We start from the raw sequence: 121,896 nt of genomic DNA on the forward strand, positions 1-121,896 counted from the left end.
TTTTTTAAATAAATCTCTGCCACCGTTAGTTAAGACGAGTCTGCAATAACAGAAGGAAAGAGATTGAAGAGAATGAAAACAGAAAGCAAAAAAAAAAAAAGAAGAAGAAGAATGACAACAGCAGGTTACCAATGACAGGAGTAAGCAGTGATAGATGCTGTCATTTTTCAGAAGCTGCTGGCTTCACAGAGATAGCACGCAGCCAGGAGACCGTGTTGGCCTCTGTTTTTTGTTTTGTTTTACTTTGATTTCGCTCGCTCAGTTCAGTGATCAGTTTTGTTTTTACTCACTGGTTGGGTTTAGGAAAAGGTTGCGGTGCTGAAATATGAAGAGTAGCCAATGAATCAAGAATCCCTGCTCAAGAGTACATATGTAATCCATTAGGAGTGAGATGCAGTGCATCATGGACACGTCTTAGATGCAACTGTGTCTTTTTTACAAAAACCCATATTCAATACCCCAAAAATGAAAGCAGACCGGTATTGCTCTATTATTTATCTTTTTAGGAAGAAAGATAAAAGAGGTACTGAATGACAGACTGCATTGCACTGGTATTGCTTTACTTGGCATCATCTAAGACTGCACCAAGCCATGTGACTCTTTTGTCTTTGTAGATTTCCTATATTAATCTGTTAGGGCCTAAATGAAAAATAAGTTTTTCAAAGTCACATATATTTGTCTGTCACCCGCAATGATTTTATAAAGTGAGTAGCTGCATATGTGTGGGAGTAGAGTATCTTTGATATTTGAGCTCAGCAGATGTGAAACAGTAAGATTTCCGCTCTCTTTGCCATATGTTAATACTTAGACTAAATTCTGAGGGTCTTTTGTAAATCGTGCTTTACAGAAAAAACAAAAAAACCTGCTCATTAAGTGTAATCAGTGTTGTAGATGGACTGGGATATGTCGCCTCACAGGCTGAAGGTCATGATTGGAATTATTTCTCAGATAAGTCATGACAGAAGTCAGTGGGTTGTGATGATGGAGACATATCACTCGTGCTCTCTCTCTCCAAGATGAATCACCCAGTCAGACTCATATGATTATACACTAATGACCGACCTACACGCATCAGTTTGCTGAACAGGGGCCATGTGCTTGTAGCCTTTCAGCCGGGCCACTATGGGTCAAGCTGTGGATCAAAATTTGAGGTGACAGATACGTTCACGTCTCAGTGGGGCGTGACAGTACGTCTGTTCCGCACGAGGTCAAGTCCTCCTCGGTGCGCGCTGAAATATTTCCATACAAAGTACAGACTTGAGCGTTTATCAGAGAGGAATCAATACCTGCATAGGAGCAGCAAAGGATTTAAAAAAGATCAAAGAACACAGGAACGCTTTCACTTTTGTAAACTCTGAAGCAGGCAGAGGTATCGAGCAACTTTCCATTTGTTCAGATCCACATCGGTTAGGTGCTAAAAATACCCCCTGCTCCCTTGTTGTATCTATATGAGTTGAGGGTCAAACATAGATCCTTTTGCTCCCTAACACAGCCTATTATCACAGTAGAGAGCACAAACAACAGTTGCTTTATCTCAGTGACTGCTCAGCTGGAAACTGTTGCAACCATGCTTCTTCTGTGGGCTTTGGGTCGCACATCAGGACAACTTTTCTCCATCAACAGACAAATAATCTCTGAATTCTCGTTCACTCATCATTTCATAATGAAATGTTTTGTTGTTGTTTTTTTAAATGCCCCTGCTCCAATGTATGTATTTTTTGAAGGTTTGGCAAATTTTAAACTGCTTCCATCCTGCTATTTCTGCAAATCTAATCCTCGCTGAGTATATAAAACAACTATAATCTTTGTTTGAAGGCCCAAGATGTCACAGAAGAAAAGCAAACACTTTGAATAGAGTTGTGCATGCACTTGTCATGTTAAATCAACATAGTTTACTCAAAGTGAGGTCTTCATGCAAGGAGCATGGCGCAGAAAATGCTTCAGGTCACAGAAAGTAATTAGAAAAGTGCAGCGACTGGCTGCCTCCTCCACATAGCGAGGCTCTGTAAGACACAAGGTAAACAACAGCTAAAGTACAGAGGATTAGACAAAAGGAAAGCAGATTGCTGCGTAGTCAAAAAATGTTCTACATTTTAAGGATTAAAATAAATAGAAAATTTCTGGTCATGTCCATGAGAATCTGGAAAATTTGTTTCAGTGTTTTCTTGTTTTAATTTAAAAAAAAGATGAGGTTTTCATAAGATGTTTTTCATGTGGTCTTATTTTTGATGTTAAACGTTTGGCTGTACAACTGTTCAGGTGCACAGTTTGTTAATGGGTTTCCCATTGAATAGAGCCCAAGTATCGCATCAAAGTGCATAACTGAACCCCTGAATCCAGTGTTGGATATAAGTCAGCATCGTGTTAAATCTTGTGTACCCAAGAAAATTGGGTTTCCTCCAACAATCTGTATTGGAAACCAATGTCGTAGAGGCCTTCCTCTCAGTGTTCTTCTATTTTGTCAATGGCTCTGGTGACGTGACTAAGGGGACAAAAGTAAACTTTCCTGCCTAACTCACCTTTTCCACCTTTTAAAACCAAAACAGGAAAACTGATGTTTGACGGAGCAGTCTTAACCAGCTGTTGCTGTGCTGAAAACACAGTGGAATTTAAGTGTACAGTAAGAGACGAGAACCAACATCCAGCGGAGACTACGTTATGCTGTATTCAAGCAGTAAGATTGTCCCTTATGAGGCGGAATCTGCTCAGAACAAGAGGTTTCAGTCTCAGGCTACTGTAGAGCATCTTTATACAATTTTGATTGTTACTGATTTGAATGAATTAGAATATGGATATTGTTTTGTATATACATACAAACAGTTCAATATGAGGTCTGGCCTCATCTAATGTGATGCAGTCACCTGTGTGTGCATAGATTGCTCAAGCTTCTGGATCTGTTGTTGACAAATTGCTCTCCCTATTTCTGGATGAGTACAGTCTGCAGCTGTGCAATGGTTGCTGGTTGTGGCTGCCCTCTAATGAAACCGCTGACCCAGCGTGTCCCATGTCCAGTAAGGCGGCATGTCGGAACTAGATTTTTTTCCAAGGAAGTATCTCCTCATCCTGAGAGATTAGCACTACTACATTGTCCACATTGCACTACTATATTATACAGCTTCAGGCTGGATGTGCCAGTACCAGCTTGAGCAGCTCATCTCAGTTTCTCTCAGATTTACACCAAGAACAATGAGACTAGAGAGGCTCCAGGGACAGTTTTGGACATATAGCAGGATCCAGCACGCCAATAGCTCAACGTTGGTCATCTTTACTCAGTTGTGGCACTAATGATCACTGATGGTCAAGTTACTTGAAAAAAGTAATTATTAACTAATTACTGATTACTTCTCCAAAAAGTAATCCCATTACTCTACTGATTACTTATTTGCAAAAGTAATTAGTTACTTAGTTACTTTTTAAAAATATGATACCCAACTTGAATAAGTAATAAAGCAATAGACCTTTCAGTCCCCCCCAAAAATTGAATTTATGTATGCTGTATGCATTTTGTTCATTCCTAAGTTGTGAGTCTACACAACAGCCAAAAATAGTCTCTAGTTATTAACATCTGAAATGATGAAGGCACTTGAAAAGTAACACAAAATTATCTGCCCTTCCAGAAAAACAAAAACTTTTCAGAAGTACTTAAGGTTTTGTGAGAGTACAAGACCCTGTTCAGTCTTTCCCTCCCATGCTTCTAGACTTCGGATTGGCCAACCTATCGTTTTTAGCATTTACATGTGGACGGAGACATTTTTTAAAACTGCATGTGTGGACGGGATTTCTTTAAAAACAAAAAAAAAAACGGAAAATCCTTTCAAAAATACTTGTGTACGTGTGGACATAGCCTGAGTCCTGTCATTCTTAAATCTATTTTCACCTGTTTAGCAGGAGCGGAGCAGGTGGAGGTTTGCCCAGTGCCGCAGCGGTCATGACAGCGGTAGGATCCGGGGGTTTCTCCGTGAATTTCATATTCCCGAGGCAGCTTGCTAGGTACTTGCTCAGAAATTTAAGGGTTTTTTTTCGCTGTAAAAAGAAGTTTTCTTCCCACGCAGTGTACAGCAGACGCTAATGTTTTTGTCACTTTTTACAGAAGCAAACTCAAAGTAAGGTCAGTACTTCCACGAATTAAATGCTGCACAATCGTACTCTCTCCCGCACTCTATATATTATCCATTGTTGATCTGCACACGTCTGTTACCACGAATGTCCCCTTACATCATTGTCATGAGACACTCTCACAAACAAAATCACGGTTTAGTAACGCAGTAATGCCACGTGCTTACGGGAAAGTAACAGCAACAGTAACAAATTTTCTTAAATTAAGGATTTAATATTAATTTAAATTAATTCAAATTAAGATCTCAGGTTTTATGTGTAGTTGAACATCTTTACACTGACAGAAAGGCTACAGTTTAGTGCTATAAAAATCAAATTGAATTGGTCCGGGCCACTTAGCATCAAAGTGGGCTGTGTGTGGCCCACACTGCGAGAAGAGTTTGACATCCCTTATTTAGTATTATTCTATTTCCTGTCATGAAATTGTTGACCTCACAAGACCCCAGACAAAAGAACCAATTGTCTTTATTGAGCTGTCTGTGCACAATATTAAGGGAAGCTAATATGCTCAAGGAGTTGAGAATATTATCAGTTTTCTCATCTATCTCCCTACTTAGAACTGTGACTTTAATACAGAACATACGCCCATTGCCTTGAATGGTTTTTCTTATGCTATTAGCCAACAAATTTATAACTTCTTTGGCATTAGTTATTGGGTGTGTCTGACGAACTCTAACAGGACATGCGTCTTACAGCTTACACATAAACCAAATGTCACTGCCGCAGTGCTGCTTGTCGTTAGTGCTGTAATTGGTAAACGGTTTGGAATGAGTATGTAAATTAAGGGATTTGAATTGGAGACAATGTGAGACTAATGTCTCCCAGAGGAATATTTTTGTTTGTGCTACCTTACCATGAATGAAGTCTTTCTCTTTGGTTTTCAGTGGCGAGGATTGTTAGTTGGAGTTGAAAAACAACATGCCCTCCTCCTTCACTGAACAGACCGCTGAAGTCAGTGTGTCTTTGACGGGAAGTTGGACGTGGGCCTCTGTGTTTTGTGTACACAGTGAGGGAGACATTGACCTCTCTTCATATGTAGCACTCAGACATGCACAACGTGCAGCCATCTGTTATAGGTACAAACACAAATTTCTGGTGCTAGTTTTACTGATTCATTTAAAAAAGCATACAGAGCAAAATAACTTCTGCAGTCTTCTCTGACATATGCTGCGCTGTCTTGCACTGGTGCTGTTTATGCGAACAGTAAGGCTGTGTGACAGGATCATTGCAATACTAAACCGATGTTAATGTCATAGCCGGCTTCAAACTGGCTATGGCAGTAATGTTACATCCCAAAAAAATTTTCTCCGTGGAAAAAAAATCAAATACTGCCATTTTGTCAGCAGCCAGTGATGTTGCAGGCGTAGGCACAAGATGTCCTTTGATGCCTTGATGCACTGGTTAGATCAAAACTTGGTGATGGTTCAATTTGGAAAAGTTTATATAGGGAGGCATAAGGGCTGAAGAAATAAATTTATAAATGCAGAAGTTTTGTTTGTATCATTTTTGCTAAAGGCTGCATGGTTTATATGATTTATTGCTTACAATTTGTTAGTTTTAAACAAACAAATCATAAGGAGGTTTGGGTTAAAGAAACTCTGCTGAGGCAGAGGTCTCAACAGGGTTAGGGTCACTGGTGAATATAAACTGGCTGTAAGTGTGAATGTGACTGTGAGTGTCATGTGATAGACTGGCTACTTGTCCAGGGTATACCCCGCCTTTACCCTGTGACAGCTGGGAACCACCGGGCAACCCTAAGTTGTATAAGCAGAAGATGGATGGATAAATAGATTCATTGATATTACTAATAGCAATACCTTTAGTAATTGGATTGTCTTCTCAGTTAAAAAAAACAAAAACGAAGTCTGCTGTGTTTGTCCCATGACTCACTGATCCCGTTGCTCTTGTGGTCATCCTTGATATCATTTAGCTGCTTTCCCATGGTTATATTCAAATTCCACTATCTTGGACTGCAGTTTTTGTCAGCAGGCCTTCTTCTGCTCTGGAGATGTGCTGCAAATTTGGTGGACACTAACCAGAACCTAGGGACAAGTGTAGAATTTCTGCAGTTAAACAGCCTGTCATTGCTAGCTGCAGTCCATGACTAAGATAGACACTCACATGAGAAGCAGCTGATTCGATCTCTCAGTTTTTCATTTGCTACAAATTATTTTGCAAATGAAAGTCGAGCAAAGCAGAAACGTATGAATGGTATTATTTAATTGTTTAAATATATGCGTGCACCCCATTTGCAACATATGCACAGTATGGAGTTATGCTTCTTAACAAGTGGCTTGTACACTGTGCTGTCAACCAGAAATCCGAAGTGCTAGTGGCTGTTCCAAATAGCCACATTAATATAAAGGACAACAAAGTCATTTTCCCCAATTTCTTTTTTGTTTACATTTCACATGACTACTTACAGCATGAGGAGGCTGTTTTTTTGAAACTGCATACTGCAAGATTTTCCACCAGTGTGACTCTTTATGAATAGCTGTGTTTAAACTAAGGCGAACTATTAACTGTCTCATTACATTTATAAGCTGCAGAAGTGAGCAAAGTCAGGGTATCTGTTTTCCTTCCTTGACCCCCCCCAAGCTATGCGTAGCTGACCTAGTCGCTAGTTCCTTTTTTCCATGTGATGATTCATACCTCGGGTGGGCAGTTCTCTCCTGTCAAAGCTCATCTTCTTTAAAGGGTTATCATTAATTAAGCTCGCTGTCGTCTTTCAGACATGTTGTCATAAACTAAACACATCAAATATTCAGTACAGACCAACAAGCTGCTTTTATGGAGTATTATTTATGCTCTCCAAAGGCCTGCACCATACTACTGAAGGTCTTCTGGAGGCTCAAGACTTTTTTGCATTACATCCATCACCAGACAACCAGCACAACAAATCTTAAATGCAAATGTTGCAGCAGGTCAAACCTCTTTGCAGAAATACTACAGTTTGCACTTTGGTTAGAGAACGTTGACAACGCACAAGGATAAAATATTAATATATTCATTTCTAAAGTCCTAAGGAATGTTTAAAATTATGTATTAAAATGTACACTAAAATGTGTGCATGCAAAGTAAGTGGAAATGAACTAGGCTGACTATGGTGACTGGCTAAAATGTGGTAGGATCTCTTTGCAACTCATCAGCATCCAATTCACAGAGGCTCAAATATGAATCCCAGTCAAATCTAAATGTTGTTCAAGATGAAGGCCTTTATTGACCACGCGTGTAAAATCCATGCATATATTTTAAATTCACATATTTAATAAATTATTTTAAGAAGGATTTTGCTAGATGAATTTGTGGCATTTATTCTTTTAAACCAAGCTCAAACTGATCTGACCAAACAGACCGCTTCACTTGGCAACAAGTGCACTGGAGCTCAAACGCATACCAGTTCTGAATGTACAAATAGTAGAAAAATATTTTGTTTCAGACACATAGCTAGATGCTGCTCCAGGTCAAAAGCTCTCTGCCTCCTTAGATGTGGCCCAACTCTGCCAGTGACCTCTCTCGGCTTCAGAATTCTCCCTGCTGCTGCCTTCTTGTGACAACTGGCTGAACCAAGAATCTCTGCTTGGTCCTTTTCTTGTTTAGAATCATCAGGACCATCTCATCATTGATTGATTTTTGACTTTTGAGGACGAAGTTTCCACTAAAACACACCGCTTACAATGTTACATGACACGTCGGTATGTTATGGCCTTTACAGTAGGGAAAATGACCTCGGCTTCACTTTCTCTGAAACTCCTTACTAGAAACTGGAGTTTCAATAACAAGCCATTTTGCTTCATGAGGTTTATCATAAAGAGTCGTTCTTTTTTATCTTCTTATCATAGGTTACACAATAGGTTGTACCATAGCTTGAAAATAAGTCAATATATGTCTCCTCGACTTCATGACGATGTCTTTTTTTGACTCCTTGACCATAACTGCTTGCAGTCTGTTTTTAGAAAAGGCCAACTGATTGCCTTATCATCCCCGTTCACCACAATAGATGCTGTGCAGGCCTCTAATGCAGTATCAGACAGTAAGTGCAGCTTATTACTGCACAAGTTAAGATGAAGCATTTCACCGTTTCCTCTGCACAAAAATACAAGCTAGCCCAAGAGTGACACTTGTAATTTAAGCTCCCTCACTTGTAATCCCACTTATCTTTGTGCACCCTCTTCTGATATGGCACATTATAATCGCTGCAGGGTGTAGCCTTCCTGCAGAGGAGATGTGAAACAGATACTTTTATCTGCAGCACGTAGAGTATTTTCCAATTTCCAGTGTAATCCCGCCCCCCGTGTTTGTCATTACACATTTTTTGTAGTGTAGGATTATTTAAGGTCACTCCTGAGTCCTTTAAGATAATTAATTTAGTTGTTGAGGAAATTTAAAAACAGGCTAACTATAGAGACTACACAAAGGTCACTGGGTTGGATGAGAGTCAGTGCAGGGCACTAACAGGAATAGAAGTATGAGAAGGAAGTGTTAGTGCGTGTGTGCTCATCTCTTTTACTGCCTAATTAGTCTCTGTTTGCCGATTACGTTACACAGCTCCTACACACTTCTAACAGGCTTGTTTGTGAAGGCTGAGATAACCACCGCTGTGATGCAACCATGCTACAGTGTACAGACATATTGAGCTCCATCCAAAGTTTGTTTGGCTTCTTTTTTCCAATAAAAAGAGACAGCCAAGGATTTAAATGTGGTTAATGTTTGATTTGAACTGCAAATGCCACACAGATGTTTTTGCTTAATTGGTTTTTCTACTTAAATCAATACTTTTAAAAAAATGTTTATTGAATAAATGTTTCCAAGTAGAACTGAATTATTTTATGAAAATATATTCAACTGTATAAATGAGTAATTTAAGCTTGGCAAGTCCTCTGTGAGAGTAAATTAGCCAAGTTAAGTCACTTTATTTAAGACATTTAAAATCATCAAAGGAATGATACTTATATAATTTAAGAAGAGCAGAAACTGTTGACTAAGAGGTATGTTTTCAGTTAGAGTGCTGTTAGTGAGATAGATGACCTAATCTGAGACATTTCCAAAGTTTGCCCAGTCAGCTGTACAAGCCAATCAGGAAATTCTAAATTACTAGAAGCTGCTGACCAATGATCAAGTGAGCGGTGTGGGACACAGGATTATAAGTCTGGCAGGAGCACATATAATAAAAGCACGACAATCTTTCTCTGGGTCACTGATAGAAAGAAAGGGTTTAACTTCAATTAAAAATCTCAATTAAAAAATTAACCAATACTCACACAGTCTGCATTTTTTGCAGTTTCTTTCCTTGCTTTGTAAATGAAAGCTGTAGGCTTTAATACTAAACTGCAGTTTAAATCAGCTGCTCTGTTTCTCTTTCTCTGCTATTGTTTTCTCTGTTTTTGTTTTGTTTGTTTTTGTTTGTTTGTTTGGTTACGGGGGGGGGGGGGAGTTGTGGTTGTTGTTGTTCTTTGGGGGTTATGCTTGTTATGTGTATGGGTCCTGAGGTGTTGTTTTTTGGGGTTTTTTTGGATTTTTTTTTATTTATTTATTTTTTGATTTGTTTTGTTTTTTTGTTTTTTTTTTTGTTTTTTTTGTGTGTGCGTGTGCGTGTGTGTGTGTGTGTGGGCAGAGACTGGTTCTCTGCGGTGTTTTGTCTATTGTGGACCTGGTAGGGGGAGAATTTGGGTTGGGGGGCTGGATGGTATAATGGACATACCACTGTTCTGAAATCAAGATTGACTTAGCTGTTGCTAACTTTGTATGTCATTGTTGAAATTAATAAAACAAAGTTGGGAATAAATCAGCTGCTCTGCTGCCAGCACATCTATTTGCTGCCAACTCCGCCCCCTCAATATGAACGCAATTGTAACTGGATTATGAAACCCTGGGTTAGCTAATCGAGATGGCGATCACGATGCCAGCTTCATAGGCCCCTGCTCTACCCCCCTCAGCCACAGACATCATCACATTGGCTTCTGGGAACATCTGATTGATTGATTTTGTTTTTTTTATCGTTAAAATGATGTTCTCAGCAGTTCTAGCTATAGGTGGTAGAGATTTTTTTTCTTTTTATCCCACAAATCGCAAAATTTATGATGATTAAACCTGTTTCAGGAAAAGTTTTGAAATATGAGATGATAGGCTTTAAATTCATGTTTCATAATTTTTTTTAAAATGCCAAAGGGCCAAAGTGGCTCCCTTGGTTGTAGTGTTAAAGTAATTACCAGCTAGACGGAGACCTGGTCCTAATAGCGTACATATTAATGTGAGACAAATGACCTATTGCAGCATAGCGACCCCCCGATGACATGCAGAGCCTGTTGGAGGCCCTAGATTTATTCTTAAGTTCCTGACCTACATTACATCAACAGCTACTTAGTACTTTCCTTGCAGTTCGCTGCATGCTCGCTTGCTCCCTGCGTGACACTCTCTTGTTTCCCCTGCCTAATATTTTCTCATGGGTGCAGCATATTTGTCAGTGATGAGACACAGGGCATGGTTTTTACATGGTTATACATCTCCATTGTACAGACATGTGGGGAATAAAAATGCTGTAGGGGATTTTGTAGATGACAGAATGACAAATTGTCTATATCCATGGCTCAGCTGTCTGTGTGTTGTTTCTGCATATTAGGCTGTGTTCATAGAGAATTTGTTTGTGTCATTAATTCATTCATAAGCGGGGATCAGTCGCAGTTAGTGAACCGTAGATCGTCGTGGGAGAACAAGTGACATTTGATGCCTGTTTAAGATGTCGCTGAAGCTCTGGAGGGAACAAACGCTGCCTTACATGCCTGACGGTGTTCTTGCTGTTAACAAACAGTTGGAGTAGAAGACACATGAAAAAAAAATCCAAATTAAAACGCCTCTGGGTAGGTGAATTTATTTTGGGAGCATTACGAAGCACTTGAGGCCCAGTTTGAATAACAACGGCTTTAAGCCTTTTTTTTAGGTGTGTCATGTGCTTTGAGTGTGTGTTTATGTAGGAGTGTTATAAGCATGTGCATCTAAGACAGCGCATTATGCGTGTGTAACTGCGGAGATGGAGCTGTAAATAAGATGCTTCACTGTCTTTGGCCAAGTGGTTGTAGGGAATCCAGTTGTTTTAGATTAAAGATGAGCCAGATGCTAAGAGGAGGAAATGGAGGGAGACAACACAGATGAGGAATATGAGCCATGAATAGGAGGAGGTGGGCAGGAGATGTGGGAGCCAAGTGACACTGAGACAAATTAGCTCAGCTTGCTTTGGGTTTGGCAGTAGGAAACGCTGCACAAATTTTTCATTACGCCACACAACTGTCGACCTCTGCTCATAATCTGTGTGGCTCTTGCAGTCATAATTAATTTATCTCCCATGAGCCTCTCTGTTAACGTTTTGGACAGGTTTTGAAGTACTTACAATTACTTCGTTTTTCACAATGTGCAGTAATATTTAGACCCAAAGGTACCTCAAAATCAACGCATGCACATACGCTCACACACAAACACAGTAAAATATATCTTCACACCTGTTTCCTGTTTCCTTTCTCAACATTAACAGCAAATAACACAATGACTTAAATAGCATGTGAAAGCCCTTATACTTTACTGCAGTTGACTTGGAATAACAGATATTATTTATTGCATATGGAATAGCATAATACAATTAATAGTTTTTGGACAGCAATAAATTTCTGGTATGAAACCCATTTTTGGGAATTGTATTGTGAATAATGTTACATTTTTCATTGTATTTCATGAAAATGAATACATTCTGGCTCTCTCAAAGATCTCAGAAGGTTTACTATGATATTGCAGAAATAGCAAAGCTACGAAACAGAGTTCTGGGAGTGGGAGGTTTTCTTGCACTGGCTGGAGGACTGAGCTGATGAAGGGAGAAGGCTGGAGAATGCAGGCTGGCTGGTAGGTCATACATGGAGAAGTGAGAAGGACAGACTGGGTTCATCCAAAAAGACTAGATAGCACGCTGATGAGTGAAGCACAACCTGAGGCAAGGAAACAAAGATTACTCAGAGATCAAATAACGACACGAGGAAACCGACTGTATGTGAGGACTGGTTAATCTAGCCGAGAGAGATGAACTGATGTTTGCATCCAGGCCAGCTCTAGTTGCGCTCAGCATATGGAAAAATAGCTCTACAAACGCACTGTTTAGGACCTCTGTTCAGCTTAAAGTCTGCCTCCAGATTATGCAGACCTCTTAACATGATCAGAAACCTGAGCTTTGTACTTCTCAACCTATTATTTCTAGCTGCCCATCATAACGTAGCAGGCTAGGACCAGCCCTTGTTTAAATACTGTGAAGCGTGACAAGTGAAAGTGTCTCAGGTGTGCCAGTTGATTGGCACAGAGCTATGCATCAAGTGGAGACACGTATGCACACACAAAGAGAAATAGACAGAGAGGATCAACCACGTGACAGTAACGACAGGGATGAAAGACATTGTGCTAAACCCATGAACATAAACAATACCAGTCTCACCTTCACTGTAGTTTACTGTCTTCAAAGTATAATGAACCATTTTTAAATTGTTATCTTTTGGTGCTTTGCTACTGCAGTCTGTTGTAAAAACATAATTTTTTTTAGTTAAAAGTATAGAATAGAATAGAATAGAATAGAATAGAATAGAATAATTCTTTAATTGTCCCACAATTGGAAATTTGGTTTAACATCCGCAAAAAAACACATATACAAACAGAACAGGACACAGGACATAGAACATAAACACACACAATTTATACATATTTACATCATAGACAATAGTTACTAAAACAGAGTACTGTGCAGTTATTAAAATTAAAGTACAGATAAGTAGCAAACCCAGGTTGTAGTGTGCAAACAGAGCAGGATACTGAAAGATGTTTAAATAGTTAAGACAGTTAGAATAATTAGAAAAGTACAGATTGCTTATTGTACCTGTGCATTAAAAAGTAGACATGTAACTTCCAATAAGTTAGTATATATAAACTGAGAAAAGTAATGTGCAAACTATAACAGTGCTAATGTACAGGCAAAGATAGCACAGTTTGGTCTCTACATCCTTAAAAATCAGAGGAAACTGGACAAGTGGAGGAAAAAAAAGAAGAAGTGTTGGGCCTAAAAAAAAACGCAAACTGTGTGCAATAGATGAGCAATGTCTTAAACTTATGTCCCTAACTTAAGAAAGTTACTAACTTAAAAAAGAGGGAAAAATAGGCAAAGACGTGAGAGATGCTGACACTTCAGTTGATCTGTCTACCGTTCGCTGAGCCTCATCAGAAATAGCTTCAGTGGAAGGGCGGATGTCAAGAAGCCAGAAACCATTCTTAAAGAAGGGAAACAGAGAAAAGAGGGTGAGTAATGCCAGATTACACAAGTGCTGGACTTCAAATCAGTGGCAATGGGTCTTATTGAGTGCCAAATCCAACTTTGAATCTTGATCAATATGTATGGAGGAGATCAGGAGAGAGATACAACAGTGAGTGTCTGCACAGTGATGGCTCTGTTATGGTTCGAGGCTGCATTTCAAACAGTGGCGAGACCTTATCCAAATTAATAGAATTATGAAAGAAGAAAATACCCTCAGATTTTGATCCAGTTTGCAATAACATCTGGAAAGAGTTTTGATTGGCTTCCTTTTTAGCATGATAATGATCCTCAACACGCTGCCAGTGCAGTAAAAGCACAACTATAAAAGCAGACAGTGGAACATTATCAGTCATGGACTGGCCTCCTGGACCTTAATGTTACTGAAGCAGTGCAGGATCATCTTCATGGAGAACTGCACAAAAGGCAGCCAAGATCCACAGAAGAGCTTTGAAGAAGCTTTAAGAAGCCTGAAGAACTATTCCTGTATGGTAAACAGACAGATTCTTATGTACATTTCTACTCTACCTGAGCACTCAATGCGCTTTATACACTTTACCTCATTTACCTATTTATACAAACAGTGTTTTCCTAGTAAATTGTTTTCTCTGTAACATTCACATACTCCAGTTGATGCATTGGGGAGCAACTTGGGTTTACTTTGGGCACTTTGTCCAAAGTCATGCAGTCAGGGATAGAACCACCAACCTGCTGATTAGTAGATAACCTGGTCTACCGTCTGAGCTATAGCCACCCCAAGATACCTTCAAGAAACTAGATGGAAACTTGACTAAGAGACTTCAGGCAGTGTTGAAGAATACAGGTGGTCATACCAAATATTGATTTTCAAGGCTCATTAAAAATTGTAGAAAGTTTTTGCCTTGTATACTGTATTTCCATATAATTCTGTGTGTTTTAATATACCTATTTCCTGTTTTACTTGGAAAATATAAAGAAATTAGAGGTTTTTTAGGACTTTTGCACAGTATTGCATTTATTCAACATTTTTATAATACTTTTCACATATCTCAAGTCTAAGTAGGCTCTGAGCACATGGTATGACCTCTTTCCCAGCAGCTTCTCCCTCATTAATTGATGTTATTTTTTCTTAATTTGGGTTGAACTGCCTTTGCCTGTCTAAATAAGGCTTGAGAGTCTCAGTGTAGCTTTTTATGGAGTCTACTGTCCTGGGCTGCATATGGCAGAATGATAATTTCCAGGCTGATGGCAGAGTGACAGAGCAGCGTAGGGGATCTCAGAGGATTACTGCACATAAACACTGCCTGCATTCATCCATAAGAGCTCGATGTAGACCAGATCCTTGAATGTATAATCCAAGGGGCCCACAGTTTAATGGTCACCCAGGTGATTTCATAATTCAGTGGTTCTATTTGGTGTTCTCACATAAGCATTAAGCATCGCATAGGAAATTGACGTTTGCATGTGGGGCATATGTCCGTGAGACACCATAGGATGATGTCAAACACTCATTGCGTAAATCTTACATTGCATGTTTTGTGTTTCTCCCGCCTCTCTTCGTCTCTCTGTCCCTTGTCCCCATTCTGTGTGTTTTCCCCTCAATTCCTTGTTTGTCCTCGAGTGTTTTTTTCCACGCTTCAGCTTCTGGGGATAAAAATTTAGCCTACACGCTCTGCAGTTTCTCTAAAGGCCCACGGTTCATGACACCCATGTTAAAATGTCCAAAAGTCAAGTTTGTGACTTGGTACAAAAATAGTTTTGGCCCTATTTTTGGATATTTTTCCCTTGATAACATGGCTTGCTGCAACTATGAGGACTGTTGAAGAAGTTTGTATATGTTTTTGTTTTGCAGATTTCGTGCAGATTGGTAGCCAAGCTTCCTGAAAAATTAGTACTCGATTTTTCCAAATATGGTAACTTTTCCAAAACATGAACATAGTTGCTGCCAAAACGCTACATAATACAAAACCAGTGAGTGATGTTATGATGGCTATCAACATCTTTTATATATAAAAGATATATGCAAATAGACTGCATATATGCAGTCTATTTGGGTTTTCTTACAATCTCATTAGCTTACCAAACAGTACAATCTATCATGAGCAGTCTTTGAAGTTCTCACATATAAACCCCCCTTCCATCCGTAGTTTAGTCTTGTCCAGTAGCTATTTATTTATTTTGGTTTTGCTTCATGAGTATGTGTGTTGCTATACTTGCTTCTTGTGTGTTTTGGACTTATTGAACTTAAATGGGTGGGCTTATCATGGGGTTTTGACTCAGATAACACTGTTAGTTTGTTAAGCTTCTCCTGTCCCTGAACTTCAGCCTTTATCATCCATAGTCCACAAACTAAAACATACAGAAACAATGTTTTGGATAGTGAAGATGTGTGTAGTAATGGATAATCGGAGACTAATGAGCTGGATGAGAGGCTTCACTGTTTGTGAAGGGCTGAGGATTGACTGCGACTCCTAGACTCAGCCTATGAGAGTGGGTGACATTAACAACAACATGTTGTGTAGGGTAGGTGGGCTTTTACACAAGTACTTTAGGTGTGCATTTGACTTAGGATAAAGTTATTTAAGATGAGTGAGACACAGACACAGAGGTGCATGCAAATCCTTGTTTTGGTACTAATCCTGACTTTTACAGTAGAAGGGGGGAAAAAGCAGTGTCACTCAATCACTCTATATCAAAACCACATCCCTTTCACATAAAAGGCTGCGGACACCACAACATTCTCAGTGTTCAGTCTTGGCACAGATAATGTGCTTGGTAAAGGTCACAGAAAGGCTTGTTTTCTATTCACAGACAGCTGAAGTGCAAGTGCTAACTTGCAAGTGTTGACAGGTGGAACTGCTGTGTTCGCGTTACTCTGTTCTCGATTGTTTACTCCAAATCTCAGCCAACTGCTTTGCATGTCATCACAGGGAGATTTATTAATCTTATAAGGCATTTATTTTTATTCTTGGGGGAATTGCATGACCAGTTTTTTTTTTTGCTATGTGAGCTGTTTTTTTCAGAAATATGCATCTGCAGCTTACTGAGCTGCACTGAGCTACAAAACTGTAAACCTTCTTGATATCATTTATATAATTTCTCTCAGCTTCAACCTGAGTGAACACCCGTGTGAACATGCAAGCAACTTAGATATCAGATTAAGTCAGCAAACATTCAGACTCAAATGCAAAACAACAGAGCAGATGAAAGGCTCACTTGGTAATCTGTGAAAAACACTGGGGCTGCTGGTGTAAAGTGGGCTTGCAGATTGAAGACTTGTGAGATGAGCTGCTGACAGACAGAATTAGCAGTGGGCTCGCTGGCATATAGCGGAAATCTGGGTCACACAAAAAGAAGGTTTAAAGTAAAGGAAGCCAGAGAAGAGCCTGGACTTTTTGTAGTACTACAGCTGACAGAAAACTCTGAAATAGACTGTAAGAGCCAAGCTGATTTTGAATCGTCTGCTTGTCCTGAGAGCTGTAAATTAACAAAACTGATAGATATAACTGGACTAAATTTATGGCCTGAAACTCTCATGGCTATTTTAAGAGAAGAAAGGATCACAGAAGTTCTTCCCTGCTCCACAGCCACGGGGAACCACGACAGTAACAAGTATTTAACCACCAAATAAATATAGTGGCAGAAAATGACAGCATTTTTCTGTAATCTCATAAAGTACAAGTATAAAGTTGCAGAAAGTAGAAACACTTAAGTAGACATTCCTGTAACTTGAACCTCAACCCGCAAGTTGGATGTGCTTGAACTAATCACCTCAGCGTTTTTGTCGACTGATATTTGCATGCAGACAGACACAATATTACCGGCAGCATTCAGGAAAATTTGAGTTTACCGCTTTTCCGATCCTGGCTCTAATTATTTGACGTCTATAATGCAAAAAAATAAAAAGCATGTATTTAAAATAAACGTTGAATCTGCACTTGGAGTTGGTGGGTTACCACAAAAACAGTGAGTTCAATTCAGAGCCGCAAGTACAAATGATGTTGATATTTCCCCAAATCTTTTTTCCTGCATTTCTGTGCCAGCTAGGTCACCGAATATCAGCAAGTACACGGGCAGAGACAAATAAGCTAAGTGCTGTCCGAGACTGAAGCGCACGCAGTGTTATTCCTGCCAAGCTGAAACCACAGATAGCATCAACACAGTCCTGCTCCTGCTCTCTGCTCTAAGTGGCAACACTGTTGGGCTGTCATTATGTTGTCGTCTTAAAATCAGCTTTCTAATCTCAGGAAACTAATCATTGTTCATTTTGTGGTAAGAAGCTGTAGCGCAGTTGGAGTCGCCACGAGGCTTGGCTCATGATCAACATAATCCTCTGCTTTGTGTAATGGAAATCTTGACAATGTTGTGATGAACAGCACAGGCTTGTCTGGTTATGCCACAAAAGAAGTCCTCCCAGGAGGAAACCGAGTTGTGCCGAAGCTGGACAATCACCTAATTTGACTGTTTCGAGTGAAATAAGTGAAATCAAACTGAGAGGGATGAACTACTAAACTTGAAATTAATTACATAATTCAGGTGATTTAGCAGCAGTTAGCAGCAAGAATCAGAGGAAGATTGATGGTAGCTACAGAGTTAGACTGATTTATTAAAGGCGTTATTGTCCATATATCAAAATCATTCATATTAGGATTTAGGACGCATGAAGGTTTGCAGCTCCGTGTAATTGTTTACACAAATATTGTACTGCAATAAGCTTTTTATTGTTGCTGACACATGTTATAAAGGTGCAATCAGTTGCCAGAGTACACAAGGGAAAGCAAGAGAAAAATGAAACACCATATTGCCTTTATAATGCTAATTTAACAACACAAATCCTGTCCACTGGCAAACAGAGACATCACTATTCATATAAATGAACAACCGCACTACTTAGTGTGACTCACTGTTTCTTAGCCAGCTTGCTCTTTCCCATTTTAAGTAAGACGATATCTTTCCCTTAGATTTAACAATTTAAAGGATTATGAACTGGATAATAAACAAAATACATTTTTGCAGCGTTGTGGTGAACAATATGCACCAAAGTTAAACTTCGTTTGGGAATTAAACTCATCCTGTGCTCAAACAAACACAGCAGAAATAATGTAGGATGGCGATGGCTAATCAAAGGCTCCCTGCAGGGCTGTTGTTGCTTCATAGCGGGCACAGTTCGTAGGTCCATTGCACCTCATAAAAGTGTGTACGACACAGCACCCAGGCAGCGCAAAACGCTTCCCACACACATGCTCCTGTAGAGCACGGCGAAACATCAAACATTCACACACACAAAACACAGGTACGAATCAGATGTTATACAATCATTTTTCATTGTTTCCCACCCACATTCAGCCGATGTAGCCTCTAAACAGGAAGTGTTTACCAAAACACGCAAATATCCAACGCGCTGAAGAGGCTTCGAGCATCCAGCTGCTAGGTCCCTGTAGATGCATCCAGATGGGCCACTGCCTCATTATAACAGGGTCCCCGACAAACATGTGTAACAGTTCAGAGGTTGACCTCTTTACAGAGCTGTAGAAATAAGAGGCTCAAAAAATATGTGTTTGAGACGTCACGCTACATCCTCATCTTTACACATGTGCACGGTATTGCTGTAAACATCTGGAGATCTGGATAAATCAAATACCTGAAGGAAGTGAGCTTTTTTTTCCCATCTTTGTATTTTTTTTTATCTCCAGGACAAAGTGAGAGGTCTACTGATGCTTCAACAAAAGTTGCATAGTGTTCCTGCTGGCACATTTGACTTGCATATTTAAGTGCACTGCAGTGTTCTGCTGGCATTTTGACACATAATAAAAAGGCACGCATGGGAAAGCAGAGTTAGCCAGCGGTGGGATGTTTTATGACCCATTTCATGAAAACACAGTAATTATATTCACTGAGGCAATGTGATTTTTGTTAAAGAAAAGTGATGAATGATAACATGACACGTTTTCCAATCACCATTCAGGAAGACAAACAGCAGCAGACAGTGAACAGGTGCAGCGCGCAGTGCCATCGGCAAACCTAACAGGTCAGATAGACTGAATTAGGCTATGATGAGGCGGGATATTTGATTTGTGAGACCACAGAACTTGTGATGCTTAAACATCTGGATTTAGTTGACCATATAGTGACATTCACATTCATGCAGCGCACAGAGAATAAACTGAGGTCGACACTGGGATACGAAATTCCAATTTTGTTTTAATGTCTTTCAGTCAAAGTAACATTTACAACAAATGGTTTTCATTCATTTTGTTTAGTGGTGGTGCTTTGCTGGAGCACAGCTGCAGTGCAGTTGGAAGATGTTTCTTTTTTATTTTTTGGGGTTTTTTTTAGTTAAATTTATAGCGTCAATAGCAAAGTCATTTGGCAGGAGCTCCAGAAAATCAAAGACCAGCAGCTTTCCTTTTTTCCAGTCTTCACATAAAATCACAGATTCTCATCAGTCACACTTCGCGAAGCCCATTTAAATTAGCAGATGCAAACTGAGTGAAGGGCTACACCAGGACTGATTTGAAAGCAGTGACAAGCTAAGCAAAAGATTACCCCCATGCATCCTCTGCCTCGTGCTGTTTGCCAGAGATTTACTAACGGGAGACATTGCAGCATTTTGCACATTGTCAAGAGACTAAGAGCCGTCTTCATCTTGCTTCACTTAGAATGACAGCAAAATTAAAAGGACTCCATAACACTGCTGACTACTCACATGAATGCGTCTGTTACTGAGCAAGGACTCTACAGCGGCTGTTTGCTGTGTGTTTAGGCCACACATTAACAAAAACAGACCCATGGCCTGAAAATAAAGATTAAATAAAGAAAATAAAGACTCAGACTACATCCAGCTGGTGACGATCATAGCAGGTGTTGATGTGACTGTTTGAATGATGGTTTACATTACATTAATATGGCTGAATGGCAACAGTTTTGCACTGAAATGTGTCCAGTATGTTCACCTTGGATGGAAGTTATCCACATTACAAAAGTAATCTGAACTCTGATTTTCAAGGTATGCAAGATCTATAAATTAACTTTAGACCGACTATCAATACACAATAATAACACCGACAAATCTAAAAGGCCAAACACACAAAACAGCTTTTTAAACGGAGATTATATTCCAGCATCAAGCAAAAGAGTAAAACACACACACACCAATACACCAATACAACTAGTCTAAGTGTGAGTCTTATTCAATGACCTGGTCCTTGACTGACCCCATTTTTTTCCAGCCTTTTGCTTTTTTCACCCGACCTTTCCTTTTAACCACCCATTTAAGGGTGAGAGACAGAGCGGTTGCATGCTCTTGTGGCATCTGTGTTGCAGCTTTGGGTGCACCGTGGACACTGTGGTATTAGCACACACTTTAAAAACTTAGTTTTACTATAACATTGCTGTTGAAGGTTACTGTTCACTACAGGCCAGAACAACAATGAGGCTACCTGGAAGTATTCTGATGCTTCTCAACTAATGCATATTCTCTGTAAGCCTCTTTGCAACCCATCTCCACATCAGCTCAAGCTTTCTAGTGTCAACTAGCCGCAAATAGACCTGAAAGTGTCTCTTTCAGGTCTAGTTGTGGCTCTCATGCATGTACATGAAAGAGACCTCTCAGAACAGAGCCATACCTCCTCCATAAACAACTGCAGATGGAAATAACAAAGTTCTTCTGTGGTTCAGACTAAAAGTGGCAAATCTGGCTGGTTTATGTACTGTGCCAAACAGTCAATGTGGAAATACCTGTTAGTTTATGTCTGTCCTGATCTCTGGTAATTGAAAAAAGGTTTTGAGACACAGCTGCTATTCAGATGCCAGCTCAGAACAAAACTGTGAGCTTACCTTTACAACAATATGGTGTTAGAATTAAGCAATGTATACCTGCAATGCATCCCATGGCCACTTTGTGCCACTGAACATAATCCATACTGCAAGTAAGCTACTTTTCCTTCACAAAATAACTGAGAAAAAAACTGGAAAAAATGAATATTTTGCTTTTGAAATTTCACAGACAGAATTGCATGGAGGGCTCTCGTGTGAACCCAGGTGCTTTTATTTTTTATAGCATTTTGGCAACCCACCATGAGGTGATGATCAGTTGACAGTTTGTTATGGAGAAACACCATGTCCATTAACAGAACACTGCTCGGATTCAGACCTGGAAAGCCTTTTCTCCCAATCACCCCCTCCTTTGAGGTGAGTTGCTTGATGAGGTGAGCCCAACTATATCTTGTTGGTACCTCTAAACCTCACGCACTAGCTCAGGCTCCTTCCCCTCCAGAGAGGCGATGTTCCGTGTCCCAATCACTAGTTTTGGTTCCCGGGGATCAGTTGGCCGGTCTCCATCCCTGGCCACTCCCCAGCACTACGTTCCTCCTGCCGGTGGTGCACTGACAGGCGGCATTTTAGCATTTTTTTTTTTTTAAATCAATAAGAATCTAGTCGGGTCTGCTTTTATTTGACATGTTCCTATTGGTAAAGTAGAGGATGAACAGGAAACTGTCTGTCAACATAAACGTCCTGCTGAGTCAGGCTTAAATGAAATGTAACTGTCACTGTATTTGAAGTCTTCATGATTTGTATATATTCAGAGTTTTTCTGCAAACTAAGAAACAAACCTTCCAGAAATACTTTGAAAGTTTTGACAATAGCTATTAACAATTGTGCCAGCTCAATGTGCAATTAGATGAAAACATTGTGTTGTTTTTCGAAAGAATTCCTGGGAAGCATCGGAAATTTGTGGCTGAAGAGAAAGCAGACATTTTTTAAAAGGTCAGAAAAACAACTGAAATGCATAACCACTGTTGTGCAATCAGTGGCATGTGTATGGTTGCAGAACATCAGAGCGGGGAAATAATCATGTTGTTGAATTTGATGTTTTACACAGGAACAGATTAGCATGCTGTCATGCTGAAGATCAGGTAAATCAAGCAGAGCACGATGCGTAGATTTAGGCAGTATCTCGATTGCTCCAAACAAGTAAAAGAGCGTGTTGCAGCACGATGCTTTTTTTCCTGAACACCCTGTTATCAGATAACAGGGTTCTCATGCCTGAACACTAAGCATGTAACGTCTTCTGTATGCGCTTTAGCCTTTTAGCTAAATTTGTTAAATTATGGAAAGCAGGGAGAACATATCACACATTTACTCTAATAAGCATGTGTTTGGTTGTTTTTGCTGTTTGACAGTTTAAAAACAAAGATATTTCTCCATCATATATTTTTTAAATTGCACCCAGACCTCATCTGTGGCGAGGAAAGCTGTCGGATTTGGATGATGTCAGACAGTTAGTGTTTACTCCCACTAGTGCCTGTGCATTTGGAAAGCTGAATGATATACTGCTGCTCAGGGGCATTTTCTGAGCTGGACAGCTATTGTGTTTTTCAGAGAGTTTTGTTTTTAATCCTTGCCGATCCCCTCTGCCCCGCATTCATGCATGCATACTCTTTTGTAATTTTATTTGTCAGACAATGTAATCAAATGAAAGGTAAGCACTCTCCAACAAACAACAGTAATTGTTACTGGCCATTGTATTAAGCCATCCAATGTGCACTTGAACACAAAGCGTTTTTTTTAGGTTGTTTGGGACATTCAGGTGATTTGCGTCATTCACTTATGTTTTTCAATGTATTTCTTCCACTCGCAAACATAAATAAGTGACCAAGGATGATTCAAACATGATGCCATCTATCCTGTGTGTGTAAAGGGGCAATAACCTCTTAGGTTACACTTGCATCTGTTTAGCATTTGGTCAATCAACACAAAGTCGTCTAAGAGGAAATTAAACATAAGTATTTATCTAAAAGAAAAAAAAGTGCTGCATAATTTTCAGACACTGAGGTGAAACATTATTGCTTGCTAACTTGTTTCTGGATGAAGCTAAAGAGAGCAGACCCAAGCATCTCAAGAGAGCCATCTGGCTTGGAAGGCTTGACTCTCAGCCGTTGTTTCATCTCATACATCAAATGTGCAGCAAAAGTGTTTAAAGCTCCAGATTATTTCCTGGAACAGGGAACCACTGGGTCTAACAACACATGTTTCAGAGGACCTTGATTGGTCTGAAGCAACAATGGACTGAAAAAGCTAAGTGGGAGCAGCAGTACTGTAGATCTGGCAGGCTATCATAACAGCACAATATAGAAGCCTAATTAGCCTCACACCTCGAAGCCATTAGTTCCAATTGAGCTTCCATCGAATGGCCAACGTGATTCCCCTCATCCTGCATTAAAGGCATCCGAGCAGACACATTGTACTTGACAAATGTGCACAAATAAAGAAAGGGAGTTCTGTGAACTTATGTCCTCAGGTTGTGTCTTAAAAATCCTCCAGTGCTCTGATTTAGCATTGCTTTTTGAGCGTAAAAGGCAGTGAATGCTCATTATCGAGAGAGTCTTGTTTTGTCTTCAGCTGTGGGGCATTCGGTGTTATTATATCTAAAAATAAATACTAAATACTAAGGAAAACTGCTGGACTCCTGAAACAGAAGCAATGAGATTGTTATAGAAGTCATCTAAAGGATAATTAGGAAAGGCAGTTTTTATTTTCTTTTAGTCATGAAGCGATGATGAAATATCATATTTTGGTGTCCATGCATACTCTCAGTCTGAGAGGCAGATTTCAAATTCACCTCACAACTTCACACATGTGTAATGGCTGGAATGTTTAGTGTCGCAACATAGAAAAGGGGTCAGGAGCCAGGTTTAGGAATCTTTTCTCCTGTAGTAAACCCTCTTGCTTTGACGCACCCTCACTCCCACTCCTGCAGTTTGGTTAATCATTGCTCCCAGTCGCTGCTAAGCTGCAGAGTGGCGCGGGCTGGCGAAAGAGTCAGAGAGTAAGTGAGAGATAGGTTGTGAAAGAGGGAAACCCTTGGAAAACTGTCACACATGGCGTAACATTTTAGCCACAAGGAAGACCAGGGTCTGAACCTCTCCGGTGCAGCGGGACACGTGCTGAAATGTCACGCGCTCATTATCTCTGTCTGGTAAGAACTTACCCGAGATGCCTACAGTAGAGATGTTTGGAAGAGCAGAGGTTAAAGTACAGTATGGTTTGAAGATATGCCTGTAGTTTCTGCTTCCAAATGACCTATGCCAGAATTTGTGATGGGATGTCACCGTTGTGGGTCTTTTAGCCACCAGAACACAAAAACAGAATTGAAATCAGAACATGTCTGATGCTGTCAGAGGTACAAGAGTCAGCGCTATGATTTGAGCTGGACAATCACGACCTGATGTCAGGCCAGACAAGAGTAGCTCTGATCTCTCAGCGCCTATGGCATTCAGTGAGGCTGTACTGCAGCTAATGCTAATTGTTTCCAGTAGTTATTACACTGAGCAGTCCATTAAGAAAGGCCTTGGTGTAGATTTGATCAAGTCTGATAGTGTGGATATTAAGATTGTGACTGGAACCTCCAAGCTGCTGTTTACCCCAGATTTTAGAAGCTCGGTGACATTTTCAGTCAAAACAGAGACTGAAAAACTCGTGAATTAAGCTTTCCCACCCAAGAACATTGCAAACTGTTCATCTGTCACGATACATTGTGCTCTTATCTGTTGAAAAAATACCTACATTCGTTTGTGAAAAATTCCTTACACAACATCACGAGCTCGTCCTCCTATCCACAGCAAGACTGGAACGGAATGGAATTTGAAACGTTTTAGCCAAAAATGTTTCCATGGTCAAGGTGTTTTTTGCAGAAACGTTTCAGATTTCGTTCCGTTCTCCGGCTTCAGTCAAATCTCTCGGGAGTGTTATGGCAGTCGATGCGAAGGTGAGTGACCTCTGGCACACACTGACAAACACTCAACCAAATACTCGCTGGCTTCAGCAAGAAGGTGGACAGCTGCCAGCAGAATCACTGACTACATGCAGCTGTCTCACTGCAGGGACAAACAGCATTTCCTGGAGGTTTTTTGGCCCGATGATGTTCTGGTCTGTCTTGTATAGCTGTAAACTTTGTGGACCATGGCTCTATTTGAATGAATAAGCACTCCTTTCCTCTCCACACTTCTTGAGCGTTAAGAACACAAGTTGAAAAGACATAAGACTTCTCCTTTTATTTTACTTCCTTGCCAGCATACCTTCTAAATTTGGTGTAATTGTAGTGTGAACGATATGGCCCAGCCTTTTCCTGTTGTGGTTCTCTTGTTTTGCGCAGCCAAGCTGAGCCTCATTAACAGCAATGTGTTTGCAATGAGCTTTGATGAATTGTATGTCTCTGTGTCATCCAGGCAGCGTGGCCAGTGTAGATAAGCCCCCTTATGAAGTGAAAACTCTTCTCAGCTCTGCAGTATCCCATCCCAGCACCAACAGCAGAAATAAGGGATGTCACAGCTGTTCCTCTTTTTGGCAGTGCTCATTGTCTCCTGCAGTATCCAGGTGGGTCCAAAAACATGTTTAAAAGCACACACACACAGACTAATATCTATCTATCTATCTATCTATCTATCTATCTATCTATCTATCTATCTATCTATCTATCTATCTATCTATCTATCTATCTATCTATCTATCTATCTATCTATCGATATATATATATTAGTCAATGACCCTCACAGTTAAGACTTGTCTTAGAGAGTTACAGAAACCTAAACACTCTGTACAGTAGCGTAAGTACAGTATTATCGTGTGACAAGGTCTTATTTTGATTGATTAAATCTCCAGTATGACAACCAGTTGTTTACAGCTACCGTATATATAAAGTGAACTGAAACAAATGAACGTCAGCTGGCCAGTTGCTTTGCACGAGGTTCATGTTCTCAGTATTCTTCATGTCTATCTGGTTGAAATGTATCCGTAAGTCTCCAGGAAAACAGACCTTCCAGATATTTTTTCTTTAATTGTGTTGCTGTTATTGTCTCCTTAGGTTTCTGCTGTTGTTTCCCTGCAAAAGGTGACGGAGCGCTGGGAATTGTACAGGAAAGAGTGTGAACGCAACAACAGCCAAGATCCACCAAGCACCGGTGAGCTAAACACTGTGTTAGACTTGTAATTTAATTTTAACTTTAGGCCCTTTCACACTGCAATTAAAATCCAACCTGCACCATTTACCAAAAGTTTCTAAGTGTTATTCATTCATTGGAGATATCATCCAGTTTTATATGGCGTTATTTTTGTGCCACTATTCTGAGTGCACGTAAAAAAAATTTAACAGGCATTTCCAAAAACGTTAGAGCACTTTTGCAAATATGTGATGTCTTGATAAATCGAGCAGATATTTGAAGTTCACACAGCACCATTCTCGCATGAAAATATCTTAAAAGTTTATTTTGTGACCCAGAAAGAGCAATATTTCAAACTCCGCCACTCTGTGTTCCTCCTCCACTGCCTCATTTGAGTTTGGGACGAAATGGATTCTGGGATATTGCATTTCGTCATTTTGAGCTGATTGGAGACCAAAACAGCCAATCAGATTTTGTTGCATCCAAGTCTGTGATTGGCTGGTTTTGTGGCACAAATATAACGGTGTACAGAAAGCGTTGAACATGCACGGGCAGAAATGTTGAGAGTACAAGCAACACATTGCAAGCGAGCGCAAACGCAAAAACTGAGGGAGAGAGGATGCTATTGAGTGTGTGTATAGATAATCAATAACACTGAAATACATTTTTTGCACGCAGCAATGAATTTTGTTCATTGAAATGTAGCTTTTCTTTGCTCAAAATAAACTTCTCCTCAAAATGCAACACTTGCACCTGCAATTTTTTTTTAAAGTACCCTCAAATTTTTTTTACGTGCGCTCAGAATAGTGGCACAAAAATAACGCCATAATATTTCACTCTGAGCAAGTGACAAGAGCATAATATATCACAGTATACTAAAATCTGTCTGGCCTCAGATTTGGAGGTGCTGAACCTCATTCCCGCTGCTTCACACTTGGTTGCGAACCGTTCCAGTGTGAGCTGGAGGCCATCACCCGATGAAGCCAACAGAACCACACGGTCGAATGCCTTCTCCAAGTCCACAAAACACATGTAGACTGGTTGGGCAAACTCCCATGCACCCTCAAGTATCCTTGAGAGGATAAAGAGCTGGTCCAGTGTTCCGCGACCAGGACAAAAACCACATTGTTCCTCCTGTATCTGAGGTTTGACTATCGGACGAACTCTCCTTTCCAGCACCCTGGCATAGACTTTCCCAGGGAGGCTGAGGAGTGTGATCCCCCTGTAGTTGGAACACATCCTCCGGTCCCCCTTCTTAAAAATGGGGGCCACCACCCCGGTCTGCCAGTCCAGGGGTACTGCCCCAGATCTCCACGCAACGTTGTAGAGGCGTGTCAACCAGGACAGCCTTAGAATGTCCAGAGCCTTCAGTAACTCGGGGCGGACCTCATCCACACCAGGGGCTCTGCCACCAAGGAGTTGTTTAACTACCTCAGTGACCTCGCCCCCGGAAATTGGTGGGTCAACCCGCTCATCCCCAGACTCTGCTTCCTCATCGGAAGACGTGTCAGTGGGATTAAGGAGGTCCTTGAAGTATTCCGTGTAATGGACCCAGGTGCGAACACGAGTGAGCAGACGGGAGTGAGCTTTAACAGAAGGCGAGCCTTTAATATGGCTGAAAACAAGGTGTACAAATACAGCAGGGATAACGTGGCTAAACAGAAACCTGAACTGGGAACAAACGATGGTGAGGCTATGGCTTGGAAGACAACAGACCAGGCATGGAAACACGGAGGGTGGGAACACAGACGACGCGACGCAGACTGTATGAAACACAGAGACTAAATACACATGAGGGATGATCAGGGGAAGTGACCACACATGGGAACGCAGCTGACACACATGAACTTAACGACAGGACAGGAGGAGTAAAACTGAATACACTGACAGTGAATGCAGGCCTTCAAAGTAAAACAGGAAACATGAGACATGAACCGGGGAGACGTAGTACAGGGGGAGGTGACATAACTGACAGCATGAACTTGACAGTACAAGACACACAGACATAAACACACGAAGGGCAAGGGAGACGTAATGCAGGGGTGATATATACAAATGGGTGGACTACCTTAGAGAACCTAAACAAATAATAAACATCAAAATAGGCTAAGCATAACACACTGGGTCACACGACTCAGGACCATGACAGTCTCCCTCTAAAATGCTGGTGATGCTCTGCCGGAGGTGTGCGTTGAAGATCTCACGGACTGGGGCCTCTGCTAGGCGTCCCATATGATCTTTCTCTTAGTATTTAGGCATGAACACAACGCCGACAGCCCAAGGCAAAGATGAAACCAGCACAAAGAGACTTTAAAGCAATTGTAATGAAGGAAAAGGAGAAGGAATAGGGAGGTCCTTTTCCATCAGGCTAAATGAAATAAATATAAAGGGGCCGTGGTAGCTAAGGAGTATGAAACTCAAGAGCAACTACTTCAGTAAACACATTAGCTAGATGGTAACTATAATAGTTTGCTCTTTAGAATTCAAAGCAGACATTTTAGAGTTGAGTTGGGCTATGACAGTGAACCAACAGAAAGGTATTATAACCTTTTAATGCAAAACTATTAATTATAACCACTTCAGCAAAATATGCAACATTTCGGAGCAATGTAAATGCGACAGTAAGAGATATTTGTATGATTTGCAAACACATTGTTGAGAAAAGCCTTTTAATGTTGCAGAACAGGTAACAGCTTGCTCACCAGTCCATGAGGCGGCAGCGATTTCCTCTCCAGTCATACATTTACTACACCATGCTCACTTTCTGCTCATGCTTAGTAAAAAGCAGCTCCCATCTGCAAAATGTTTAACTACACGCTAAACGCTACCCTTCAGTCGCATTAAAGACCGTTATCATGTTTTATGCTCGCTGGTTAGTGCAGCAGATTGCTCCAACTTTCAGAAAGGCTGCTTCCCACACTGCATGCAAAATCACACCACTTTGCAGCACTTACATACCTTTCCTGTCACCCTCCATTAGCGTAAGAGCAGCTTAGCCTATACATCACTTCACGAACACCCATCTCTCCGTATAGTTAATGTTGTTTTGGTCCTCTGTTCTGAAACACGATTGAAGACGTGATATACTGTAAGTAGGAGGTCAGGACTCTGAAGTCAAGCTAACTTGCCCTGATGTTTACGTAATAGCTACTAGCAGCAATCATTCCAAATATATAATATATAATTAATTTTTACTACATTCTGCAAGTTTTAGACTCTCAGGGTTAGTCTGTGGTTTCTCAGCATATATATTGTGATGTTATGGTTTTTTTTGTTTAATCACAGACCTCGTGTGCAACAGGACTTTTAACAATTATGCCTGTTGGCCCGATGGACTCCCTAACACTACTGTTGTTGTGCCATGCCCGTGGTATTTGCCATGGCACCGTAAAGGTAAGAGATGTGTGAGTTTTTGGCCATACACAATATTTCAGACATGCTCATGCCAGGTCACTTAAAATGCCCTGCAGAGAAGGACAGCTGCCTATGACTGGACTTCTCAGTAAATCACAGAGGTCTGTTTCTGTGTGTGTGTGCGTAGTTCAGCATGGCGTGGTGTATCAGGAATGTGATGTGAATGGCCAGTGGGTGACTACATATAATACCAGCGAGTGTGATTCTCATGAACAAGCACCACATCTGGTAAGAATAGTCTTTTTTTATTCTATTTGATCTGAAAGCATTAGATATAGCTGAGAGAAGCTAAAGAATAAAGAAATTTTGTCTAATTTTACTATAAATAAAAAATAAAAATGAAAAAGATTTAACAAACGTGTGCTCTGATCTGCAGCAGTACTATGTCCATATTCGGATCATGTACACGGTGGGCTATTCCTTATCCCTGGTGGCTTTAGTGTTGGCTCTTGGCATCCTCATATTCTTTAGGTAATAATCATTTACACCTTAAATCATTTCAAGCACATTTTAAGAGAGCAAAACCAGATGATTGATACACCAACAGATTACCTCTTGGATGATTGTTGCTTCTCCTTCATCAGGAAACTCCACTGCATGAGGAACAACATCCACATGAATCTTTTTGCCTCTTTCATCCTGCGAGCTTTGTCTGTCCTCATCAAAGATGCTCTGTTCGAAACCAGCCACATAGCACAGGGCCTGAACAGAGACGAGGAGCAGGGATTCCCCCCTGCATCTATAGCTCCAATAGAGCTGCTGGTCAACAACGAGGTCAGTTTTGCTCTTCATATTTAACAGTGATCACCAAAGACTTAACACAGGTGGAAATGAGACAAATGTTTTCTTATTTGTGATCTTTCTATTATTTTTTTTTGATTAGCTGATAAATTAAAAGTGCAAAACAGTTCTGGATCTAGGTTCTGATCGTTATAGTATGTTCACAATGTGTCATAAAGGTAAATGTTGAGCTCTATAAGAACAAAAATCCTGATTCTGTTTAAAGGATTCATATATGCGCTCATTAGACAATTTGTTTAGTACTTACTAGTACCACTGCCTAAGTTTCCTGTTCTTAACTGACAGAAGTGGTACCCAGTGTGGCCCATCTGCTTCTGGTTTCGGCATGTCATACATTCAGAGATGCTCTTCTGTCTGGCTTGGTTGTAATGAGTGGTTATTTAAGTAACAGTTGCTTTCCTACACTGAAAAAAAGGCCATGTTGGATTTACTTGATTCAATAGTGGACATTGGTTGCACACAAATGTTTTGCTTTGGCAGAAACTTAAACAACTGAGTTAAATCAACACAACTTTTTCATATTCAGTAAACCGGTGCATTTTGTGTTCATAAATCGCGATTGAAACATGTTCAGATGAAGTATGTTGAGATCTTGGAATATTTTAATCCTTCACAATTTTGTCATTTTATTTCAACACTATTCAATAACTTTTACCCCAATACTACTTGGTCACTTAAATACTACTTGCTGTCTTCATATTACATAATGTTCAACAAAGTCCTGATCCTGGTTACCATAAAAATTGAATGGGTCTTCAACAACTACCATCCTTCTTTATCCTGGTTGCAGGAGGGCTGTGAAACAACCCTGAAGTGATAGGTTACGGTGCAGGGTACACCCTGGACAGCTGACCAGTCTATCACATAGAAACAAACAACCATTTACACTTACATTCACAGGTAATTTAGAATTACCAGTTAACCCTAACTCTAATAACTGCATACCGAAACCAGAATACCCAGAGAGAAACCTGCAAACTAGCACAGAATGTGGATTTGAACACAGGACCTTCTTACTGTGAAGCAACAGCACTAACCACCATGCCAACAATCTAGGAAATGTAGGAAAGCTATGATTTCCTGTATTTGATGCAGAATTTTTTTGTTTTTGTAATAATCCACAATAAATAGCAATAGCATGCACGTGGTGCGTGTGTAGTTGTCTGCCTCTTATAACTCCAGTGATTTTCCTGCAGTTTGAAATCTTGTGCGATCTTGTGAATTTCATGAGTTCAGCAACTAACCACTCTTACTAGATTGTATCATGTCGTCTCAACAAGAACAAATTAAGTTTTTGAATTTCGTACAGATTCTTCATGATTTAATTACGTTCATAGAAACATGAAATTACTGTGTTCAAATTACAAGTTAGACTTTTTTAATGTAACAACCACCCAATTTACTTTTTTTGGTATACTAAAAAAAGTAGAGGTGGCTGCTCGACTTGACTGAGATGGATGCCTTCCTGAAACCACGATCTAAAGAGCGCGAGTCTGAAACCCGTGCAGTGTCGCGGGATTTAACATTGATATATTATTGACTTACTTCACTTGAACATGATATGAACAATTTAATCTAGCCTCTCTGCATATCATGTAGTTTCTACACTATGTAGTTACACTTAACTTTAAAGCATGAGGCACTTGTGTTAAATACACGCAAGATGCTTACGTAAATCCAAGAGCTGGCCAAACAATTTTTTTCAGTGTATCAGCTTTCTGACTGAAAAAGCAGACTAGACCAGTGTGATCAGATGAGATGAGATATTTGAGCCATCTTATGACATTCAGAGATGGACCTGCTTTTGTATTTTGGATCATTGTCCTGCTTGAGAACCCAAGTGCACTTCAGCTTGAGGTCACGAACAGATGGCCAGACATTCTCCTTCGGGATGTTTTGATAGACATCAGAATTCATGGTTCCATTTACTACAGCAAGTCCTTCAGGTCGTGAGGCAGCAAAACAGCCCCAGACCATCACACTACCACCACCATATTTTACTGTTGGTATGATGTTCCTTTTCTGAAATGCAGTGTTTATGTCTGCCGTTACTTTTACGGCAGACATAATGGGACTGAAACCTTTCAAAAAGTTTAGCTTTCTCTTATGGGTATCATCCAGATGTTTTGTTTTTTTTTGGCAAATATAAGATGAACCTTTGTGTTCTTTTTGATGTGGTTTTCTCCTTGAACTCTCCCTTCGGTGCCATTTCCCCCCAGTCTCCTTCCTATGGCTGAATCATGAACTCTGAACTTAACTGAGACATGTGAAGCCTGTGGTTCTTTAATGTTGTTCTGGGTTATTTTGTGATCTCCTGGATGAGTCATCAATGTGCTTTTGGAGCCGGTCATTCCTGGGAAGGTTAACCACTGTTCCAAGTTTTCCCCATGTGTAAATAATGACTCTCACAGTGATTCACTGGAGTCCTGGAGCCTTGGAAATGGCTCTGAACCCTTTCCAGGCTGATAGATGTTAGTGACTTTGTTTCTCAGGTGTTTCTTTAGATTGTAGCATGATGCGTTGCTTTTGGGGATCTTTTAACCTGTTTCACTTTGTCAGACAGGTTCTATGTAAGTAATTTCCTGATTCAGCAGGTCTGCCAGTAATCATGTCTGAGCCTGTTTAGTGAAACTGAACTCAGCTTCCCAAAAAAAGAGATTAATCACAGTTAATTCATGATGTAACAAGAGGGTCAATTACTTTTTCACACAGGACCAGTGCCAATTTTCTTCCTTAATCAATAAAATCTTTATTTAAAAACTGCATTTTGCATTTACTTATCTCTGTCTAATATCCACATTATATTTAATTGTTTTTAATCTCAAAACAGTTACAGCTAAAAAGGCTTTAATTGATTACTTATGTTAGTCAAGCAAGTGAGGAGTCTCACCAACACAACAAAGATGAGAGACTGCATACATGACCAAAATAAAATACGTTTACTGTGGAAGAGATACATATATAAAAGGAGGATCATGTGCACTGGGTTGTCACAGATGGCTGAAATTGGGTTTAAAGTTGCTGCTGTTGTAAAATCTTACCTCTGTGGGCACAGAGCCTGAATCTCACATCGGCTAAATAATGTGTCAGGCGACTCCTCTCGGCAGTGTAAAATATGTGATATTAAACTTTTCTTGCAGACAATGGTCAGCTGTCGCATTGCCATGGTTATGATGCAGTATAGTATCATGGCTAACAGCTACTGGTTGCTGGTGGAAGGCATCTACCTCCACAACCTCCTGGTCATCACTGTGTTTACGGAGAGGAACTACTTCAAAATTTACCAGTGCATCGGTTGGGGTGAGCTGGCCTGAATCTGTGAAGTCATAAGTCAGGGGGTGCAAGTCAATTATGTGTTATACGATACTTTTTGAATTGAGCCAAATGAAGTAAGAGCATACAAATTGTCAAGTGCTAATTGGCTGTTTTGCATTTAGACATCTCTTGTTTTTTTCACAGGTACCCCATTAATATTCCTCGTGCCATGGGTGGCGATTAAATACCTGTATGAAAATCAGGAGTAAGTTTCCCTCTCTTTCCCTCTTCCCTGTTCTCCAGGTTGTTTAACAAGGGTGGAAACCTGCCAACGAGTTTAAATTTTAGCTTGTAACATTTGTATCAGGACACCATGTCAAAAAAAAGTCAGCAGATTGTCTTTCTCCAAAAATCTTGATGCTTGCGGTTAATTTAACACACAATTTACTACATGAAGGATTGGCTGCAATTCAACTTTTCACACATGTTTTATCTCCTGCTGGATGCCAGTCTGGTTTAACAGCTGTGTTTGCACATTCTTAATATTTCATGTTAGCTTTCAGCAGGACGCCAAATATTCTGGAGTAAGGAGTAAATGAAGTGCTTTTAAGGTCACACTGTGCTCTTATGTAAAGTCTTAAAAGCCTTAACAACATGTTTTACAGTGTGAGCCGTGTCCACAAGCGTTCTAGTAAAATAGAGGAAATATGTCAGGTGGTCTCTCACTGATATTTCATTCAGTGCTTTTCTTTCATTCTTTTCAGTTGCTGGGAGCAAAATATAAACATGAAATACTGGTGGATCATACGCGCTCCGATACTGGCAGCTGTTATGGTAATTTTGTCGTCGTCCTCCTCCTCGTTATGTGTCTTCGCATCTTGTTATGCCATGTCCTTTTTTTAACATTTCAATTATTTCTGCATGTAAACGTTAATGGGAAAAAAGCAGCTTCGCCTTAAAGTGGTATATGACTGTGAATCAAGCATTTCCAGCTATTTTTATCCCCCACTGGTGCACCTGCTGGGGACAGGAAGAGACTGAACAGGGTGATCCGAAGGGCCAGCTCTGTTCTAGGATGCCCTCTGGACCCAGTGGAGGTGGTGAGTGACAGGAGAATGGCGGCTAAGCTGTCATCCCTGTTGGACAACGTCTTCCACCCCATGCAGCAGACTGTGACAGCACTGAGCAGCTCCTTCAGTGGGAGACTGCGGCACCCACGGTGTGGGACGGAGAGATTTCGCAGGTCTTTCCTCCCCACTGCTGTCAGACTCCACAACAAAGACTTTAACTGAACAAACACACACATCCACACATGTGCAATAACACTAAGTGCAATAATCTTTTCTGGCATCGTTGTATTTTTACTCAGTTGTATATAGCATTCGTATTCTATTTTTATCTTATTGTATATTTTTATTCTATTTTATTCTACTGTATATAGTATATTATTTTATTCTATTCTGTACAGTTGTGTACTGTATTTATTCTTATTGTATTCTAATTTTTGCGTCATAACTTTTGCACTGTCCACTTCCTGCTGTGACAAAACAAATTTCCCACGTGTGGGACTAATAAAGGTTATCTTATCTTATCTTATCTTATCTTATCTTATCTTATCTTAAACACACCTCTTTTATTCATGTTGTGTTAAAGGTAAGATGTGCTTCACCCAGAACTTCTGTGAAGCCTGTCAGGACTCAAAGATTTGTGGATTAAATCTAATTAATATTTGCATTGTGACCAGCTCTGCATACTCTCTTCATCCTGTCACCAGGACTTTTATTAGACATGTGTTCTGCAAAGGTCACTTCTAAGCGTTTACACAAGTCCAATTTGTCGTGGCTCTTAAGTGAGGCCAGACATCCTGGCACTTTCCATGCATTTATCGTCCAGCTAAGTGACCTGTATCCCACAGGAATTCCTGTGTTTGAGTTCCTGTTGGAATGGGAGGGCTGGTCCCAATTTCACTGTTTCCCTCTTTATCTTGGTCCCACCATTCTCAAACTGCACGACACAGTAGAAAACTACACTGTAGTATTCACATTAATTGTGTGTGTGTAGTGTGTGCGTGTTAGACTGCTCCAGGTGTTACAGATATTTTGACAATTACAGCAATTTCATTCAAGTCTGTGCAAACATAGAACTACAGATATGCATATGTAGATAAATATGTAGGTGGTTTAATACGCAGTGGGCTGACAGATTTAGCCAGCCTATAGTTAGCTTAGCATCTGTTATATACACTCGCCGGCCACTTTGATACAGCATCGTGGCATAAACTTTGTACTTCAAACTGAGCATCAGAATGGAAAAGACAAGTGATTTAAGTGATGCTGAATGCACCAAGTTGTCGGTACCGTGCAGGCTGGTCCGAGTATTTCACCTACAATCATCTCTATGGTTTACAGCAGCGGTCCCCAACTCCCAGTTCACAGACTGGTACCGGTCCGTGAGTCGTTTCTAGTATGATTCAGCATCGTTTGAGGCTCGGGTGTGAAATGTATGGTTTTATGGGGTTTTAGTGTTATTTTGTTATCGTTTTTATCGTTAACTCGGTTTTCCTGGGTCTTTTCACGTGTGTTATGAATAAAGCTTCTTTTTTCGGTACCGGTACTAGTTTTATTTTGTTGTATTTATCCGCGACACCTTAAAGGCCGGTCCGTGAAAATATTGTCGGGCATAAACTGGTCCGTGGCGCAAAAAAGGTTGGGGACCGCTGGTTTACAGAGCGATCAAAAAAATAGATATATATTTTCAGTTTGGACCCCTTACTACCAAATGATCATCATTTAAATACCACAACCTGCCTGAGCATTGTTGTCAACTATGCTTATCCCTTTATCACCACACTGTACCCATCACCTGATGGCTGCTTCCAGCAGGATAACTTGGCATGTGGAGGAATAGGAGATTTACATCATGGATGTGCAACTAACATGGACCAAAATCTCGGAGGAATCTTTTCAGGGCTGTGTTGAATCTATGCCATGATGAATTAAAACACTTCTATATTGGCTCTAAAGTGATATTAGTAAGATGTACCTAATGAAATGGCCAGTAAGTGCATATTAATATTGATTAACAATTTATCATGGCTATGGTTAAGCTCCTTTTTTAAATATTACAAGTTACCGTATGGTTTAAATGTTGAATAACTGTGCAGCGTTACACAGTTCCGTTCACCATTAAATTCTCATGCCAGTACATACTGGGCTGCTGATATAACAATCCGTGACAGAAATCAAATGCACGCATTAGGTCCAAGCACCACAAATTACCCATGACAAATTATTTTAAAATATTAAAGGTCACATCATAAGTGATTTCATCAGGTGAACACCTACTGTTGTCTGAAATGCCAGCTGTTATGAAAGGGTTTCCCAATGTGCTTGAAAACACTTTTTTGCACAGCTATTGGGACTAATGCTGATCCTTTGTGATATTTGTAACTCGGATTTCTTCCATTTCTCTCATTAATCACAATTTTTCTGGGCCTGTATGCATCTGGAAGATCCATCTCCACTGTACTGGAGAAAGATGAGCTTTATGATGGTATCTTTTGCATAATATAAGTAAACTATTTCCAGTAACACCGTCTTTCTCTGTCTCTTACAGATCAACTTCCTTATCTTCATCCATATCATCAAAATTCTCGTGTCAAAGCTCCGAGCACACCAAATGAGATACACAGACTATAAGTTTCGGTGAGTGTGAATATGATGTTGTTTTTCTATTGATTTGCGTTTTTTTCTCTCTACTTAGTCTTTGCTTTCTCTCCTTTGTCTCTCCTTTCCTCCGTCCCAGGTTGGCTAAGTCAACGCTAACTTTGATCCCGCTGCTCGGGATCCATAATGTGGTCTTTATCTTCGCAACAGATGAGTCCACCAGTGGCAGCATCGGCTTGCGTCTCACCAGGCTCTTCTCTGACCTCTTCTTCTCCTCCTTCCAGGTTGGACTTTAACAACAAATGACTGTCAGTCATGAACTTTGAAACATGTTTATTTTTTCACAACACTATTTCTAGTATGATTCAGCATCATTAATCACCTTAAGGAGAGTGGTGTGCCTCAGGACAGTGAATTAAGCCATCTCTGGTTTCAATGAAAGTTATTGTTAAAGCTTTATGTGGTGTAATAATTCACCTCAGCTGTCCTTGCATAAGTACAGAACAGGAAAAGAAAATACACACCTCAAACCATCAAAAACGGTTACGGTTTGTCTGAGATGCACACAATACAGCCTTCATGCTACAGCTGTGCCAAGAATGGATGCCAAGGCGTAATGGTCCAGAAAGGCAAAGTCCACATATGGAGGCACTTAGGGTGGCAGTTGCTGGTAGGTTTTCAAGGCAGGAGGTCATGATTCACATCCAGTTTTTCTCTGATTTGTTTAGGTATCAGTTACTGCTTGATACCAAAAAGGTGAGGTTTAGGGGAGAGAATTGTGATTTGGGCTTAAATATAGCCCTCAACGCTTTCCATGGAAAACTACTTGGTAATACATGGTACTCAGTGCCTAGGAACTGGCAATTTGTCCGGGTTGTTTCACCTCTCACCCTGTGACAGCTCGTGAACTCACACAAAACTCACACAAACTGATTGATTGATGGAAACTAGTTAATTTAATTTTGTGCTTGCCAAGTAGTCCTGATCAAGGGTGAATGGGTGTTATCAATATCAAGTGTTTGTGTGGAGAGATGTGACAAAAGGGTTAAAACAGCAATTTTAAGGTTTGTTTTTTGTAAGTTAACAAATGTTAGCTTAACAAGATTAAATGTCCGAACTGTAACAGCATCTGAATCACAGTTAGAAATATGTTGTGGGCTACTAAAAAATAATAAAACTAATAATAATCTTGCATAATTGTCTCTCTCTGCTTCTGTGAGTTTTCCATCTCTGAGACAGTCGTGATGTGCTGTAATATTTGTGTGTCAGAAGAGATTAAATTAATGCACTATGAGCACTGCTAAATGACTTTGTCACACAGTGACATAATTAGAGTGACCTTTAGGCACTGGAAACAGATATGACAGATGACCAACAGACAGAGCAAAAGAGAATTTCAAAGTCAAAAGATGGCAAACATAGCTGTGAGGCTTACATCTTAAGACAGATGTTACTCAAAGGCACTTGTGGTTTATTTTAAAGAAGCAAACTTGCAGTTTCTGCCTGGATTGTGGTGCATATATTAGAAGACATTCAGTTTCATGTTTTCATAGCTGCAGAGTAGCATGTAAGTGAATATTGTGGGTGAAAATGGCTAGTAGACAGAATGAAATCAGTATTGTTTGTCTTCACAGGGTCTCCTGGTGGCAATCTTGTACTGCTTTGTCAACAAAGAAGTGAGTCATCTCGATTGCACAACAAATACACCATCTTCACCATCTTCAGATGTTCGAAGCTTTGTAGTGTCTACTTTATGTCTCTGCTGTCTCCCCAGGTGCAGTCTGAGATCCTGAAGAAGTGGAAGCGCTGGAAGCTAGGGAGGAACATTGAGGAGGAGTACCGCCACACCTATAGCAATACCCCAAACACAAAAACAACCAGTCTCTTAAACCACGCCCCTCGAATGCCTCACCTCCCAGACATCGCCAAAACCACCGCCCCAGTCTGTAGCCCCGAGGAGAGGCACATGCTCGTCGCTAGCAACCAAAATGGCATGGTCAACAGTACGGAGGAAGGGAAGTGTGCCTCACTGCTGCACGAGGGGACCATCAGTAACTATATCCTGGTAGAGGACATCAGCATTACTGACAAGCTGCAGTGTTACGAAGTGCAGAAAGAGAACGTGGAGAGCCACCTGTGAAAGCTACTGGGACTACTTAAAAAAGGAAGTTGGATGGCTTTGGGCTCTCATCGTGCTCTGACAGACTGACCTGCTCAGCTGTAAAGAGTCAAGTTAATGGTGTCACTTTTCAGGTCGGCCCTCAGAGATCTGCGTCACTGGAGAGCTGTCGCCACAGTCTGAGAGGAGGATCAGGAAGGGCATCCACGCTGACATTTCGAATGTGCTGCGAGTCTCGTGAACGGATTAGTTTAGATGTTTTTTAGCTCAGAATAATAAGCTGCTGCATGCTGAACAATTTTTGCAACAGCATCCCGAGGCAGATAAGCCACGGAAGATCGTAATGACATACCAAACATGAAACCTGAAGTAACAAAAAAATAAATAAATAAACCCCAACTGTAAAGGTCACAGGGTCCTTGCTTGAGCCTCTGCTTTAACTTATCCTATCTATCAAATTTCTGGTACTAAAGTTTAAATACAAAGAGAGCATTGAACTGAATACACACAAAAAAGACTACAAAATATACAAAATAACATGTAGGTAGGAACAGATGGGAAACCTTTTTTCACACATATACATATATATATATATATATATATATATGCTTTGCTCTAATATCTGTAAATGTTTTCCTGTCTATGTGATTTAGATGAAAATGTGCAGAAAAAAAAGAAAAATTCTGTTGACTATACCTCAAACAATATGGTGACCACAGTGTTGTTCAAGTGACCTCATTCAGGGCTCATGGGAAACTGGCAGCTGCTGTCCCCAGGTCCTTCTCGTCTTGCGTGTGGACATTAAAGGAGGTCAAGCGATGGTATAGGATCAATTATAAATAAGCTAAAATCATCATCACTTGACTTTCTTATGTCTTTTAGATTAAAATACATCTTTTTTATATTAGTTGAATACTGCTGATTGCTATTGTTGCAGCTGTTTAAACTTGCCGTGTATGTTTTAAGGTGATAGTCGAATTCCTTTGCCACTACACGCATTTCCTTTTCTACCTTTTGCCATCAAGATGTTGTCTGAATGACATGCCTCGCCCCTGAATCCAGGGTGGTTATCCAATCAAGGATAAAAATACACAGACCTTTACAGCCTGTAAAGGTGTGACTCCAGCATTGTTCCTAAATATGGCGCGTCACCCCTGGCACGAGGACGGTCTTGGGACTTCATGCATGAAGACTGCGTAAATTTTGCAAGCTTAACTTAAGAGTTGTGTGAATAATCACTCTACGGTGCCATCGTGTCAGACGAAAACGTCTTTGCTAATAACTGCTAGTGACTGGATTCGCCAAGTAACCATACCAACAGAGTCTAATGCGTACCATGTCTGCAGTGGCTGTGAACACTTTTGAACAAAACTCCGCACCACAAAAGCTGAACAAGCATGCTTTGGAGTGGCAAACAAAGCTAATCAGACAGTGGTACATTTGTGTCTGATAGCATTTATTTTCAAAGAAGGGAAGCAACCTGCAGAGCAGAAATGAATATCTGAATTGCTGAAACCTTTTGCCAGAACTAACTGAACTTGACTTTATATGTATCTATTTGCACAATGTTAATTTATAATTGGTAGATACTATGTCTCTCTATATATGTGTTTATACAGGTGATTTTATTTGATTGCAGTCCATATTTCCCACGCATGTCTTTGAGTGGGTAGTGTGTATTTTCAGGGTATGAATGTGTGTAGTTTCAGTATTCCAGATTTGTGGATGTAAGATGAATAATGGGCTGCTGGCAAAGGTTTGATAGAAACCAGTGCAAGTGGCTTGACATAGAGCACAGAGGTCAGAGGTTAGTATGAGTCAGTCTCCCTCTAGCATATACAGTAAAGCACCACAGGACATTCCCAAACACCATGCCTGTATAAGGCATGTAGACACAGCTCTCTGTTTTATTATGGAAACTACTCTCATTGTGATTCCTCAGTGCCATTTTGTAGCCCACAGCGGCAACGTGTTTCTCATTCAGATCAAGACTCTGTGCATTAACACTTCAGTCAGTTCCTTCTGTTGAGGTGGGAAAAAATTGCAGGCTGAAGTTATTTTTCATCAAGGTTATTTTTCATCCGCTGAGGATAGTAATAGAGCAGACAGCCACATTTTTGCTGGGAAGTACATCGATCGTGGTTCTGCCACAAGTATCTTTGCAGTGTTTTTTTAGATCTTTTTTTCATTGTTTTGTAGACATTTCACAAAGTAATAAAGGAATGTTGTACACGTCAAAGAAAATAGGATTCAGTAGAGCTATATCCTAATTTAGCTTCAAGCTACTACATGTATTTTAAGCTGTAACCATAACCATGTTTGCATTTAAAGTTAGGAGCTTGGGTCACTCCCTTTCCTGGACCAAAGTGGTTCTGTCTGAATGTATTCTTTAAAAGGCTCAACTGAGTATGTTTCTTTTTCTCTTCTCTTAAAGGTGGTTATGTAACGTTTACGTGGTGTGAAGTATATAAACCGACTGCATCCAGGTGTATACATTTCATGATATGTTGTGTCCGCTTTGTGCAAATGGTAAAAGAATAAATAACAGTGTATTCGAAAGTTGATTTTAACTTGCAGTGGCTTTTGTATTGGTGAATATTCATGATGTTACAATAAAAAGGAAGGAACTGTGTGCAGATAAACTCTTTTGGCTTGATGGAGACATCTGTTGCTTTGGCTATCTGGCTGGCCAGGCAGCGTTTTTGGCTGAATGACATGCTGTCTTGTGAAAGAGGTGAGTATTGATTCTACCCTCGAGGTCAAGTGTTGTTTACCATGGCACATTGTTCCTATTATGGAACAACAACAGACATTGTATTGTTACACTTACAGTACTCTGTTTCATCTCACCAAGACCCTCTCTTTTTCAGTAAATTGCATGACGCAGGCTGGAAAAAAGGGGGCTGTAACTTGTAACAAATGTCCTGAACCCTCACAAAACATCAAGGATGTTATTAAAAGGTTACATTATGATCGTGAAATGGTTGTAACTCCCAGTTTCCTGTATGATTTTAGTAGAATGTTCCATTTTGGTTATTATATGGGCGGAAAGAGTGCATTTATTTCCTTGAGAACAACAGAGAAGCAAAAACATAATGTCACTAAAGGCACTGTAAATGTTATCTCAATCCAGTGTGGACACACAGGAGGGATGTTTTATATTACTGCTGCCCTAAAGATTTTCAGACTGTTCTGAATTTCTCCTAAATGTCTGCCAAATAATAAATAATAAATATAATTAATATAAATAATAAACGTCTACATATTAACCATCTGGGAACGTTTTGGGAATGTTACAAGGTGATGTTATTGAAATGTTTTCTAAAAACTCTGAGAACGTGAAGTTTCTACCAGAAAGAGTGTAAGTAAGTTTTCTTATTTATTGGATTGGACACCGCATTGTGAGAACAACTTTTATAGTGTTACCTGGCACCGATTGTGGTTACTAGTAGCCAAGTTGCACTTTGTATTATAGAAAAAGAGTAATTTTCTTAACTGCAGTAATAACACAAGAACCAACACCTGGAAGTAAATTATGATTTCCAGTCAGCATGAAGGGAGTAACACTTTTACTCAAACCTAAATACTACTCTGTGAAGTCTAAGGAGTTTGGAAAGAAAAGCTTCTGGGCTTCTTTAAGTTTCCTTGAAGATGTTTCACCTCTTATCCGAGAAGCTGCTTCAGTTCTAAGAGCGATTGGTGGACAGTCCCAGATTTTAAGTCATATGGGAGTGTCCCCAAGAGGTTCATTGACCCCCTTTGATTCTCTACCCAATCACACAAGCCAAGGTGTGGAAATGGGTGTGGGTCACAATCAGCCAAGGTGAACCAACTCTGAAAACTAGCCCCATCCTATCATGTGATTTACTGAGGTCAAATGGCCCAGGATGTGAGTGGGTGTTAAGGCATCTGGGAGGGGATCTCAAAACTGGATTATAGATGGCTTCTGTTAAAAGATGGTCGTTCACAGTGGACATGACTTCTTTCACTCCTCTTTCAAACCATCTTTCTTCTCTGTCCAAAATGTGAACATTGGCATCCTCGAAAGAGTGACCTTTGTCCTTTAGATGCAGATTGACAGCCGAGTCTTGTCCCGTGGAAGTGGCTCTTCTACGTTGTGCCATGTGTTTATGAAGTGGCTGTTTGGTCTCGCCAATGTAGAGGTCTGAGTAAAATCACTTCTGTGACGTGATTTTGACACCATCAAGCCAAGCACTTTGGCAATAGTGGGAAGCAAACAGGAAAAAGCCTCCAGCAGAAAATTAACTAATTATACAAATTAACTAATTAAAACACCCACTTATCAACTAATCAGCATTTGAATTATGCACAGCATCCTCCAAACTGAGGAAGGTGTACTTAAGATTTTGGAGGTACCACAATAGCATAAATTTCTTAAAATGACAACATTGTGTTCTGTTAAAATTTGAGCTTACTTCATATTAAATATTAAATGCCGTGGCTGGCCAAATAGGATTAAGTGGAAAGGGGATTTAATTCTGAAGATATTGCACATATTAATCTAATAAAAAAAAATGTTACAATATTATGGTAAAACCCTCAGTTATATGGTTGAGTGTAAAATAAATAGTAAGTATAAAATTATAGTAATTAAAAAAGTCTCGTTGTCACACTTTTCTAAATGACTAATGGAGTCATTGGGTCCAATTGAACAATTGAAACTGCAGTTGAAACAGTTTAAAGTCAGGTCAGCCGTATCATAATTAGGGATGGGTACCGGTATCAATGGTACCGGTTCTGACATAAATGGTAGTAACCAGACTGAAAAGTAGTGTCACGGTCCTGAGTCTGTGGACTCAGTGTTTTTCTGTTTGTATTAGTTATCTTTGATTTCATGATGTGTTTTGATTCTCTTGGGTTTGATTTCTGTCACTGTATCCCCTAGTTTAGTCCACGTCTGTTCAGTTTCCTGTTTTACTTTGAAAGTTTGTGTACTATGTCAATATGTTGAGTTTTGCCTCCCCTTGTCTTGTCATGTCTGATGAGTCCCAGCTGTGCTCTCCTCCTGTTTCACATTCCCTAATCACCTCAGTATGTATTTAAGCCCTGTGTTTTTCTCTGCCAGTTGTTGTGTCCTCCACGTTTGTTGTGTGTATCCATGGTTGTCTACCTTCAGCATCTCCTGTCTAGTTAGTTTAAGTTGTTGTTTATGTATCGCCCAAGGGTGACTCTCCAGCAAATAAAGCCGTCGTTTAAGTTAATTTTTTGTCTCCGAGTCCTACACGTGGGTCCAGCCACTGACAGCCATACAACTCATCGTGACAAGTAGTGCACATTTCGGTGCTTTTTTCCCCCTGAGATGTCATACACTTTGGATTCTAGCCAATCATTTTATCTTTCCAAGGATAGTAGGTGGGCCCAGGTACGTTCTTTTAGAGCAGAGCTACAGATTAAAAATGACCAAGGTGAAGCGGTCAAAGTCTGGCTGTACTTCACAGCAAAAGAAGTAAATTCAGCAGCCTGCAACAAGTGCTTTAAGGTGATACTGCGCAAAGGAGGTAACACCTGTGTAGCAGAAATGATGACGGATGATGATGGCAGCAGCAGCCGTTTTTCTCTGGCTGAGTAGCTTAATGTTGTTCATGTGTAAATTACGTTGAGTAGGCTAACCACGTTATTAAATTGATGCATGTAAGGTGAACTGGCAAACACCGTCGTAGTTACAGTACATGCGGCTGTCTTCTTGTTTGATGGCAGATACTCCCTTCACCCTGGCCAAAAAGGCTAAAATGGCTAAAAATTGGAAAACAGTTAAACATGAAAGATTTTTGGACAAAGTTTATGTTTTTTCCATTGTTTAAGCACTGCTTCCAGCCAAGAGTGATACCATATATACCCTATAGCTGCAGAAAAGGCATTGTTATCGTTTTACAAAAAAACAGCTAAACACGAGAGGTTTTTGGACAAAGTTTGTGTTCTCCATTCTTTAAGCAGCGGTTCGAGCACCGTTTAAGCACAGTTTCAAAAGTACCGGTTTGGCACCGGTATCGAATAAAACATAAACGATACCCATCCCTAGTTACAAATGTTTTTGAAGGATGTTGTGTTCGGATGACCACACTATGACACTGTTGGGTGAGTGTGGCCAACTTTAAATGACTGGTAACACACAACAGAGGCTTACAAAATGTAGGCAGAAGATCTAACATGAAGAGTCCAACTGCCGCTGTCTCTGCAGAGGACCTTTTTTGGTTGCTTCATCAGCAATTTGTGATAAATGTAATACAGTTAACACTGAAAGAACAAACAGAAGAGAAACAGAACAAAACAATACAAAATCTTTGGTAGCGTTAGCATATTTCTTTAAACGTTTAGGGTATGTTTATGTAAACAGCCAATTGTATATTAAGATGCATAATATATTTGCTAACCTAAAAGACAAAAACACTTAATCTTATTTAAACAACATTTTTTGTGTGTATCAGATAATGGGATGATGTGAAAAGAGCATCTTCTGGGCTCTGTGCACATGGAGCAAATATAGCGAGGGTGGGTCAGCAGTTGTCGTGTGTCTTTTGTCCCTGAGGCCTGGGAACTGGGCTTGTGTCCTGATGTGGACAAACAGATTATGTGTGATTGGACAATAAAACACACTCAGCTCACTGACAGACGTCTCGTGCAATCATTGCTTCCCAGGATCGTCATTGTGCCGCAGCTGCAGAGGCAACAGGTGCATTTGAAGGTGTGCATTTGTGAATGAATATTTCATATTTACATATCTTACCAAGCAACCATGTGTGAAAATAGGGCATGCAAATTAGCAAGCAAACTGGGCTTTGGGTCTCAGGAAATAAATGGTTAAGGAATATTTTGAGCCTTATCAGATAAAAGTGCTGAATTGTTTATATCTCCATATTAGATAATATCAGTCAGTCTTCTTAATGGCTAAATGAATAATAACCTTGAGTCAAGACTCTATAGTGAAAGTGCATGTCTAAAAGCAGGATGTATTCCTAGTTCAGACCAGCATGACCAGTAAGAATTCTAAAATGTAAAAGGTAACAATCTATAGTTAAATATGAAATGGTCTTTAGCAGAAGGACAACAGAATGTCCAATATCAGACTGTTAAAATGGAAATTAAGACTGCTCATATGAAATGAGTATGAATAGCATGTTATTAGGTACACATTGCTTTCAGAACTGCCTTAAATTTTCATGGCAAAAGTTGCTGGAAACAGCTGAACATCCATGAAATAAATCTCCATCACATCCCAAATGTTCTTTATTGGATTGAGGTTCAATGTGTTGTGGATTCAGAGATCCTCTTCTGAGTATCTCAGCAGAAACACTCAGAAGAGAGACTCATATTCATTCACTTAAATCACCTTTTTTCTCCATTTGTATGCTTTGAACTTTAGCAGGTCAAAGCTTGATCATGTCTACATGCCTAAATGCACCACGTTGTTGCCATGTGATCGGCTGATTAGATATTCATGTTCACCAGCAGCCGGACAGATGTACCTAATCGAGTGAGTGTATATCAATCTCTGACTTTCTTTTCTCTCTCTCTCTCAGCATGTTCTTGCATGTCTTTTATGCAAGAAGAAAGAAGTAAAGATTTGCAATGAACACCACACAATCTGTCTCTAACTTAATTAAGTTAAAACACAAACTACAGTTGAGATTTAACTAGGCTTTTCTGACTAAGTAGCTACTGATCACTGCAAACTCTATAGTAATTATTACAGCACATTTTATTGCTGTACTCTTAAAACACCAACGCACCCACACTGGCTGAGCAAGTACATGAAATTGCAGCGTCACAATAGTATTGAAGATTAAAATAAGACATATTTTTTCTAAAAAAAAAAAAAAAAAAAACTTGCTCTGATTCATAGTCTGCGCCTTGTAGATTTGACTTCATTTTAAAGCATATATATAAAGTAAAACAACAATAAAAGTAACAGTTTCACCAACCAAAAAAGCATCAAACTCCTCATTAAGCCACACTGTAAAGTCATTGGCTTGAACACTAATATTTATTATCATAATACTGTTCGCAAACAAAAGTGTCATCATTTATTCACCCACTGATTTTAATCAAACTTTTACTCACCCACATCAAGAGCAGGAGTGAGTGATAATTTTCAGTAACTACATTCTGCAAATGTTTGTCACATCGTTTAGATCCCAGGATATGAATAAGTGGCACACATCTGATGCAGAATCCTAGTGGATCCATGAAAAAACATTTTCCTCATGTTTCAAGGCTGGCAAGCTGCTCAGCCAAATTGGCATCATTTACTCAGTTTCATAGGACGCAGGAGTGAGGAGAGAGACCGGATTCATTGGTTTGATTAATGCATGAGCATCATCACTCAGGTTGTTAGTGCTCATTAGCTGTGTTTGAGAGGTTGCGTTATCGTCTCTCTCAAGCAGAGCAGCATCCCATGGGTACACATGATTTGGGAAGCAACCCGTTCATGTAATATGAAGATGACTCTCTCAGCTTACGCACACACACACACTGGCACCTCACACACGGCCTCATCTTGGAGATATCCCTCACCAGCGCCTGATGATCTGTCAACACCCCTACAACCCCCTTAAATTAAATAAATGTGTAATCAGATTGTAGCCACCAAACACACACTAGGCTCAATAAATCCAATATCTGAGACAGTGTGGTGGTTTACAGCAGAAGCTCTGAAACAGAGTGACATGGCTTTGGGTAAATTTACTGGCCTGGATGGAAGTCTAATAACTACAAGCTTCTGTCAAATGGAAAAAAGAGTAATGCTGCTAGAAGCTATGATGCGGAAGATTAACCAAAAAAGCATACAGTGTGCCGTGTCTGTTTGCAGTTTTTATGCCATCCTCTGTCTATGTTAAGTAATATGCATATTTTCAACAGACTAAATGAGCCCCTCAAAGCTGGAATCAATCAGCTGCACAACAGTCCAGATAACAAAAAGTTCTTTCCTAATTTAAGATGTCAGGTCAGCTTAATAGTTGGAGACACTTTGTTCTTCAGCTCGTCTAGTTTTTCATAATTTCCAGAGGAGATTAGAATAGAAAAAGACTCCCGGAGTACTTATAGTAATTTGCTCAAATCAGGATGTAACAGCTAAATTAATAGCCTTAAATAAAGCCTGCATTGACAGGAAAACAGTTTTATGAGCTATAAATGGTTCCTTCAATTACTTTCATCCTGCCTTTATAAAAGACACTAATTCACTTTAATATAGTTTGAAATCCACATCAAATTGACTTTTTTTTTTAACCTGCGAGTGATAAATAAGTTGATAACTTTGAATAACAGCTTGTTATTATCACACATGCAGATGTTACAGCAGAGTAGGGATGGGTATCGTTTAGGTTTTATCTGACACCGGTGCCAGATCGGTACTTTTGAAACGGTGCCGGTGCTCAAACGGTGCTCAAACCGGTGCTTAAAGAATGGAGAACACAAAATTGGTCCAAAAACCTCTCATGTTCAGCTGTTTTTTGTAAAAAGATAACAATGTTAGCCTTTTCTGCAGCTATGGGGCATATATGGTATCACTCTTGGCTGGAAGCAGTGCTTAAACAATGGAAAAAAACAATGGGGGATGTTGCATAACAGGCAACCCACCCGCAGTAGATGCGCTCGGTGTGATGTCTCACAGCAAGCTATCAAATACGGCGCATTTCTGGGCTTTTAAAAAAAAACGCTATGCGTCGCCAGGTGTTTCATCGGATTTGAGGTGTTACCTCCTTTGACAGTATCACAGTATCAGCTTAAAGCACTTGTTGCAGGCTGCTGAGTTTGCATATTTTGCTGTGAAGTACAGCCAGACTTTTGACCGCTTCGCCTTGGACATTTTTAATCTGTAGCTCTGCTCTAAAAGAACGTACGTACCTGGGCCCGCCTACTATTCTCGGAAACGTAAAATGATTGGCTAGAAGTGTATCACAGCTCAGGAAAAAAAAAGCACCGAAATAAAGCACCGAAATGTGCGCTGCTTTTCGGTCTGGTTACTACCGTTTATGTCAGAACACCGGTACCCATCCCTACAGCAGAGGTTTCTGTTTTTTCAGACACGTGGATTGATTAAAACTGATGGACTGCATACTAAGGGGGAACAATACTGAGATGCAGAACCAGAGGGTTCATTTCTATTAGCCCAAGAAGCTTTGGATAAAACATCTCCTTTTGGCAGGGGCCGACCTGTATCGCTGAGTGGAAACAATGGTATTAGACAAACACCCTAAGCCTTTTTTCTGACCACTGTAAAGACAATGTGTGCAGACAGCTGAAAAATCTTGAATTGCCTAAGAATAGAATGTGCTGCTTTTACTTGCTGCTCAAAAGTTTGTCCACAATTCAAACTGACAACTGGAAGGGCAAGCAGGGAGCGCCAACCGCCGTCAGTGCCCTATCTTTCAACATTGGCGTGAAAAATAATAATAATAAACAAAAAGATTACTTGAAACTATTCATGATTTGGATCAGCACCAAAATTCAGTGCATTCATCATTTGCCCATCCTCCTTCTCCTCAGAAAGTTTTATTTTTTAAAAAAAGTAAGCCTGGTAATTTTTACATAATCCTGCTGACAAGGAAAACACAACCTACTCGCTGGAAGTAATGAAGCTTCCTGAAGCTGCAAGGGAATACTGACAGTGGTACACAGTCACTTTACATAGCTCTGCTCCAAATGAATTTGTTCTAGTTTCCTAGTCATTCCACTTCACGTCCCCTGTGTTTTATCTGAGTCAAAGCTGAAGCTCAGTCAGCAACGAGGAGACAGATTTGAGTCTGTAAGGTGAGGTCAGGAAGTAAGTTGGCACGAGGGTCATAAAAGGAGAATGTTTTGTGGTGATTTCACTCTACACCTAAATCAAATGATTTTTTCTCAAGCAATCAGCCTTGGGGCTTAATTATTAATATTACTATTATTATTATTTTTAGGTATTCTTGCTATTTTTGTGTGTTTCATTTGAGCATAGAGAAATCCATAAAACACTAGTAAAGAGGAACAAACATGGCCCAGTCTTTCATCACATTCCAATAACAGGGATTTCGGGCATTTAGTGTTGCATGCTTAAATTTGAATTACAAAACCTGCTGCAAGGACATTGGTAATTATGGTGTGTGGCAAACCGAAACCACACTAATGCTGTTGTATTTCATGCTTTTACTGGGAGATGACAGCAATCATTACAGCCTGGGCAACTGAACAGAGTTTCCTAGAGAGGCATGTAATGCCTCACCTCAGGGAAAGCCAGTGCAACTGCTGTACCTCACTAGCAGTTCAGTGTTTTTCATAAATGGTGTTCACCTCCCTTCAAGCTCTAATTAACACTTTACTTTTAAAAATATCACACTCTCTTAGGGCACATCTCCCCTGACACAAGAAGCTCTTAATAATAATGACACTTAGCTGAGTTCCTGTAATATGACATGCAGTCATGTTTGTGTGACGGTGATGACTAAGCAGCATGTCCCTGGCTCAAATCGATTGTTCTGACTTCTGAAATCAATAAGCTTTGCAGCCAGAAGCAGACAGCTTGACATCGATGTGACCTTCTTAATGGGGGTCTCTGACTGGACTATATGCTTTTTATTCTGACCGTCACCTAAAGGACGAGGCGTAACGTCCTGCTCAAGGGTTCATGACCACTTTGATGGCCGTATTAAAAAGTTAGCAAGGGCATGTCACTTTAGTCTGGCCTCGTTGTACTTTGTGAGACTGCTGAGTGAGGTTCTACATCAGCAGCACACTCCTCTGCTACCTGCTGCCGCTCTACATTGAAGAAACAGGTCCAGTGAACTGAAGCTGCCAAGAGATTAAAGCTGTTTTTCCAACTCTCTGCACATTCTTGTGCTCAGCAGCCTGTTGAGTGAACACTGATGGTAAATGGTAAATGGCCTGTATTTATATAGCGCTTTACTAGTCCCTAAGGACCCCAAAGCGCTTTACATATCCAGTCATCCACCCATTCACGCACACATTCACACACTGGTGATGGCAAGCTACATTGTAGCCACAGCCACCCTGGGGCGCACTGACAGAGGCGAGGCTGCCGGACACTGGCGCCACCGGGCCCTCTGGCCACCACCAGTAGGCAACGGGTGAAGTGTCTTGCCCAAGGACACAACGACCGAGACTGTCCAAGCCGGGGCTCGAACCGGCAACCTTCCGATTACAAGGCGAACTCCCAACTTTTGAGCCACGATCGCCCCTGATGCACAATGTAACCACCCCCAACCCCCCCCAGCCCCTGCCGAGGCAGGAGATGTAAACAAACATGCAAACAAATGAATGATTATCCATTGGAGATGAGCTGTCTGCTTAGTTGGTAAAGCGCCTGCAGTGAATTCATGTCTGCTCATTAATCCTCACCGCGTGTGCCAGGACCCGCGAGCGCACTAAATCCCCACCACCAGTGACTCCACCAGAGTTCTGCAGAGTGATAACCTGACTGTTATGCTCTACAGAGAGGTCATTCGCTTTGTTTCATTAACCAAACAGGATTTATGCACAGCTCTGTCACAGTTGAATTGATGCACAAACAGTAAGGGAAGGACTAAACCAGAAACACTGGAGAATTAAAAAAAGAAAACTGCAAACAATTTCATGGTTAAAAAGAAAAAGAAAAAATCAACACACCACGACACTCCAAAAGTCCAAACTGTCTAGACTCCTTTTAATTTGACTGAAATATATAAATATATTTGGCATCTCATGCTGTAGTTGCCTTTCAGAGAATGGATGTGTATTTAGCATTTACATGTCATAACGCTTTCTTTTTTTAAAAAAAGAAAAAAAACTATTCTTCTTGGGCCAGACGTGTTCAAATCCCACAAAAAGAGCCACGAGGTCTTCTTCTGTGAAAATGGAAAAACAATTTATCTCTAAGCCATTCATTATCTCCGTGAAGCCCATCAAATAAAAGACCCCCTGATTACAAAAAAAGCCATTTCCCCCTTGCCATGAAACCACATCCCCCAACCACAGACTCCTGTCTCGGTGCACAACCTCTCTCTGGTTGGCAGCTGCTGCCTGCAGGCCTGCCTCTTAATCGGAGCAAGAAAGATTAGGCTGCTCACCTGAAACATCCGCTGGTTTATCCAACATCCCACCTGCAGATGCAGCTGAATACATGGGCACTTCACTCTCCAGGCTATCAACCCTACCTGCCTGGTGTCATCCACCAGTATGAGCACTTGTGTGCCAAGGATTGCTCCGCTGCAATGATGTACAATATGCCATTACTGTGGTGATAATGTGCCTACCATCTGCCCTTAGTGAAAAAATAAACTACTGTATCTAGTCTATACAGCTTAGTACCTTAATATATGTGATGCTTTTTTTCCCTGGTGTTTCTAAGCCTGAAAAAAGTCATATAGCTCCCAAGCTCATTATATACCAGATGTTTGAAAAGTTCAACGTGTCTGGCCATTTCCTTTTTTTTTTTGTTTTTTGGTAAATGATTAAAAGCATAGAACACACAGAACGCACAACCTTGTGCCGTGTCATCTCAGAGGGTCTTGGGAGTCATTTTTTACCTCGTTTATGTGTCTTTGTTGTGCTGCACCTCAATGGCTGACCTTCAGTGCTGCTGAAGGTCAGCAAGCAACTTCATAGCAAATCATTATCTCTTTTCTATCTCTGTTACCTCCTGATAGTCAAAAACCTGGCTAGCTTTTCATCATTTTACCCAGAGTTATCTTTTACGTGCATGTGTGTGATTTAGGGATATTTCATTCAGGAAAATACATTATTCTCATCCAGCGAGGTATTTATAATCATGCTGCCCTCCTAAAGCCTTGTTTTCATGGTTGCCCAAATCGTCTCGGAGATGACAAGTCTTTGTAAGCCCTAAGACAGCTGCACTGATCACTCTATTGCAGTTGAGGGAATTGAAACCAGTTTTAACCTTCAGGTGTGCCTCAGTGTTTATTTGTATTTGGAAACTGAAGGCCAGACCCAGGATTAAGTCAGACTTAACAGGCGGATTTACTAAACCACACAACCTTGAGAAAGATGGATGGACTAGAACCAGGCCAGAAATGACTACATGAGTCACTGCTGTGGTTTTAGGTCTTCAAATTGGGGGAGGATTTACTGTTGTGGCCAATTCTAGAAAAACTAGGAGGATTAGATGTGTACATCCATTCACTGCTGTGTGAGTGTGGGTTTTTTTCCCCTGTTAGATCTAATGAAATTTGCTATCTCAGCCACATTTGCAAACAGGAGTAAGAATCTACAACAGAGCTGACAGAAGTATTTAAGGCAAGTGGCAATTAGAGCTGAAGAACAATGGAGATGGTAACATTGAGTAAATTGTGGCTGATTAACACTAAACACAAAAATATCTAGCTGAAGATAATGAATGCCACTTTTTTCTAGGTGATACACTGTAGAGCAAAAATATGGGGCAAATGTTAATCTAATGGTGACATTTGGCTATTACATTTTATTAAAAGGTGTGTGTGTCTGGGTGTAGTATAATATCATAATGTAACATTTAGAAACGTCATGTAATTTGAACCTCATGATGGCACTATGGAGAGTGACAGGATCAGTAAAGTTATTGGGTTTTTTCCTGTCAGGTGACAAAACACACACCGGGATGCTTTTATATCTCTGTAAGAATTGTCTGTGAAGGTTCTCAGTCATCCAGGTCATCGTAGTCTAAGCTCCTTAGGCCTCTGTAAGAATTGAATTATGTAATGATTATAATGATTCAAGGGTATTTAGAGAAAGCTAAAAATTGCTTTGTATCACCATGGGAGCCTTTAATGGAAAGAACCTTTATTTAAGATCAATTAAAAGTAACCGCACTTACGAGGCTCAGTCAGGGAACCTTCATTAAGAAAGCAGAACTCCTACTGCTTATTCAAAGCACCAGTTCTCTTGATAATGGCCTGAATCAAGCATTCCTCCCCACATCATCTTCTTCATCTCTGCATGTGTCAAAGAGAAATAAACAATGCAAACAGGATCCCAGTGTGAAGAAAAATCAGCTCGCTTACAGCCAAGCAGCCAAAGCATGTCCATCCAGGGGAGAAAAAGTTGGATAGCGTCTGCTGAAGGGAAGCAGCGGTTTTCACCCTGTGAGTAAAAGGGACATCACGTCTCCACTTACATAAGGACCTGGTTTATTACAGCAGCCGCTCTTACCGCACATCCATTTTCTTCCCTTGGCATGGATCTCACAGAGCCTGTGGATTTACAGAGAAGATGTAATGATTTTAGAAGCAGTTCATCCTGCCGTCAACATGCAATGGGCAGGCACCTCGGCAATGAAAAAGCAAGACGCACTACATCTCTACTGACAGTTTCTCATTTGTTTTTCGCACCATACCATTTATACCACAACGCATCAGCAAACACAACATTTACTGAAACATGAAGCACAACAGCAAGCCTCAGGTTTTTCAAGAACTTTTCAGTACAGACATCATGTCTCCTCATTTCAGCAATGAATTACATTTTTCTTGCTGGACTCACGAATAAAACAAATGCTACTTATATGCGGAGCTCTTTTTGTTTTTTCTGCTGTGCTCAAACCAATCACACGCACTGTGGGCCCTCTGAAAGCCAACGGGACCCGATGGCCAACGTGTTCTCTAATGGGACACAGGACTGTCATCATTTGTAACAATTGTCCTTCTGTCCTCCAAACAAAAGCCTGTTCTGTGTTTAATTTCCAATAAATGTTCAATTGGCTCCGTTGGTTAGAGCACAACGCCACAAAGGTTGAGATCATGGGTTTGATAAGTGTTTGGGCTGATAACTGATAATTGTTTTTCCTACATCCTGCATGCAATACATCCCTGACATCAGCTAGGGCACTTTTCTGTCCTTAGTTCCTGTCTCACTTGTCCCTCTTCTGACAGCATCAGGCACACTGTTATGTTCAAGGGCTTCATGGCCCCAGATATTCAGGGAGAGCAGTGATGCTTGTTATTGTATACCAGATAATGTATTGTATAGGTTCATGTTTTGTTTTTATGTTAACAAAGAACACGAACAACATAATTTTCTGTGTGTGAAAATTTACATTGGATTTGTATAGCGGGAATGTAATTTACTGTACAACACAGGTTGTTTTTTGGCAGCAATCAGTCAGCAGACACCAGTTTAGATGCACTGTTCTGGGTCATTGAGCAGAAATCCCACTGATGGATGTTGGGACCTCATGCCACCGTCGTGGAGTAGGTTTATTTATCAGCTTGGTCAGAAACATATAAATATGTTTCCCTGCTGGAAATCACTTTGTAGGGAGTTGATGCTCTTTTATGGATCTTTCAAACCCTGATATGTTTTCCACACCCTTGAGACTGTGCTGGGCCACACAGGAAATCAATCACGCAATGGTATGACACTAACTAACTAACTACACTAATTATTTGCTTTATCTGTTTGAGAGAACTCTGAGATGGCTACACGTAAAAAGACTCAGAACTCGGCAAAGATTCGGAGAACTGCAAACCTGGCCGGTCCTTTTCAGGGTGTGTCACTAAGAGCAAACCTTTCATAAAATAAAGTCATGTCTTCATGTAAAAATATTAATTATAGAGGTCCTTTATATATTCATACCCCCCCCCCCCACACACACACACACACACTCTTACAACAGGTAAGAACATGTCATGCTACATTTTCACTATTTTCTCACTCAGTCACATTTCATTAGGGCATGTTCATCTATTGGGCTAAAAATATACCAGCTGCTCACACTGCTCACACTAATTCATTTTCCTCCATTATATCTAACAAATAAAGTGCAAGTCTAATCACATTTAAATTGCATACAGATAAATCTTAGAAGGCTGCACAATTGCCTGCTAGAAGAGTAGAATTTGATTAAGTGCTCACCGACTAAAGAGATCACTACTGTGACTGGGCTGGGTTGTTTACAGGGCCATGGGAACCAGACTACTGTAATGGAATTGCTCATAGTCAGTGCAGTCAGACCATTTGATTGCAGACAAAAAAACCATTATTTATGCCCCTCTCTCTCTCTCTCTCTCTCTCTCGGCTATATCTGGGTACCTCCATCCTTGTGTGGATGGCATTAATGTTCTGGCCTGAGGTTTAGTCTTTCCAAGCTACAGTGTTTTGTGGTGATGGAGCCACCAAAGAGTTTCAGGGATAATCTTCGACTCTTCTCCTTCCTCTTTACACATGCACAGTTTTGCCCAAATGCAGCATATACGGCGCATCACTTTAAATATCAGCTGGCTAAGGAGAATTAAACCTAACTTCTTCCCAGAAGGAACTCAAATACATCTGAAAGCCACATTATAAATGCTCAATTCCTTGGTAATGTTATTTAAGGTACAACCTTACAAAAAATACAGCAAAAGAAAAAAAGAGTTATAGCCAACAGCAATTACTACACGTTTTGGACTTATTTATCCTAACAACATGAAGTGCTATATGAAGGATTTTATCAGGTTAAAGTACTGTAGTCGCTATTGAGTTTTGGATAATGTTGGCTGCTCTGTGCTGGGTTTGTGAAACTTCACACAGCACCCACAGGCATCTTTAGCTGAGATTCTGTGTTAGCTACATCTGCCAAACACACCATGTCATTGTCATCTATAAAGCCTCAACCTTTTTAATGATGAAATCTTATTATTTGAAAATGTGAACAAGTTTACTGTAGACAGCAAAATACTGTCATGTAACAAACTAATCCAAAACTGACCAAGGTCATGCACATGTGGTAATGTAGACAAACAAGTCCAGGTTGAGTCCGCTGACAAGAAAGTCTAACAAACAGAAACAAAGTAAGCAATGAACCCTAGGATAGCATGAGAAAATGGCACAAAAAGTTGAAAGCTAGACTGAAATATATATATATATATATATATATATTTCAGTCTAGCTTTCAACTTTTTGTGCCATTTTCTCATATATATATATATATATATATTTATATTCATACCAGTCAAGAGTTTGGACAGACCTCCTCATTTAATTGTTGTAATTTACATGACTATTCACAGTGTAAATTCTCAATGAAGGCATCATAACAATGAATGAACACATATGGAATTATGTAAGGCAAGGCAAGTTTATTTGTATAGCACAATTCAACAACAAGGTGATTCAAAGTGCTTTACAGAGACATTAGAAACAAAAACAAATAAAAGCATGATTTAAAATTGATTAAAACAAGCAAACAAACAAACTAATTAACAAACAAACAAAAAAGTATATAAAATCAAAACAGATAAAATCAGAACAATAGATAAAATCAGTAGTTAAATGTAAGTTTTGAAATTTAAGCTTAAAAGTGTGGATTTGGTGCTTTATTCAAATGCAGCTGAGAATAGGTGAGTCTTCAACCTGGATTTAAATAAACTGAGTGTTTCAGCTGATCTGAGGCTTTCTGGGAGTTTGTTCCAGATATAAGGAGCATAAAAGCTGAATGCAGCTTCTCCGTGTCTGGTTCTGACTCTGGGAACTGATAGAAGACCGGATCCAGATGACCTGAGGGATCTGGAAGGTTCATACTGGGTCAGGAGGTCACTGATGTATTTTGGTCCTAAACCATTCAGAGCTTTATAGACCAGCATCAGAACTTTAAAGTCTATCCTCTGACGGACAGGCAGCCAGTGTAAAGACCTCAGAGCTGGACTGATGTGGTCCACTTTTTTGGTCTTAGTGAGGACTCGAGCAGCAGAGTTCTGAATGAGCTGTAGTTGTCTGACTGATTTTTTAGGTAGACCTGTAAAGATGCTGTTACAGTAATCAAGCCTACTAAAGATGAATGCATGGACTAGTTTTTCCAGGTCCTGTTGAGACATCAGATCTTTTATCCTTGAAATATTCTTGAGGTGATAGTAAGCTGACTTTGTTATTGTCTTAATGTGTTTTTCTAAGTTTAGGTCTGCATCCATCACTACACCCAAATTTCTCGCCTGGTTTGTGGTTTTTAGGTGTATAGATTGAAGTTCTCTGGTGACCTGTAATCGTTTTTCTTTCGTTTGTAGCAATCGTTTGTAGCAAAGAAAAAATGGACAAATAACCCTAAATATGTCTTATTTTTTAGATTCCTCAAAGTAGCCACTCTTTGCTGTGTTGTCAGCGCTGCAAACCCTTGTCCTTCTCTCAGTGAGCTCCATGATGTAATCACCTGAAATGGTTTTCATTTCATAGGTGTGCCTTGTCAGGGTTCACTTATGGCATTTCTTGCCTTCTTAATGGGGTTGGGACCATCAGTTGTGTTGTGCAGAAGTCAGGTTGGTTCACAGCTGACAGTCCTATTTGACAACTGTTAGAATTCATATTATGGCAAGAACCAGTCAGAGAAACGATAGTCAGTCATTACTTTAAGAACTGAAGGTCAGTCAGTCTAGAAAATTGCTAAAAGTTGGGATGTGTCCCCAAGTCCAGAAACCACTAAGTGCTATAACGAAACTGGCTCACATGAGGCCCGCCCCAGGAAAGGAAGATCAAGAGTCACCTCTGCTTAAACATTTTTATTTATCTATGTATGTATTTATCATTTTTGTGATGGTATGGAAGAGTGTATTGGGTCTGTGCAGTGTAACCCCTCTGTCCAAAGCAAATTTCTCCCAAGGGAGACTAACAAAGAGACTTTGACTGCTGAGGATAAATTCATCTAAGTCACCAGCCTCAGAAATCGCAAGTTAACAGCACTTCAGATTAGAGTCCAGATAAACTCCACACAGAGTTCCATTAGCAGACACATCTGTACATCAACTGTTCAGAGGAGACCAGGTGAATCAGGCCTTTACGGTCAAACAGCCGCTAAGAAACCACTACTAAAAGCAACAAGCAGAAGAGATTTGTTTGGGCCAAGAAACAAGGAATGGGCATTACATCTGTGCTGCGAAATCTGTGATTTGGTCTGATGATCGCAAATTTGAAATCTTTGGGTGTTCCCGTCGTGTCTTTGTGCAACGCAGAAAAGGTGAATGGATGGTCCCTACATGCATGGCTCCTACTGTGAAGCATGGAGGAGGAGGTGTGATGGTGTAGGGGTGCTTTGCTGTTGACACTGTTAGGAAGTTTTAATGCCTTCAGTGAGAATCTACAATGTAAGTAATCATGAAAATAAAGAAAAAACATGAGGAACTGTGTCCAGACTTTTGACTGGTAGTACGTCAAAGAAACTAAGGGAAGAATTAGCTGATTTAGAGAAAGTGTAATTACTGTAATTACTAGAAATTACAGGATTTATAGTATTCAGAGCAGACATGTACTCTAAGCGTCCACATAAAAACTATAGCATTGAGAAACTATGAACAGTGAATGTGGGTGGAGGTGTGGAGCTGTATCACAGAGCGTATTACTGACGAAGCACATTCAGATAGTTAAAGTTCTGCTCTGTTAAAGTCTGACAGATTAATGCTAATTAGCAACTCTTCAAAATGTCCTTAGGGAGTCTCGATGTTGAATATGCTCAATGATCCCAAATCGGCCATTAACGCAGTCTATTGCCATTAAGAGTCAGTGGGTGTCAGCGATGCTCAGTTATTAATGGTTAACCACTGCAGTTTTCATTTTCTGAATAATAGTTATTGCATTTTTAAATTGCAGGAAATACTTAAGCATTGAGAACCTTAATTGCAATAAAAGAAAGTGATTTGATTATAAGCAAATGAGCACTTAGAAACAATGAACGGCTGCATGCATGTGTTTGTTTGTGTCTGTGTTTGTGGGGAGCTGGAGACAGGGAGCATTGCAAGAGGATATTCTCAGGATCATCAGCATTATTTTCATCATTATCATCATCATCGTTTATCTTTTCCCTCGATAATAAACTGATCCTCTGTGAAATGGAACAAAGAAATTACATGCCTTATGTCTGAAAAATCTATTTCTTCAAATATGTTCCTTTTCCCTCCAGTTGGCATTGCGTAATCAGCATAACTTCCTGTTTTAATCAGTTTCAGAAAATTCCAACTACATCTATCCAGAGCATATTTTTTTATATGATAAAATATTAATTTTCAGGTTTAAATCTATTTAAAAGTATTTGAAGTAGAATATAATTCATTGTGTTATGCGGATGGATAGTTGAGTCTTGTCCTGTCGAGGTGGCTCTCCCATGTTGTGTCATGCATTTATTAGGGCGTATGTGCAGTTGACTTGCACAGTATGTGTATATTAAGGATTACAAGGAAAATCCTGATAGGTTTCATTTAACAATAATTCCCCAAACATTCTTTTTACTTCTCTGCTGTTGTGTCTCAACTTGAGTCCTCCCTGTTATTTTCTCAGTCACAGCAGGGCTCAGGATGCCTTCTTCCTTTTGTTCTGCTACACTGCTCATAGTACTTTTTTTTCTAACTCCCCAACTGCAATCTGTATCTTCCCTGATCAGAAGAATAACTCTAGCAAAGACTCAAAGATTGTGCAGATGAGCTGGTAAATAAAGCTTAATTTTTCAAAGTGACGGACATTCTTTAAGAAGAACAAGTTCGGTTTATTTTTATTTTTATGAGCAAGAAAGCACAAAAATATGTCACTATGTAAAAAGAAAAAGCTATGCATACAAAGCAATTTAAAAAATAACCAAACAGAACTTAAATGTCTTAGGAATCAAGTTCAAGAGATGTAGATAAGACCTGAAACGTCAACTAAAAGGAAAAGTATAAGTGGTAGAAAAGACCATCCATTTTTATTATTATCAGTTATGGAAGGTTGGTTACTTTTTATTTATTTAATTTTTTTACATATATTTTGCCAATTTTATAAGATCAAGGCTGTAGCTGTGTAATGGTTGCACTCTGTATACCATCTCTGTTTGAGCACCTGCAACTTTTCTTGCCCTTTCTGCTTGACAGTTTCAGTTCCCAGGAATCCTCTTCTTGACAAAACACCCATTTCCCTGAACTTCCTTGTGGTTTCTCTATTTCTATATTTCACCTAAATCTGACGTCAAAATAGTTCACAGCTGCGACAGTTTGACTCTTCGGCTTGGACACTGTGAGGCATGTGGGAGTATTGTTGTGATGAGAACTAGACACCAGGGGAGAAAGAAGGCAGGGAGTTATCTTTGGAAAGCAGGTAGCAATAATTCAGTCCTGGCGAAAGGAAATGGTGCAGTTCACACCTCACTGCAGACTGAGTGGTATCAGGTGAGCTGTCCAAGTAGTGTGGAGTGAAAACAGGAGCGCGGGATAATGTCCGGCAGCTGATCAAACATGTCCAACAAGAGGAGAAAAGGGTGGGGTGTAATCAGTTTCTGTCATGCTCAGGTGTGACTCTGCCAATCTTGCTCTTCAACATATGCTGTCGACTCACCATCTGGGCCCCTTGGACTGCAATAACATGTCTATAAGCTGGAACTATCTAGTAAACTTTATTTGTACAGTCAAGTCTTACTATATAATGTGGTTTCAAAGTGTGGCAGCTTTTACCTTTCAGTCTATTAGCATGTTTAGGCTTACTTTGAAATAGCTTTACTATAAAATACATTTTTTATTGAAACTTTATTTTAATTTATACTCCATCCAGAATTTAGAGTCCATCCAGAGATCAAGCATACCATACCCTAACACTGTCTGTATGTTTCTGCTGTCCTTCACTGATGGGTTGGTTTAGCAGATACTTTCAACTAACAAGTTTCTCAAGCAAACTGTGACTGAATCACAAAAATCATTCTCCTGAGTGTCACGGCTGGGGCAGCAGTTGTGTGGTGTAGAGAGAAAAGGATCCAAAATGTAGGTACTGGCTGGAGTGCGAGTGAATGTTTATTTACAGACGTGAAAAGTGGCAAAACAGGAAGAGCAGAGCGGGGAGTAAACAAACCTAAACTGGGGAAAACTAAAAACTACCCTGAAACATAAGGACACGGGATGAGGAGCAAAATGCACAGAAAGAGATGACAGAGAGACGCAGAATGACCACCGGGTTACACAGAGTAATGCAGATTGACACGGAGTAACACAGACGTGACGAGGAGCACAGGCAGACACACACTATAAATACACACACCAGGTAATCAGGAAATAGCACAGAGGAGGGGAAACAGCTGGAACCAATGTGCATAACGAGACACAAACCTACAAAGTAAAACAGGAAACTCACAGACTGTTTAACAACACAAACTCGGGGACACGAACAGAGCACAGAGGACAGACACAGGTAGGGCTGATAAAACACTAAAGCGCTAAACACAAGAACCAAACCCTAAGAACTAATACCAAAATCAGAATCAACACAAAACATAAGGTGATACCAAAAGGAAACACAAAACGCTGAGTGTTTTCAAATGCCAAGTATAATCTAAATAAGGCATATCTTCTTTAGATAGTCACATAGTTACCATTAAGTGGAGATTGGGACTGTATTGTCTTGCAGACAGCACAGTAAACTGAAGAACATGAAGAAGTGCCTATACGTCACGCTGCCCGAAACTGCTTCATTCAGTTATTTAGAAGTGTTATTTAAACTGTGTTTCTCTCTAATTAAACCATTGTTAATATTTGTATGTATTGTTGGATTAGTTGCTAAATGACTTTGTAGCATGCGTGCTTGTTGTTTTTGTCTGCTTCCACTTGTCTTTGCACTAGGATGATGTCGGCGTAAATGTGCAGTCATATTCATTGTGTTCCCACTAGTGCTGTCAGCATTAATCTGAAATGATGTTAACGTCACAACACGGCAAATCTCTGTTAACGAGCTACTGCGGATCGCCCCGTGCGTGGTGCTGGACGGCGTCAACACGTTAACGAGCAAACTGCGCTAACGCAGTAGTTCCCACCCATGTAATTGAACATTGCGTGGCACATCCGACATACTGTTTTACTTTTGTCCATGACGCGCTTACCTTCAGGGTCATACGTCACATGAAGACCAAAATAGTTCCAAAGGCCAGATCTGAATGAGGGTGGGGGAGGTTCAATTTGCCATGTTGCAACGAGCTTAGCTTCTGTCTTGCTAGCTTGTGCTGCGCTCAGTGGATCTGCGCTCGACAGTGCAGCCTAGGCAGAGTAGTCGAACGCAGATCCACTGAGCTCTCAACACAGACAGCATCGTCAGAAGAAAAGTTGATAAAATAAATTAAAAACTTTGTATTGTTCGATACATATGCGTACCGAACCGAAAGCACTGTATCGAACGGTTCAATATCGATATGAGTATCGTTGCACCCCTAATAAATACCTTCATCATTATAACCCACAAATTATTTTTACTGACAGTTTGTTGAAGACATAACTTGTTTGTGAGTAGATCACGGATGGTAGTCATATTAAAATTTGGGCTTCCAAGTGTTTTCTGATCTGTACTATGATTGGGCGCATTGTTTTGCAAGGGATGGCTGCTGCTTTGGGGAGTGTCATTGCAATCCCTGCAATCTGCAGAAATGTGTATGGGGGTCTCACCCACCAAAGCAGCATCCAGGTTTCCTACTAAAACACCAAATTATTATGAGAAGATCATGAGAAGATCATGCGGCTCATCTTACTTATACATAAAATTTGATAGCTGAGTTACTAGAAATAGGTTTTCCAGTTACTTGCAGAAAATTAAACATCTATTTATTTTTTACTAATAGTTTTTTACTAATATATATCACAATCTCATGTAGCTAACATGAAGTTTCCGCATTGATTCTTGATATTAAAATCATTTGCTGTATGCACACATTAATTATGTGCATGTCATATACAGCACACTTACACTTATAAAAGCAGATGTTTGTAAATTACCATCTCCAACTTCTGAAATGCTACATTTGCCCACATCAAAAGAGCCCTGTTATGACCTTTTATGTTTTCCATGAATGTATTTAAAGCTACTCAGGATTGCTCATCTGCATATCATTCTAAAAAGGTCAAACTCTTGTGCTTTCTCCAATCCTCTGCTATAGACCTTCGAGAACCCGCTTCCTACTTTAAGAGTTCAAAGCATGCTCAAGCACTATTTTCTCTAGTCTGTTTTCCCTTATGTGAGCCTGTGCTAACAGTACTGGTCGTGCCATGGCACCAGCATTATCCCTGACAAGATGATTGCCCTGCTAGCTAATGGCTCTCCCCTATTGCAAGTTTTTACTCTGTTTTTATTCAGCTCCATGCATGCATATCTGGATTTGGGGGTATGTGAAGGTGAAAAGGGTTCTGCTACGATGTAATTGATCTTTTTGCCTTGCTGTGGTTGTGGGTGTAAGGGGCTGTGTGCGGTGCCCATTAAACTCAACAGAGACCTGGACAGTAACAAAAGCAGCAGCAGAAGAGTGAGAGCAGAATGATTAGTAGAGAGTTGCTGGGCTTCTTCCTGTTGCTCCAAATAGCAAATAGTATGACTGTAAAGTAGCTTTCACCCAAGCTTTTAATTATTTGCAATAACATATGAAAGTGCGCTTGATAGTCTATAATGGACAAAAGTACATTTTTGTGCAGACTGTATAATTACACACTTTGATATACAAAATAAAAGGGTAGCCTTAGATGCATCATTCAAATTCAACATCTTCACCATGTATATGAATTAAAAGCTTATAGTAATTCACTGAGAGAAGTGTCTTCTTACCGAGTAGACAAATAGATCAAAACCCCTGTAAAATGTAGCTATGGCAAAAATGAAGCAACTATGGCGTGTTAGCAGGATTTATGGTGCTCGCCTTAAAAGATGGAGGATTTTTTAAATTCATTAGTTTTTTTTAAGACCTGCTAAGTTGTGTTTAATAGGAGTTGTTGTATCGTTTGTATCATTACACGTGGTGGACAGCATCCATATGCTAGTTCAAGCAGTCTTGGTGATGGCTTTGTTTTAACTGATGAGTAGGGATGGGTATCGTTTAGGTTTTATCCGATACCGGTGCCAAATCGGTACTTTTGAAACGGTGCTGGTGCTCAAACGGTGCTCAAAGAATGGAGAACACAAAATTGGTCCAAAAACCTCTCATGTTCAGCTGGTTTTTTGTAAAAAGATAACAATGTTAGCCTTTTCTGCAGCTATGGGGCATATATGGTATCACTCTTGGCTGGAAGCAGTGCTTAATCAATGGAAAAAACACAAACTTTGTCCAAAACCTCTCATGTTTAACTGTTTTCCACTTTTTCTTTGGTCATTTTAGCCTTTTTGGCCAGGGTGAAGGGAGTATCTGCCATCAAACAAGAAGACAGCCGCATGTAGCTATGATGATGTTTGCTAGTTCACCTTACATGCATTAATGTAATAACGTGGTTAGCCTACTCAACGTAAATTACACACCAACAACATTAAGCTACTCACGCAGAGAAGAACGGCTGCTGCTGCCATCATCATCCGTCGTCATTTCTGCTACACTGACAGGGCTAGGGGCCAGGACTCTCCTCTTCGGGGTTTTTGGGGGATATTGCTAACTCCGGGTCCGATAACAGGCAACCCACGCACAGTAGATGTGCTCGGTGTGAGGTCTCGCAGCAAGCTATCATACAGCGCATTTCTGGGCTTTTAAAAAAAACGCTATGCGTCGCCAGGTGTTTCATCGGATTTGAGGTGTTACCTCCTTTGACAGTATCACAGTATCAGCTTAAAGCACTTGTTGCAGGCTGCTGAGTTTGCATATTTTGCTGTGAAGTACAGACTTTTGACCGCTTCGCCTTGGGCATTTTTAATCTGTAGCTCTGCTCTAAAAGAACGTACGTACCTGGACCCGCCTACTATCCTCGGAAACGTAAAATTATTGGCTAGAAGTGTGTCACAGCTCAGGAAAAAAAAGCACCGAAATAAAGCACCGAAATGTGCGCTGCTTTTCGGTCTGGTTACTACCATTTATGTCAGAACCGGTGCCATGATGGCACCGGACACCGGTACCCATCCCTACTGATGAGTCTGTTTTAGTGCATTTTGAGTTTAGTGAGTTTGAGTTGACTTGGATATCTAGTATATTGCTGTGGGCATAGTTAGTGACGGATAAAAGGCGACAGATTTGTCTACAAATACTCTCTTGCTACTCTGTGAGCTGAAGACAACTTTTACCTTGCAGGCAAATCTTCTCCACTTGTAGCCTTGCACTTTTTCTAGTTTTAATACCGTTCAGCTATTAGTTGGTATTCACTGACAAGCATGAAAAATTACAGGCAATCTGCTACCAACCAAAGCAATCAGTAGGAGGTTTTTGGTGCACTACCTTCACCCAGTAAAAGCCAACAACATCCAGGAACAACTGCCAGATCTGTACAGCTCAAACCACTCAGGGAGAGAAAGGTCAACTGTTTCTTGTCATCAAACTAGCCAACTATTGGTGGTAGCGTCCTACTTACTTCAGACATTAGAGTACTTTCACTTTTCTATAACTCTCATAAATAAATAAACTGTCCAGGGTGCACCCTGTCTTTCAAAAAGTCGACCCTGAACTGAATAAGCAGTTAGAAAATGAAGGGAGGGCTGCATAAATAAATATAATGGTATTTCTCAAAAGGTCCGGCTCTTTTTTTTAAGCTTGTGTCTGTTTTTCTCTTAAAACACAATTTGATTAAAGGTTTCAGGTCCATTTCATCATGTGAGAAATGGAAAACAAACAATGGCTCAGATTACAAATAAAACACCACATTTATGGTCTATTTGCATGATCCATCTGCATGTAAGTGAATGTATGAGCAAACATATTTCCACTGCCCACACATGCAGTGTTCATGCAGTGAAAGGTGAGCGCTCCTGCCTGTGCCGCTGCTGACTTTAACCACATAAATTGTGGAATTCTTGTGGTGCCTGCTGGGAATCATTACTCAGTGATGGAAGCTGGAAAGCGATTGCCAGGCACACTCTCAGGCTGCATCCACAATAACGCATTTGTAAAACAGTGTTTTTAAAGAGGAGATATGCTGACACCTTTAAAGGCGTGTCACTTTCACATATTCACAAACACTCAGCACGAATGTGTTATCAGCCTGATTGAATAACTGTTACGAGTTATTATCAGTCACATACATTTCCCTTTAACATCTAGCTGGCAGTCCATTGCAATGAGTGATAAACAGAGAAAAAGAAACATTATGCAGCAGAGATCTATCAAAGACGTGCATGCTAAATCTCCAGTGGTAAGAAATAAACTGAGCTTTGTAAAATTATGAAAATGTTTATTTAAACAAAAACAGTGACATTTTCTAACACTAATATATTCAGTGAGCAGATAACATTTGAAACAGGTGCCTAGCACCTGCTGGATTACAACAGTGTTTTATCCATCGCCATGGGAAGCAGGGCAATAGGAAAGGCAAAGCAAGTGTCCATCTGCTGTTGAGAAATTTATGGGCTCAAAATGTGGTCATAAATATTTTGTACTTGTAAAAAAGATTTGTATGTGTAAAAAAGAATTTGTGTGTGTAAAAAGAATTTGTGTGTGCGTAAAAAAGATTTGTATGTGTAAAAAGAATTTGTGTGTGTAAAAAGAATTTGTGTGTGCGTAAAAAAGATTTGTGTGTGTAAAAAGAATTTGTGTGTGCGTAAAAAAGATTTGTATGTGTAAAAAAGATTTGTGTGTGCGTAAAAAAGATTTGTATGTGTAAAAAAGATTTGTGTGTGCGTAAAAAAGATTTGTATGTGTAAAAAAGATTTGTGTGTGCGTAAAAAAGATTTGTATGTGTAAAAAAGATTTGTGTGTGCGTAAAAAAGATTTGTGTGTGGACTTAGAAAAAAAACCCCTGCAAGTTACAAGTACGGATTTTTGACCCTATTTTTCTTCCCTTCATCTGATTGGTCAATGTCACATCAATCACAAATGTAACAATCCAATCAGAGAACAGATGGGTTTGGCTGTCGAGGGGCGCTTTTTTTGAACTGCAGGTCTTTGAAGGGAATAAATGCCCTTTTACATGCCAACCCAGCCTTTTCCTTCATCACCACGAAGGAAAACAGTCTGTGGTCGTCCGAGTTTGGTGATTTTTGTGTCACAGGTCTACGTGTTTAATACAGGGACTTCCACAGCCTTTTCAACAGCGCTGCGGACCGCGGGGTGGGGTCTTCATTACAAAGCTTTCTTCGTTATGAATTAGCATACATGTTTTTATTGAACATTTGAAGAACTAGCAAAAAAAAACTCTTGTAGAGGACATAAAGTCAGAGATAGAAAAGACAAGGAGCAGGTGCATCTAGTACAGGTAGAGCTGCTGCAAAAACCCACAGAGCCCAGCAGCCAGCGTAACAAATTCTGGATCCTTTGCTTTTAGTTAGCATTAGCAGCGTATCCTGCATCCGATGTGAAAGGACTTTTATGCTGCACACTGTGACTCACAGCAATGGTCCTGGGTCAGCCCTGACTTTGTGTTAAATTAATCCTAAAGTAATAATGTTATTTCTAACCACTGATATACCACAACTTTATCGTTTCAACAGCTACTGAAAGTTAGGGGACCTAGCTGCTATCGGATATTTATATAGCGATCCTCCAGCTTCAAACGGTATCACCCTTCAAGGACCTGCAGTTCAAAACAGTGCCCCTCCGACAGCCAAACCCATCTGTTCTCTGATTGGATTGTTACATTTGTGATTGACATGACATTGACCAATCAGATGAAGGGAAGAAAAATAGGGTCAAAAATCCGTACTTGTAACTTGCAGGGGTTTTTTTTCTAAGTCCACACACAAATCTTTTTTACGCACACACAAATCTTTTTTACACATACAAATCTTTTTTACGCACACACAAATCTTTTTTACACATACAAATCTTTTTTACGCACACACAAATTCTTTTTACACATACAAATCTTTTTTACGCACACACAAATTCTTTTTACACACACAAATCTTTTTTACACATACAAATCTTTTTTACAAGTACAAAATATTTATGACCACATTTTGAGCCCATAGAAATTGCTCTCCATTTCTGGATGTGTGCAGCCTGCAGCTGTGGAATGGTCATTGGTTGTGGCAACCTCTGATCAAATTCTTTTAGCCAGCATGTCCCAGGCACATATTGGGACCAAATGCTGGCCTATGTTCCAGAAAGGCCTGTACTACTCAGTGTGAGCCTGGGCATTGTCCTGCTGGAAAAATTTAAAGGCAGGAAGAATGTAATGCTGCAAAACTGGGTTGAGTACAGGTTGAAGCATTTCTGTCCAGTCAGATATCCACCAAGAAAAGATCAGAGATGGTTTTCTCTCTGACATGCAAGTCTACAATAATAACTCAAACACAAACGCAAGCATCCAGCACACCTCGGTCACTGGTCGGTCAAAGCATTGTGGGTCTGATGACAAATTTGTGCACATATTGTCTTTAATTTTGTTTGTTTTGTGTGTCTCAATTTCTTGTCACTCAGATTGAAACAAGAGCTCAGTTTGTAACTGGATCAGCAGGATTTCAAAACCTCTCTTTCTTGGAAGATATTAGGAAGTGAACAATCTGATTCGCAATTATAAGCATCCAGCTGAGGGATTAGACCACACACACTTACTTACATGCGCATTGTGTTTATGTTTTCATCATTTCCACACAGCAGGTTTTAATGTCCTTTCTCATAGCGACTCTCAGCAGGGATAATTAAACAATTACAGGTCTAAGTGGCCTGTTGTCCTCCAGCGTCTGGGATTAATGGGATCATTTATGTGATGGCGAGTCCAGGTTTTCATCAGAGGCTCTGGAGCAGCAGTAGATGCTAGATTCAGACAGAAATCACCTTGTTCGACTGCGAGTCTGTAGTAATCATGCTCTGCTGGCTGCAGCTGATAAGCACCAGCAATATTTCAATATTCCTGCTCCTTTTTGAACATGGACGTTATTTGGAGTTGTGGTTGCTCGTTTTCCTTTTGTTTGCTTTGTTCATTTGTCTCTTTTAATTCTATTTTTTTTTTTTTATACTTTTTCAACATGTTCAAAATAAAGATTCAATCAATCAATCAATCAATTCAGGCCCAGTCATATTTCACAAGTGTTATTTTGGGATCATTCACCGGTTCCATTCCTTCCCCTGGGAAATTTTCAACTGAGTACCATAAAATATAAGTAACCCGAGTGATAAGAGAGGCTGATGTTCAGCAGTAACACAATCATACATATCCTCCATTCCAGCCACTCCTGTATCTGAATGACTGTCATCAAGAGCCCACAGTGGGAAACGCACACACAGAGTACATCACATTCCTTCACCTTTTTTGGCTACATCTGTGTCCAACACAAAACAAAGGGCACCTCATTAGTTTAACTAGAGTGCTGAATTTTAAACTAAACAGAGCCATAAATCAATCTAATTACAACATTTAACTGCATAAAATAGATATATGTGCAGTTCTTGTAGATCATCGTTTTATAAAAGAGTAGAATGCCTGACACATCAAAAATAATCCATAACAGCATGAATATTTTAATATAACCTCTGTGACTGCAGTCACAGAGGATATATGTCATGTTCTTTTCTGTTCATTTTTACATAAATAGTTTTTTAGTTTATATATATATCTATATGTGTATACACACACACATCATATAAATGTATATATATATATATGGTCACATATATATATGTATGTGACCATATTTATATATATATATAGTGACCATATATATATATATATATATATATATATATATATATATCAGGGGTGCAACGATACTTGTATCGATATTGGACCGTTCGATACAGTGCTTTCGGTTCGGTACGCATATGTATCGAACAATACAAAATTTTTAATTTATTTTATCAACTTTCCCTCTGACGATGCTGTCTGTGTTGAGCGCTCAGTGGATCTGCGCTCGATAGTGCAGCCTAGGCGGAGTAGTCGAACGCAGATTCACTGAGTGCAGGGTGTCACTACCCGATCCGTACCGGAAACCCGATCGGTACCCCGCATGCGCGAAAGGTTTCTACTTCCGGTCGTAGCGTTTTACGATAGTTATGGGTCAGAGTAAGAGTTAAGATGTTAAGAATAACAAGTATATCTTAAAATGTTTGCAATAATGAAGCATTTCAGTACAATGTAGACAAAAACGAAAAATAAAAAGAAAGTTACGGATCAGGACTCTCCGATCCTTACTGCGCATGTGTAAAGTCTGACCGTACAAATCGGGTCTACCCGATCCGTACCGCGCATGTGCAATGTTTTCTTCTTCTTCTGTTCGTTTAATGGCAGTTTACTCCCCAGTGTACGAGGATACCGCCACCTGCTGACCGAGCGAATAAACCCTATTATAAACTGAATTGTCGTCATTACAAACATGTGTTAAATCTGATTTAGCGATAGTCGAGTGTGTTTATGCTTGTCTGTGAGGAGAGGATTGTTGGAATAGTGATGATGATGTGCGCTATCACTGTCAATTGTCAGTAAACACTTAATCTGGCTGATGAATCTACACGTGAGATATTACAAAGTCTGCATTATTAACTCTGTAATTAGGCGCCATTCTTCTTATTTTACGGCGCTGTTGCTCAATCGGGGGACGCTCTCTGTTGAGGAGAAAAGCATGAATTTCTTTGCATACGGATTATCCATTGTTTAAATGTCCCGGGCAGTCGAAAAGGAGGCAGAGCTGTTGAGAAATGCTAGGAGCTAACTGGGCGCTAACCGTATCAATCAAATATATTGAATGTCGCAATGTTGGCAAAGAGAGGAAGTGACGTAAGATTTGCGCATGCGGGGTACCGATCGGGTTTCCGGTACGGATCGGGTAGTGACACAGGGCAAGCTAGCCAGACAGAAGTTAACCTCGCCTTGCAACATGGGAAATTGAACCTCCCCCACCCTCATTCAGATCTGGCCTTTGGAACTATTTTGGTTTTCATGTGACGTATGACCCTGAAGGTAAGCGAGTCATGGACTAAAGTAAAACAGTATGTTGGAAGTGCCACGCAATGCTCAATTACATGGGTGGGAGCTAGTGTGTTAGCGCAGTTAGCTCGTTAATGTGTTGGCCGTCCAGCCCCATGCACGGGCGATCCGCGGTAGCTCGTTAACGGAGATTTGTCGTGTTGTGGCGTTAACGTCATTTCAACGAGATTAACGCTGACAGCACTAGTGGGAACACAATGAATATGACTGCACATTTATGCCGACAAACAACAAGCACGCATGCTACAAACTTTACCCGAGTCATTTAGACAGCCGTTAGCACAGGATTCTCCTTATATGTTTAATATGCTGCTGAGAATATAGCCCAGAAGAAGTATAGCTTTTATTTTGGAAAGAGCCATTTCTCTGTAATAAACTCTCTTTTCCAAAGATGAGTGATTCCTCAATCAGATACAGGGCTCGCAAAATCGCTAGCCCGACGTCCCGGGACTAGCGATTTTTCCAGTCGGGCTACCAAAATCTATCTCTGCCCTGCCCGTCGGCCTATCATAGGAAGGAAAAATATATGTCAATGCTTTTGCATTCTTTCGGAAATGTAGCTGGGTAATTACATCATTGGCATCGGTCAGCAGGTGTGAATGTGATAGGCTAAGGACTTCTTTCCGCCTGTGTTGTGATAGACTGGTGATTCACCCAAGGTGTACTCTCCCTTTTGCGCATTGTACACCCCCACCGGCCCAATGCATACCTGAATTGGATAAGGGGATAAGAAAATGAATAAATGACTGATAAAGTCCCCTTTGTTTTTTTTTTTTTTTTTTTTTTTTCTCTTTTTTTCTTCCTTTCTTTTCTCCTTTTTTTCTTTTTTTTTTTTTTTTCTTTTTCTTCTTGAATTGATGGTACCAAGCCCCTGAATTGCAGTGCAACCATCTCGGTCCTGCTCATCCTTGAAATGAGACAAATCAAGTGTGCCGTGTAATCAGACATGAAAAAAAGTCAACACGCCAAAGAAGTTATCTCCCTTGTTTGTTGTTAGCACATTATCCCATTTCCATCAAATTCACAAATAATAACTTGGCAGAGCTGGCGTGGAAGTTGCTGTTTGAACACAAGTAAATGTTTTTTAAATTTTTTTGGTTTATATTTTCCTGTTCTTAGTATACCCAAAATCCTCCCTTAGTTACGCTGTGATAGGTCTAGGGCGCTGGGTGAGTCTTTCTTCTTCAGTCATCTTTTTCACTCACTATGTGTTTTTGCACCTCTCTGCATTTAATTATTAGTTATTATTAGTCTCTGGTGGACATCTTTGCATCTTTGTCATGTCTTCCTCCCCTCAACCAATCAGTTGCAGCAGATTGCTGCCCCTCCCCGAGCCTGACTCTGCTGGAGGTTTCTTCCCGTTTAAATGGAGTTTTTCCTTCCCACTGTCACCATATGATTGTTGGGTTTTTCTTTGTTTTCTTTTTTTTTTTTTTTTTATTAATATTTTTGGATGGACAGAAACATTAATAAATAAATATACAACTGCAATAATCATACTGTCAGTTCTCTGTCCATTTCTAAACAAACAAACAAACTAAGACAAGCAAACAAACAACACACCAAAAAAAAAAAAAAAAAAAAAAAAAAAAAAAAATTACATAAATAAATAAATAAATAAAATAAATAAAACCCAGGAGAAACAAAATAATACACCGCCTCCTGGAGAACATCAGCAAAAACAAAAACGAATAAGGGTAAAACCCCCTGGTGCAAAAAAAAAAAAAAAAAAAAAAAAAAAAAAAAAAAAGACAACAACCAAAATACCAATGACACATGAAATATCCCTCTAAGAGACCATTTATCATAATGTCTAAGAGACATTGTCAATGTACCGCAAAAAGGGACCCCAGACCTGCTCAAAAATATCTTCTCTTCCCTTCATTCTATACATAACCCGTTCATATGATGCCATCCTAGACATTTGTTCGGTCCATTCCTTGAAAGAACAGGGGCTGGATGACTTCCAATGCCTAAGAATTACCCTGCAACCAGTTATAAAAGCCAGACGCATCCACAATCTCTGTTTTTTTGAGAGAGTGTTATCGTCAGGTAGTAGGCCCAGGACGCATATAGCTGGAGATTTAGAAAGATTAAGTTTAAAAATATCATTCACCAAGTTGATGATCCCATCCCACAAATAATCATTTTTCCGACATGTATACAACATATGAACTAGAGTCCCGACTTCCTGCTGACATTTCCAACAAATGTCCTTATCTGCGAGCTTCAACCTGACTAATTTACTGGGTGTCCAATAGTTTCTGTGAAGCAACTTGTACTGGATAAGTTGAGACTGTGTTTCAGGTGAGCAGACATACCATGATGAGATCAGCATCTTCCAACTGTCCTCTGAGATCTGGATACCCAGATCTTTTTCCCAACACCGCCTCAATCCCCCCAAACTGGGAGCGTGTGCCTCTCTGAAGCTCCCATAAAATTTAGATGCCCTGATTCTGTTATTGTCAGGGGTTGCAAACATCTTCTGAACACTAGATGGAGGGTCTAGATTATTTTTCAAAATGGCTTTAATACAATGTCTTATTTGAAAAAACCTCCAAATTTCCCTTGGATCCAAATTGAATTCTCGTCTGATTTCTGCAAACGATTTCATGCCAGTCTGCCCAAATAGGTCCCCCATCTGATTAATACCTGTCCTAGCCCAGGCCTCCCACCAGACCGGTTTCTTACCTATTAATACTTTCTTATTATACCAAATAGAGGCTCTAGCGGTGAGATAAGGGCTGCTGTTGGTATATTGGTGAGCTCTAAGCCAGGTCTCTTGCATGAAAGACAGTACTGGATCTTTAAACGGTACTGGCCTTCCCTTCTGAGTAAGGAAGGCCTCTAAAGACGAAGGGGCCACAAGACTTTCCTCAATCCCAACCCATGATGGCTTATCAGTAGAGGAATTATATATCTTAACTAACTGAGAGAGGGAGAAAGCATAATGATACCAGACCATCTTAGACAATGCCAACCCACCACTCTCTTTAGCAGCATATAATTTAGACCGATTGAACAATGGCTTTTTACCTGCCCACACAAAACCCTCTACACATGTATTATAAAGCTTTAGCAAATTATGTGGGACTGCTATCGGTAACATGTGAAGAAAGTACTGAAGTTTAGGGGCAATAATCATCTTCACCAAATTAATTCTGCCCAAAAGGGACAGATTTATTTTAACCCAATTCTGCAACAGCGAACGAATGTTTTGAATCACTGGGGAAATATTTACTTTCATTATGTTGTCTAAACCAGGGGTCAATTTAATCCCCAAATAAGTCAGACCCTCGGGCATCCACTTGAAATGCCATGAACTCCTCATAACAGGCGGACACAATTTAGAAATAGGCATAGCTTCAGACTTAGACCAATTTATAGTGTATCCAGAAATTACAGAGAAAGAATCAATAATTGAGGAAATTGCAGGAACGGCCTGTTCTGGGTTAGTTGAAATCAGTAAAATATCATCTGCATACAAAAAAGTTTTATGTTCTTCTTGACCCAAATCCACCCCTCTAATTTTCTTACATTCACGTAAAGCTATGGCTAAAGGCTCCAAAAACAGAGCAAAAATGAGAGGTGATAAGGGTGAACCTTGTCTAGTACCCCGACTTAACGAAAATGAGGGTGACATTATCCCATTGGTAATAACTGTAGCCATTGGATCTGTGTATACCACCTGAATCCACTGCCTAAAAAAGGGACCGAAACCAAATCTCTTCAAGGTATGAAACAGAAAAGGATACTCAACTTTATCAAAAGCTTTCTCTGCGTCCAAAGAGAAGGCAACGACAGGGTCTAGCTTAGTCCTGCTCTTCCAGAGTATATGCAATATCCTACGTAGATTATCCGCAGAGCTTCTATTTTTCACAAAACCGACCTGATCCCTATGCACCAAATACGGAAGAACTTTTTCAAGCCTAAAAGCTAATATCTTAGAAATAATTTTTTCATCCACATTAATTAATGAAATTGGGCGATAATTCCCACAATGCTGTGGGTCTTTCCCTTTTTTATGTAATAACGTGATCACTGCCGATCGCATACTAAACGGTAGTCTCCCTCTTTGAAACGCATCTTGATATACCGACAGTAGTCTTGGAGCTAGTTCGTCCACAAACACCTTATAAAAATCTGATGGAAATCCATCATTACCTGGAGATTTACCCACTCTAAGGCTGCCGATTGCCTGCTTAACTTCAATTAATGTAATCTTACCTTCTAATATACTTCTTTGATCTTCCGACAGGCTGGGAATTTTAATAGAAGAGAAGAAATCTGACAGCCTCTGTTCCTCCACCAGTCCATTAGAAGTGTACAGCTCCTGATAATATTTAGTAAAAATATCATTTATTTCTTTTTTACTAGTAGTCAACTTATTATTATTACTAGGATCAAAAATAGATGGTATAAGGTTACTAGATTTTATCTGCTTAACCCTGTGTGCCAACATTTTACCTGTTCTCTCCCCTTGTTCAAAGTACTTCTGATTTAGACAAAACATTGCATATTCCACTTTTTTCTCCAATATGCTATTCATCTCAAATTTAAATTTAATTAATTTGTTCCATAAGTCCCTCTCTGGGAGCAACATATGTTGTTTTTCAAGCTCCTTGATATCCTGTTCCAACTTCATCAGCTTATCCCTCTCAGCTTTTTTAATCAAGGAGCAATATTGAATAAGGCGCCCCCTCAAATAGGCCTTAAAAGCATCCCAGGTCATTCCAACGTCGTCAATAGAGCCCTCATTGTACAACCAAAACTCCTTTATCATTTCCCTTATACATTCACAATGACCCTTATTCTTCAGTATTGAGTTATTCAAGCGCCACCTAGGTGACGGTTTAATATTATCAGTGTCAGTAAGAACAAGGTCAATGGGAGCATGATCCGATATAGCAATGTTACCAATAGAGGACCCAATAGTTTGACTTGCCAAAGAACGGGACACCAAAAAGTAATCTATCCTGGAGTAGGTTGAGTGAGGATGCGAAAAAAAGGTATAATCTCTTTCTTGAGGATGAAGAAGTCTCCATATATCTACTAGACTCAGTTCCTCTGACATCACGTCCACCGCAGCGTTTGTTGGGTCCTTGCTTAGTCCAGTACAAGAAGATTTATCCAATAAGACATCCCTGACCCGGTTAAAATCTCCCCCAATTACAATGTGTGTGTTACCTATAGTCCGCACCATGTTACAGACTTCATGAAAAAATTGTGGCTGAGGAGAATTAGGAGCATATATATTGACCAATGTCATTTTCCGCCCCTGTAAACATGCATCCAAAACCACCCATCTACCCTCCTGATCTGTATAATGCTTAAAGACCTGAAAATCCAAGTTTCTTCTAATCAATATGACCACCCCTCTTTTTCTAGCCGAAAATGCACTAAAATAAACTTGCGCCACCCAGTCTCTTTTAAGCTTTAATGATTCGGCCTCATCAAGATGGGTCTCCTGAATCAGGGCTATATCAGTCTTTTTCTGTTTCAGATATGTGAGGATTTTCTTCCTTTTAATAACATTATGACAACCCGCTATATTCCACGACACAATTTTACATAACTCCATAACACCATGTGAGCCGAATTATTATACAAATTTATCCAGAGGAATATCCCATTTACCCATATAACAACTCTTAGAGCCAGTAACATGAGACAACCCAATGATCCAAAAATTAGGTCTATACAGGACAGTTGGTACCATACCATCAAAACCAACAACAAAACCAAACACGAGAAAAGAGAGGAAAAAAAAAAAAAAAAAAAAAACCAAACAAACAAACAAAACAAAACAAACAAAAAAAAGATAAAGTCCCCTTTGAATGAAACCCTAAAATGATGAGAATAAAACCAAGCTCGCATCAGACTTCAACTGACAGCCCATTTTTTTAAGTTGTTAAGCAGTTGTTTTAATTTAAAGATTGAGGACAATCCAGGAGGTGTAGAGAGACACACAGAGAGAGCAAGATAGGAAAAATATAATTTAAAACTCTATTTAGTGCAAGTTCTGGCTTATGACCTGCCCTAAATCCTGACTAAAATTTCTCAAATAGACCATTGCAATATACAAAGCAACTGATTCTCACTGCGTTATTTCTGCCCTAAAAAGTTAAAGTGAGATTTAACTTGAATGCTGGCTACAGAGTTTGAGCTAATGGGTTACCACAGAAACAATGCTTTAGTCACTAATGGATGCAAAATAATGCCACACTTGAATTATCTGTCACCTGTGCATGGCTTGTTGGAGCTCACTTTGTCTGCAACCTTATGACCTGTCACTCTTTGGGCAGAAAAAATTCATTTTCCCATTGATGACAGCTGGATCTGCTAATGACTAACATCCGCCTCCCTCAGGATTGCTTCTTTATCAGAGGCCAAAGTGTGAGCAAAACAATATTCCACTAACTCTGGTCTTCCGCTGTTTAATAGAGGACCCATATTAGGTTTGTAATGTAGTTTGTACCCAAAAGAACATTTTGGCTATAATGCCAGGTGTTATTTCTATCATCTGGAATATGCACTTATAGGCGAATTTTAAATCAAGTTGATTTGACCACGGGGAAAAACATAGACGGAAAGGAAATGAAAGCAACTGTTTCATAACATGGTGACAAAACAATATCTGACTGTTCTTATGTGCTAAGAACTGTCCTCCGGCAAATTCATGCAAAACATAGAACTTTGTCAGAAACAGGAAAACACTGGGGAAAGAGACTTGTTTTAGAAATCAATTTGAATAAAAGTCAGACCAGTTTAGCGTGAACAGGGCTCAAGTGAAGGCAAAACTGCTGTGCTTATTTTCATTTAACCCGTACCATGTCTCACAGAGATACGTTAGTCTTTTTTAGAGAAATAGAAACAGGAACCCAAAAATAAATAAGCTGCTTATGTTTAACACATTGTGAATTATATATGTAGGGGATGTTACTGAATTATAGAGTTTTTGATGCTGTGCCATGCTCCAGTAAAAGTGGAATGATTGCTCAAAAGGAAAATTTGGGAATTGTCTCATCTACATTACTTAAAATATCAATTGTGTTTGGTTAGAAGTGCAAATTCCTTCTGCAGACAAGCAATAAAGCGGAGTGTTTTACATACTATGGGCAGGTGTGCTATAAAATTTAGATTATTTCAGTTTAACTATTAAAAAAAAGAAATGAATTATTTGGCTGACTTTTATCTGTAAAGCAATCTTTTGTGGGTTTTTGCATTTAGAGAGACTTGCAACTGGATGTAATAGTCTGAAGATCTTCAAATAAAATATGCTTACACACAAAGAGAATGCAGATTTTAAAGTAACCAAATTAAAAAATTAAGATTCTAACTCTCTTTCCAATTTATTGAATTTCACAATTTAAGCCATTTTTTTACACTGCATGTCAATGACAGATAAGGCCTACTGCAGTATGAAAAATATCAACGTAGGACAGAGTCAGGCTAAAATTAAACACATGTTAGGATTCAGTCACACAGGTCAACAACATCTGCTAACTAAGGAAAAATGTGTTTTGAGTGGTTGGGAGTGGTTGTAAGAGGTCGCTTGTTGTTGACAGGTGAAAATGACTACAAAGGGCTACATGGTGTTACACTGAAACCGTCCTTGCAACTGCTTTGCTCACTAGCAGGTTGCTGTGGTTGGTCCAATAATTTCTATGGAAAATGTCAACATGGCTACAGACACTCACTAACTGCTCACTAAGCAGTGATCCAGTGAAATTGTGAAAATAGTATAATACAAACTAGAAATGATGACTATCAACTAGAGATGGACCGATCCGATATTACGTATCGGTATCGGTCCGATACTGACCTAAATTACTGGATCGGATATCAGAGAGAAAAAAAAAATGTTATCCGATCCATTAAATATCACGAAAGCACCTCACAAAACTTGCAACACGCGTAACTCACCTCAGAACGTTAGCACGTCGGAACAGTATGCATCACGTGATAGAGCGGCTGTGGCATTTGTGACCTGTCGGTGGTCTGGATAGCATGTGGAGCTTCGCTAGCAACCCGGCATTTCATCTCCGACAAAGTTATCCCCGAGAGAAGTAAAGCAAGTGTGTAAGTCCATCTCTGAATGTTTGTAAAGCATTCCCACGTTAAGCTTAACAAGCGACTGCCTCTCGCTCTCCGGCTGCTACTTCAATCATGAAACTGCTTAATGATCAGCTGATCGGCTTTTCTGTCGCGACTCCGTCTCTCTGGTTTGTTTTTGGCCCACTTTGCACCAGAAAGAGGAAACCAGCGGCTGAACAACAGCAGCACGTTTAAGCTTGATCAGCTGTTGTTAGAATTTATTTATTATTACTTTCTACTCGAGGATCTTTTGTAGCTGACGGCTGGTAACTGTGCAGGGGCGGATCTAGCAAAGTTTAGCCAGGGGGGCCGATAGGGCATTAACAGGGAAAAGGGGGCACAATGACATACTTTTCTTTCTTATTCTCATTTAAAATGTCTAGCTTTTAATAAATAATTATCTGACACCCAAAGTTTTAATTTGATGTAAAATGAATAGAAGTCAATTACTGTATATAGTAACTATTAAGTCTAATATATATACCCTAGTAAGCTATAGTACTTTCTCCTTTGGGAAGGTACCATCTGTGCAGTCTGCAATTTTGTTGAAGAAAGATGTTGAATCTATTTAATATTTCTTGAAAAATAATTGATTTCTGTGCATTTTTTTTCACACTGCATCAAATTAAGGTTGATTACGTCGATTAAGCGTCATGAGGTGGAGTGTGAGGGGTGGTTCCCTATTTTTTATTTATTTATTTTTGTTGTTCCTGGGAGTTGGAACCCTATTAGTTAGGTTGCTTAATATTTACTCTAAGTACTCTTTAAAATACCAGAATAGGGAGGATGGTGTAGGTTTAAGTTTATTAGATTGATCAGTATTGCTGAACTATGAAATTTTTTTTTTTTGCATACAGGTATAACAGAATAGCTTTAGTGTAGTTGTTGTTTTAAACTTGAGTATGAACTTATACAAAATGCAGCAAGATATTTAAAAAAAACCAGTTTTGTTGATTAAAAAACACTATATCGGATTCATATCGGTATCGGCAGATATCCAAATTTATGATATCGGAATCGGTATCGGACATAAAAAAGTGGTATCGTGCCATCTCTACTATCAACCAGCAGCCACTTGCCAACTGGTCAAGGAATATATGTTTCCCTAGCAACCAGAGGTTGGAAGGCTATGACCTTAAGTTGAGCTAACTGGATAATGGACAGGTGGTGAAAATAAGCTTGCTTAGGAGGGAAATGCTTTGTTCCTGCTGCCACCGCAGGAAAAGAGGGCTCTAAGAGCATACAGTAATCAGCTCGCTATGAAGTAAGTAGCCATTGATGCCACCTTTCAGAATCAACACATGAGATTTAAGATCATGCTTCGTTTACCATCAAAAAAAGCTTCCACGTGAACGCCAATTTGTTTCTTAACATTGCTTCAATAAGTAGTGATTATGTGATAAAATTAAACGTCACTGGTTTATATTTGCTCTTACATCAGCTGCACTGAACCGATCACAGATGGATACCAGTATATGACATCTGCAACTAGTTTAAAAACATGACTTCAACGTTGTCTGCATCATTATTCAGTTGACTTTGATTAAGTTTAAAAGCTTAATTGTGTTAAGGAGCAGGAGCTGCTTTCATTTCCTCCCAAAAGTAAAACAAGTGGGAACTTGATTGATTGTATTGATTGGGGTTTCGGGTAAATATCGGGCATATTTCAATTTCAATATATGTAGAAATGAAGATTCTTATGCTAAAGGAAAAACAAAAAAAAAAGTGTGAGATAGACCTCCTGTGGAGAAACTGCAGATCTAAATGCTTGAACAGTGCTCGCTGTAGCTATCTATGTGAAAGCTAAAGGTAACAGGGTTCATTTTCACGTACTGCTCAGTTATATTGGGCTAATAAGCAATAAGATTACCGTGCTCCAGTAATAGTTTGTGCACGTCCACTGATGTCATTAAGCACTGTGATAAATGAAAAGCTGCAGTCAGTCATTTGGACTGAATAACTTCATACTGTACATATGAAAATGGATTTCTCAAAAAATCAAGCAAACACTATATTGGTCTGACTGAGAATATCACCATTTAATGCTGAAGAACATGTCTGTTATTCCACTTTGGATGTGGGGAGTCTATTTAAAAATGGGACCCCCTCAAGTAAAAAGGCTGACGCGCCTTATTAACATAAAAGTTTTCTGAAAACAAAAACAAGAAATTCTGCATAGCTGTTTATCTCTGCTGCCTCAGACTAATGGGCTGTTTTTTCTGCTCTGATTTGAGCTGTTTCAGTGAGAACACAACCTGCTGCTTTTCATCATTATCTTTATTACATGTCACTGCCTCTTTTTTGGCGTCTTTTTTTCTGCCATTAACTGTAAAAAAAAAAATCATCTTCACAAGTAGACATACACAAATTAAGCTGGGGTACATAGCTTACAAAAACTTTTGCTTTTACGTGGGATGAAATCTGGCTTTACATACAGTGGGGCAAAAAAATATTTAGTCAGCCACCGATTGTGCAAGTTCCCCCACCTAAAATGATGACAGAGGTCAGTAATTTGCACCAGAGGTACACTTCAACTGTGAGAGACAGAATGTGAAAAACAAATCCATGAATCCACATGGTAGGATTTGTAAAGAATTTATTCGTAAATTAGGGTGGAAAATAAGTATTTGGTCAATAACAAAAATACAACTCAATACTTTGTAACATAACCTTTGTTGGCAATAACAGAGGTCAAACGTTTACTATAGGTCTTTACCAGGTTTGCACACACAGTAGCTGGTATTTTGGCCCATTCCTCCATGCAGATCTTCTCGAGAGCAGTGATGTTTTGGGGCTGTCGCCGAGCAACACTGACTTTCAACTCCCGCCACAGATTTTCTATGGGGTTGAGGTCTGGAGACTGGCTAGGCCACTCCAGGACTTTCAAATGCTTCTTACGGAGCCACTCCTTTGTTGCCCGGGCGGTGTGTTTTGGATCATTGTCATGTTGGAAGACCTAGCCTCGTTTCATCTTCAAAGTTCTCACTGATGGAAGGAGGTTTTGGCTCAAAATCTCACGATACATGGCCCCATTCATTCTGTCCTTAACACGGATCAGTCGTCCTGTCCCCTTGGCAGAAAAACAGCCCCATAGCATGATGTTTCCACCCCCATGCTTCACAGTAGGTATGGTGTTCTTGGGATGCAACTCAGTATTCTTCTTCCTCCAAACACGACGAGTTGAGTTTATACCAAAAAGTTCTACTTTGGTTTCATCTGACCACATGACATTCTCCCAATCCTCTGCTGTATCATCCATGTGCTCTCTGGCAAACTTCAGACGGGCCTGGACATGCACTGGCTTCAGCAGCGGAACACGTCTGGCACTGCGGGATTTGATTCCCTGCCGTTGTAGTGTGTTACTGATGGTGACCTTTGTTACTTTGGTCCCAGCTCTCTGCAGGTCATTCACCAGGTCCCCCCGTGTGGTTCTGGGATCTTTGCTCACCGTTCTCATGATCATTTTGACCCCACGGGATGAGATCTTGCGTGGAGCCCCAGATCGAGGGAGATTATCAGTGGTCTTGTATGTCTTCCATTTTCTGATGATTGCTCCCACAGTTGATTTTTTCACACTAAGCTGCTTGCCTATTGTAGATTCACTCTTCCCAGTCTGGTGCAGGTCTACAATACTTTTCCTGGTGTCCTTCGAAAGCTCTTTGGTCTTGGCCATGGCGGAGTTTGGAGTCTGACTGTTTGAGGCTGTGGACAGGTGTCTTTTATACAGATGATGAGTTCAAACAGGTGCCATTCATACAGGTAACGAGTGGGGGACAGAAAAGCTTCTTACAGAAGACGTTACAGGTCTGTGAGAGCCAGAGATTTTCCTTGTTTGAGGTGACCAAATACTTATTTTCCACCCTGATTTACGAATAAATTCTTTACAAATCCTACCATGTGAATTCATGGATTTTTTTTTCACATTCTGTCTCTCACAGTTGAAGTGTACCTCTGGTGCAAATTACTGACCTCTGTCATCATTTTAAGTGGGGGAACTTGCACAATCGGTGGCTGACTAAATACTTTTTTGCCCCACTGTATATAATTGCCAAGTAAACAAGTCTGTGTAATGTTTTGCTTGCTTGCCACCTTCTTTTACAATTCACTGATTCTCTGGCCTGCCAGTCACTTTGCTCCTTATATAAGGTTTTTGGTGATTTTCTCCGCCCTGGCTTTCGCTCCTGTTTATGTGAATATCTCTCTTCTGGCTGCAAAGGGCTGCCGGCCGGAGCAGAGAGGGGAGGCATGCAGGCTTAGAGCCACAGTCAGACCTCAAGTGAAAAGCCTGGCTCCCACACTCCATCCCACAAACTTTTCCATAATGTGAAACCATCGCTCATTCTCTCAACTCTGTCGTCATTCCAAACCGAGGAGATCAGCGCTGTTACCACCCAGTATGATACTGGCAGCAAATGAGCTTTAAGAAAGGAAGAAAGGCAGATCACTATTGTCGAATGAAAACCAGGGAAGTGTAATTTTGGTTATTTTTCTATTTAAATATAATTTTGCAGATTTATGGCCCCTCTGTTGCCCACATTGAGTGTCATGAAGCCCAGTTGAGAGTGGTTTTGAAGCACCTTCAGCTTTCAGCACTACCTGCTGTGGCCAGCCAGGCATGGCACAGGTGGTGCCGTGACCCAGTCCAACGCAAGCTGGCAGAAATCCCTCAGACGTAGACAGTGTAGGAAAAATCATCTCCAGCCAACAACGCAGGGTTGATAAGAGAAGGATTCATTAAGGAAATGCACCAAACTTTGACTCTGGGAGGGGCAGTGAGAGGGGATCTAAGTTCTGGTATCATTTTTAAATTATAGTGATAATAGTAACAGATTAGCCACTTGAAAGTGACCTTAAAATTTTCCAAAAACTAAATCCATGATTTCAGACAGAGGTAGACAAAAGCAGTGTTACAATTTCTGGCTGGTGACGATCAGTTTTGCCAGGCGAAATGACAACTTTTCATCAGCTTTAAAACTTCTAATAAAGAATCAATTGTAACTCTAAAAGTTGGAAATATGCTAACCATCATTTTTACTGCCAATTTTAAATTGTCATTGCTTAAACAAGCATTAAATGGGTCCATTTGATGGCTGTGTGTTGAAAAAAAAAAGATGAATTTAGATAATAATGTCTAAAGAATGGTAAGGACAAAAATTTTAGTCAATCTGACTCATTCCTCTTTACCTCTTAATTTTAATGGAACAAGCAAGATGTGTGCTTTATTATTAACAAGCTTAGTAATTAACGTTCACTGAATGAACAGCTCCTTTTGTGCTGGACTGAAATCCTAATCTTGCTGATATTAGTCTGCACCGTGATTTAAAATCTCATCCTTTTTTCCAATCCAGTCCAGAAGCTGCTGCTGTATACTACAAAGAACCAGGGGTCCAGATGAAAATATTGGATTTAACCCTGTCATCTTGCATTTGTATTTTGGAGAAGAAAATCAACAGAGTGTAACATTTTTGTACGTATAGGTTTGCTTTTCTCTTATGTCTGCAGTCACACTGCTTAAAAAACATGCTGCGAAATCTAAAGTTTCACAGGCTTGGTGTTTTTCAGTTGCTAAGCTGTTTGGATGATCACTTTGGTAATTGGCAGGTCTTCCCACCTTCACCCTCACTGAAGTCTAACACTGTTGCTTGCACTGACTGAGCTGACCAGCCTGTGGAAAAACAGAGATCGCCCATGAAAGGAAGAATCTGACATTTGAAGCAGCTGGCAGCAGAGTGCGGAGAAGAAGAACAGAGGACTGTCAACTACCTTGTGAGAGTCCAGGAAAGCTGAGGAAAACTCTGATGGATCAGTAAGATGAAAGGAGGGAAGAAACTAGAAAAGAAGGGATTTCCACAGCTGGCAGTGAGATGAAATGTAAAAGCGCTTTTTTTGGTTTCTTAGATGTTAAAAGACTGTTGAACTGTGACAGTGCAGCTGGTCCAGGCTTAACAGCGGAGGTATAACAAACTGCAAAGCTCATACGCTTCGGACTAACCGGCCTACTTGGCCATACCCAGTGCATTTAATTTAAATTTCATGCTGTTTAAAGAGTGCAGCCAGACACTTTAATTCAATTCAGTTTTATTTATATAGCGCCAATTCACGACAACAGTTGCCTCAAGGCGCTTTGCACATTATTCCATGCAAATGTCCACTTCAAATTTAATCAAGGCCACATATGAATTACTTGGATGTTTGCTATCCCTCTGGATCTTATCACACACAAAAATGTAATGCAATTAAATTAATCTTTATTGCATTAAATTGTTAACAGCTGCATGCCAGCACTGTGGGGTATGGATATATTGAACCAGAGCTGACATGAGAGACATGAAATCATGCCCGGTTTTAACATGCTTGTTGATTTTATTTTTTTTCAACAAATGTTGTGATCCAGAAATGTTTTAAACACGAATAATCTCAACTTACTTTTAATATGATAATAATAATAAACAATTACAGAGAATGAGGTCAGGTCAGTGTTTTCCTTTAAAGGCTGCAGAAGAGTTTTGCAATTTGTCAGCATCTTAAAGACATAACAGCCTGAAACTTTGACTCACACGTGACAACTTCTGAGACTGACATCTGGAAAAAAAAAAAGTGAAATTAAACATGAAATATAACTATCAAGGTTGTATAGTTTGATTTGGGGTTTTTTGCGTGGATGCTAACTGAACATTAACTGAAACCTTCTTAATGCTGTTTTGGAAAAGACTTAAACCCTTGTCTGTGCCCTTACTTTACTTATATCTGCACAAGCCCAGTTTCTCAGTGTGAAGAAAAGATTATTATTTCAACAAACTGGCCAATGAGAAATAATAAAATATAAAAATGTATATTTTTAAAAGCCTGTTTGTTCATATATACAGTGAGCATCCTGTTGGGTAAAAATCAAAGATGAAAATGGCTTCTCCTCGTGTTGAGATATGAACCCGCAACATCTGGTATAACAATTCACCTCACTGTAAAATCTCAAATTCTGTTTCTGTTGTCAGAACCGTTCCAAAACATTCAGTCTGTCAGTTCTCAGCTTCAAACCAGACTTTGACATCTCTTCCTCGTCCGCATCCAGAAACAAAGGTAAACGGAGAAAGATGAGAAAGCGATATGTGTTTCTGTCCGTGTGTGCGTGTGCATCATCATCGCCATCATTAGCTGCATCCCCGGTGGATGTCTTCGGGCGCAGCGGTCAGTCTCTACCAGCGATAGAGTGCCTGATAAAGAGAAAACATCAAGCACAAACCGCCGTCTGAGGCTTCAGAGTGATGAAGGGCAGAAAATGGCACAAAAAATAAATAATTTCTAAATGAATCAGTTTATAAAAATAATACAAGTGTAATAAATCAGAGCATTCAATTAAATTAAATGTGACAGAAATAGATCATTTTTTTATTAATATGCTTCCCTATTTATTTATTTATCTATATTTAATTTTCCACTTTTTTTGCCCCATAACAGCTGAGAGAAGAGGAAGAAGACAGGTGGATGAATGGATAATCGATTGATTGGCTTTATTAATCTCTTTGAATTTTATATTTAGCATTTTTCTTAATGCAAATCAATCCGGAGGCTCAACATCCAAGAGAAATGCTTGCTTCTAGAGACCTGAGGCAGCTGGCTAAGCTATCTATCTAAAACTTATACAACTGCTCGGTACTGTTTGCAAGCAAATAAATTAATACTGAAATACATTCATACATTAATATTATAAAAGAAAAAAGTGTTCTATTTTATAAATTAACACCTACACTACTTTTTAATAATTTTTTATTTTAACTGTCTGACTCTTTCATACACAGCAAAGTAAATCTGGATATACACTAAAAAAGGAAGCAGATGTACTCTTCTTATGCAGTGCATTATCTATCATTACTGACCTATGTCATCAAGCTGCTCTTTCGTCAAGCACCATGACAACCGCACATAATAACCGGCTCACCATTAGATGACTTTTTGCACAGGTTTCACGGGGTCGTGTAACCTGTGCAGCAGTTAGGAATAAGCAAGTTGAAACTTAACCTTTAACCGCAAAAAATAAATAAATAAAAGTTTCATCAAAAAGAGCTGATTTCACTTACGCATTAATCTCTTGGTGATATCAGTGACTTAGCGGGCTGGACTTCTTAAGGAAAGTTTATCTGATTTTTGTTTGACTATACATCATGGAAAAGGCATCAAGCGTGGAGCTGTTGGATCCCGAAGACAAGAATCATCACTCAAATTCTGACACTGATACAGGCAGTGAGTAAACCATAGGACATGGAAAAGATATCAGTTCGTCTTGTAAAGCTGAGCATGATGGATTGTGCATCGCTGTACAATATAATGCTCAGGAAAATAATACCTGGAACGATATTAAATAACATGAACCCACAAACCCACATACAGCTGCTGAACCATGGCACACAACTTTTTTTTTCTCTCTGTCTTTTTTTTAAGCAAAAAATTTTGTCTTTGTCTTCACACGAATCTGCCGGCCTCCTGTTTTAAAAAGCTGCTGAGTGTCTAATGAAAGCACGGTCATAATGAATTCAAGTGAATCTAATTGTCTAAGAGGTTAAGTGTTCCTTTTTAAAAGAGGCCTGACAGGATGTCTGATGTGTCCAGCAATAACTGCACTCATACAGTGAGAGAAGTAAATAAAGAGACAAATTACTGACAAGGGAGTGTCTCACAAGCTTGTTTTCACAATTGAATCAGCCTTGTTTTCTTTTCCATAAAGCCCATCATTTATTTTCTCACTATATTCTCAATCCTGACTAATGAAAATGAGAAAAAGTAACGCTTCTGCCACAGATTTCCTTTCTAATCATTTTCTCCAACAAAACTATGGATCCAAGGGGCCTCTTCCATCAGCTGACATAGCACAAGAGGCAGGGTCCAGTCCATCACAGGCGCTCACAATGTAGAATCACCAATTAACCTAGCATGCCTGTTTTTGCACTGTGGCAGGAAATCAGTGGCAGAATAGGGAAAAACATGCAAACTCTGCACAGGCAGTGGAGAAAGTGCTAACCACTGCACTACTGTCCCGCCCTCACATTCCTTCCATAATATGAAAATAAACAGTCTTGTCTTGAACCAAATCCTTGGACAATCTGCATAATTACAAATACACTTTATATAAATATATTGGCAGGCTGTTTTTCAGTGTAACACTGTCCCCCAGAGGGCACTGGAGGTTTTGTAGCATGAAGATTCATTTGTCAGGTTCAGGATATTCATTCAAGAGACAGTTTTGAATTTAATGGAAATCCATTTATTACTTTATTAGCCTTATATAACCTTAGGTGATATTTATAGTTGCACAGTTCATGACAAGTGAAGTAGCACAGTGGTGAATGTAAATAATTTAAACCGTCTCCGTTTTTAAGAAACACCACGTTTCATCACCACGTTTTTGTCTGGAGCTTTGGGTGTTATTACACAAGTTGTTTTGATTATGTGTTATGGATGGAAAAACGTAGCATGAAGATTCTCTTTCCGTCTCGGACTTTTGAGGGTTCCACTCAACCCCAGCTCAGTTTGTCGAGATCAACCTGTGCAGCATGGAGGGCCACTAAAATCCTGAAGGAATAGCCGTGGTCGTAGGAAAACTATCTTATGGCACCCTCAGGTAATGACCATCTCACCAAAATGCTGCTTCAGCTGCTCAAGGAAAATGAAGGTTAAGACTGTGTGAGGGATGAGGCGGATAGCTGCAGGAACAAGACCCTGGACACAAATCAAAGCACTATTTCAGTGTCTTAATACTCTGTAGGTTACTACAGCACATAATTAGAAAGAGCTGTATAAAACATCATGTCTGCGTGAATGTGACATCCACCTTGTAGAACGCATTCGGCCCCAGCTTTGCTGTTTCTGTTAAGCAGTGAGACACACTCTGCAACAAGGAGACAAAACACACAAGAGACATGCCAAGCTGTGTCATTTTCCCCATAACCAATGAATAAAACATACATAACATCAGAGTGATGAGGGCGGGAGAACTCAGAGACCTAAATAAGCCAAACTCTCCTGCAAAACCAGATAACAGGAAAAGTCATTTTAAAGACACTCACCCCATACTGAACTTCTGAATTCATTAATCTTGTTTTAACAACATCCAGTGGTTGACAGAGGATTGTAGCAGAGCCACCCTGCGCAAGAACAGAGGGCTTATTTCAGAAAATCATGTGATGTTTGTCTTGCTATGCTATGACAGACGTGAGTCACTTACTGCAAACACACTCGCCAGGAAGTGAGTGAAGATGTTGTCAGTCAAGTAACCAGTAGCCAGAACCAACTCTTTGGACTGGTCGTAGCAGGCGAGCTGCAGGAGCAAAACACACATGTGCTGCGTAAGTTGGCTCGCATTTATGGCTTTCTGTTTTGTTTCTTTATTTTTTAAAGAAGTGTATAATTTCCAAGAAAATACTTAAAAAAAATATCAGTGAAATAGACCTAAAACCCAAAATGTAGTTTTGGTTTAAATGCTGCAGGCTAATCTGTGTCCTTCCTGCCACAGAACAAGAGCAAACTACACAGTGGATATACAGTTGTGGTCAGAAGTTCGTGGGTACTCAACATGGGCATAAATGTCATGGTGATTTAGGGCCTTTAATGATTTCTTTGAAGTTTTCTTTCTCCAGGGTGGAATGATTGTGCATAGATCTTTAAAGACATTAAAAAACAAGAATTGGATGCACAAGTTTTAATTTATTAGGATTTCCTCCAATCCATGCAGGGTCAAAAGTATACACACAGGCTCAAACATTTACATACGCTCACTTAAATCTTAATAAGTGACGCTGAAGGCCCTACAATGTTTTTACTAACTTAACAACACCAAGGCCTGTTAACATCTCGTTAGTGATCATGATTGTCTCCAACTGGTAGTTTCTCTTTGCCAGAGAAAAAGGAATTTCTTTGACAGCACTTACTGGTCTGAGCAGTATTCAGAATTTTGGCATTTTGCATGATAATTACATGCAGTATAACTTTTAGGATTATACTGACTGATTTTAAAATTTTAAAAATACCAACATTTAAATGTATAGATTTTTTTAATTGAACTTTATGCGTAGCCTCTAAAATATATTTCCCTACATAACAAGCTAAGAAAAACTGAATAAACACAGTTTAATCAGCTGACTATCTGCATATTTAGCCATTACAGATTTATTTATGGCAATAATTGTTGGGCATAAAAATTATAACATTAAGGCCATTATGGTTCTGTCTTACAGTTTGCTGTTACTGCTCAAAAATTCACAGTTTCACTATATTTGCAGTCACTGTTGTCTTGTAGGGCAGTTTATGACTTTACCTGTCCAACAGACACCAGTGCACCTCTCGAAGAAGCCATTGAAGCACCAGAAAACAGTTTCCTCAGCCCCTCTAAAAAGCACATTTCAGAAGGATGAACATTGTAAAGAAATCTTTAGTCAGTATTTGTTCTCTTGAGTTTAAGGATTGTGGATTTTAAACTTGTGACAGAACATACAAAGGAAATAAAAATAAAGCTTTAATGGTACGTTTAATGGTAGAAGCTTTTATGGACTTTACCTTCCTTACAGACACGTAAGAGCCCATCAAACACATGAGCATAACTGTAAAAAGGGAAAAAACTATCTTACAATATGGTTATTTGGAAAGAACTATAATTGTCTGTAATTATGATTCAGGATGTATTCCCATTTTTCGTGCACTTACTTTCTTCTGAACTCTGCTGCCATCTTGACGTCATTCTGCATTCTGTAAAGATGAGAGATTTCAAAGCCGGTTGTCTGTCAGCACGTGCAGCCTTAACACTGATTGTCTTGCTTCTGCACTCTGGGAAAATTGACCATCTAAAATTGGAAGGCTTTTATGCCACCACAACTTTTTTTCTTGTGTAGTTTGTACTTTCCCCAGCTATCTTCCTTTCACTTCACAACATTTCTACAGGTACCTACTTTGGATGTTATGTTAGAAACCCCTTAACCCCTTAACTTGTGTTTAGAAATATATATACACTCACAGACACTTTGTTAGATAGTACCACGTTTGACCCCTTTTGCATTCAGAACTGCCTTCATGGCATTGACAAGATAGCACCATGTCAGTTGCTGCAGATTTGTCAGTTGCACATCTATGATCTGCATCTCCTGTTCCACCACATCCCAAATGAGCCCTGGAGACCTTTTTGATACAGTGCGTGCTGGACATGTTCAGCAACAATATTCAGGCTGCCTGTGGCATTTAAATGATGCTCAGCTGGTAATAGGGATCCCAACGTTTGCACCAAAAGCAGCAGCATGATGATACCAGGATGAATCAATGTTTTCCTGTTGTTTATGACAAATTCTGACCCTACTATCCAAATGTCAAAGCGGAAAAAGTCATCAGACCAGACATTTTTCCAACCTTCTGTTGCCCATTTTTTTTCTTTTATTTATTTTCAATTTTCATAACAATCAAAACACAAAATAGCATACACTGGACATGGTTACATCTGTGCAATCAGTAAGGAGAAATACAAAGACAGAAAAGTATCCAAGTACTAAGAACAAAATAAATAAGGGGTTGTGTAAAACTTAGCAGACGCACAAAAGAGAAAGGGCAACTGTCTGTTAGATTCTGTCCTTTGTTTTCTCTGCAACCTCAATCCACTCTTGCTGAAACTTTCCTTGACAGTTATTATTCCTTACCATCAGTGATTCACAGGAAGCAGTGTCTTTAACCATTCTATGAACTCTGGTTTAGTGTGGCTCCTCCAAAGGCAAAGAATAACCTAAGAAGCACAGGGTAAAACAGCCCAAGCTCCCAGTCGGCACAACTGAGGCAACTCTGGTAAAGGCCTATGTAGCGACTATCCAATACAATGAATTACTTGAAGATCAACAGTCCCTGAAATACTCCGACTAGCCTATCTGGCAGCAACAACCATACCACCTTCAAAGTCGCTTCTGTCACCATTCTTCCTCATTTTGATGTTCTCTTTGAACTTCAGCAGGTCATCTTGATCACGTCTACATGTCTAAATGCACTGAGTTCCTCTCATGTAATTGGCTGATGAGATATTTGTGATGAGCAGTTGGACAGGTGTACCTAATGAAGTGATCCGTGTTCGTGTATCCTTTGTTACTTTTTGGTATTTTTCTTTTTCTATTATTGTTTGTTTTTTGGTCATCAAGCACTCGCACAAAAGTACGGTGGACAGAAACCGCAAAACCCCAAAAGTTATAAACAACATTTTTAAAATGCTCAAGATAATAAAACGGCCACTTAAATGGACCAGAACAAACTAAAAATAAATGTAGGCTTTTATTAGTAATATGTTTCATGATTCAGTTTCAATTTAATCTCCATTTAAATGTATATTAAATATTCATAGAATTATTATAACTATTAAAGCATTTTGACAACAAAATGAATCACTTTTATCTCACGGCTGGAATGACAGCAAATTTAGACCTTAAACAGCAATGTAGTGGATGCACTGAACTATAAAATATAAACTATGACTTTTATGTGGTGAACCACAAAAATACATTCGATTCTACATGTGAAGTGCAAACAGATACAAAGACATAAACACTGTATCTCACCTTACATTCACCAGGTCAGTTGGGGTCCCAATGAAACCACCTGTAAAACCTGATGAAGGAAAAACAACATCTTTAAATGCAATTTTAAGTATAAAATGAAACAACATCTTTAAATAAAATGTAAGCTATTTTCCACCATTTACCTCCAAAGGCACCCAGGAGGACTTTCTGGTGGAAAGGCATAGGACCTTTATTTTTTCTCTTCATCTTATCCCTGACGGTCTCGTAAATGGCAAATCGTGACAAAGAATATGTCATCTGGACAAATGAATAAATAAAAACAGCTATGTCAAAGAGAGGAAGAGTGTGCGGCTGGTAAAGGTTTTATGGAAATGAGTGTTGTTTTTGACCTGCCGGCAGAGGGAAGCAGTGAGCCCGCTGTAGAGAGCCAGAAAACCCTCTCTTCTCACTACGTTAAGAGTCATCCCAATCATCCTCATCCTCACTTCCTGCTGTGTTTGCAAGTGGACCTGGAAGCAACCATAAGGAAGCAGCACTAAGAGTCAGTGGCACTTTTAGTGAGAATTGGCCTTAGATATATGTAAGGTTCCTGTCTTTAAAACCGTTAATATCTAGTCTGAAAATATATCTCACGCTCTAATATTACCAGCACCATTCAGTCCGCATCCTAAATTAAAGAAAACCAATGCAATAAGTGGATAATAGCTGCAAGAAATAAAAAACTGTGCCACTAAACATACACTACAAATGTTACTATCATTTAAAGCACCTTAAGGAATCAAAGCAAGCCTAATGATTGCCAATATAAAGGCAATTTGGCTGCATAATAGCCAAGTGAAATTCTAAGAAACTGCTAAAATGAATATTGCTACAACACATTATTCCAAATTTTATCATCAGCAAGTAAATAGAAAACCAAAATAGCCAAAATAGACACATCAGTGAGGCCTATCTGGATCTATTTTGTCTCTGCCGAATGGAAGGATTGTGCTCTGGTGTTAATTCAAATTCGATAAGCTCTATAATTTACCTTTATCAAATCCAGTGGATGGGTTACACAGGCTGCTGCACTGGACGAGACCCCACCAAAATACCAACGAGAGACACGGTTCTCCTGCATGCTGTCAGTGAGGCAAACTCTAGAGGGGGAAAAAACCAAAGGGTCGACTTCTCAGAGGCTCAAAGGACAACTTTGCCCGAGGGTGCTCCTTTCATCGTTTTTCCCCTCAGCACTTCTGGTGATGCGTGGCCACAATTCATCTTAAAAGTCGACGGGAGTCATCTCAATGTAAATCTGTATTTTTGTTTCTTTTGAAGCAGTGGACAGACAAATATAATGAGTGTCCCTCTGTACTTACTCCATGTTTGTGTGCCAAGAAGAAGAGGGGTGCAGCTGGTTCATGGGAGAAAGTGTACGTGACCAATATAAAAATAGTAAGCGGGCTTGACCGCTGCTGTAGTTTTGAAATTGTGGCCGACACACTGACATGGAGCAAAGGTCTCGAAGTTTAAACAAATATTTGTCAAGGATAGATTTGTCTAATTATAGCATTCAGACTTCAGGTCATAAGCACAAAAGGTTACAAGGTTACAACATTTTGAACAATGGGTCAGTGATGCACAGCAACATTATTTATTATTTTTATACTTTTCTGAAAGTTTCTACAGCTAATGCAACCGTCTGGGTTGTTGAACATGACATGATTTTAAATGAGTGCTATGAATGACCAGCCTGGCACAGCAGCACTTGGGCTGACTCAGAGGGGGGCCACTCATGACAGATGATACAAACAGCAACTGGATACCCACTCCAAGTTGGAGCAAAGGTAAGATGTGAGCAGACACAGGCAGGAATGGGTAATAACAGCTAGCAATAGTCAGAACTGAGATTTAGGTTTCTGTCTAATGCTTTAACATGAGTTGTTGTTGTTGGGCCTCTTTTAGGGAGCTGTTTGATCAGATTGGGGGTGGTTGCAATTTGGCCTACCGTCTGTGAAATAAATGAGATGGGCAAAACGATAACTGCAAGGTCCAGAATAAAAATGAAGTTGAATGAACAACAGGCTTAACCTTCATGGTTGATAGGATTTATTGCAGGCCTGCTCCATTATTTTCTGCTGGCTGTAGCTACACCGGTTGAGATTGCAATCAAGTCAGACTGCAGACATTAATCTACTGCACATGAATCCAAATCTTTAAGGGTACACTGAGATTAAATAACAAGAACCAACTAGGAGTTAGGTCTATATGGATGTTATATTGCATTGATGCTGGATGTCTGCAGTTGGTGGACCGTAGGCTGACCTCAGTCACTTGAAGTGTAGGAGAGTGATATGCTGCTGCCCTCTGCTTTATGCTAAATTGCTGCATTAAATTGCATACAGCTGGATTTTGTTTTTATCATAAAGTGAGTTAAAATGAAACCTGTGACTGATTTGATGTGGTGACTTCCTTCAGCAGTCCAGGCCAGGCTTGCAATGCTATGACCCAGCCAGAAGCCATCATCACTAACACAGCAAAGTATCATTTTCATTCTCCAGGACAATTTTCTACGACTCTCATCAGGACTAAAGGGTTTTCCCTCCTCACTGTAGGAAAACTGGATGACAAGCCATTTCTTTCACATGTTCTTCACAGAGTTTTTAATCACTTATGTTGCGTTGCTCTTTCTCATGTTTCATCTGTACACATCTGTCTTCATTCTTCCTGCTCTCCATCTGTGCTTTGCATTTGTTCTTGTGACAGATGTAAAAACAGACTGTATTCTCTCTAAGATTTAGATGTGTCACGATAGATTAAGTCTGAGTGTTGACATAAAAACTAAACATGTTAAATTATCAAAGCACTAAAATTTACATTTAGGTTTAACCTTAAAAAAAAAAACTAAAAGCAAAACTCCATCATGATTTGGCACACATACCTTCATCGGGGAATGAAACAGAGTTAATGAAATCACTCGATCCTTCTACTTGTGGTGTTTCACCATTAGGGATTTCCCATTAATTATATTCCCCCAATGATAAGCTTCTTCCACCCAGGATCAAAGTGGAATATTCCACCAGTGAAACGATATAAGAGCAATCTTCAACACCTGGACCGATACAGGAGCCCAAAAGGATCAATAAGCCCAGAATATTCACCAATCCAACAGGAGTGAAATACTCCACTGTTTATCCTCAGCACTCTTTGTGCTAAAAACACATCAGTTCCCAGGTCCTGAATCCTTCCTGATGCTTCAGTTACAAAAAATTGCTGAGACTACTTGATTAAAACAACTAGCCAACATATCTACTGGGAAAAAGCACTATAAAAAACTGTTATATTAACATTATACTGCCATGATAGCAGGTATGAAATTGAGCCCCTTCAATGTTCTCTACATACTTCTTGACATGTATGTCCTTGCAACCTCTAGTGTCCATAAGTACAAAGCACCTGACTCCTCACCTTCTCCTATAACTATAATTAATCAGAAATTGTTTATATTCTTCAGGTTTTTCTTTTTACAGTCAGCAGTCTGCAGGTGATTTTGTGCAGGGTTAGCAGTTTATGTTCCTTATGTGAACCCCATTGAAGAGACAGATTCTCCAAGAGGAAAAGCAGTCCAACACTAGTTTTAAAATAACTGTGTATAATTTTTCTTCTTTACATGCTGACTTTTGCAGACAAAATAAGATTGTCTACCTACAGCAACTAAATGCATGTAGACATTAAATGGGCAGAATGAAAAGCAGATTTAAAGGACTTTGAAAGTGACATAGCTCGTAATGACAGCTGGGCTGGACCGAGTACTTAACTGCTGATCTGCTGGGGTTTTCTCACACGACCATCTCTAAGGTCTCTTCTGACATCTCAGTGTGAGATGTCAGAAGAGAATGAGTGTCTCCTTTCATCTGATAGGACAGCAACAATAATTTAAACAACCACTTGTTACAACCAAGGTATGCAGAAGAGCATCTGTGAACAAATCAGACCTTGATGCACATGGGTTACAGCAGCACAAGACCACACTGGTTGCCACTTATGCCAGCTAAGAGCAGGGAACTAAAAGTAGAGTTTGCACAGATTCATGAAAACCGTTTTTTGTTCCGAAGGCAAAAGGGGTTCAGAGGAAGGTATACCTAATTAAGTGTCCAGTTAGTGTAAATGGCGTAAATTACTTTCTCTCCAAATCATACATCACAGATACTGAAGCTTTTTTCCCTCTTTTAGGAAAACCTACTCATTTCTGTTCATTTCAACACTAAGGTTTACTCAGAAACAAAATGACATGCAAGTGCTGTTATCCAGCGTTATTAAGACCTCTGGTGGACAACCGCAGTAAAGCATTATCTAGTGAAATTCACTGTTCCACTATAAATGTTCAGTCAACACAGCACACATGAAATCTTGATTACACTCATCAAGTTTTCCATAAATTCAGCCACACGACCAATAACACATAAGAGCAAAATAATTATTTCAACTTTAATCACATTATTAACATTTCAATGAGATTTATCTGGACTCAACCCTGCCATTCTCTGAACTACACACAGTATCTGGTGCTCCTCAACATCAGTCATCTGTATCAACCTGGAAACCACAAGATTTAACCTTGTGAGAAGATTAAACACAAAGAATTACAAAGTAATTTCAGCCTCTTTCAGACATGCGCTCCTTCCCATTGATCTGACAGCATCTTGGTGTGGTGATGGTTTCGTGTCCATCAGCACCCTGATCACGCCTCTGGACGCAATAAATTTCAACCGTAGCAACTATGCATGCATCTTTGGCGAGTTACTCAGCTCACAGGAGAATGCAATTAAAAGCAGAAACGTTTACATCGTTTCTAATTTGGAATATGATTCAAGCATTCTTCCTAATTCAGAAGAAAGCTTTTTAGAGCATGCATGTGGGGGGGTAGGGTACAGCTCTCTCTGCAACACCACGCAGCACATGCAGCTCTTTGTAACAATGACAGAGAGAGAAGTTCTCTCAGTCTGTCGCAGGAAGGTCAGATAGAAACCAGAGGAACATTAATGTGATCAATGACCGCCGATTGACACAATGCCATTACTGCAATGTTATTCATTACATGTCTGAAAAAGGCGTTACTCTGCATCCAACCAATCTCCTTAGCTTGTTTGTGACACGTGTATCAGACAAGCGAACCACCAAACAGTGCGGCGGCACATCTGCGAAGGCTGCGTGCTGGAGAGTTCAGTCTCAGCTGTGCCGTCCCGACCTGACGTTGTAAGGGGACGGCGTTAATGTCAGAAGGCATTTGTTTCCATTTCTCTTACGATCCACGTCTTTGTCGTACAAAAAAAAAAAAAAAAGGGAGGAAAGAAAACAAATAAAAAGAAATAAACTCAAGGATGAAGTGCATGAGTAGTAAAATGATGGCGAACAGTGGGCATAAGGGCAGACGAGATCTACTCCAACTCCACGGTGCCACCTGCTGCCTCCAGGGCTGCTTTTAATTTCTCTGCCTCTTCTTTGGATACGTTGGCCCGGATTTCCTGTGGAAGAGACTCCACTAGTTTCTTAGCCTGTTTCAAATAAAGAGGGCGGAGAAAAAAAAAAAACAATTAGTGAAATTAACAAATTTGTGCTTTGAGAAGCTTTAACACTGCAGACAAAGCAAATTACACTATACACAATGTTTGCTTGTAGTTACTGCTCACAATAAAAAGAAAGAAATTAGGAACACTTGATCACCACAATACAACAAATTCATATCAATCTGTCAAGTTAGAAACTGTTGGGAATGCATTTCACCCACTTTGGTGCAAATAAAGGGACAACAGGTTCACTGCAAAGCCAACACCACAGACAACCTCTGTGAGCAAAGGACCCACTAAAAGACGTCAACCCATGCTACCCACGTGCCCTCTGACAGTTTGTTTAGAGGAATGCACATGACGAGCTTGCTGGAGGTCATGTAGTAGGACTGACAATTCTTTGCTCAGAGGAGCAGACACTGATGCCCTTGATATCCTTCTACAGCCCTGTTCAGCCTTCCTTGTGTAACAGCCCACCTGCATCACCTCACCACTCTTGAGAACATGCTGGGAGACATAGCAAACCTACTCATAACAGCACGAATGGATGTGTCATCCTGGATGAGCTGGACTGCATGTACTGTTTTATGCTACCAGCAGTGAGATTTTCATTTGCACCAAAGCAGCTGAAACTGATTCACAAAATAAATTGGACTGATTTTGCAGACTATTATGTAATAATATATGCATATTATTACCTCCAAAGCGTCATCTCATAAACATTTTATATCTCACATTCTAACACCGGCCCACTGCTTTTTGCCAAAAGCTACAATAAGCCCGCTTAAATAGCTCCAACAGTGAGACTTACCTGCACCAGATTCAAGCCCTGGATGCAGTTTTTCACTTCCTTTATAAGCTTTACTTTTTCAGCAGCTTTCAATTCTGTCAATTTTACTGTAAAGTGAGTCTTCTCCTTCTTTGCTGGTGCCACCTCCTCCTCTGCAGCCTAGTTGCAAAAGGAACACAATCGAGGTCATTTAACTGTGCGCACGGAGCCTCGTTGGCCACATCAACTATGAGTGGCTTTAAATTCTTAAGCTAGACATCTGAAAAAGAAGAATAATGATGTATGTTGCTACTTAAGCCATTAATGATTTATAAGGCAGTCTTCAGAACTTCCCTTTAAAAACAATTATCAATACCTGAGCTGCAGGAGCAGCTAATGTCGCCATCGCCCCCATCGGCATCATTCCGACACTCTCAATGTTCAGAGTTTTCTGTGGTAAAGACAAACAAGTTATCACTCAACATTTAACACAAACGGACAGCAAGAAGCTCAGACAAAGTGCACTGTGGTTTTAGGTTTCCCACAAACCTTGAGGAGTTCGTTGAGATCGGACACCTCTAACAAGGTGAGGCTGGCTATGTCACTGACAAGCTGCTGGATTTTGGGGGAATACTGTTTGGGGGCTCCATCTAGAGGAGGGGTGGCGATGGCATCTGAAGACGAGGCTGGACTGGTTTTCAGAAGTCTGAGAGCACATAAGGCTGGTGTCTGCCGTTGAAGCTGTTGCCTGGGAAAATGAAAAGCGGTTAGCTAAACGGCAGACTGTATCCACATATTCAGTATGGTGTGGATCACACCTGGCATCATCCACTGCCATATTTTGACTTTGTCTACTGCTTTACAAAACAATCCTTCTTACATTTAGAGTGCAGACTGCCTAACTTATGCATAATTAATGGTCTCAATTTGCAAACCACCAAATAACCCCTCAAGCTTCTCACTGTGTAAAGACAGTAGCTATTACTATGAGATGGGTTTGCTTTCTTATTTCACCTGGAGGACACTTTTATGCTTATTGCTTTGCAGTTTAACAGCTCAAACAAATTATGGTAATTTGGCAAGCAAAAACCCTGAAATTCCAGTTTTGCATCAGCAAATAATGCTATACAAAAACACCACACCACAAAGGATTTGGCAGGATTCTGCAGGTACTGGCTAGCTTTGGTTGGAGAGTCACGCATCCCTGGTAAGAATAGTAAGAAGAGATTTGTTGTATGTTATATGCGAGATGGCACAAATGGTAAATGGCCTGCATTTGTATAGCGCTTTACTCAGTCCCTAAGGACCCCAAAGCGCTTTACACTACATTCAGTCATTCACACACAGGCAACGGCAAGCTACATTGTAGCCGCAGCTGCCCTGGGGCGCACTGACAGAGGCGAGGCTGCCGGACACTGGCGCCACCGGACCCTCTGACCACTACCAGTAGGCAAACATGGGGTTAGTATCTTGCCCAAGGATATTTGGCATGCAGCCAGGTGGCAGCCTGGGATCGAACCACCGACCTTCTGATTAGTGGCTGACCTGCTCTGCCACCTGAGCTACAGCCACCCACAAGCGGTTGCTCAGGGCGGGCAGGACTGGTTGACATTACGGCAAGTACCTGTGAGCTAAGAAATCAACCATTATATTCTGGCAGTAAGGACAGATTTCAGGAATATTGTAGGTTTATTACAAAAGTACACTCTGCAACACGAATATCCAACTTGAAAACCTTTGGAACACGATCAAGTTTCATGTAAGCAGAATGTACAATAATAATATCAACTGAATTATAACCCTCACAGATGCAATTTATTTACCCGTTCTGTGTTACACCTTCCCTGTTGAGGTTACAATTGCATTATATAACAAAGGTTATATATCAGCTCAATCTTCTTTGTTACCCATCATCGTTTAGCAACCTCGCTATTCTATGAATGCAGGACTGTAATCAAAGAAAGTATGCAGACCTAGAAATGCACTGTGGAAGGGGGGCAGGAAGCTCAGTCCTGTTAGTAAAACTGACAGCACGGTGGTTCTTCATGCCTTCTCAAACATCTCAGACTTGGAATTTCACAATAACAGACGTGGACAGCTCAGCTGAGCAGTTGCTCTTCATTGATTGCATGGAGACCAGTTGGATGAGGGATGTGCAGACGATGCACTTATAGTGTCTGATGGTTACAACAAATTGTCAGGCATGTGGACAACCCACCCCCAAAGCTTCCCATTCTACTTGTGATTACAAAATTTAAGTCCCTTTACCCCCAAACAAACCCCTGGGTACTTGCAGGCAAAAAAAAAAATTTAATAAATACAAAAATAAAAAAAAAATAGTTGTGCAAAGGGCAGTCAGCCTCCATGTAACCAGGGCGACACTGGAGGAAACTACAGCTTTGGCTGAGAGGTCCTGATAAGGATGAAGAGAGAGAAGCGCTCCAGGACAAGCCATGGTGGCTTACATCATAAAATCTCCAGCTGACAGTCTGGACATTAACTTAAACATCTTAACCTGGTTCGGGAACAGCACCATGCAGGACAGACGAGCTCTACAGAGGGTTGTGCGGTCAGCTGAGCGCACCATCCGCTCCGAGCTCCCTGACCTGCACTCAATCTACAGCAGGCGGTGCTGGACCAAGGCCAGGAAGATCGTGAAGGACCTCAGCCATCCCAACAACAGACTGTTCTCTCTGCTGAGGTCAGGAAAGCGATTCCGCTCCCTGAAGACCAACACAGAGAGACTGAGGAGGAGCTTCTTCCCGCAGGCGATACGGTCTCTCAATCACACCACCACACAGTACTGACCCACACATACAGTTCTTACACACACACTGGACTTTGGTTTTGCACAACACTGGTCACTATATTCTTCATTTCCGGTTAATACTTGTACAGCTGCTGTTATTGTGTATATATTTATTTATATTTAGATTTCTTCATACATTCTTATATAGTTCTATATTGTGTATTGTGTATTTTGTTGTACAGTTATTTTATTTTCAACTTTAATTTATATATTTATCTTTATCTTATTCTTCCCAGTTAAATTTACCCTTCATTCTAATTTGTGTTGTACAGTTATTTCATTTTTAACCTTAATTTATATTCTATTCCTTCCTAGTTAAATTTACCCTTTTTAATTTTTCATATTTATTTCCTATCTTATTCATAGCCTTTTCCTTTTTTTGTTTTCTTTAGGTCACGAGCAGTTGTCCAAGCATTTCACTACATATCGTACTGTGTATGACTGTGTACGTGACAAATAAAATTTGAATTTGAATTTTGACATGTCTGTTTTAAGACACAACTGCCTCTTTTACACACATGGCATTGAAAGTCTCAAGACTCCCGAAAAACCCCAGTTAAAACTCTAGTCAGTTTTAACAGGGTAATGTAGCCTATCAAGCTATAAAAAATGTTTTAAAAAAATCACCCAGAGTATTTTTACTACTGTCAAATACCAGAAAAGTCCCATTTGACCAGTGTAGGTAAGAAAAAAAAAAGGTCAAAGCCATGCTTCTCTTAGATTTTTTTTAAGACGAAGCCATGAAGGTATACTGCGTTTTGTGTCATTAGTCGGACAGCAGGGCTCAATTGGTCACGTTGTTCAAGTTGAAGCCTGCGATGGAACCCTTAACGTCGGCTAACCTACTTAGCACACAGCCGCAAACCACTAAACTCATTTCTGTGCTCACACAACGCGCATCGTCTGTCTTTAGACGAATTAAAAAGACAACATCGTGTTCTCCATCCAAATTAAGCGGCAGCAGTGGCCGGCTCTCTGCCCTTGAAGCCGCAGACACTCGGATACAGGTGTACTCCGCCTGTTACGTACCGATGCGTGCTGGCTGCGGCTCGCAGCGCGGTGCGGAGGCAGCGGCTGGTGCAGAACATGCCGACGGTAAATGGAGCCGGTGGTCCTCTCTCTGAGAAACAGACAAATTTATCACACACACGTCTCCTTCCAGCGGATCCTCTGCCTCAAAAGCACATGGCGTCCCCTCTACTCCTGACCTACCCACAATGCATTGCGTGAACTGTTAAAAAACCTCAATTCAACTGCTACGGGAGCCCACAAGGGACAATGAATGTGCGTGAGAGAGCGACAGAAAGTAAGTAAGTTTGAAATAATAATAATAATAATAATAAGAAGAATATGTCCAGTCTCATCTTTCCATCTCTAGCATTATCACTTCAATGACATGCAATGACTCATAGTGCTCCATTATCTGTTTTTCCATCCAGGTGTCTTTACTGCATTGGCAGTGTGGTTGGGATCATTCTAATGCTCAAAAATTAAGCTGTTACAGTCACATGCTTTCCAGGTGGAATTGCATAGTGGATCAACATCTGAAGGGATTTTGCTGTGTTCAGAATTCATCAGCTTTGACATTATCCACAACACCACTGGCTCAGATTCAGCCCGAAACCATGTCAGATCCAGATCCGAGGTCCTGTGTTTGGACTTTCTTAACAAGGCTTAACAAAAGAAAAGAAAAAAATAGTAAATGAGTGAAAAGTCAGAATTGGAGAATTATTGGTCAAGACCACTTTAAAAATGTAAAGTGGACTGGCTCCTTGCAAGCAAAGTAGAAAGAAATAAGAGGTGACTCAAGACTATAGCTGTCCTATTATTTGCTGTGCATGTGCATATGTCCTACCTGTAGTGTACCAATGCTGGGCACTTGGACACTGGGAAGGAGCATGAAGGAAATCCTCTTAACCAGGTAATCTCTCCACCCATCTGCTGCTACTGTCTTCCACCAACATGCCATTCCCTCCACTGGCCTTTATCGCCAGTGCAAATAAAAGGTAAGAAGCATCCGCTAAGAGAACAATGCAATGCATGGGAGTGCAATGCTAGATAAAAGAGGCACACATCTTTTCTTTTCTTTTTCCTTCAGGCCATGCTGCTGTCTCCTCAGGCTGAAAGGAACTGGGAGAGTGTTTGTTCAGTGCTCGAAGATGTGTTGGAGAGCCAGTCACACAGGCAGTTATTTGCTTTAGAGCTTGGTTCTGGAACTGGCCAGCATATCATACGGTTTGCTCAGAAGATGCCCTTTGTCATTTGGCAGCCATCAGACATCAAAGAGGATTCTCTAGAGAGGTTTGTGCCTTTCAGAAAGTGCTTGCCATGTTGACGTGTCAGTATAGTTATGTGTGACAGAAAGATTTACGAACATATTCCAGTTAAATCAATGATCTATTTAAACAAGTGATTTGTTGAAGTCTATGGATTTGACATTAAATCTAAAATGAAGCTCGTACACACCTTGTTGGCAGTATCAAGGCATATATTGCTGCAACCCAAGCAAAGACGGTGCTACCACCTGTTCACCTGGATGCCAGTGATCCGTGGGAGAAATGGGCAGGACTGAGTCACAACTCCTGTGACGTTATTATTTCCATTAATTTACTGCAATACAGCTCCTTCAAAACAGCCCAGGTAGGCCTGGTTGCTTATAAATCAACTGAAGAGCTTGAGATATATCCCCACAGTATTTTATTTACTTATCATTTTCTCAGGGAGTGTTCAGTGGAGCAGGACAGATCCTCAAACAAAACGGCCTTTTGATAACATATGGGGTATGTAATGATAGTTAATTACACTACAAATAAACCTGAACCTACTAACTGATGTCAAATTAAAACATTTCTCAGGTGTATGCTGTTAATGGCATCATCACACCAAGTTGTAATGAAAAGCTGGATGAGGAGCTACGAAAAATGTGAGTAGTAGCTATTTGGTAATATGTGTATGTGGTTGGCTGTTAGGATAAGATATGGACCATGTTTGGTTCTGCTGCATACAGGAATCCAGACTGGGGTCTTCCAGATATCGACGTGCTCAGACAGCTGGCCTATGGGAACGGGATGCGTATGGAGCGGATAGTAAGTCATGTATCTCGGCTTAGAGGCGATTCCACCTCCCAGCAGCATGTCTTTTACACTTGTAATGTTTCCTTCTTTTAGATTGAGATGGAAGAATACTACAAATGCCTCATCTTCAGAAAACTCTAAAGAAGCCAAAATACCAAAAGGACATTAAATTATTAGTTCACATCAGTTATGAGTGTAAGTCTATAGTCTTTATATTTGTAAGACAATTCTGCAATCTGATAATGGATATAGTTGAATAAAAGCTTTAAAAAAAAAACCCTCCTCTGTGTGTGGTTACAAAATACAAGTCGAGGCACGTGGACAGTAAGAACCAGATATTTATTAAATATAATTTTAAAATTACTTCAAAGTCAGATCAGTATGTTGGAATAAAGAAGTTCACAGATGCCAACTGAAGAGTTACAGAAACCACTGATTGGGTGTGTGATACATACATGCAGCACATCATGTTTGCTCTGCAAGCTTTTCTTCACTTCTGGATACTCAAGCAGACTTTTGAAAGAGTGCCCACATGTACTCCCGATGCAGGCATCTGTATATGTGAAAATTACAACTAATAGAATGTAGGCTGGGACTCCTGGAGGAAACTTGCACTTTATTACAGGTTAAATTCATATGCTTCAATTTTGTGATGGCACTTGATGTTCGGCAACACCAGTCGCTTTAACAGAAGGGATGCAAGATGCTATTAGAACTGCTGGACTGCTTTTAGTATGAATATTTTTTTGTTACTAATTGTGGATTTTTAATGATTTAGTTAATTAAGTATAATTGATGAAGACAAAACAACCACCCAGCTAATTTTCTAAACAGTTTCCCGTAACGTGCTAATCCCTGCATCGTCTCTGAAACTATATTAACACACAGTTGAAGCAGCACACAACAAATAAATGCCCCCCCCCCCATTAAAAAAAGAAGACTCTAATTTGTAATTATGAGAAGGGATGATATGAAAACTACTGCCTATGCATTAGTGAGATTTTTTCCAGGTGTCTGACTGTGCTGTCACTCTTCAGACATACCAACAGCATCTTAAACAGTGAATACAGATGTTTCTCAGTCACTTCTTAAACTGTTAAAACACGTTGAAATAATTTGCTTCCATTCCAGAAAAGAACTGAAATTTCAACATGCAAATTTGGATTTAGAAAAATGTGAGACAAAGGATGGTTGCATCTTCTTCTCTCGCTCTCTTTTTTTTTTTTTTTTTAATCTCCTAAATGGTCATATTTTCTGTAACTTTAATACCACTGACTATTTCTGCTCTTCAGTTATTCATTTAATAAGGAGATACTACATACATATCAGCTGGAAAGGAGGAGGAAGAGGGTGAAGGTTCTTGGTTATGGCGCTTCCCATTGCAGCTTCACCCCTCCTGATTTTTATACTTCAGCGGGGGAGAGGCAAGGAGAGCAACAGTTCTGCAACATCATCACAATATTTCACGTTGCCACAAAAATCACAGCGAGGTGGAAAGTGGGAATTATGTGTGTGTTTCCAGAGGGTATCCTCAGAGTCCAGAGAGGGAAGAAAGAGACCAAACAGGGAGAGGAGCTGTAGTGTGTTAGACCCAGCAGCGTGAGGCCCTTCAGTCGAAGGAGATGAGCTGTGCCTCTGCGCTGCCCGGCACGGCTTGAGGTGCCTGCTGCTGCGGCTGCTGCGGCTGTTGCTGCTGCTGCGGGGGGCCACCAGGGGGAGCAACCTAGCAGCATGAATGCACAAGTAAAAATAGGAAGATTAGCCAGGACTGACATTTAAATAACCTAAATAAAAATACCAAAGATAAAAATAAAGAAAGCTTTCATGCGTTAACTGTGAATGACAGTTGAACCAATTAACTTTTAGTCTGTCAGAAGCTTCAAATACATAAATATACAACTGACCTGCTGATACATGGGCTGCTGGCCTGGCATGTACTGCTGTTGGGGGGGCATATTGGGGTCCTGTCCCGGCAATGCTGAAATCATGTTCTGCATATTGTATGGCTGGTAACCCATATAACCCATACCGTTAGTGGGGGGTGCCTGGGACATGGGGGGCATACTCTGCGCCTGAGAGGCCACATTCTGCACAAAACACAGAGAACAGTGAGATGCATTCATCTTTAAACGTTTTTGTGGCATTTCATGTATTAATCAGAAAATTTAAGTGGAGCTTTGTCAGACCTGGTAACCCTGCGTAGGTGTGGGCTGATAGGTGGAGTAGGGTGGACTAGTTGTGGGTGGAGCCTGACCAGGCGGAGGAGCGGGCTGCCCATTAGTTCCTGGAGGTGGGTACATGTATGCATTAACCATATTGGGATCTGAAAGAAAGGGGGGGAGGAAACACAAAACATTGTAGTGAACGATTAAGATTTTAGATCATATCGCTAATTGTAACACCAGATGACCAAAGTTGGTAGATTTCTTGTCTTTTCAGCTGATCCTTTTTCTTGTGAACCTCCTCACCTGTGGTAGGACCAGGCATAGCCTGGTACTGTGCTGGTGCAGTCTGCCCTGGCTGATTCATATAGATGTTGTGCATAGGTGAACCCTCCACAGAACCAGCGGGGCTGAAAGTGCCTGGGTAGCTGGGCGGAGCACCGGGTTGGTATACCACCCCTCCCGCGACATTGGGGGGCAAAGACTGCATCTACATAACAGCAAATAAAGACAGCATTAAAATTTCACCAAAAGATTACAATGAACTTAAAAAAGTTCAAAAACATAAAAAGTCTCCTGCTGAAATCTAAAAAAATGTTTCATTAGCTGAAATTTATTCTTTAGGTTCATATATTTCTGCTATTATTGAGACATTTGGTTTCTGCAATATCAAGTGAATTTACTGACTAGATTATCCTTGGGTTGAGTTCAGTCTGAGGCCAGATGGAGTATAAAATGTGTACCTGGGCATAGGGAAGAGAGAAAGCAGGCATCTGGGCCCTCATCTGGATGGTGTGCTTCTGCTGCTCCAAACGCATCTGCCTCTCTTTCTCCTGCTCCTGGAGGCGCTGAATGGCCAACTGTCTTTGCATCTCCAGGTACTCCTGCGGTCCAAAGAAATACCTGTGAGCATGGTAATGGCCTATTATATCTGAACTCTCATTGAACAGATTCAGTTCAGTACCTGTTTCTTCTGCCTCATGATCTCCAGTTTTTGTGCCAGCTGGATCTGCCTCTGTCTTTCCGCTTCCTCTGCAGCGCGACGCAGTTTCTCTCTGTGTTCGTCCCGGAGTGCGTTGAGAGCGGCCCGAGCATCACGAACCTGAGCTAGCTTGTCCTGCAGCCCTTCATAATACACTGACAAGACACAGATCATCACAGTTCAGAGCCTGGACACGTGGAGAGAGAAATCTATAAACATGGACACAATTACACAAGGCCAACGCTTACATCGCTTCTCATCTAGCTGGTTGAGGATGTCCAAAAGCTGTGGGTGCATGTTGTTGATGGACTGGAAGAGTGAGAGCACGGCGCTGTCGTTAGTGATGCTTCGCCCACGCATGTGGTTGCTCTTCATGCGGTTCAGGAAGGTGGTGACAGCATTCTGCAGAGCCTTCAGAAACTGCTCATGGTTCTCCTCTGATTCGCCATTCTGGTACTGCTGCTGAAAGAGGGGATGAACAGGGCAAACCATGAGCAGGGGCTCATTTGTGTTTAGCTTGATTTTGGTTTTTTAGAGCTCACAACTTCAGCATACCTCCACTATGTTGACAGGCTGGACAGGGACGTGACTTTCCACGGGCTGACTGATTGCCGGAAGTGGCTCAGCCAATGTCACAGGGGCAGGGGCTGAGGGGGTGGGACTCTTGCGAGCCTCTTCCTGTTTTTTCTCCCAATATGTTCTGTTCAGGTAACGGGCCAGCTGGAATGATGTCATATTTCCTTATTAGCTTTAAAAGCACGGTGTAGCATTTCCATTAATCAGCAATACTGCTAACATTTGAGAAGAGCAATATACCACATGTACCTCAGGATCTACATCTTCAGCTGATGGAGCAGAGGAGTTCTGCAATGTGTTTCATAATAGTCAAAAAAGAATGCATTTTAAAATTTGCTTAACAATAATAAAAATCTTTCAAACATGCTTTTAAAATCATGAAAACATTTTTTGTAGAGTATAAGTGATTTTGCTGAAAACAGCCTTACCACAGGAGAAGTGTAGAGGGTACTGACTGGGGGAGCTGAGGAAGTCACTGGGGTGGGATCGGTTTTGGGATACATCGAGTACGAGTTCTTATGTCTCTGCAATTGAGCATTCAGCTGTGTGTCAGCTTTTATTCTATATACTAGCTGAAAACAAACACATCCATACCCAAAAATGAGCATTTCAGCTTAGCAACCCACCATTCGCTCCTTCTCCTCAGCCTCACTTTGAGAAAGAGCTATGGCCAGCTGCAGCTCCTCCTCCTCCTGCAGGGCAGCCTCATCTCTCTTGGGGGGCATCTGGTGAGAAAGAAGAGCAGGAGAAATATATAGCAGGAGAGTCCAACAGCGAAAGCTTGGCTGCAACTGGATCATCTAAATTACAACAAATCTACAATAGAATAGCTGAAAAAGAAAACACTAAAGGTTTCATAATGACCACAAATAAAGCCCAGACATTCAGCTTGATTGAAATGCTGTAGAATTACATTAAGAGAGCTCTGCCTGCAAATCTCAGTGAACCAAAGCAACACTGTAGGAAAGATTGGGACAAATTTCCTCCACAGCAATATGGGAATTAAAGTCAGCTAGAAAACACTGATTTCAAGTGATTGCTGGTAAAGGTGGTTCTTTAAGCTAATGAATGATGGGGTGTACATGACTATTTATTTCCAGTGTGACAATTTTAGCAACTTTTTCCAAAAAGGCTAGAAAGCTGTCTAAAATGTAAAAAAACAACAACAATATAATAACTCGAAAATCATTTAAGTCCTATATTTAACAGGTAACAAAACAAAAACAAAAAATCTAGAAAGACAGTGATTGATATAAAGAGTTTCAAATTATTACCTGTGACTGCTGGGACAGTGGGCTGGTCAGGTACTCAGGTGGCAGTTCAGCAGAGCCTGAGGAAGGGGCTTTTCCTTCAGCTTTCCTAAGTGGAGGAGAGAGGGAGGGGTGGCTGCTAAGGAAGAGGGATCAGGGAGGACAAATAACCTTGTAAATCAGAGTTTCAAGCATGCTGCTTGAAACAACAGTAGCACTCCAAAGAGAGAACAATACAACAAAACATCATGGGAAACACTTTCAAGTTACTCCCATTTGGATTTCGGATCTCCATCCAAACACACACACTGACAAACAATGCTTCCAAGTATGGTACACACCTTTGTTTTTAGTTTGTCGTTCTTATTCACTAAAGTTCTGTTATTTTTGTGTTTAAGTATTTTTCCCCAGTTAACATACAGAAAGCTGCTACATTAGAGAAACAGTAAACAACAACCCTTATCATCAATACATCTGGCTCATCAGCTCTTTGTTCTGTGTATAAATAACAGGAAACAGTGAAGACGCATATCACGATTTCTTGAAGTCGAAGCTGAAATGTCCTAATGTCTGATTTATTACTTCTAGTTGATTACGTCGATTAAGCATCACGAGGCGGAGGGTGGGTGGTTCCCTATTTTTTTTTTTACTGGGAGCTGACAACCCTATTAGTTAGGTTGTTTAATATTTCTGCTAAGTACTCTTTAAAATACCAGAATAGGGAGGATCGTGTAGGTTCAGGTTTATTAGATTGATCAGTATTGCTGAACTATGAAATATTTTGGGTGCAGTGTATTTTTTGCATACAGGTATAACAGAATAGCTTTAGTGTTTTGTTTTTTTAAAACGTGAGTATGAACTTATACAAAATGCAGCAAGATATAAAAAAAAACAACAACCTGTTTTATTGATTGAAAAATACACTATATCGGATTCATACCGGTATCGGCAGATATCCAAATTTATGATATCAGTATCGGACATAAAAAAAGTGGCATCGTGCCATCTCTAATTACTTCAACATTATTTATTGTTGTATGTGCGATGATGTTCATACAAATTTTGTCCAGATTGCCCCCCCCCCAAATTGTGGAAGAGATAGTGAAAATACAGATATATATACACACACATACATATACTATCATCATTATAATAATATTATCATCATCATCATCAGAATGTCTGTTTTCTGCTGCAGGCAAAACGGCCTCAAACCACAACTGTTGATATGCTCACTTTGCTTTGTTGCAGCCGCCACATGCTCTTTTAAAGGATCCCACACACATACTCACTCATTCACTAGCTCACGTGTGTGTACACACATACACATTAGCGCTACCTCAATCAAGAAATATAATACTGTCAGAACTTGTTTTATTGCTACTAATTTAAGAAAGTTTTATAATAAGGAAATAACATTTTAATTTATAAGGCATAAATTAAAATGTTATTTACAACATAAAACAAGGCGTTTTATGTTGTTTGCATAACTTATTTTATAATACAGTATTATTTATTATTTTCTTTTGCACTTAAACATTTTTCTTAAGGAATGCTGTCCAATTCCTGTGTGATGTGGGATTCTAGGTGTTCTTTGCTGCTTTCAATCAGTGAAAGGTATGGAGTGCAGGCATATTCTTCAACTACTGTCTTGCAAAGCCTTCCCTGAAAAAGACGTCATTTGGCTAGGAGCGTATGTTGTTCTAAAAAACGTTCAGTGCCGATAATGCCTTTCCAGATGTGCAGGCTGCCAGGTCCCCAGTACCATCAAGAATGCAACTGACCACTGATAGCAAACCACCTCCTCTTCAGTCCAGAGGATATAATATTCATGTTTTCCAAAAAGAATTTCAAATTTCAATTCATCTGACAAAAGAACACTTTTCCACTTTGCTTCAGTCCATTTTAAAAGCCAGCGCTTTTCTTACTTTCTTCTGATGCCAAAAGAAGGAAACTGAACTGCTTTCTGAGCTGTTCATTCTGATAGACATCAGTTAAAAACGTATTAAACAAGCTCTTGTTGACACTGTTTATTAATCATCTCCATTTTATTTTGAGCCTGGTTTTGTATTGCTATTAACTGTATTTTAATTTTCTATCATATTTCATTATAATTATTCTGTTTGCACAGCACTTTGTGACAACATGTCTTGTGAAAAGCCTTATAAACTTTACTTACTTACTAGACAGGCTCACAAACATAGTCTGCATGTTTTCACAATCCATGTATTTCTTTTCTTTTTAGAAAAAAAACTTAACTACTCATGTTGCAGCATACTAAGTACTTCCTGATTTTAGCTTGACACGTCCAGCTAAAATCTTTCTGCATTGTCCTGTGAATTACCAGCTGCGAGTGAGACAATTTAACGACTGCTTGGAGCAGTTGACTACACAGCATGTTTCACCCAGTGTTACCAGCAGTCTTTCAGTATCAGCTGCCAAACATGTGCAAACATGCCTCAGAACACGTTACACAGTCGCAGACATCATTTGCATACGTTTACATAGTTTATTTTTAAAACCGGCATTATCTTCATATATCTACATACCATTTTTTCATTAGAAGTCTTTCCGTGTTTTTCTTTAATGGTATTTGTTCCAACTTCTCAAAACACACTCTCACTCATTAGTACATTTTCATCACTACCCTTAATCAACTTAACGTGCTGCACATCCTTTCCAGCTTTATCTTTTTGTCTAGGTAGTCGATAAAAATTATTTTCTCGTTCCTTAGCGCCCAGCCTCACATACAGCTCACTCTAAGCCTTTTCCACCTCTCCTGTACCCCTAACATCCTAGTACTCTTGTCTACTTTACTCATCTCCCCTACTATCCCACTTTTCTTTTGCTTCCCTCCTCCTTTGAATATTTTCCTGCACTTCCTCATTCCACCACACATCTATTTGCCCTCTTTCCTCTCTCCATAACACATTCTCTGCATTTTACCTCAGCACCACAGCTGCACATATTTAACCTATCATTTTTTACAAGTCATATCACAGCTACATATCATTTTTACCTTGAATAAAATCAATCACGTGTTCATTGTGTTTAATCTGTTGCACCCTAGATAATTGTGAGACATAAACACTTGTACTATCCAGGGCCACCATGTTACACACAGCCTGTTTTTCACACTAATTCTAACATTTTAATCACCACATCTGTGGACTCACTTGTTAAGCAGCTCGAAGCAGGGCTCGCACACACGCACTTCCTTCTCGATCCCAAACTTTGGAATAGTGGAGTACTTAGACGAACACTTGCCGCAGAAAATCTGACCACAGGCTCGACAGTGGTGCTGGGAAAGCACAGGACACAAAATGAGGTTGATTTCCACACATGCGCCGTGAGAAGGTACCGCATACACGCAGACACACACTCACAGCATCAAATGAATGAAGGAAACCATAAAACCTCCAAGTGGCCTAGTTACAAGCAGGCCCGGCCTACCTTTCTTGTCATAACGCCAAACTGGACTCTGCACCGGTGGCACTCCTCAGCGTCAACCCAGTCAGGGGCCTAGATAAACAAAGCAGACATCACATTACTCAACTACTTCTCAATGTAAGGGGCACATGCCACAAAAACATAACTCTCTTCACACATCAGTAAAACAAGAAACACAAAATATCTTACTCTCTCAGCAGCAAACATGGCGTCACTCTCCTTGAACTCGGGGAAAACGTGACCTGCAGACAAACAAAAGCAGAAAATCTTTTTACAACAGCTACAAAAAAAAAAAAAATCACAAAGAGGCAATAACTTCTAGCTGCTGATGTACCTTTTGACAATGAAATTTGAATCAATAAAATCAGTTTTTTATCATTACAAATCATCTGAACTGGTATCACCCAGTTTTAAGTGGCCTGTTAGAAAACATTTTCTGGGTCAGTAAGCTTTCAGAGATCCTTTGGTTTCATTTCAGATGTGAGCACTCGGCTCGTTCAAGCTTACCTTCCACTTTCATGATCTGATAGGTGTCTTGAACCACTTTATATTTGGGTTCATTGCGGAAGGCGTGAGCCCAGGCCTGGATCAGGTAAAGGATCTTGTTTCTGACATTTGGTTCCGTCTGTTTCTGGAAGTCAAGGAATTTACACACAATTAAAGCAAAAAGGTCTACTTTCCCTGTTTCTGAATTCTACTGTCAAATAACACACTGAATTCATCAACACTGTGAGGTGGGAAGTCCCTTGTTTTCATCTGAAAAAAAAAAAAAAAAAAGACTCCTGTCACAAGGCAATGACATCACCAGGAAGTTGAAACCAGCATGAGGTATACAGCCTGTGTCACATGATACAGTTAGGATCCAATCAAATATTGCTAGCTCATGCTGTAATCCAGTCAGCTGAAAGAGTGAGCAGTCATAGGAGAGGGGGAAAGCTTATGAAGCCTCCAGCCAAAATATATAATTGAAGCACTGTACAGACGCTAAACCTGTTTTTTAAAAAGTTCATTTAGTATCAACTACTTTAATATCAGACCACTGTGTGGCTGCTCACTTTAACATCACTCTAACATGTACACCTTTGGGAATCTGGAGCCTGTGTTTGAATAAAGGTTTGAATAAAGACTAAAACTCTTCATTGATTAAGCCAAAGCAACCACTCCGCCTGACCTCTGCCAACAAATTAAGCTTCACAGTAAGAAGACAACACAGGCCATCTCTGAATGGCATTGAAAAGAGTGTGGTGGGAACTGAGCAGACAGGGAGTAGATAAAATGAATGTCACCTTAAGTAGCTCCTTCAGTTCCTCCATGGTTTGCTTACTCGCCACCTCATCGTGCACCGTCTGGCCACAGTTCTTCACCACTGACTCCAAGACCTGAAGGGTGAGGCTGCATTATTCTCAACAACCCAACGCAAAAGATGCCAGGTCTACTATTGCCCACAGTTAGGTGACAAAGCAAGAGAACACACCAACCAAAGCAAAAATCAAACTATGTTTACAGGCAACAGAGATTTTGTATTTTTGATTGTATACTTTCCACACGTCTTACCTCAAGTGCATAAATCGCCACGTGTGGATTTTTGTCATTCAGCTTCTTTTTAATGGCCCCAATGGCATATTTAGCTCTGCAAGGACAAAAAACACAGATATCGCTTAATGCAGAATCATTGGCATAAATTCAATAAGCAAACTCTCAAGTATGTTTATTTCAAAAACATTGAAGACAATAGTCGAAGCTGTATTAAATCTTCAGCTGCTGGAGGATGTGACTGTAGAGGGGAAGAAGACAGAATCACTCACTGTGTGTCTCCCTGTCGAATGAGATCACAGATCTGCAGGATGGATTCCCAGTCAGTCTCCAGAAGCAGTTGACTGGTGGCTTTATCTGCATGAGTACAGAAAGCTTTAACATGCATGTCTGTCAAATGGCATCTACAACAGCAGCTCCACAAAACTGCACCGGCAGTTACACATGAACAAACGCTTCTTCCACATGCTTTAATCTTTATAGAAACATCTGTACTCCTGCTATTAACGTAGGACTCCAGATCGATCTTTGTATGATATCAAACTATTACCACACAAAAGGTTTGAGGTGTCAAACCTTAATGATATAATAGAGATCTACTTATTTATTATATCATCATCAGCAGGGATAACTAAAAATATTTTATTGCTACAGATGCTTCCGTGAGTTCAGCTGTCAGAAAGAAAATAGCCTTGCATATGATTCAGGTGTGCCAAAGCGCTGCAGTCCTGGGTCTGACATTTGTTATGCCCTGCGGAACTGTGGGGAAAACAGGAAAGCACTGATAGCACGAAGTGATAATCCTGTTTGGCATATGATTGCGATGCATTTAGTAGATGAAACCTGGTCTTGATTTGCATTTCTAAATACAAGTGGAACCTAATCCAACTTTCAGCACAACAAACGACCTGTTTGCAAATCATAAAATAAAAAAAACTGCCCAATTTTTAGGAACCAAATATCATCTTATTACATGTCAAACTGAAGGATGTGTGCTGTGAATTCAGCAATCACCCACACATAATGGTGGTTTAATTGAGTTAAATATATTTAAAAAGATTAAATGTTTTAAATACACATGACATCAAATCAAATCAAATCAAATCACTTTTTATTGTCACATCACATGTGCAGGCACACTGGCACAGCACATGCGAGTGAAATTCTTGTGTGCGAGCCCCACAAGCAACAGAGATGTGCAAACACAACAACACAAACGAGCAAAATACAAGAATGGCCAACCTGAAACTAATAAATATATGTACAATATATAATAGTGTATGCATTTCTGGATGTGTATACTAAATATTTTCCTACGTGTGTGTGTGTGTGTGTGTGTGGTGTGTGTGTGTATGCACATTTTTACAAATTAAATAGTTAAAAAAAAATTAAAAAAATAAATAAATAATAATAATAATAATAATAATAATAAAATATACAGAGTTGAATATGTGCAAAACAAGTGGCATTTATATACAGTGTGGAGTGCATAATGTTAAAGTTCCAGTAGTGAAGCTGAGGTGTCTATGACGTGTTCAGCAGTCTGATGGCCTGATGGAAAAAGCTGTCTCTCAGTCTGCTGGTACGGGACCGGATGCTGCAGAACCTCCTTCCTGATGGAAGCAGTCTGAACAGTTTATGGCTGGGGTGACTGGAGTCCTTGATGATCCTCCCCGCTTTCCCCAGGCACCGCTTCCTGTAGATGTCTTGGAGGGAGGGAAGCTCACCTCCAATTATCCGTTCAGAGCACCGCACTACTCGCTGGAGAGCTTTGCGGTTGTAGGCGGTGCTGTTGCCATACCAGGTGGTGATGCATCCAGTGAGGATGCTCTCAATGGCACAGTGCTGCTATAAAACTGCGAATCTGATCATAGGTTTAGAGGTGTGCATTACTCAGTTCAGACTTTTTTTTTATTTTTTTATCTGCTTCTATACTTTGAACGTCAGGTAAAATTTATGCTTCAACAACAACAATGATTCTGACTACAGGCAGGGGGTAAACAACTGCAGAGGTGGTGCAGGTGTAGTATCTCTGCATCAAGTTCAAGAAAAAAAAAGGAGATGAGTGTGCTTTTTAGAAGGGACAAAGACTAGCTTCCGCCCCTGCAAATCAGTAGAACAACTGTGGAAGTGGTCACCAGCTTTAGTGTACATCTCACTGAAAACCCTATCTGGTGTCACAACATTTCCGTCCTGGTTAAGACACCAACACCAACGCTTCCACTTTTTCAGGAGGTTGCAGTACGAGGAACTTGTTAGCTCAGTCTTAAACCTATTCTGCAGATTTGTGGGGAAAGAGTGTCCTGAGGACGGCAGAGAAAACGCCTCTGCTGAGGGCCTCCCCATCACTACAGACATTTACGCCAGCAGATACAGGAAAAGGGCCTCCTCTATCTTGAAAGACCCCACTCACCAAGCACATGCAGTGTTTGTTCCCCTCCCCTCAGGCAGGAGGCCACAGAGTATCAAGAGCAGAACCACCATGCTTTTAGACTGCTTCTGTGTCTACTTCTCCTAGCCAATCGTAACAAAGACACCAATTGTGCATTTGCAATATCCTCCATACCCTTAAAAAATGATTATTCATTCTCTATGACACTGTAAATATGTTTTCTCTTCCTTGTTTCTGTATATTGTTCTCTTGTGTGTTCTCATTGTTGCTGGCGTTAAACAGGGACCTGAGTGCTAAATTTAGTTTCAACTCATGTGAATACACACGTTTGAAATGGAATAAAAACCCTTGAATCCTTGAGAAAAACAAGTTGGGACTGCAACGATAAGTTCGGCAGGAATTATATTTAATGGATTCAAATTCTGAAACCATTTCCATCACTGGTAAGAAGAATCAAACACACGATTTATAACCTATTTGATGGTTTTAATACAAACACTTTGATATTTAGACCTCAAATATCAAATTATTACTGGTTACATTGGCAGAGTAGGCAAAACTCTCCAGCTGAACTAAAGAGACCTAAAATGTCTGAAAATTGTTTAATAGTAATCAATATGCACAGCTGCGTATTCATTTGACACTTCACAAAATAATTTGACATTTACTGGGTGTATACATTTTTCATCCAGGTTCGCTAGTTAACCTGCTCATCTTTGTAGCCCAAGAAACTTGTTGTTGCATAACTGGAAATTCACTTGGGACTCGTTTTAAACCAAGGTAACTGTTGAAACATGCTATGACAGAGACGCCTTGTTTTCTATGATTAGTCATGGAGTAAAAGCAACTATTAGCCATCTGACGTTAGCGTAGGTCTATACGTGGATCACAAAGTATCCCAGTCGCTAATTATAGACATGTGTCAGCGAACTAATCAACCTGTTGTGGTCTTTAAAAAAAAAAAACTCAGGACAACAGAGCGCCTCACGAATACCAGCGTTGTGTTTGTCTGCCTGGTTTCCTTGGATATGGGGTAGTTAATGTGTGAAGTAACAGCTAATCGTATATTACCGTGTATGAAACGCACAGGAACACAACAACAGCTTTGGTTAGCTTAACTAAAAGCAAGGCGATAACACTGGACCAGACTTTGAGTTAAAACTGTTCGCTTCAGCTAACTTCTTAGCATTTCTTGGCCTTCGAACAATAGCAGCGAATTTGTTAGCAGGCTAGGAAAAAAAAGCTAGCTGGCCTGGGAGCCACAGCCCGATCGACTGTCAAAACAATACGCTGGAAAACATCGCACTCTGCCTTATAGTTGCTTATTTTACTCTCAACTTACGCATGTGCTGTTAACTTACCGAGAAGCCTTTCAAATGTGCCTCCACCTTTTCCCATGTTAAAGTCAGAGTCTCAGAGTGGCTGTCGAGATGACTTATTTAATTAGCGGATCCCGATACTTTCACAACGGAGGTTAGCTGTTAGCCACGGAGCACAGCTGTACAGCAGGTACAGCCTCCTCTGACTTCCCACTTCCGTCGCAGAAACAGCGACACGCATGAAATGTCTCCCTCTCGCGGCGAGTATGCGCAATTACGGGTGCATTTTATTATTATTTTTAATTTATTGAATTTATTTATTGATTGATTGATTGATTTATTGTTAAGCGAAACCTTGACATGATGATTGCCGCTTTAGAAATCTAAATAAAAATATGCATTATCAGCAAGTCATTGATGAGATATGTGGTAGGAGTGACAGATTGGTTTAAGGTGAGGGTGGAATTACAGTAGAGACTGGTTCTGAGGCAATACTGACAGGGCAGCTCATGTTGAGCAGTTTATAGACAAGGCTGACATGATTTAGACACGTGCAGAGGACCGATAGTGGCTATATAAGACAAAGGATACTGAATATGGAGATGCTAGGCAGAGGGAAAAGAGAAGATTCTTCGCTAAAGAAAACAGCCAAAAGAACAAGAAGAACTAGAAAGTGCATTTTCTGAAGAAACTGCAGTGTGAATGCTTGAATCTGAATGTATGCACTGAAATGAATTAATTGCTGAATTTTGAGTTAAAAATGTTGAATGATAAAAAAAAACAACCCGAATTTAACGTGAAAACAAAAGTGCTGAACTGCTAAAAGCTGAAGGTTACACAGAAGAAGAAGTTGGAAAAAAGCTGAAAATGTTTTAATTGTAAATTAGAAAAATCTAAGAAATGAGAAAAGAAACTTTAGAGTCAGAAAACACCTGAATGAATATTAAAAGTTCATATTCTTTGAATCACTGAATGACTAAAATGTGAGCCCTCCACTTGGATCCACACAGTTTTAAAGGTTTACATCTCTGAGTTTTTGAAAGACACGGTGTTGGAAAGAGAAGAACGATGGATACGTTTTGAGGGTAAAATGATGGCTGTAGAGCAAACACTGTGGACACAGCAGCAGTTGAAAGAGAAGTGTTTAAGATGAATCTTGGCAGAGTGAGAGAGAGCTCGTTAAGCAGGCAGGCGTGAGCCTGGTTGCTATAGTGACCCAAATGCCTCCATACACACGGACACAGACATGCACCTCACTTTTGCTGCTTAAAATGAACAGAAAAGTCAGCCCCAAACAAATCGCTCCCAAATGAAAAGTACAAGTCGTATTGACGAAATTCTTTCACCGTGAGCGACAGCAATGTCTAGTCTACTGAATTCTCAGTTTTCATGCCTGTGGAGTATATTATATGGACGTGGTGACAGTGTAAAGACACCCTGTACTTCTGATTTTCAAACGAACCTTCTGAGCAATTTTAACATTAGAGTCTATGGAAGAGTTGGAGGGAGGAGGCTGTGCATTGGTGACATTTATGAAAGAACCATAATACCTAGTACAATAGTAAACACATTGGATGAAAGAGGACAGCGATGGCTACGTTTTGAGGGTAAAATCATACCTGTACAGTAAACGCTGTGGACACAGCAGCAGTTTTAAAAAAGATTTTAAGATTAATTTTTTTGCTCCTCTCACTCTAGCAGTTGAGCTGTCTCACTCTAGCCCCAACATTCCGTCCCATACACACCCATTATAAACTCTGAAACGGGTGAAAAGACATCATGAAACTTAAACTGGAACTGAAGAAAAAGTATAATAGATATTGAAAAGATAAATACAAGTTGGATAGTTGAACGTCTTGTCTTCGTTTTAAAGTTTGAATGGTGGCTCTACGTCAATGTATGTGGAAGTAGATACAGTTTAAAGAAGAGTAAGTTGAATGAGAATTTGAAGCGTCTCTCCATTGAAATACATGGGAAATTTTTGTTGAAAAAAGTTGAATAATTTTAAAAATATAAATGTTAAAAATGAGAAAAATAGAAGCAGTCATGTCCAAAAGAAGAGGAATCTAACGGTGTTTGAATGGTTTTTCT

The 121,896-nt window shown here is 40.0% G+C and overlaps 5 protein-coding genes and 1 long non-coding RNA gene across 17 annotated transcripts in view; 3 read left to right on the forward strand and 3 right to left on the reverse strand.

Moving 5' to 3' along the window:
* gcgra (glucagon receptor a) overlaps window positions 1-40,017 on the forward strand; it is an 82,806-nt gene extending 42,789 nt beyond the window's left edge. For 2 of the 5 annotated variants that reach the window (XM_082530874.1, XM_082530872.1), the window contains exons 2-14: window positions 25,654-25,801; window positions 26,289-26,385; window positions 29,650-29,757; window positions 29,906-30,006; window positions 30,155-30,249; window positions 30,363-30,552; window positions 33,720-33,879; window positions 34,039-34,099; window positions 34,599-34,668; window positions 37,450-37,538; window positions 37,639-37,783; window positions 39,134-39,175; window positions 39,274-40,017. In XM_082530874.1, the coding sequence (XP_082387000.1) occupies window positions 25,748-25,801; window positions 26,289-26,385; window positions 29,650-29,757; window positions 29,906-30,006; window positions 30,155-30,249; window positions 30,363-30,552; window positions 33,720-33,879; window positions 34,039-34,099; window positions 34,599-34,668; window positions 37,450-37,538; window positions 37,639-37,783; window positions 39,134-39,175; window positions 39,274-39,639 (1,578 nt within the window). In that variant the 5' untranslated portion in view covers window positions 25,654-25,747 and the 3' untranslated portion in view covers window positions 39,640-40,017. Of the gene's footprint in view, window positions 1-24,286; window positions 24,405-25,152; window positions 25,194-25,653; window positions 25,802-26,288; window positions 26,386-29,649; window positions 29,758-29,905; window positions 30,007-30,154; window positions 30,250-30,362; window positions 30,553-33,719; window positions 33,880-34,038; window positions 34,100-34,598; window positions 34,669-37,449; window positions 37,539-37,638; window positions 37,784-39,133; window positions 39,176-39,273 lie in introns of those variants that run through there. The other 3 variants (XM_082530875.1, XM_082530873.1, XM_082530876.1) reach the window with 3 other exon arrangements.
* A 22,652-nt stretch (window positions 40,018-62,669) lies between these two features.
* Window positions 62,670-87,213, forward strand: LOC309705124. Its single transcript, XR_014276505.1, has 3 exons — window positions 62,670-62,706; window positions 85,763-85,881; window positions 86,016-87,213. It is a non-coding gene; the product is annotated as an uncharacterized lncRNA (long non-coding RNA).
* A 2,434-nt stretch (window positions 87,214-89,647) lies between these two features.
* On the reverse strand, window positions 89,648-95,327 carry slc25a10a (solute carrier family 25 member 10a). The gene is made up of 11 exons (XM_082529656.1): window positions 94,974-95,327; window positions 94,333-94,452; window positions 94,126-94,240; window positions 93,983-94,031; window positions 92,106-92,147; window positions 91,959-92,002; window positions 91,720-91,790; window positions 90,631-90,723; window positions 90,473-90,550; window positions 90,238-90,294; window positions 89,648-90,125 (listed from the first exon to the last, which is right to left on the reverse strand). The coding sequence occupies exons 1-11, from the start codon at window positions 95,061-95,063 to the stop codon at window positions 90,024-90,026; spliced, it is 861 nt and encodes a 286-aa protein (XP_082385782.1). The 5' UTR covers window positions 95,064-95,327; the 3' UTR covers window positions 89,648-90,023.
* A 3,069-nt stretch (window positions 95,328-98,396) lies between these two features.
* Window positions 98,397-104,299, reverse strand: mrpl12 (mitochondrial ribosomal protein L12). The gene is made up of 5 exons (XM_082530729.1): window positions 104,097-104,299; window positions 100,808-101,006; window positions 100,635-100,709; window positions 100,301-100,438; window positions 98,397-99,477 (listed from the first exon to the last, which is right to left on the reverse strand). The coding sequence occupies exons 1-5, from the start codon at window positions 104,153-104,155 to the stop codon at window positions 99,361-99,363; spliced, it is 588 nt and encodes a 195-aa protein (XP_082386855.1). The 5' UTR covers window positions 104,156-104,299; the 3' UTR covers window positions 98,397-99,360.
* Window positions 104,300-104,971: 672 nt separating this feature from the next.
* On the forward strand, window positions 104,972-107,064 carry LOC309705122 (methyltransferase-like 26 B). The gene is made up of 7 exons (XM_082530728.1): window positions 104,972-105,073; window positions 105,166-105,368; window positions 105,545-105,707; window positions 105,788-105,847; window positions 105,923-105,990; window positions 106,075-106,153; window positions 106,235-107,064. Exons 2-7 carry the CDS (start codon window positions 105,169-105,171, stop codon window positions 106,280-106,282), a joined length of 618 nt encoding a protein of 205 aa, XP_082386854.1. The 5' UTR covers window positions 104,972-105,073; window positions 105,166-105,168; the 3' UTR covers window positions 106,283-107,064.
* On the reverse strand, window positions 106,462-120,027 carry hgs (hepatocyte growth factor-regulated tyrosine kinase substrate). Of its 8 annotated transcripts, none has more exons than XM_082530722.1 (20): window positions 119,848-120,027; window positions 116,367-116,451; window positions 116,116-116,191; window positions 115,848-115,940; window positions 115,069-115,186; window positions 114,751-114,803; window positions 114,565-114,633; window positions 114,288-114,412; window positions 111,136-111,220; window positions 110,488-110,586; window positions 110,290-110,385; window positions 110,111-110,149; window positions 109,841-110,005; window positions 109,534-109,747; window positions 109,268-109,440; window positions 109,047-109,187; window positions 108,610-108,793; window positions 108,328-108,464; window positions 108,046-108,228; window positions 106,462-107,864 (listed from the first exon to the last, which is right to left on the reverse strand). In XM_082530722.1, exons 1-20 carry the CDS (start codon window positions 119,882-119,884, stop codon window positions 107,751-107,753), a joined length of 2,286 nt encoding a protein of 761 aa, XP_082386848.1. In that variant the 5' UTR covers window positions 119,885-120,027; the 3' UTR covers window positions 106,462-107,750. The 8 variants fall into 8 exon arrangements, with proteins under 8 accessions (XP_082386848.1, XP_082386845.1, XP_082386847.1 ...); XM_082530719.1 differs by having other exon boundaries at window positions 111,136-111,247; XM_082530721.1 differs by having other exon boundaries at window positions 109,534-109,744; window positions 115,069-115,192.
* Between the last annotated feature and the right edge of the window lie 1,869 nt (window positions 120,028-121,896).

Source organism: Aulonocara stuartgranti (assembly GCF_965226115.1).
Source record: "Aulonocara stuartgranti genome assembly, chromosome: 4".
Lineage (NCBI taxonomy): Eukaryota > Metazoa > Chordata > Actinopteri > Cichliformes > Cichlidae > Aulonocara > Aulonocara stuartgranti.

Bases quoted from the DNA above. Each gene is read 5' to 3' on its own strand.
- slc25a10a (XM_082529656.1), bottom strand. From the start codon at position 95,063: ATGCAGGAGAACCGTGTCTCTCGTTGGTATTTTGGTGGGGTCTCGTCC. The intron at 94,241-94,332 runs GTCAAAAACAAC...TCATTTGTCCAG, and splicing joins CTGCTTCCCTCTGCCGGCAG to ATGACATATTCTTTGTCACG. The intron at 90,724-91,719 runs GTAAAGTCATAA...TTGCTCCTGCAG, and splicing joins CACTGGTGTCTGTTGGACAG to CTCGCCTGCTACGACCAGTC.
- hgs (XM_082530715.1), bottom strand. From the start codon at position 119,884: ATGGGAAAAGGTGGAGGCACATTTGAAAGGCTTCTCG. The intron at 110,587-111,135 runs GTAATAATTTGA...CTTTCTCACCAG, and splicing joins CACTGTCCCAGCAGTCACAG to ATGCCCCCCAAGAGAGATGA. The intron at 109,748-109,840 runs GTATGCTGAAGT...CCCCTCTTTCAG, and splicing joins AGCCTGTCAACATAGTGGAG to CAGCAGTACCAGAATGGCGA.
- LOC309705122 (XM_082530728.1), top strand. From the start codon at position 105,169: ATGCTGCTGTCTCCTCAGGCTGAAAGGAACTGGGAGAGTGTTTGTTCA. The intron at 105,708-105,787 runs GTAGGCCTGGTT...TCATTTTCTCAG, and splicing joins GCTCCTTCAAAACAGCCCAG to GGAGTGTTCAGTGGAGCAGG. The intron at 105,991-106,074 runs GTGAGTAGTAGC...TGCTGCATACAG, and splicing joins GATGAGGAGCTACGAAAAAT to GAATCCAGACTGGGGTCTTC.
- mrpl12 (XM_082530729.1), bottom strand. From the start codon at position 104,155: ATGTTCTGCACCAGCCGCTGCCTCCGCACCGCGCTGCGAGCCGCAGCC. The intron at 100,710-100,807 runs GTTTGTGGGAAA...TCTTTACCACAG, and splicing joins ATCTCAACGAACTCCTCAAG to AAAACTCTGAACATTGAGAG. The intron at 99,478-100,300 runs GTAAGTCTCACT...TATTTGAAACAG, and splicing joins AGGGCTTGAATCTGGTGCAG to GCTAAGAAACTAGTGGAGTC.